The sequence below is a fragment of the Durio zibethinus genome, chromosome 22 (genome assembly GCF_047325235.1).
Source record: "Durio zibethinus cultivar Kanyao isolate XHJ-2024 chromosome 22, ASM4732523v1, whole genome shotgun sequence".
Taxonomy (NCBI): Eukaryota; Viridiplantae; Streptophyta; class Magnoliopsida; order Malvales; family Malvaceae; genus Durio; species Durio zibethinus.
Window position 1 is genome coordinate 21,214,077 of NC_143183.1, and position 107,720 is coordinate 21,321,796.

The following is a 107,720-nucleotide window of genomic DNA, read 5'->3' on the forward strand; positions in this document are numbered from 1 at the left end:
GGAATATTATTATTAAGAACACTAAATCTCGTGCTTTGAGAAAATATATAATCTCATTCAGAGTATGCAGCTGATCATGGCAAATTGGAACATGTAAAAATGTTTTAAAAGTATAGCTTAGAGCCTTAGACGTGAGGCAAATATATATTTCGAGCTTTCTTGCTGTTTTCTTGCTTTACGGAAGAGCCAAAGACAAAAGAATAAAATCTCGAATTTATTCATATATGCTGGTATAATTATTTTTAAAAAATAATATTTAATATCAATTATTTTTTAAATTAATTAATATATTATTGATATTTTAAAATTATAAATTTTAATGAACTTATATTCGTAATATTTTTTAATTAGATAAATAATAAAATATAAATTTAAAAATAAAAAAAAACATTCAATAAATTTAAATTTTAAACCTGAACAATTAAAAAAAAAAATTTCTTATTTTCAAGACATCCAATAATCTCTTTTATTAAAAAAAAATTCTTATGCTACTTAAATTAAAACAAAATAATAACACAAATTTTAATTTAGCCAACGATTTTATTTTTTCGATTTGGATTCAAACATCATATTTAAAAACCCCAAAAAAATACACGCATAGTCTATATCACTTTCTTATTTAAAAGAAAAAGAAATTTGAAACCGTTCTTTAAGTAAGAGAATCCATACCTGTACCATTAAATATTCAGATATTCTTCAAAATTTTTTAGCCATAAATCTAATTAACTTGTTTAGCATCTGCTTCCATCCTTATTGGTTCTGCCTCCCTCTTTTCATATATACATATATATGACCAAGAATAAATATATACATATATATTTTTATATATAGGTAAATTTAATAATTTAAAATATAACATGATAATATAACATAAAATAATAAAAAAATGATGTAATTTAAAAATTTTAATAATTATTATATATGATTTAATAAAATCAAAAAATATATTTCATATTTTTATAATAATACAAATTATAATATATATATATAAAATTTACATATAAAATATAATATAAATATATAAATTTTAATATTATATATAATACAAATATACAAATCATCAAAGCTAATTATTATAATTAATTAAACTATATATTAACGTTTTTATCGTGTGTACGCTATCACACCAATTAAAGACACATTCTCACAAGATTTAGACGTTTTGTAGCGCATGTAATTATCTGCCAGTACTTTTTTTTTTAAAGTTGAACTCCTCACCAGGTTAGCAGTTTTAAAATGTACATGGGTTTGAAAAGAAAACCAGATAAACCCAGTGAGACTCTATGATGACCTATTAACTCAGATTTGAAGCCTCCCTTAAAAATTGAATTTAATTTTGATAGAATTTGGGGTAAAAAAATAACAAATATTTAGTACGTACAATCTCCCCTAAAAAAAATATAATTGTTCCACTCCTTTTCTCGACATATATATTTCATCTTTTGACTACAAGACAAGATTCAATGTCCTACGATCAATTCAAAGGCTCATTCTAGCAATATGTAAGTGGAACTATATTTGTTTGAATGTTCAATTAGCCTCTTAAAATTAAAGCAAAAAAAAAAAAAAAGCATCAAAGTGTGTGATAAAAAAAATCTTATATCAGTTGTATTAAGATACTTAAACACGTAAATATAATAAATATTTTTTTTATTGTTAATTTATTTTAAATTAAATATTCATATTAAAATTTAATAATAGACGCGTTACATACCTATAAACCGTTCATCTTTGTACATGAATTTCACGTCACGTAATAAGTCTATTATCCCATTATTGAAGTGGTGACAATATGAGAATGTATTTTTTATATCATTTAATATTAGACTTGAACAAAACTTAAAACATGTTTAATTATTTTAATATTTAAAATTATTAAAAATTGAATCTTTGTCAATAATTTTAACCATTCATCAATAGATCAGTTTCAAATCAAGCTGTTTTTTTAAAAAAATTACTATTTTACAGTTACAATAATAAAAGGTTAAATATTATAAAGGTAATTACTGTTTTGAAGTCCAATTATGGATTGAGAATTCATGGGTAGGTGGGAAAGCAATTGAAAATTGCGAGCTCAGTACTATGCGACGATTCATGAACCAAATCTATTCCTACATACGTCAATACGATCAAGGTGGGTCCTTGGTCAAGAACACTTGAATTATTTTAAATTATTATTTGGAAACGATCCAAATCTCAAACAATCTCTTAATTCTTGTCGTCATTTGGTATACAAAATTACAAATACAATCATTATTGAAAGATAATTTATATACGTTTATGTCAGCTTAATTTGTTTATATAATTTTGGCAGTGAATTTGGTCACAATTTGTTTCATCTGAATGGATTTGATAAGATTTAATAATTTATATATTAATATATGTTTGTTTTATGATTAACATATGTAAAATATAAAAATTATTGTATTATAATTTTTATCAATACATGATTAAACATAAAATTTATTTTTTTATTTTTTATTAATTTTATATGTAATTTTTATTAAAATTTTAAATCATATTATTTTTATATAATTTTTATATTATATTATTATATCATGTTTAAAATTATCAAATTTATCTTACGTAAACATGGAATGCCACTTGAAGGATTCATTTCTATGATACAAATCCAAAGTTCCTATTACATCTAGTACAGAAACATTTGATCGAATGCTCCTGCACTAAGATGCCAAATAAATCAATCTGGACTAGATTTGTCGAAAAGAATTGTTAAATATTTAAGCAAAGTTAATCGTAACTTCAATCATAGTTAATGCCCACTAGTGTTTTTAAAAGTGGATTAGCGACATTTCTAAAGAAGCAGCTGATGATGCAACGAGATTTGGGGGCTCAATAGAGCAGATGCATGAACCAAAGGGCACCTGAATAATATTTTAAATTCTTATTATTATTAGGAAACAAGTGAAATCTCAAATCAATGGCATACAATTAAATTTCTTAATTAAAAAGCAGGTCACAGTTAAGATGTCCAATTGCTTATCTAAATTATTTTTTTATTCTTTGGATGGATAAAGAATAGAGAAAGAAAATAAAGGAAAGAAAGAGAAGGAAAAGAGAAGGAAAGAGAAAAAAAAATGAGAGAGGAAAATAAATAATAAAAACAATTATTTGAATGTTTTAAAAATATCATTTTTAAACAAAATTAAGTTATATTTTTTAAAATGCCTATTAATCTTGATTACGTAAGTAAATTAAATAATGATTTCATTGAAAAAATTAATGAATGAATAAAAAAATCATATAAACTATAATATAATTAATGTGAATAAAAATAAAAATATTTTATTAATATTAATTATCAGTATATAAATATTGTGAACATGATTTTAAATCTTATATAAAGATATACAATGTTACAAATATAATATACTTAGATATAATCATTTAAAAAATGTGAACAAAGTATGATGCGAATGAATAATTTGATAATGTAAACAATAACTAATTCATTTTCTGATAATTGGAGTATTAATATACACATATTAGTTATTAATAAAAATAAACATGTTTTAAAAAATAAAAAATATATTAATTACGCCTATAAATACATTCATGATATAAATTATTTAATTTATGAATAATCACTTTTAAAATATTTAATTTTCAATTTTAGTTTTATTTTATTATTAAAAATATCATTATGGATAGAATTATTATTAACGAAATATAATTATATCGATATTCACATATATTAAAATTTGCGGATAATATAATTAATAAATTAAAGCTTATTTAAATAAAAAATTTTACCCTTGAAATCCCGTTGCAACGGGCAGCTAAAATACTAGTAATCCCTTAACTCTTGTGGTTAGTTGGTCAACAAAATTACAAGTACAATCATTAGAAACACATTAACTTAATTTGTTTATATAATTTTGGGAGTGAATTTGGTCGCAATTTGTTTCATCTGAATGGACCCCGACAGGAACCTAGGAATGCCACTTGAAGGATTCATTTCTAAGTTAAAAATATCTTACAATTATATCTTGTAGCAGAAACATTTGCATTGGATGTTCAATGTTCATGCACTAAGATTTGTCAAAAGAATCGTCAAATAATTAAGCAAATTTATTCACAAGTTCATGTCCACTTGTGTTTTTTTTTTTTTTTTTTTAAGTTAGATTGATGGCACTTGTCTAGGAGCAGCTTGTGATGTAATGATATTTGAATTGATTGGACAAATTGTTTCACCAACAATAATTGGTGTAATGAAATGGACCGTTTGAACCCGTGTATAGGGAACTCGACAAAGATTGTAGGATACTAAACGGGGACAAATATTATATAAAATTTTTTGAATAAAATTTGTGAAAATATTTATAAAACATAATTTAATAAAAATTTTAAATTAATAGATTGATAAAATGTAATATAAAAATCAATAATATATAAAAATATTATTAAAAATATTATTTTTAATTCAAATTTGATCAAAAAAATTTTGTTAATATTTTTATAAAAAATATTTATTAAAAATATATATCAAAATTTATTAAAATTTTTTTAAAATTTTATATATTTAATCCATATAATAAAATTTTTTAATCTATCGATTTTTAATTTTAATTTAATTATTTTTAGTAAAGAACCTCACGCTAAAAACATTACTTAAATCATTCCCGACAATCAGATAAATCATGAAGAAAAAAAGGGTATACTGATATAAACCAAATAGTCATATTTTTTTTAAGGAAAAGTTCTGTTAGGTTAGCACTTCACTAGTGACTGTTTTGAGCTTTATTTGCTTTAATTTTTTTTATCACCGATAATTTTTAAAGTATAATAAAATATTAGATATGATATTTAAATTTTTAAAATTTTTAATGTGATATTTGAATTATATATATATTAATTAATACGATATTTAAAAATTTATTGATAATTGAAAGTTTGTTTATCAATCACATATTATCATTTAAAGTTAATTATATTATGAGTGAATATTAAATTAATTATTGATTAATAGTTCAAGTAACATATTAAAATTTTTTTAAGTTTAAATATCAAATTAAATATTTTTTTATAAATTTTTTAGGTTCAAGCATCAAATTAAATATTTTGTTATAGTTTAAGGTTATTAATGATATTAATTTTTTTTTATACAAAAAAGACCACGACTTGAAAAATATGTGAAGAGATTACTAGTGTTAAAAATTAAACTTTAAACCTATTATATATTATCTTTTAAAAATAATTATATAAATAAATTAAACTTAATTTTAGGTTCTTGTCTGCTCTATATTTGACCCACTTTAGCTTTCACATTCCATAGATCTTTCATATGCCACCATTTTTGACTGTCTTGGTCCTTTCACCAACTTAAGTTTCACAATATGGCTTTAGTGACTTGATGGGCAGCAAAGGAGTTAAGAATTCAATGTTTTCAGATTGCTAGGTTCATCCACAAAGGCACTATATGGCCCTCAACTCAAGATTCAACCATTTCCTCGATGATGACTAGTTTCCTGTATTCGATGTGTGTTAATTGAGAGAGTATAATACTGTAATATAATTAATCAGTTATAATTCAATATTATATAAAATTTCATAAAAAGTTTATGTATAAACATAACGAATCCATACATAATTTTTTTGTTGTGATTAGTTAATTGCATGATTGTAGTAAAAAAATTTAACTGTTAATTTAAAGAATTCATCTTTAGACAAGCACCGCTAAAGCCCAGAGCTATAGAAATTCAACCCCTAATGGCAGGAAAAAGTTGCTTCGAAAATAACACGTTACCTTACCTTCTTTCTATTGCAGCAAAAACAAAGGTGTCAATAAGTGGATTAGTTTGTGAAGGGAAAAGAAACATTAGGCTTCAGCTGGTTTATAAACTAAAGTACTTAGCAACTAAAAGAAACCTATACATTAGTGTGTCGTAACGTATCGGTTCGAAAATTCAATTGTTAAATGTAAAAATTTTAAAAATTATGTAAAAATATTGAGAGTCACCGTCAATCTTTTTTAAAATGCGATTGATCATCAAAAAGAATATCATTTTAATCAAACTATAAAATAAGTTTAAAACTTTATTAAAAAGACGATTTTGGTCTACAAAAATAAGATCAAGTTTGAGAGCGGTTATGTGTAGGAAAAAATCAACATCCCCACAACACCCATAAATCGGTTCCAATTAATCATGCGCTATTTATAATTTTAGACAAAAATAATTTTTTATATAAAATTTAATTAATTCTCTTTGTTTGTAAGAGATAAAATTAGTTAAATAAATCTTTATTTATGAATATTATGAAAATTTTCAAATTAAAATAATACATTCGAAGTCTCCGACATAAAAGTAAAATTCAAAAATAGTCTTTCCATTTAAAATTTACTATAACATTCATTCTAAAAATAATAAAATAACATTCTTTATAAATAATAATTATTGATGACTCTCTAATATCTAAAAAAAGTACCAATAAATTATATTTCATAGAATGCTATTTTAACTTTATTTATTCAAAATCAAAAATTTTAAGGTAAAAAAACCTTTTGTGCAGTGAAAATGGAAATAATAATATAATTAATATTAAACAACCATAACTAGAGTAAACATATATATATATATATATATACAGTATAAATGAGGATATTAATCTAAATTAAAACATATGCAAAATGATGATCGAGTGCGAATTTAAAAAGTGGGTTTAAATATAAAGAGATTACCTAAACTCTCTAACATCTAGACAGAATATGTGTAAATTTTTATATTTAAAATTCTGTCATATTATTTTTTATTTTTATAATCATGGTTTTAACAAAATGAATTTATTTTGAGTTGTGAAAATGTATAAAAATTCTTAATAAAATAAAATTTTCTAAATACCCCAACATCTATGCGATATTTGGGAACATAGTACTTCATAAAAAATTTTCATGCAAATTCTTATAAATTTAAAACAAGTTTAGGATTTTGGGTGGGTCTGGGTTTCAATTTTAAGAATTTACGAACCTATCTAAAAGTCTCTGACATCTAAGCAGATTTTTGGGGCAAGTTTATTTTTATAATTCTTAAAAAAAAGATTTTTATATGCTTATATATTTTATATATATTTCTTGCTTTCTTTAAAATTATTATTATTATTATTATTATTTGACTTAAACTAAAAAAAAACAAATACTTAAATAAATGTAACAAATATGTAAATAAAACTAAGCGAGGAAATCATACCAGCTTGATTTTGGGCTTTGGGCTGAAATCAAAGGAAAGTAATTCAATGGCCCAAAAAAAAAAAAAAAGGTTATTTGACTCTACTATAGTTGGGCCATGGATTGGACCCAATAGAGCTAATGGGTCAAGTTTGGGGAGCCAGGTCATGGGTACAGTCGGTCGAGTTTGACAGGTTTGACTTTACCTTTTTTTTAACTATAAATCCTACACTTTTTTTTTTCATTTCATTCCAACTTCTTAAAAAAAAAATTATCTTTTCTCTCAACCCTGTCTTTCTGTATACAAAACCCAGCAGAGCCTCTCACAACCCAGAATCTAATTATTGACAACCGGTCAGACCGATGCTCACCATCGTTTGGCATCATTTTTCTTCTAGAAAATAGTCCTAAATCTCTTTTTGGCCCCCTCGTCATGGATTTGAGCTCAGATTTTCCTAAAGTGCCATCTAAAGTCCTAGATCTAAGCTTGAAATTTAATTAATTCTCTTTGTTTGTAAGAGATAAAATTAGTTAAATAAGTCTTTATTTAAAAATATTTAAATTAAAACAATACCTTTAAAGTCTTCGAAATAAATGTAGAATTCAAAAATAGTTTTTTTATTTAAGATTTACCGTAACATTATTTCTAAAAAAATAAAATAACATTATTTGTAAATAATAATTATTGATATCTCTCTAATATCTCAAAAGAGTATCAATAAATTATATTTCATATAATGCTATTTTAACTTTATTTATTCAAAATAAAGAATTTTAAGGTAAAAAAACCTTTTGTATAGTGAAAATGAAATATAATATAATTACAATTAAACAACCATAACTAGAGCAAACATATATATGCAATATAAAAGAGGACATTAATCTAAAAGTGAAACATAAGCAAAATGATGATTGAGTGCAAATTTAAAAAGCGAGTTTAAATATAAAGAGATCACTTAGACTCTCTAACATATAGATAGAGTTTAAGTACAAATTTTTATATTTAAAATCTCGTCTTATTATTTTTTATTGTTTGTACTTTTATAATAATGGTTTTAACAAAACAAATTTATTGAGTTGTGAAAATGTATGAAAATTCTTAATGAAATAAAATTTTCTAAATACCCCAACATCTAGGCAATATTCGAAAATAGAGTACTTCATAAAAAATTTTCATGCTAATACTTATAAATTTAAAACAAGTTTAGGGTTTTGGATAGGTTCGGGTTCCCATTTTAAGAATTTATTAACCTCTTTAAAAATTTTTAACATCTAGGTAGATTTTAGAGACAAATTCATTTTTATAATTTTTTTAAAAAATAAATTTTTATATGTTTATATTATATATATATATTTCTTGCTTTCTTTATTATTATTATTATTATTATTATTATTATTATTATTATTATTATTGACTTAAACTAAAAGAAAACAAATACTTAAATAAATGTAACAAGTATGTAAATAAAATTAAACGAGGAAATCATACCAGGCTTAATTTTGGGCTGAAATCAAAGCAAAGTAATTCAATGGCCCAAAAAAAAGGGGTTATTTTACTCTACTACATTTAGGCCATGGTTTGGGCATAATGGAGCTAATGGGTCGAGTTTGGAGGAGTCGGGTCATGGGTTGAGCCGGTCGAGTTTGATTGGTTTTACTTTACCTTTTGCTTTAACTATAAATCCTTGAGTTTTTTTTTTTTAATTTCATTCCAACTCTTTAAAAAAAAAACAAAAGTATCTTTTCTCTCAACCCTCTCTTTTTTTATATAAAATTTCATTGAGTGCCAGTTAAACTGGATTTAAATTTTTTATCAAGTGCTAGGTAAACTAGGCTTAAAATTTTTATTACGTGGTGACAAAGCTGGGCTTAAAACTTCATTAGTGCCAAATAAAATTGGGCTTAAAATCTTTTCATCAAGTGCCAGTTAAGTTGGGCTTAAAACTTCATTAATGCCAAGTAAAATTGGGCTTAAAATCTTTTTTTGGTGCCTAATAAATTGGACCTAAAATTTCATTAGTGCCAGCCATGCTGAGCTTAAACTTTCATTGGTGCTAGGTAAATTGGGCTTAAAATTTCATTGGTACTAGCTAAACTCAGCTTGCATGCCCGATAATTAGCGATCTCTATTAGAAATGAAAAGTGAAAATTTTCTTTCCAAATGGGTTGAATAGTTTTGTAAATGGAGATTTATGTTTATTCAAAAGGGTTTCAGCACCTAAAAGAGATAAAAAAAACATTTAATTTTTCATGCAAGCTCATAAATAAAATATAAGCTTTTTTAAAAACATGAATTCCTTAAAAACTAAACATATTCAACATTTTCCTTAGTTTCCAAATGTTACATTTTAATATTCCTCAAGGTTAACTGTAAGGATTTGAGATTTTAAAAAGCTTTTTGGAAATGGACAAAAATTGATAATTTCAAAATCAACTCATCTCAGATTTCTGTGAGTTTGATGTTTCAGATCTTTCAATAATGTTTGACTTTTTTTTATTCAGCATTTACCATATTTAGCATTAGAAGTGGCCTTCAAAATTTACTTTAGACTGCCTTTTTTAGAGTTTTCACCTTCGAGCCACTTTTATTTCTATTTTTTTCTTTTTTTCTTTTTTTATTAACACACCATGCACTTTAAAAAATTTTAAAATTAATTCGAAAGAGGAAAAAAATTTTTTCAAAAGGGGTTAACAATTTAAACAAAAAATTACGTAATAAATGAAGACTCAAAAGATTCTTGGTCATTTTTTCAAGAGAAACTTTTCGATTTTAAACCTTCATGCTTGATCTAATATGGACTTTTTAAAAGTTGTAACATACGTTAAAGTTCAGGGTTATCAAAAAAAATGATAGAAAGACCTAAAACAAGTATTTAAAGGTATTTAAAACCAAAGATTATTTTTTCATTCGAAAGATACATTCTGAGGTTTATTTCTTTTTGCTTTTCACCCATTTATTTCTTTTCCTTTTCCCTTTCATTTTTTTTCTTTTGCATTATTTCACTGAGTGGATTTAAAATTTATTGTAAATGGTTTTATTAAGCTTTTGCCCTAACATATGAGATTTCATTTGGGCATCCTTATTTTTAACCTTTAAAATATGTTGTTCTTTTTTACCCACCAGTGTGAAGGGTGATTCTTAGTTAGAGTTTATTTTAAAAGAATTCAATCAGATTCAAAAAAGTAACAAAAGATAATTTCTACATTTGTGAAAAGATAATGAAATATGATCATTTGTCATTTCAAGTATAAACACTTAAATTAAAGAACAGTTCCTTTTAGAAAAATAATCTCGAAGAAAGGTTTTCATTTCAATAGTTTTTTTGTGGCATTTTCTATTTTGGGCTTTTTCCTTGTCTCTTTTTCAAAACTTTGAATTTGTCATGACTTTATTGAAATTTGTTCAAATTTTTTAAGTGCATGATGTTATAACTATTTTTTTTTCATTTCTCTCTTTTTTTCTTCTTTTTTTTACATGTCCCCCATAACACATACCTAAATTCATTTTATCAGTAATGCATTTTATAGAAAATGCCATATTTGAACAAACAACCCTTAATGAAAGTTGTTATAAGAAAAGGGTCACATGAGTGAACAAAGAAAGAATCATGTAGAATAAACTCGTTTAAAGTGTCAGATGATCTAAGTTACTCCACAAAAAGAGAACAAAATGGTTCATTATAACTCATGTTGTCTTAAAGACAATAAGGCATCCCTAAGACGCATGGGTCAACCCAATTTTGAGGTAAAAAGCTAAAAAATTGATAAATATGAGGTCATTTTGCATGACTTGGGTTGCTTTGATTTTAAAAAATTTTTGAACTACAGTGAAACATTGACACATCAAATTACCACATGTGAATTCTTAAGAAAAATGTCATGTTTGCCTATCTTCTAGGAATCTAAATTTTTGTCTTCTTTTTTTAGTTAGATGTTTCATTATTCATTACTTTGGAAAAAAAAATATCACCTTTTGATATCATAACGTTATCAGGTGAAAGTAAGGTTCACAAATTTAACTTTATGACTTTTGAAGGGTCATGGCTATTAAATGAAATCATTTAAAAGGATTAAGAAAAAGAGTTTAGGTATTTGACAAATCTCAAAAATAATAATTGTCAACTTATGTAAGACTCAAAATTTTTAATTTATCTTTTTTTTTTTGTTTCCTTTTCACTTTTTCAGAGTACTTTTTTTTTAACCTTGGGACCTAACTATGTAAGGCTTTATTCATATATAAAAAATTTTCCCTTTTTACCAATTATAAGTCCAAAATTTAACAAAAATTGAAAATATCAAATGACGATATAAATCCATATAATACTCTTTATGCACAAGATCTATTTATGCAATACAAACATTCAGACATAACTCAAAAATTCATATTCCTAATAATATTCTCAAATGAGACTTTGACTTACAACCAAAGGTTTCTCATTTGACGATTCAATTTTAGTATCATTAACCCACAACTCTTTTGCTATAAAAAATCACTAATCAATTCTTTAAATTTTATGTGATCTACATCAATCAAAGCTTGAATTGTATCCTTGAAGGTAGTATAGTCTTTTATGGAATGTCCTTCGACTCTATCATGAAACTCCCACTCAACATAAAAACGTTTTTCAAACAGAAAAAATTCATAAACTTATCACTTGAATATCCTTTTTAAACAAAAGTCTCATCCATGTTCATCATCTTGCCATCCCTTTTTTATTATTCCTAGATCTTTTAATCTCCTATTGTAATTCGATCGAACTATTTTGTATCTATTAATGACTATACCTTGTGCTTGAAACTCTCACAATTCTTAATAGAATATGTCGTATTCCTACCATGGTATTCGCATCTAGCATTTGGGTAAAAATATTTTATGAATGAAAGCTTTAAAGGCTTTGAAGTCGTAAGAACAATAAGGTGTCTCTCAAACAAAAAAAGAAAAAAATTTTCATATGAAATGAGAAGAGAATCTAACTATTTTTTTCAGTAATTTTCGAGTAACAAGTTGACTAAGAGTCCTAGGATTTAACGGTGGTGCAAAGGTTCGAACTTGAGCAATTGGTTGAATAGGTGGTTGGAGAATAGAAGGCCAAAGATTTTTGTTCAGATATAAACTTTTCGAAAATCGTATGAAGTTTTAAAGCTTGATTGTAAATGTTTGGAAAAGAGGCTCAAAATAGTCATGAGAAGGATTTGAATGCAAGTTTGAGCTTGAAATAATTAGTGAAGGCTGCACAGAACCTGGTAACCCCATCTTGGAAATCAAATTCTTGAGCTTATACACTTTAATGGTCAAATCACTAATCCCTTTCATGATCTTGTCCAGACCTTCATTATTGTTCAAACCCTTGAATGATTCAGCGTGCTCTGAAAATGTGCTAGGCCCAATAGGAATCAGTTGATCATAACTCTATGAATTGATAAGACTCACTTAGGCTAAATTAATAAAGACATTTGAGAAGGCATTAAAATAAATTTCTTAAGTCTATTCAAGGTCTTTGTCAACTTAGCAAGTTGTTTTGTCACCTCTCGAATGTCATAACCAAATTCCTCTTGATTTCGTTCTAACGCACTAATTTGGGCCTCTAATTAATCTTTCATATTTTTGGCTTTTTATACCCACTAACAAAAATATTATCTTAAGGGTTTAATACCAACAATGTTTATGCTATTATTCTTGTTGAATGAATGACACAATTCTTAATTTGCATGTGACATGTCTATGAATGCTTGAATATGATAATGATGCAAAGATACATACAAAAATGGAATAATCCAAAAATATACAAGCCAACTTAATGATGAATGAAATGACTAAATTCCAAAAAGAAAATAAACTTTTTACCTATCCTAAATTTTTTTGGATCTTTTTTGCCCATTTTTTCATCTTTTTTTTTATCTTAACTTTTTTGCACTATTATTACCCTTAAACACAAACTGTATCAAAGTGCCCCACATATCCTAATTCGGGTAATTTTTATGAAAGAAAAAATGGCATCGCTTTGGACTTCTAAATAATTTTTACAAAAGGTTGATGCCATTAATGGCTCCATGAGAACTCTTTTTTTTCTCTTTTTTTTTCTTTTTTTTTTGTCGATGATTGACTTAAAACAAATATCCTTTTTTAAAATATAATGCCTATATAATGTAAGTAACAAAATCAAAGATTATATAAAAAAAATAAAATGACTTAATAATTCAAGACAAACAAGCAATAGAAATAATATAGCAACCATACACCAAAATAATATAATGTATATAGTGTCTTAACTTTTAATGATTTTTTAAAAATGTGACATGGCTCTACCTTAGGCAAGCTTCCTATGACTCTCAATATGCCGGGTTAGGATGTATTTATCTAAGGTTCCCAAACTATTCCTCACATTGTCGTTTATTATAGACTAGTAAGGCTCTTTAATCCTCACCCATTGCAGGCTACTAATGAAAAAAGGTTGGATTTGAATGAAAGTATTTCGTAAATAAATACGAAGGTTATCATCTCACGAGAGCATAACTACTTCACTTTCTCCTAATAAGGATAAAGGCTTAGTCTAGAGTTCATGTATGTAAATGAATATGCAAAAATGAGCAAAGTGACATATTAATCAAATATCATAAATAAATCATAAGCACAAAATCCAAACAAAATAATAACTAACATACAATTTATTTTATTTATTAACTTGTATATATTTTTTGAAAAAGTAAAATAAAGGGAATTAAATTAAATATCAAATAAAACAAATTAAATCCAACAATTATTAATAATGCATAATTAAAATTTTTAGCCTAACTCTCAAAATTCTCCATTGTAGTTGTCAAGTTGTCATAACATATTGGTTCGGTGAAAAAAACACGATGAGTCACCACCAATCTTTTTTAAGGTGTGATTAATCACCTAAAAATTTATCCTTTTAATCAAACTATAAAACAAGTTTAAAATTTTATTAAAAAGATGATTTTAGTCTACAAAAATAAGATCGAGTTCAAGAGTCGGTTACGTGTGGAGAAGGATCAACACTTCTACAATACCCATAAATTGGTACTAATTAACCATGCGTTATTTATAATTTTGGATAAAAATGGTTTTCTATATCAAATTTAATTAATTCCCTTTTTTTGTAAGAGATAAAATTAGTTAAATAAGTCTTTACTTAGGAATGTAATGAAAATTTTCAAATTAAAACAATACCTTCAAAGTTTTTGACATAAAGGTAAAATTTAAAAATAATCTTTTCATTTAAGATTTACTATAATATTCCTTCTAAATATAATGAAATAGCATTCATTGTAGATAATAATTATTAATGACTCTCTAACATCTAAACAGAGTACTAATCAATTATATTTCATAGAATGGTATTTTAAATTTATTTATTCAAAATTAAAAATTTTAAGAAAAAAAAACCTTTCGTGTATTGAAAACGGAATATAATAATATAATTAATATTAAACGACCATAACTAGAGCAAACATATATATGCAGTATAAATGAGGACATTAATCTAAAAATGAAACAAATGCAAAATGATGATCGAATGCAAATTCAAAAAGCAGGTTTAAATATAAAGAAACCACTGGGCTCTCAAACATTTATGCAAAGTTTAGGTGCGATTTTTTATTTTTAAAATCTTGTCCTATTATTTATTATTATTTTATATTTTTATAATCATGATTTTAATACAACAAATTTGTTTTGAGTTGTGAAAATGTATAAAAATTCTTAATGAAATAAATTTTTTTAAATACCCCAATATTTAGGCGATATTTTGAAACAGATTACTTCATAAAAAGTTTTTATGCAAATCTTAATAAATTTAAAACAAGTTTGAGATTTTAGGTAGGTTCGAGTTTCAATTTTAAGAATTTACGAACTTATTTAAAAGTCATCAACATCTAGACAAACTTTCAGGATAAGATCGTTTTTATAATTCTTTTTTAAAAATAGATTTTTATATGCTTATATATTTTATATATATTTCTTGCTTTCTATAAAATTAAAATAATAATAATAATTATTGTTATTATTATTATTATTATTACTATCACTACTACTACTACTATTACTGCTACTATTACTATTACTATTACTATTATTCTTATTATTATTATTATTAAACAAATACTTAAATAAATGAAACAAATATGTAAATAAAACTAAGTGAGGAAATCATACCAGGCTTGATTTTGGGCTGAAATCCAAGCCAAATAATTCAATGGCCAAAAAAAGGGCTGTTTGACTCTATTACAGTTGGGTCATGGATTGGGCCCAATGGAGCTAACGGGTCGGTCTGGAGGAGCTGGGTCACAGGTCGGACAGGTCGAGTTTGACCGGTTTGACTTTACCCTTGTTTTTAACCCTCCCTTTCTCTATATAGAACCCAGCAGAGCCTCTCATAGCCCAGAATCTGGCTACCGACAACCGATCAGACAGCTGCTCGCTGTCGTTAACCACTGTCATTTGGCATTGTTTTTCTTCTAGAAAATAGTCCCAAACCTCTTTTGGGCTCCTTCGTCGTGGATCTGAGCTCGGATTTTCCTAAAGTGCCATCTAAAGTCCTAGATCTAAGCTCGAAGCCCGAAATTTCAAACCTTAAAAAATCTCCTCCACCGTCCGATCGTCCCCAAACTGAAGTATGTCATTCCTCACTTCATATTCTACCTTTCCACCCTTTCTGATCACCCCAAAGTCGAACAGTCGTAAGCCACTATGAGTCGCCGCCGCCTTTCTGTTGTTATCATTGTCGGCTATGGTCTCCCCTTTATCTTTCTTTGTTCCTCCTTCTTTCTTTCTCTATAGATCAAAACCAAAACCACCTCTAAACCTACGCAATTGCCCCCTTTCGAAACTAGTTGCTGTTTTTGCTTTTTTTTTTTTATGCTCTATTTTATTGTGTTGGCGTTACTTCTCCCCTCCCAGGAGATGTGGAACCTTTGGTTTTTCCTGGTTGCTTGTAGTGTTTTCTTGAGTGGATCTATTGGGGCAAACAGGGATGTTTTTAGCTGGGTTTCTTTTACCTGTCTTTGTATGTTTCAAATAAAAGGCTTGGTTCTGACGGGGTTTTCGGTATGGTGATGGTGGTGGTGGGTTTCAGTATTAGGCTGTAAGCTCAAGGAAGGGTTGTCGATGATGGCAGTGTGACGGGATCTCAATGTTTGGCTGTCTTGTGTTGCTATTGATTTGGGAGTCTATAGGTTTCGGCTAGTCAGTAGGCATTTGGGATGATTGATAGCTGTTAGGTAAGTAATATTTCACTGGGGGAGGTTGCTTGCGGTGGATTGATGAAGGTAGGAGGCCGAATACGAGTGAAACATTGATGGTGACGGAGTTGGTGCTGGGTTAATGGTCGGTACTAGGCATGCTGGGTATTGGGGTTCTAAAAGCCAAAGGTTGGGAATGTGCGTGAAGGCTAGCCGGCCGAGATTGTGCGAGTAAGTGCTAAGGGGCTGGGTATACGAAATGAGGTCTGAAGCTGAAGTGGTTTGGTCTCGCACAGGCTGGGGTCTATGGGTGTGTGGGTGCAGGTGTCAGGGTGTGTTTAGGTGTGTGGAGGTGCTGATTTGGAAGGGCTTGGGGTCAAGCTGAGGCTGGTACTAGAGCCAAGCTCCTCTGCTGGGACTGTAAACGGTGCTGAAGAAGGGTTGATGAAAGGGGTAGGATGGTTCAATGAAGCTTTTTTGTGTGTTCCTCTTTCTGATGGGTGCTGGCCTCCTTCATTGGTTTTTAATCTAACCATTTGTAATCAATCCAAAACTTTCAGAATCACAGAGTAGTGAAGTGCAGGGTAGTGGTGGAGCAGGGACTGGGGAATGTGCGATATTGGCCTGGTGAGCAGGGGCAGTGGCTGGTGCACTGTGTAAACCTTGGGCATTTGGCTTGTTATGGCAGTGACTGTTGGCCACTTTGTTTGCTTTTTTTTTTTTTCTTTTTATGTAATTTATTTATTTTTTTGTAAATTAATTACATTTTATTCTAGTATTTTTTTATTAATTATAGTAATAATAATTTGATTAATTAATTAATTATTCATATATATTATAATTTTTCAATTAATTAAATTAATTCTAAATAATAATAATAAAAATTAAAAAAAAAACTAATTTGCAATAAGTTCAAATAAATTCAATTTATCACTTAAATCGGCTAAAAAAAAGTGCAAATTGAGCTCCAAAAAAAAAGCTTAAATCAGCCCAAATAATAATAATAAAAATAAATTATAATTAATCCGGACAAAATTGAATTACTAGTGCAAGATGAGAACTTTTAGACTATTTATTTAAAAATATAATCATGAGACTACCACATGAGAAGAACTACATGCAAATCAAAAATATTTTAAACAATGATAACAAATTGATCTCCAACATAATAAACAGTCCATCCCCATGTCATAAAAACTAGGAAACTTACCCCGAAATTCCATCTATTCCACTAACATCAAGTTTCAAGTCTGAAAAAAGAGACCGAGTAAGATTTGGCTGAGGAAACATCATGGTAGACATGACCAAAAATGGCACGGATCAGTCAGTGGTTAATGTTATAATCATAGGCCAACGACAGGAAATGTGCACGCTAGTGTACATAATCCCCCCCTTCTTTCTCTAGTATAGGTCATAGAAAAGTGTCAGCATACACACAGCACATAGCAAGGTTCGATTCTGCATTACTGCATTTATATATGCTACTTGATCACTAATTCAGTATAAATTGATCATCATACTTTCCATGTCATCAAACAGAATAGATTAAGCGCAACACAATATCAAGGTGTCCAACCTGCTTGCTGACTACCAAGCAAAATTTGTTTTTATCCCCAGTAATAAAGATCATTATCTACTAATTCATTTGATGGGATTCCTCGTTCCTTGCAACGTGTACCTTACTTAATCTTAATAACAGTACTACTAAAATCTAAACATACAGATCACTCATTGAGATAAGGAGACGATGTATGCACTATTCATTTTGAAAACCCTCCAATGCAGGGTGTCATACTGTCATGGAACAAGCACAATGTCAAACTATTGAAAAAATGGTATCTCTTTGCACCTTCTGAGCTTCTGTGTGTGATGAATTTGACACAAGTGTGTCTTTGAACTAGGACTACCTAGTTTATCCTCAGTATTAATAGGCCATGGAACAATAACCGCAGAAACTATGAAGCCACTACTTACACATCTATTCTTTTTAGATCATAAATGAAGCTTTCCACTTCTACCTCACTCCACATAGAACCTAAAATACCCAAACTAAAGTAATTCTCTGTCCTTAGAGGGTCAAGCATATAAACTGAAGTGCCATATATGTACTCCATCAGATCCTACAACATAAGGCATTCAATAATCAAAGGTTACAACATAGCCTCTACACTTTAGAGGAGTATCTCTACAATCAAACAACACCACAAGTTTTTCAGCAATCAATTCAACAACATTCCCATTGCATTCTTCAAAACAAATAAGCAACAGCAGCAATGAGAATAGCTAGTAAAATGTTATTATAATTATAAACAATGAGCACATACAACCATATGTACATTGAACATGAATTTGATACATAAACGGCAGAGATTTTAGAATACCCAATGAATCTCCAAATCAGCAAACTGAAGCCAATCTCATCGGGACCTTGTCCCTGTCGCCAGCTTCCTCGATCCCAGTTGCCACAATTCTAACCACCTTCTTAAAAGCAAAATGGACGCAGTTGGACAAGGCGATCCAACAAATCACCTCATAAACAAAGTCCAAAGCCGTAACAGTCCATGGAGAAGAAGACGAAGAGTCATCCCAATTTTGGCCTCCAAAATTCCAACCACTCCCACCCCAACTGTTCCCTCCACCACCGCCACCGCCACCGCCAAACGGACCATATCCATCACCGCCATCACTACCAAAGAAGAATACGTACTCTTCACCGTCGTTGAACTCATCGCCGCCGAATAACTTCCGCTTGGTACGGCGCTTCCTCCGGAGGAGAGTTCGAGGTAATGTCCTATAGGAGTTGGTCTTGACAGGAGGAGGCGCGACGGCGTCGACCGGGACGATTCCGGCGGATACATGTAGGATTCCGAGATTATCGGCGGATGAATCGGAGGAGAGGGAAAGCCAATTGTTTCCAGCTAAGTAATGGTGGCGATCGATAATCAATTTCGCAAACCCTAGGCCTTGGGAAGTGGCAACCGGTAGCGTATCGCACATTGAAGAGAGATCCATGAGGAATTGAACTTAATTGAATTTGAGAAACGGAAAATTTTAGGGATTTTGAGAGAAGATTTGGTGAATTGGGGAAGGGATGTTGGAATAGAATTTAGATTTTGTGGAGGGAAGGTAAAGAGCAAAATAAAAATGAATAGTAAAACCGCAACGTGTTTTTTTTTTCTTTTTTTTTTGGCAGTTGAATTTGGACGGGTGGCGATGGTTGGTTTATAGTTTGCTAGAGATGGAAAACCCGCCGGCCGAACCGTGCTGAATGAATAGCGGGCTTTGAGATTGTAGCTGAAATTAAGCCCAGTTATTGGCGGATTTTATCTTGCCTGTCTGGATATCAATTTGGGCCCAATTGTCTTTCCCCCGCACAATTAGTTTGGTGTTTTTTACATTTTGCTTTGACTTATCTTTCATTATTAAATTTAAAAATATATTTTTTCATATTAATCTCGTATATTCAAAATTTTTATTTCAAAGCATTACTTACAAGAATCGAGACCGCACTAACAAGAAAAAAAAGTGTTTTTTTATCAATTGAATTAACTCGAATATATTTTTTCTTATTAATAGATTACGTTTTAGAGAAATAGTAAATAAATAATAATTTTTTAATTCTTAATCCATCCTTAATTTTCTTCAACATTTATTTATTTTTTAGTTTCAATATATGTGAATTTGATTATTTAGTTATATTTTAATTTATTAATTATTTATTTAATAATTATAATTTGATTATAGCGTAACAATTTATTATTCAATTAATTATATGAATATAATACTTAATTAATTTATTAAGCAATTTGATTATATAAATGTAATCTTAAATAAACTTTTAACTAAAGACAGATTAAAAGCTTAAATAATGGGGGTTGAAGAAAAGTGTTATTTTATGCAAGAAGGGAAGAGAATCTTATATAAAATACTAAAATAAGAAATTTTATTACGAGTCCCTTGAACATTGGATTTATAATAAAAATAAGAAAAATATAATGCTTAATAAAAGATTTTTTTTTTTTTATGAGTCCTTTGAACATTGAATTCACTATAAAAATATTATAAATAAATAGATTAGATGTACGGTAAAGTAAACAAATTTAGATCATATTTTATATATAAAATTGTAGATAAAATAAGAAGATAATAATTTTATATTATATTTGATTTATATTTAAAAATTTTATTATAATTATAAAAATGATTAATCATTCTCTTAATATAAAAAGATGATTCAATATTTTCATAAAATTAAATTTACATATTTTATAATACTCTTAAAAATTATATAAATTTTAAAAAATAATAATTTTAATTAATAAATAAATTATTTTATTATAATTTTTATATACATCAAATATAAAATAAAATAATATTATTTAATTTAATTTAATTTATAATATTATATTATTTTATTTTATTATTATTTTATATACCAAACACGTCCTTATCTTGCCATTAAAGGTGATTTTGGGTTGGATCATGATAGCAATCCATTCTTTTTCTCTTCAATTTCTTTTGTTTTTTTAGCCCAAAACCCACAAACCAACCCTAAAAATCCTACGGAGTCACTATATTTGTTGGAAGCTGCCGCCTACGCGTTCGCAAAAACCGTTGAGCTTCAACTTTGCTGACTGAGACACACCAAGAGGGAGACAAGAAAGGAAGACAGCTATGGTGTCTTTGAAGCTCCAGAAGCGGCTCGCCGCTAGCGTCCTCAAGTGCGGCCGTGGCAAGGTCTGGCTCGACCCGAATGAAATCAACGAAATCTCCATGGCCAACTCCAGTAAGTTGCTTTCTCTATAGTTTATTATCTTTATTCCAATCATTTCTAAATGCATATCCAAATCTGTTTATCCAATACGCTCTTGCTGTTTTGTTTGTCTTTGATTGTCTAGGCTTTGTTTGGTTTCTCAGAAAACTTAGGAAAGGAAATGATAGATTTGAGGATCTGAATTTCTACTATTATTAGGTTGTGATACAGTAACACTGTTCTACAATTGTTGTTTCAAGAAAGGAAATTTTTAAAATTTGCTGTTTAGCCCTGTTTGTTCCATTGAATCTTAAATTGAACCGGTGCGAAGCAGCTTCGTGATTTTTGAATCTGTTATGTTAAATCAAGCTGTTGGATATTTTCTCTTCTTAATTGGTTTGTATGTTAATGATTTGATTACTGTTTGCAGGGCAGAATGTTAGGAAACTTGTGAAGGATGGTTTTATCATTAGGAAGCCTACCAAGATTCACTCCCGTTCTCGTGCACGCCGGATGAAGGAGGCCAAGAGAAAGGGCCGACACTCCGGATATGGTATGGTTAATCCACAATTCAAGGCATGAATGGGTTCCCTTGTTCCTTAAAGTTCAGGGTAAGCAAGACATAATTATATTCTAATTACTTTCAGGTAAGAGGAAGGGTACCAGAGAGGCAAGGTTGCCAACAAAGATCCTCTGGATGAGGAGAATGCGTGTACTGAGGCGTTTGCTTCGTAAGTACAGGGAATCCAAGAAGATTGACAAGCACATGTACCATGACATGTACATGAAGGTGAAGGGTAATGTGTTTAAGAACAAGCGTGTCTTGATGGAAAGTATCCACAAGTCCAAGGCTGAGAAAGCAAGAGAAAAGACACTCACTGACCAGTTTGAGGCCAAGCGTGCTAAGAACAAGGCAAGCAGGGAGAGAAAGATGGCCAGAAGAGAGGAACGCCTTGCACAGGTAATTTAGACACCTGTTTTCATTCATATATTTGATATTGCGATGGGGGAATTAATCTAGGGTTCTGAATGTATGAAGTTGAATGTAGTATTCATTTGGTTGTTGCTTTTCCTGTTTTATATGAATCTGTGCAAGTGATCTATGTTGAAGAATAACTTATCTTCTAAGAAAGCATTATTATTGGAACATGGCAGCTTTTAGACACTAAGCTATATTTTGATGTCGCTTATTCACTGCATCACCACAAAACTGTGTGACTGTCATACCATGTTTAGAAGATTCAGTAGAGGCTCATCTGTATATTTGTTTTCTTTGCTTGTAGTTGGTTATTTGTGACTTAATTTTGGTTTCTTGACCATCCAGGGACCTGGTGAGAAGGCAGCACCTGCAGCTGCACCACAACAGGCTGAGTAAGATGCTTAATAATATTCCTGTATTGTTGTTTAATCGGTTTCAACAGGTCTAATTTGGATTTCTTTTGATATTTGCAGGGGAGTTAGGAAGACCAGGAAGTGAATGAAATAATGAAGGTCACTAAACTTTATATGTTAATGCCTTTTGTTTTCTCCTTAGGAGTTTGTTTGCAAAACTCTGTTTTCATTTATGTTAAAATTTTTAATTATAAATTATGGAATTTTGGAAAGCCCGGAGCTTTATGTTAAATGAAGGTGTTTGTGGTATTAGAGTATTGCTCAATTATGATGCATGTGCTATGATTTTGAAATGTTTGTTGACCCTTCACCCCCTCCCCATCGTTTACCTTTGCTATTACAATATCTTCTTTCACATTTGAATTGACCCAAATCTAGAATGGTGGGTAACTGGTCAAAAACATTGAACCACTGTTCTCTCTGAATCTTAGTTGTCTTGCATTATTGTGCATTAGAGGTCCTACTTCAAGCTAATGGGAAGGGATGCAAGCATGGCTCGGAAAGTGCTGCTGCTGCCTTTCATTTAGCATTCTCTCTGGTGTAGTTGATTCTTGAGTCATCCCCATGTATGATCAGGATCATCTATTTTATGGAGGTAATAGTCCAGGTTTGATGTCTATTCATATGTTTCTAGCAATATAGGAAAAGTTTGGCAATTTGCTAATGATATCAAATGTAATCAATGATGGAAGAACCTAAGGCAGGGTACCATGGTCACGACAGTCTCGGTCCCGCACCTCTTCAATTCTTTTGCTCATTTTATAACTCGTGCTCTTTGATTAGATGAGGTAGCCAAATCTATCTGTTACACTATGTTTGGATTGAGGGGCAGGAAAGAAAAGGAAAGGAAAGTAAAAGAAAGTAATGGAAATAGAAAAACGTTCTTTTTTTTAGATAAATTTTTAATTTAAAAAAAAGAAAAGTGTTGGAAACTCAATAATTTTTTGTTTCTTTTTTAATCTTTATTTTTTTAATATCTCAATTTAGAAAAAAAACTAAAGAAAAAAAAGTTGAAAAAATTTTATTTTTATAAAAATATTATTATATTTATATTTTTATTATGATATTAGATTTGATTATATAAATGATATTTTTTGTAAAAATAATTTTTTAAGTACTTTATATAATATTATAGTTTATAAATATTTTATGATTTTTTAAGTTTTAATAATAAAATAAGTTAAATTATTATCAAAATAAATAAGTTAATATATCTTATTGTATTAAACATGTTTAATTTTATATCGAATTAAATATGTTCAGTTTTATTTAAAAAGATTTATTTATATAAACTAAGTAGTATAAATATATATTTATATGTTATATGTTATTTTATAAAAAAATGTTATAATTAAAAAAATATTAAAATGAATTTTTTTTTTATTTTAACTATTTATCTAAATAATGACTGTAAGAATTTTTTTATTAATTTTAATTATTTAAACAAGGGGTATATATATTTTTTAAATTTTTTTAAATTTATATATATCCAAAGATAGCATTAGTACTAACAAATAAGTACTATGACTAGTAATTAACAAAATCGAGCAACATTCTAAGTAAAACTTTTAAATTTTTTATTTTTACCTTGTCTTGATTATTTGATTAAGTTTAAGAACCCTTAATTGAATTGATTAAGGGTTCATTCAAAAGATTTTTATCATATTGAAAAATGCATTTTATGAGTGGATATTTTACTAATTATACAAAATTTTATCGTAATCTTCTTAGTTCTTAACAAAATAGTAGTATTATTCTTTATATATATATATATATGTTATTTAAGGAAAGTGGATCCAAATTTTATACGGTAAAAGTAGGAAATTATACATTTATTATTGAATTAAAAATTATGCATTAATTATTTAATTACATGCTTGAGTGATGTAGAAGAAATGGATTTTTTTTATCAAATTGACGAGACGAAACAAGCAAAGAAAATTATGCTCACATAAGCAAAATTCTATTGCAAAATTTATATATATATATATATATATTTTTTTTTTTTGTTAACAAAAATTTACTCTGGATAAATAAATTATTCAGTGCTTTTAAATTTAAATAAAATGTGTTTTAATTGATAATCTAAAGCAGATGACTAGAAATGGAGCATTTGATATGAGATCAATAAATTATCATCGGTTAAACTCAGGAAAAACGATTTTTGTCAAGTGGGTAAAATTTTTATATTTGTGATTTGTGATTTGTGATTTTGATTTGAGAGTCTAAGTAACTTATCATTGGGGAACATTAATAAATTACCCAATAATTAAATAATGTAAACTTAAAAGTTTAAAGTACTTAAAAAAAAACCATGCTTCATTGGCATCAGCTCATCACTTCCGTGTTTTCAAGTTCGGACCAACCAGAAACCAAACAAAAAATATCCAGATTCGACGTCATTCTCTCATTTTTTTTTTTCATTATTTATTATATTATTCCAAAAAGAAACAACGAAAATTACCATTCAAAAAGCCAATTCTGTCTCCTCTTCTTCTTTCTTTCCAATTTCTCCTTTTTCTCAAAGCTCTGGATACAAATTCCCTTATATTCTCGATTTTTAATTATTAGATCGAACAGAAAAAAAGGAAAGAAATTCTCGGATCTTTGATTTACCAGTAAATGGCATCTGAACAATTGATGTCCGGAGGTGGGCCCCGGTACTACCAGATGCAATCTGAGCCGTTACCCTCGATGATGTCATCATTCTTGTCGTTCGCTCCAGGTGTCGCCCCCGAGTCTACTCGGATTTTTGACGACTTGCCTAAAGCCACCATCGTCTCCGTCTCCAGACCCGACGCGGGCGATATCAGCCCCATGCTCTTATCTTACACCATCGAATTCCGATACAAACAAGCAAGTTTTAATCAATTCCTTGTAAAAAATTACTTTGATAGTTTAAAATTCGAATTACATGTTTCGATCTTAACTTCTTTCATTGATTTTTCAGTTTAAGTGGCGGTTATTGAAGAAAGCTTCACAGGTTTTTTACTTACATTTTGCTTTGAAGAAACGATTGTTTATTGAAGAAATTCACGAGAAGCAAGAACAGGTGTGTAGATAAAACAAAACGACAGTGTTTTGATGTAATTTGAAATTTTCTGCTGATTAATAACTGTTTGCTTCGGAAAGGTTAGGATTTTGATATGGTTTTCACACTGAATATTATTATATTAAAGGTTAAAGAATGGCTTCAAAATCTAGGAATAGGAGACAACGCGCCTGTTGTGCAAGATGAAGATGAACCGGATGATGATGTTGTTCCTTTACATCATGATGAAAGTGCTAAAAACAGGTGATCATTGTTATCACGAATTAATGGAGAAAAGAGAAGAAAATTTAACTACCTGTGCTTATAAGTGGCTTTTTTTTATATACTCAGGGATGTTCCGTCAAGTGCTGCTCTTCCAGTTATAAGACCGGCTTTAGGAAGACAGTCTTCTATGTCGGACAGAGCAAAGGTTGCAATGCAAGAATATTTGAATCACTTTCTTGGAAATATGGATATTGTTAACTCTCGAGAGGTATGCATTCCTAAACACAGTGATATTGCGATGCATCTGTGGCAATCATTTGTTGTTCATTTACATTTAGCTTTATAGGTATTAGACCTTCCTTTAATAGACTATACCATGCCTAGAGAATAACCATGTAAATTTTAGATTACTTTAGTTACTGATATTTGCTCAGTTTTGCCTCCTGTATTTGCGGTGATAATAGATGACAAAATTCAACTAAGCTTTCCTTTTCTTCATGCAACAATCATGCAATAGATGAAGCCTCCTAACTGCTGGTTTAGTAAACTGGTTTTTGATAAATTGAAAGGATTATGTAGTTGTAGTCAGGGTTCCTAGTTCAAGTGCCATGGGTTTACTCTTAGAACTTAGAACTTTGAATGTGGTTGTTAACTACTATGTGTTTTATGTTTTAATTTTTTTTTTTTGGCTCTATTTCCCTCTTTTATTGTTTGTATTATTATCTCTTTCAATTTTCTTGTAGGTTTGCAAGTTTTTGGAGGTTTCAAAGTTGTCATTTTCACCAGAGTATGGCCCTAAGCTGAAGGAAGAGTATGTAATGGTGAAGCATCTACCAAAAATTGCCAAGAATGATGACTCTGATAGATGCTGTGCATGTCATTGGTTCAATTGCTGTAATGACAACTGGCAAAAGGTAATGTGATCTCATTTCTGAAAGCTCGGTTTATATTCAACTTAAAATGCTTTTGTTTCAGAACATATATTGCACACACACGTGGTGCAGCAAGTACTAGTTACCTCTCTTCTCTGTCTAAATATTCTTGGGTAAGAGGGAAACTGGCATGTTACTTTGCGTCTTTTGTGCCTCAGCAAGCGATATCACTTGGTCAGCTGTGCTTAGTGATGTAGAATATATATAGGAATCTCCTACTGGTGCTTGATGGGTGAGATAGGTTTAAGTAAAATAAGATTATAGGATTTGGGAAGAGGGTTTTGAAGATGGAGTAATGGTTTTCATATATTGATTCTGATGCTTGAGAATGTTGACATCATTGTATCTTACCTTTGCTAAAAGTTGTTCAGATTTGTTGTACTTTAATCTTGCCATTTGGACAATAACTCTCTGTTTGGACCATAAAATTACTCCTTTGCTATCATTTTGGGTATTTTCACATTTTAGCTTATTTGATTGACCCGTGTTTTTCTGTTCTCATGTTAAATGATTATTTACAGGTGTGGGCTGTACTGAAACCTGGATTCCTGGCCTTACTGGGAGATCCTTTTGATACCAAACCTTTAGATATAATTGTTTTTGATGTATTACCAGCTTCAGATGGTAACGGTGATGGCCGGCTATCATTAGCAGCAGAAGTAAAGGAACGTAATCCTCTACGCCATGCTTTTAAGGTCTGTCTGTTCCGTTTTTTTTTTTTTTTTTCCTGCTGGTGGGCTTATTATTCTATTTTAGTAGTATTTAAGGTTTAAGACACTGTTAAAACTAAATGACCTTTTATTTTTGTTTCATTTTCTCATTGTGATTTGGATAAAATCCCCCCCACCCCCAACCCCCCCCCCCCCCCCCCCCCCCGCGGGAAAAAAATTCTTCCATTAGAAAATCTATGGTGATACTTCTGCCATCCTAAAAGATATTTAATCCTAAAGATCCTGATCAAGATAAATTTGTCTGGTTTTTTGCATTGTAGATTTTTTTAGGGTGTAAGTTTTTCTTTCTATGCATTAAAAGAACCATTTATCTCTATAATGGTGGGTTGGGATGTATGTCTGATGAATATATCTAGAGAAATTCACTTTCTAATAGATAATTGGGAACTAAAAAAGGTCACATGTGGAATCCGGAGCATAAGGTTAAGAACGAAGAGTAGTGCTAAAGTTAAAGATTGGGTTGCTGCAATTAATGATGCGGGGCTTAGGCCCCCTGAGGGCTGGTGTCATCCTCATCGCTTTGGCTCTTTTGCTCCTCCAAGGGGTCTGACAGAAGATGGTAGTCAGGCTCAATGGTTCATAGATGGGAGGGCGGCTTTTGATGCTATAGCTTCATCAATTGAGGATGCTAAATCAGAGGTCTGTCCTTTCTACTCTTGCAGGTCGACATGAGTTGTATTCAAACATTCTTTTCTTTAGCATAAAAAACCTGTTGTATGATTTTAAAATTTATGCAGATATTTATTTGTGGCTGGTGGCTTTGCCCAGAATTGTATCTACGCCGTCCTTTTCATGAGCAGGCATCCTCCAGGCTTGATGCTTTGCTGGAAGCCAAAGCTAAGCAAGGTGTTCAGGTAATACAATCTTTAATTTATTTCCAAGAAGTCCATACAAACTTTTTTTTTTTGTAAATTAAAAATGGATGTTTAATTATTTAATTAATTGGACATATCGTATGTGATGGCTATGTATACAAATGTACATGAATTAGTACTCATAAATCAAGGTTTATATATGTTAACCGTGTATTACTTTTTTTTCTTCCATTCCATTTTGTCAGTGAGTTTGATAGTTGAAATTTTTTGGTTTGATTTGGAGCCCCTTTAAATTTTACAAACTTGATTTAACTATTAAATACATGTTTATTTTTTATTCTTTAAAGACAAATTAAATATCCACTTCTACTGTATAGATTTATGTCGAATCCTGATGTGAAAAAGTGAATTTTTAGTTAATTAGTTTTTTAATTATTTACTCGATAGTGATGTGAATGTGTCTATGGCTGCAGATATACATCCTTCTCTACAAAGAACTAGCTCTTGCTTTGAAAATCAACAGCGTCTATAGCAAGAGAAAGCTTCTTAGCATTCATGAGAATGTGAGGGTATTGCGTTATCCTGACCACTTCTCTACAGGTGTTTATCTATGGTATGCATTACTTGGAGAACTGAGTGTATATGTGTTTAAGTTGTAACCTTTTATAATTATAATATATTGGATCTTTTCAGACCCTGATACGTATTTCCTTTACCTATAGGTCCCACCATGAAAAACTTGTAATTGTTGATTACCAAATTTGTTTTATTGGTGGACTTGATTTATGCTTTGGTCGCTATGACACATTTGAACACAAGGTAGGCGATAATCCTCCCTTAGTATGGCCTGGAAAAGACTACTATAATCCAAGGTAAGCATATATTTTAAGCAAAGATTCTCTTTTGAATGTTTAATTAATATCTTTCAGAAATTAAAGTTTGTTTGAAGAGATCATGAGTTCCAAAACTTCCTAGAGTTTGTCACTGCCCATTGTGTGTCTCCCCTCTCTCTCTCCCCAACCTTCTTCAAATAATGTTCTTGGGAAAAAAGGTTAAATATTTATGGTTATGAGTGATTATGAGTTGGTTTGAAGCTGTTTCAGTCTAAGCGATTTTCAATTTCATTTTCATCAGGGAATCTGAACCAAATTCATGGGAAGATACGATGAAAGATGAGTTGGATCGAGGAAAATATCCTCGAATGCCTTGGCATGACGTGCATTGTGCACTCTGGGGACCACCTTGTCGCGATGTAGCACGACATTTTGTTCAGCGCTGGAACTATGCCAAGGTCATATTTATTTATAATTAATATCGTGAACAGTAAAAATGCAATAACTTTGTTATTTAACAAAGGCATACATTTTTTTTTTTTTCAGAGAAATAAAGCTCCATATGAGGAAGCAATTCCACTACTTATGCCTCAGCAGCATATGGTGATTCCACATTATATGGGAAGAAGCAAAGAGATTGAGTTTGAGAGCAAGAATGCTGAGGACAATAATAAAGGCATCAAAAGACAGGATTCCTTTTCTTCTAGATCATCTTTACAAGATATTCCTCTACTTTTGCCTCAAGAGGCTGAGGAGTTGGATAGTTGCAGTGGGTTTGCAAGTTCAAATGGATTGGACTCTACTGCCAGTAAAAGTGTTTCTTTTGCTTTCCGAAAGTCCAAACTAGAAGCAGCAATTGCAGACACACCCATGAAAGGCTTTGTTGATGAACTTGGCTCCTTGGATCTTCATATGGAAAAATCTTCAGATGTAAAAAGGAAACCTGGAAGCCAACTTTCAGACGCAGAGTGGTGGGAAACACAGGAACGGGATGATCAAGCTGGTTTTGTGGATGAAGCTGGACAGGTCGGTCCAAGAACTGCTTGTCGTTGTCAGGTGGGTTATATTCCCTTCAAAACTGTTAGAAGTTTTGTTTCTGCCTTATAATATTTGTTTATTTTTCATTATTTTGATATCCCAATTGCTTATTCTTATTCCCTAATGTACATAGATATTTCATTGAAATTCTTGTCATCTATTTTGTTAGACAGCATATTACTGTTACAAGACAAAAAGAAAAATTATAATGATAATATTTGTTTCACACCTTCAGTGTTGTGCGTTTGCAGCCCATGAAGTTCTTTTGTGCCTAATGAGTTTCAACTTTCTATAATGAAAGGAAGGCTATTAATCATACCTCTGCAGTTAGTTTGGGCTAGGTGCAATAATGATATTAATGTGATCTGCCACTATTTCTACTGTTCTATTTGACTATCTTTTTCATTTGAAGAGAGACTTTCAGCTAATAAGTAGTATCAATCAGTGATGATCTATTATTTTCAGATTATAAGGAGTGTCAGTCAGTGGTCTGCTGGAACCAGCCAAATAGAAGAGAGCATTCACTGTGCTTATTGCACCCTCATTGAGAAAGCAGAACACTTTGTTTATATAGAGGTATATGCTGATTTTTTTAAATCTTTTACTGCAGCTCACTATGAATCTATTAACTATACGGCCTACCTCCTTACTGTTATTTCATTCTTCCACAACCTTTCCCAGAACCAATTTTTCATATCAGGCCTCTCAGGAGATGAAATTATTCGGAATCGTGTGTTAGAGGCATTATACCGGCGTATTATGAGAGCATACAGTGATAAGAAGTGTTTCAGGGTTATTATTGTCATACCTCTGCTTCCTGGTTTCCAGGTTTTCATTTTTTGCCAATACTCTTTTAATTTGAGTTAAGTCAATAGCATTATGTTTGCACTCATCTTTAAGTTTAACAGGGGGGTCTTGATGATGCTGGTGCGGCATCTGTTAGAGCCATAATGCATTGGCAGTATCGAACCATTTGCCGAGGACAGAATTCAATATTGCATAATCTTTATGATCTTCTTGGTCCTAAAACTCATGATTACATATCTTTCTATGGTCTTAGAGCGTTTGGTGAACTTTTTGATGGCGGTCCTGTGGCTACCAGTCCGGTTTGTTCTTGCACTAACATTTATCCTCCTCTATCATTTGCCAGTTCTTAATTATCTTTGCAGGCATAAGATCTCGCAGCAACTTAACAATGAAAGTTTAGCATGTAGCACACCCATGTTTGGCGATTTACTTGTCCCATACTATTTCTGCAGGTGTATGTGCATAGTAAAATCATGATAATTGATGACTCTGCAGCCTTAATTGGATCTGCTAACATTAACGATAGAAGTTTACTTGGCTCAAGAGATTCAGAGGTATCACTGCATTCTGTATTGTTTTCAAATTGTTGCTGTGAAATTTGAGTATTTTAGGGTCTGCAATAGTTGGGTGCTAAATGGGAATGGAGATAAAGGACAAAATAAGTGGAATCAAGAATACATGTTGCTGGAAATTTGGTATCAACATATTTGAAGGGTATCAGTAATAGAATTGATAGGTAAAGGTGTGAATATTTAAAACATTTTAGGGTTTTTTTTATCTTTCTTGGTTACAAGAAATTAGGGTTTCAATTATATAATAAAAGTGGCTGACTTAGGTAGGCACAAGCTTAATTATATAATAAAAGGGTTCGATGGTTTCCAGGAAAAGGGAACACTTCTACATTATATTTATCCTTGACTAAGATGTAACATATCTGTATGAATTTTTCTAGAAGTCTGATGTAATGTCACCATTAATATTTCAGATTGGTGTACTTATTGAAGACAAAGAATTTATTGATTCAAGGATGGGAGGAAATCTATGGAAGGCTGGAAAATTTGCTTTGAGTCTTCGCCTCTCATTGTGGTCTGAACATCTTGGTCTTCGCAAAGGAGAGGTTTGTAGCCATCATCCATTTTTACTTATTTGACATTCAGATTATGCTCATTTAACTGGGCTTGGAGATCAGTAAATGATATTTCTGAGTATCTTGTTCATTCAGCTGATAGATGTGTTCTTCCTTTTCCTTTTCTTGTCACCTCAGATAAATCAAATAATGGACCCCATTAGTGATTCAAGTTATAAAGATATATGGGTTGTGACTTCAAAGGTAAGAACTGGAATTGCATGTTAGTACTTTCACATTATATATTCTGAAATGCTCCAATTATAAGGAGTCAAAGAATTTCAGGTGGTTTGAAAATTAGCCAGATGTAGTGTAATGAAATTTAGCCTTCCTAATGAGGCTAGATGATCACCTGGTTTAAAACCTTACGGCTACTCAATGACCTGATACATGCATATTACGATCTCAATTCTCAACTCCAAGTACAAATAACGAATGATTTATATGACAGATGAATACAACAATCTACCAGGATGTCTTTTCCTGTGTCCCAAGTGATCTCATACATTCCCGGTACAACTACATCTCTTTCTTATTCCTTGCCTTTTCTCTTTGGTTAATCCTGTTACGACATTAACTCTATGTAAGATGCAGGCTTGCGCTCAGACAAAGCATCACCTTTTGGAAGGAAAGACTTGGTCACACAACAATTGATATAGGAATAGCCCCGCAGAAATTAGAATCATACCACAATGGAGATATCAATCAAACAGATGCCATGGATAGATTAAAATCAGTGCGAGGACATCTTGTTTCTTTCCCCTTGGATTTCATGTGCAAAGAAGATTTAAGACCTGTGTTTAATGAGAGTGAATATTATGCATCCCCCCAAGTTTTTCATTGAGTGGGGATACCAACAGGCCCCATTTTTTTCACTTCAATTGCATACGATTCCTCATTCTTTTTTCCCAACAAATTTGCACAAAAATCATAGAGAAAAAAGGAGAGGCTGATTATTTTTGTAAGCCTCGTCAAGGAAATATGTATCTCAATCATTCTTTGTATAAAATTTATCAAGAGACTTAACGCCTTTGATATATACTCAGCTACTAAGATTCTGTGAATGTCTACGATGTTATCTTGCATGTTGAAAGCTTCTTTCGCTGTCATCATCTCCTGATTGTTGTAAACAAAGCCAGTTGAGTCACGCTTTACGTTGAGATTTGCTCATGGGCCGGGCTAGCCTATCAAACTAACGGGTTTGACTCGACTTGGATTAGGATTTGCAATGCGGGATGCAAATGGATAGTAAGGGTGTCTATGGACACTGTAAAGATTGAAAAATAATAAAATATAAAATAAATTTCATCTAGTACGTCTTCAAAATTTTTATCTTTGGACATTTTTATAATTTTTAGCAAATCATTTTTAATTATCTAATCGCTCCACTTACTGTTATTACCCAATAAGCTTATAGGTAGTCAAAATTCAGCATTTAGTTGACATATACTGCAATAAGTGGAGTGGATACTTTCAAGAAAAAAAATCTGAATTTGGCCATTGGGATTTTGAATAAAAATTTTTTCATTTAAGCTCAACACGAGACAATAATTTATTAATAAAATATGAACTTGAATAAAAATTTATTTTTTGATTTAAAATATATTTAGAATTTAATAAAATATTTTTAATATAAAAGATCTAAATAAGTGAACTTCGACAAATCAACTTAAATTTAACATTTAAAGTATCAATTGAATTTATTAAACAAGTCGGCTTTAAATTTAAATTTTAACATTTATTGGTATTATTTAGAGATATCAATTAAATTTAATTCGACTTATGTTTATATTTTTAAAGGAACTTTGAGAAATCAACGATCAATTTGTAAACCAAAAAGTACTGCGAAAAATCAACGTTCTCAACATTTGTGATTTGTCTGGATAAAACTGTTTGGGGGTTCCATTTTGATACCTGCAAATACCCATAAATATAAAATTTCTGTGATCCATAAATATTGGAAGTGAGGGACATAATCACAGCCCCATTAATTTGGTACACACTTTCCCTTTTCTAGCATGCTCGATGTTGGCAAAAACCAAAGCAATAAGCTTTTTGCAATGAAAACAACATCCACTACAGAATCCATTGACTGTCATTAAGATAAACATCAAATTATTGTGATTGGAAGTTGGGAGACAGCAAAAACAACTGGCAAATGGCGTCAAATAATTTTATGCATCTAACAATCTTTATTCTTTCTCTCTAATTTATTCCACTCTCGAATCTTCATGCTACTGTTTGACATTCTTTCTGTTGTTGCACCAATATCTATAACTATGGAATTTGGGTCCCGTCCCAAACTCTTGGAGTCCATAATTAGTCCTCGATCATTCTCTATTTTGTTATGTCCATTAATTATGTTTTAGCTTTTTTTTAGTTATTCACTAATTATATGTTCAAAATCATGAAAGTAACCAATAATTATGTAACTCATTAATACATCCGATAATTTATATATTTGTGTTATATAAAATTTTGATAATTCATATATTTATATATTTTTTTAAAAAATTATTTATATTAATATAAAATTATAAAATTATTTTTTTAATTTTATTAAATTTATTTATATTTTTTATTAAAATTTTAAATTATATTATTTTTATATATTTTATTCATATCATTTCGTATTATTTCATCGCATCAATTTTTAAATTATTAAATTTAATAATTAATAAAAATTAATCTTTATGATAACTTAAAACATTAAAAATAATTGTAAGAAAAGTAAGTTCGTTGTGTGGTTGAGAAATCTCATGGCATCAGAAAATAATTGTGGCACAAAATGACAAAATCAATGTCATGAAATTAGAGAGAAAAAAAAAAAGAAAAAAAACATTTTCCCCATATAATAATTATATAAAAAATTTGCTTGAGGTCAGTTCTTGTTACAGGGTCACAATCATTTGTCTCAGTCTATGGTCCCTTCATCCAACTGGCTGACTGGTAGCCATGTGTTTGGTTTTTGTTGGAGCTGAAAAATAAAAAAACAAAATTTATTCTTCTCCTCTTAGTCTGCCTTAATTAATTTATTGATAGTGACTTAAAACATCATTAATTAGTTGCAAAACTAACTCCTCATGATAATACTATTTTTATGTCAACCATTTTCATCCATGAATATATCTTTTTTTTTCTGACCGACTTTGCATAGTATATTCCTATGGACTAAATCTTAAGGTTCATGGTGATGTATGCCTATAAAACAGTGACGTTATTTTTTATATGGAAAATTGTTTTCGAAATGTCCAAAATACCCATTGTTTTCGCATAATTCAGCAATAAAAATTATGGTATTTTAGTCCATTTGGGGCCCTGTTTATGGTTGCTGTGAAGATATACATTACGTACCAAGCTACACTAGGCCTGCATTTGTTTGGCAGGAAAAATGGGGTATAAGCAATTTGAGACTTCTTCTTCTCCAAGAATCCGTTGGGTTCGACCAAGTGACTCAAGATTCCGGCCATCGACATCGGTGTTACCAGAGATTTCAGACATATAGCCGATCGATTTAGTCAATCAAATCCCTTGGTAAACAAGGTATATGACATATATATATATATATAATTTATCGTTTTCTTTCTTCTTCTTTGATTATATTACTTTGGTTCTTTGCTTTTTTTTATATCCGTCTTATTGAATTCAACATTTTTTTAACGGATTTACACGATTATTGGTGAGAAACTTTGCTTTTAGTTTGATCTTTTTATCTTTAAGAGTTTAGCTGCCCGTATCTTATGGTTTTGAAGGATGGATTCTTTGAATGATCAAATGTTTATGTAGTTAATTATCAACTCACTTTGTAAATAATATGCTAGAAAAAAGCATTGGGATTTTTTTTCTTCATAGTTTTTGCTTGTTGAATTCAAGGACTGAATAGAATGAAATCATAGGTGGTCCTTCTTGGCGTGTGATTTGTGAAGTATATAGAAGAAGCGATGGTGCTTCTCCCATCATTTCTCGATGGATTAGCAAGAACTGTTTCGATCAAGAAAGGGAGGAATAATCAGACGGATGTTGGAAGAGAAGCAGCGGAAACCTTGGCCAAAGATGCGAAGAAGAATGAATTGATGCTCAGTTCCACAGGTGCTGTCAAGTCTAACAAGTCAAATAGTTTTGCCTGCGTCTGCTCCAAGAGAGGACAGAAAGGTATCAACCAGGATTGTGCAATAGTCTGGGAGGTATGCTAAAACTCATTTGACATTATCATATAGCTAAATCTAGCTTTAGAAAGATGAGTTTTTAACAACTCCTTTTTGGTGCTTTGCCTTGATGAGTAATGGGTTTTCCTTCATAGGAATTTGGATGCCAAGAAGACATGATCTTCTGTGGTATTTTTGACGGCCATGGCCCTTGGGGTCATATTGTAGCCAAAAGGGTCAAGGAATCTGTGCCTCCTTCTTTGCTTTGCAACTGGCAAAAAGCTCTTGCCTTAACCTCTCTTGGCCAGGAATTGGACACTGAACTCAACAGAAGTATTCATCAGTTTGATATTTGGAAGCAATCTTACTTGAAAACTTTTGCTGATATTGATCTAGAGCTTAAGCAGCATCCTGGCATAGATTCTTTCCGTAGTGGGACTACAGCTTTGACAATCATTAAGCAGGTAGCCAGCTAACAATATAATTTCTGTTTCGTTTAAAGAACCTACCTAACCAAATTTTCTGTTATATTGAATCCGAAGTTAAGGTTCATGCAGTGACCTGGTATCTAACAAATCTAGAATTCAAATCCCAATATTTGTAACCCCTTCTCTTATGCCTAGGACGTGGCCTCTTTTGTATAAAAAAATTATATTATATTTAAATCTGAGAGGGGTTTAGGTCTAGGCAAAGCTTAAGATAAGGCTGACAGTATTATCAACAAAGAATCTAGCTAAATTTTCATGGTTGGGTTTAGGTCTAGGCAAAGCTTAAGATAAGGCTGACAGTATGATCAACAAAGAATCTAGCTAAATTTTCATGGTGTTGATGATTAGGGTGAACATCTTGTTATAGCAAATGTTGGTGATTCTCGGGCAGTCCTGGCAACCACCTCAGATGATGGCAATTTGGTACCTCTTCAGCTAACAGTTGACTTCAAGCCAAACATTCCTGGTTAGGACACTCTCCATTTCTCCTTATATGCATCTGTGGGAATATGTAGATAATGATTTTTCTCACTGGTTTTTGAGGATCTTATTTCTTGATTATGTTGATATATAACAGAGGAGGCTGAAAGGATAATACAGTCCAACGGGCGAGTCTTTTGTTTAAGAGATGAACCAGGGGTGTATAGGGTCTGGATGCCTAATGGAGACACACCAGGGCTAGCTTTATCTAGAGCATTTGGTGACTACTGCGTCAAAGAGTTTGGGCTAATTTCTGTGCCTGATGTGACCCAAAGAAATATCACAAGCAGAGACCAATTTGTCATCTTAGCAACCGATGGGGTATGCAGCTTCTAATTCCCTGGCAGTTCCTTTCACTTTCATTCGTGTTTCTTTTCCCTTGTAGTCAAAGAAGACTTGAGTAACACCCCCAAGGGTTAGTCCAAAATCCAAATGATAAGGAGAGGATTTCAGCTTGATTTTTATGAACAGCATTTCGAGAGTAAAATCTTGAATACATCATATTGATGCAAAGAAAACGTCTTTCTCGGAGTTAGCCTAGACAATGCATTAGGATCCGTCTTATTGACACATTCTTTTGATATTCTGCTTAGGTATGGGATGTTGTTTCCAATCAAGAAGCAGTGGAGATTGTTTCTTCCACAGAAGATAGGGAAAAATCAGCCAAAAGGTTGGTTCAAAGTGCCATCCAAGCATGGAAACATAAGAAAAGAGGCATTGCAATGGATGATATTTCAGCTATCTGCCTCTTCCTTCACCCCAAGCTGTCTCAAGAGGTCAGCCTCATCAAGGCCTCCAAAAAGCCTGGAATGAAAAAACTTGAGTAACTGCTTGTAGCCATTGCCTTTCTATTGTAGTAGTTTGTATGAATGTAAATCTATTTGGCTGTTTTATACAGAAAAAGAGTGAATAAACTGCATCTGCCTGACCAGCTGATTCTTTTAAGTTTCAGCTGTGATTTTATACGTAGGAATGTCATTGTCTCAATGATAAATGTAAATTTGAACCAAATATACTTCTCACTTCATCTAATGCTGTCAAGCAGATGAAGAATAAAGACCTGAAAATGTTCAAAAAATGATATTTAGTAATGGATATATCAATTTATATATATTTTTTGCCTGAAGTAATGGGATTTGAGGATATCTTCATGAATCATATTTTTGGTGTCATTTCATATGGTTTGAGAAGAAAATAAATGTTTTATGTCGTATATAAAAAATTATATTAAAGGTAATTTTGGATTATAAGTGTACAATAATTTTTTATTATAAGAGAGTAGTTTTTAATTGGATCAAAGATATTTTGGTTATTTAATCCGAATTGAGATGACAAATCGAGTTGATATATCATATTGACTTGAGTATATTTCACCAATATCAATCTGATAAGTCACCAATTTTTCAGATATAAATATCTCATATTCTCTTAAAGTAAGGGATTAATTCTTCTCTTAACTTTCTTATTTTTATCTTTGAACTATTCTCTTTCTCATCTACTTCACTAACTTAGAATGTTGTAATACAAACAACAAAAATAATTTCGGCCTTTGCTTCTAACCAACCTTATAATTTCATATTCTTATTCTCCAATCAAGCTTATAATCAATAAATTATCTCACTTATAGTTATTAAAAAAATTTTATCAATGGATTCGTATTTCTTTTTTTTATTATTTTTTTGAGAAAACCATGTGACTTCTCTTCTTATTTGATTAGAATGATGAGAAATTGGACAAACAAAAACAATATGCACAATTGTGAGAGAAGAATGTCTCAAGTGAAAGAAGAAAAGTTGTATTCACGTGCATATCACGTGACTGCTACATTTTATTTCTAATTGACAAAAATACCCCTACCGTTTTATCCAATTGCCGACTAACACGGTAACACCAAAAAATAATGGGCCTTCGGCCCATCGAAACATAAGCTTAACAGTCCACACTGTCTCGCTCTCGGCCTCTCCCCAATGTCCAATTCTCTTTTTCTCACTATCCATCTCTCATATCCACTCACACTCTCGCACATCCGTGCGTTTAATTCACGCGCCACCACTCTCGCTCCCATCAGTTTCTCGACTCCAGCATCTCAATCTACCGGCCGTGGTAAATTTCTCCGGATACCTGCTTCGATAATGCACTCCAACACGAAACTCGCGGCTACTCAACCGGAGCTGAGTCAACTCGACGACTTATCCGATTTCGAGAAACTCCTCTCACCGAGCGGTCACATCTCGATCTGCGGCTTCGGTTCCCTCCTCTCCGGTACGTACAGTTACTTGAGCTTTCAATCTCTTATTGATCATCATCATGATTCATTTGATCATCGTTTATTGATTCATGAGACCAGAGAGGAGCGCAAGAAGTACGTTTCCGAATCTGTTAAACTTCAGAGTAGCAAAATTGAATGGATTCAGGCGCCTCTTCGCTCACATCGCTCCAATTTTCTTTGATCGCTGCATCGCCAAGCCAGAAACCAAGGTTTTCATTATCTATTTGGTTACTGGGAAATTGAAAGGAAAAAAATAATTTCCTACTTTTTTTGAACTTCTATTTGAAGAAAAAAGTCTTTCTCTAGTGTCTCAAGAAGAAAAAAAATTGAGGAAAAAAGGTTTAATTTGATGCAATTGATTTCAGGAGATATCAAGCTTAAGTGTAGAGCCTTGTGAAGGAGAGACCATCATTGTTACCGTTTTTGAGATTCAAAAGTCAGAGGTATTGCCTTTTTTTTATATAATTTCAAATTTTTGAACATTTAGTTAAAGATTTCAACTTTTACCTCATATATATATATATATATATATATATATATAATGTTTGTTGCTCTGTAAATTCAGATTCCAGCTTTCATTGAAAGAGAGCTCGAGTTTCGGTTTCTAGCTGTAAGTTTCTTGATGCTTGATTTCATGTTTGGTTATCCATTCCATTGCTTTGGGTGGTTATCGTGGATTTCATTTGTTTCTTTTACAGGTTTTGCCTGAAACAGTTGATGGAGAGCCCTTTGCCAATCCTGCAGTATGTGAAACTTGATTAATTTACTTTCTTTCTCATGGCATTATCATCAAAGGGTTGCAATTTTTTTCTTGTTTATATTTTGTTTGGGATATCAATGCAGGTGCTTTGTGCTCGTTACAGTGATGAGGAATTCTTTCAAATTAGATGCAAAGGTAGGTTTTTTCAAGGTTTCTTGAGTTTATTAGTATTATACTCTGTCAGTGACATGTTAATCCTATATTGGGAGATTCTGAAAATCTGCTATGATATATAAGTAGGGGTTTAAATCCAAGTTTTTGAGTTGACCTTTATGGGATAAAACCGTAAGACTTTTTGGGTCAAAATGGACAATATCTCGAAAGAGATTAGATGCGGATCTACACACTGTCATTGTGAGGGAATGAAAGGATGATTTTTGTTAGTTTAGTTCTTGATGTTGCTTCATTTTGCTTGTGACAAAAGGTTATGTCTTTTTACAGGAAGCAGGGACATTTATTTTCAGCATTATGGTCGATACAACATCGATAAGATTTGGCGAGATGATATCTTGCCATGCCGTGTTTATCTCAGACACTGGTATGAACAAATTTTTATATCAATGCACATTTTATAATGTATAAAGCATGTGGCCTTTCACCTCTTGGCTTAGTGACTAAGGGGCTTTGAAAAAGGCTTGTGGGTTTGGATTCTAATCCCACCATCTCCCCTTCCCCCTTGTAAGGGCTTTGACCTCCTATGAACCCAAAACAAAAAAAAAAGCATGTGATGAATAGATAAACACATTGCTATTTGGGAAAAAGGAGTGAGTAGTCAATCTCTTAGCCATCTGAAATCTGACTCTTCATTTCCTGAATTCTTTGTGGTTTGATTCAATGCATGTCTTCAAAAGGTCAGATGAATTATGCACTTCAGTTTTCTGGTGCATGGAATTGCTGTTCTGTTCTTTCGTGATATGCTTTGCAGAACCACTAATGTCTTGCCCTAAGAATTTCAGTAAATGACTAAATGATTTGTTATCCTCTAGTGTATTGGCAGCTAAGAATCTGGGTGAAATTGCCTACAACAACTTTCTGGATCACACTTTCCTTGGAGACCGAACAACCACCATCCGAACATATTTAGCAACAACTGGTTTAGGCATCATGGAAGAGGAGCCTCCGGAGTCTTTGAAGTCTCGCTATGGTGGTTGATGATAGACAAATTGGCAGGCTAGCCTTTCAACATTTCTATCTTTAACCATAGTTTGGATCAGACCATTACATGATTATGGTACTATCTTTCAATAATTCAATCCTCTTACAGCTCTGGTTTTTTTGAGCATGTATCCGTTGTATTTATGTTACTTTTTCTCTGTTGCGAATGCAAGTGCAGCAACTCGTACAATAAAATAGTTACGAAAATTTCTAGGAGTTTATGAGCCCAGCCTCGAGGGCGTGGCTTCCAAAAATTGACGGGTAAGTTCCACCTAAGTAGGGCGGAACTCACTCGCCTCAGAAGTGTGTTCGTTGTTCAAGGTGTTGGCACGACCCGCCGTCTCTATACGATCATTGACGAGTCACCCTCCACCCCTGACAGGACGGGTTAATCAATGCAGCGGATCTCATCCGGTATAAATTGACGGACATTTATGCTTGGGGTCCAAAGCCTTCGATGTGGGATACCGGTTGACCAAGTTTCGTTTTTAAAATTTAAATTCCATTTTTGCTGTCATCAGCTTTTAGGATGATTTAAAATTTTAATGTAAATTCTTATTGAGACTTTAGAATATATCTTGATTTTAGAATTAAATAGTCTATTTTTACATAATCTTTTAAAATACTTTCATAGATGATGAAATATGAAAATGTGCAATCGATGTAATTCTCGTAGTCTTATAAAACTTCAAAGCTACAAGCTTCATCTTTTTCAAGTTCACTGATCAACAATTCCATCATTTTCTTATACATAGGCATATAGTGATCATTAATCATTGTTCTTGATAGCCGGATCTTACTGTACAGTTCTCTAGGTGTTTCATATATGCCAACATGTTCTCCGTTCAACCCGTCATCATCTAGGTCGGCAGCATCGGACGAAGGTATAGAAACAATATGCATAGTTCTGCCTGGGGGATAGAATCGGAGGTTCTCAGAGGCATCTGAGGAAGAGATGGTATTTTTACTTTCTGATGATACATCTGCCAGAACATTCTCCTCTTCTGCAATTTCTTTTGCCGCGGCTGCTTCTTCTGCGCGGGCCTGAAGATCAACTTCGCTCTCCTGCCTCTTAAGTTCCTTCTCCAGTTCATACCACAGCTCGCCACCCGTGATTTCATCCACAGTAGATGTATTAATAACTCTATTCACTGCAATCAGGGGTTCATCTTCATCTGTGTCATCGTGGCCTGAACCACCACTGGAATTGCATTCCACTTTGGTTTGCACTTGATCTATTGTAACCACTTCAGTTACGAGAGCTTCAGAACTTCTTTCCGATATTACAGAACTTCTTTCCGATATTACTGAAGCTTCAGTCATATCATCCCCCTTAGAATTCAATGAGCAACCCACATTACGACGGCGGGGACCCATGCAAGACCATGAAGATAGAGATGAGCGGCTTCTAACAACAGCTTGAGCGACATTCTGTGCACCCTTCATGACAACCTAAAGTTTAAAAAGAAGAATTAGCCAGCCTATCATCCCAAAACGGGAGTACCTCATGAAAACAAAATTCAAATGTGCATCCAAATTCTTAAACTCGTTACTTAAGCATCATTACTAGAAGGGAAGCTCAAACTACAGGGTCAAGACTTAAGCAAGCCCTTACATTCACATGCAATTTTTATGAGAAACTTATATTGAGCATCTCAATAAAACAACAAAGTTGGACAATCTCGTTAACCAGGGGATTCTAATTTTACCTTAGTGCTGCTAGAAACAGGTCGTAGAAGAGCACCGGCACCAGCAACTCTGGCCTTTGCACTAGCTATTGAGGGAAGACGAGAACCCAGAGCAGTAGCTGAACGGTAAACAACATTAAGGACCCTAGTATGTTCAACCTGATCCCGCAAATCATTTAACCACGAAGATGCTGTAACCTGATGATAACAACTTTTAGATAAGGAACCTCATAAGGTAGATTATAACCATTTTAAATAATTATTTCATAGTTGTGCTCCACTGAGGAGAAAATGAAAAGCACCTCGGTGCGAAGGTCGTCAACTGAAGCAGCTGAGAATGTAGGCACCAAATCAGACCCATTGATGATAGTTGTAATGAAGTGCTTGCCTGACTCTGCCAAATCCCATGTCATACATGCAGCTGCAATATAAAAACTCTGAGCATTTTGAGAGGAACAGTCTAACTAATTTCTTATAAGGGATAAGAAAAGTCCCATTAAGCACATGTCATCAGAACCTTTCAGCAAAAGAAAAAGCTTGAAGCATAATTTTAACCACAAACAAAATACAGCCTTCCACTTCTATCTCCATTCTTTATCTCTTACAGCACTATCCAATTATCATTAATAAGTCAAATTATGGGGAAAAAGTGTAAGCCAAATCAGGCAATTTGTTTCTAATAGAATAGTTTATTTTAAAAATCATAAAATGCATCAACAAGCACGTTGACACTAGCTTAACTATGAAACAGTAATATGCAGAAGCATTTACCTGGGGCAAATGTAAAACAAGTGTTAGAGGCAAACTCTTTCTGTTCCCGAAGAATGTACGTTAATAATGCTGCTGTGCCACCTCCAAGCGAATGCCCAACAATCTGACAATGAAAGGAAACATTAGATAACAGTTTATAAATATAGGCCGGCAATTTCTGTCCAATCATTATATCACAAAAGTATATAATTTCAACAGCAATATTATTGAAAAAAAAAAAAAAGAAACTGACTAAGAAATCTACAATTAAGTTCAAGAAAGCCAGACACCAAGGAACAAAACCAGCAGTAACTAGGAATTAGCAAAACATTGATGATTAAGTTGAGAAGATAAATCATACTTACAGGAATTATAATAACACTAAAAAAATGCAAAAGATGGTTTAGGTTGATCCATCAGAAAAATCTGCATCTAAGTAGCTTTGGAAAGAGAGGTTTGTAATACATCACAAAGGAAGCACACCAATTTTGGCAGGTTTACTATATGTAGTAAGAAAACAAAAGAGTTAGCAATTACCTTAACTTTATAGTCAGGATATTCACCAAGAGCCTTAAGCAGGCAAGGAGCAGTGAGCTTTGCAATCCAACGAGCTGCAGCAACCATTCCGCAGTGTGCATATCCTAAAACAAGGTTGCTAATCCCACCATCATGTAAAACTGAGTGGTGGAAAGGCACTACTGCACCAGTTGCTGCTGTTAGTGTATCTTTAATGCTGTGAGTACCACGAATCAATAGAAGGAAACACTTTGAATTTTTATCACGTATGATTGTGAAAGCTGGCTTCAAAAGCTGAAATAATTATTCCAAAAAATTGATTAATACCCTCAAAGAAGAGCTAGAACTGCTTTATCATGCACAAGAACAGATGGAAAGAACACACACTATACAACTATCCTCAGTGACACAAAATTTGCTTCGTAAAAGCAACAAGTTCATGCCAAGATGGATGTCTAGTTAACCACCAAGTGGAAAAGGTAAAAGAATCAAGTTGGGCCAACAATCTCTAAAGCTAACTTGAATGTGGTAAAAGCTAACCCATTTCCACCTAGCCTAAGGAATGGGAGTTCCAACTGGTTCTTAACTTCCTTACATTACATAAGTTTGATGAAAATGGGTAATCTTTTACGCCCTTGTCTCATTCTTTCCCCCACAACTAAGCATTGTTAGATATTTTACCTTGAGATTACGCTAAAAACACTGCTCGTATTAGAACTAGCAAGGAAGCTATTCGATGACTTAGACTTCACATAGCCTACATCAACTGCAATGAAAGATGGTCCCTTGGTTCTTAACTTCCCTACTTTACATAAGTTTGACGAAAATTGGTAATCTTTTACGCCTTACTCTCATTCTTTCCCTCACAACTAAGCCTTGTTAGATATTTTACCCGCACTTAATCTAAATTTTCATTCAGTATTCCTATTTGATTTCACAAAAACACTCCTCCTATTCGAGCCAGCAAGAAAGCTATTGGATGACTAAGACTTCACAAATAATCTATATTCATCTAACATTAAGCTTCCCTTTATAAATAAAATGCTTTGAAGAGGGTAACATACCCCAGCTTTGGGTTTGTGAAGAAGAACATATTCCTGTGAGTAACCGGCAGATTCTAAAAACACAGGAAACGGCTTCTTTGAGAACAGCATACATAGAGTTAACAACCTTAACAGATTATTCAACTCTTTTTTAATCTCTTGCCCCTTTAATTCCACGCAATTGTTTCCAGCATATACACTTGCCACTTGCAAATTTCCCTACGAACAAAAAGAAACGTTTTTTGAAAAAAAAATTTGACTTTTACCGCAGAGAACTACTAAAAATTTACATAAGCGCGTGAATTTAACGAACCTGCCTCCGCATAAGATAATTAATGCCAAAAGCCAAATCGCCGATGGGCCATTTCCCGAGAGTTTCCGAGTAGGTGAATCTCAGAGTCTCCGATATCGTTGAGATTGCTTCTAGCCAGGTGGCAGGCGCTTGAGCAGGTCTTCTAGCTATTCTCCTCTTTACCGATCTGCTCAATTTCGATAAATCTTCGTCTTCATCTTCTTCTCCGCCTTCACCTCCGTCGCCTTTAGGTGCCGATTTCTTTAACCAGACGTAGTACAGTATCACCGCCGCCCCCGCCGCGGTCGCCATTGTCCCGGCTGCCATCGTCTCAGCCTTCCACCAGATCTCTTAGGAAATAAAGCATCAACACAAAGATTGTGAAATCTACAATTAATGGCCGCTGATTCCTCAGCCACAAAATTTTAAAAAAAAAAAGAATTTTATTTATAATCTGAAAAGAAAATAAAAACATTTTTCCCTTTAAGTTGTTGGAAGTTGCAGAGGAAAGAGAAAGAGAAGCGAATAAGGAAAGGTATAATTCGAATGACTAAAAAGGACAGACACTTACAAAATGACCAGAAAGGAAGCTGTTTCTCCGCGGAATCAGGGAGGGTACTTTTGTCAGTTTGTAACATACACGTTGATGCGAAGTAGATAGGAATTGGGAAGGCGCGCACGTTAGGCATCCGTTGGGCAACCGAATTAATACTTAAATAAAATTATTTAATTATTAATAATAAAATAAAATAAAATGGAAATTATTAAAGCGATTCGTTTCGGTTTGAGATGGGGGCCCACAAATTGGCTGGATCCAACAGAGGATTTTTACAATTGAGTGGCCCAATGGGGTCCATTACTAAGAATCGTGGAGCTAATGAAACTGCAAAAAAAAAATCCCCAAATCTGCAAGGTCGTGGGCACCGAATTTTGGAGGTCCATTTCAAGTTTTTATTTATTTAAAAAATTATAATTATTATTAAATAATAATTTTATTGTTGGTTATAGTAATATTTTATTGGCTAATCGAGATGACATTGAAACCACTAGTGGAAACATAAGAGTGTTCAATTGTTCAACAGTTGCTTTCTTTTTAAAAAAAATATTTATAATTGATTCCATGATAATAACGTAGTAGAAGATATGTTAAAAAATAAATATAATGTTTTATATTTTATTTAAGATTATTATAATTTAAACTATAATTATGGTAACTAAAAATATAATTGTTTATAAATTAATTATTTCTAATGTGCAAACTATTAAATTTATTTAAATTATCAATAACAACAAAATTTTATCGCAGCATCATGTCATATTGGTCTTGATCCTTTATGTATTAAATAATCATAAATTTGAATTGCAAATCATTCTCCAATTAGGTGATGGTAATATTCATAGAAATAAATAAAAAGAAAGGAAAAGTTCTTAGGTTAAAGTAATATGCAAAAATGATAGCAATTAAATGAAATTGATGCATAAAATACCCATAAAAGAGGACCAACTTTAATGGATGATTAACTTTCTTTAGTTGGATGATTGATACAGTCATCCATCCCACATTTACCCACACTTCAAATTTTACCATTACCTTCAAAATGGAAAATTTTTTGCCTATATTTACTATCTTTTGATCTTGCTTGGCAAATCAGGAAAACAAGTGGAAATCTGCTAGAGATATGGTAAAATATACAATTATCTTCTAATATTGATATAATTAGTGTAACATCTTGATAATTAAATTTTAGGTGTAATTTTTTTACAAAAAAGTATGGGTAATAAGAGATTATCTATCCTAAAATCATGATATACTTTAAATTTCATCAAGAATTTATATTGAATTTGTAGATTCTCATTATAAAAAATATTAATAACGAGACTAAAACTAAGAATGTAAACAAATAGAGTTTTTAATGAATTGTTTGTGAATATATTCGGTTTATGTTTGTTTATATTTGTTTATTAAGCTTAACAAACGATTTTAAATAATATTTTTTATGTTTATTTATTAAATGAACTAAACGCAAACAAATATCTGTTTGATTTATTTATATTCGTGAATAAACTCGTTTAAAAATCATTTGTTTATTATTCTTTTTTTTTTATATAATAATACTACTAAAATTATATTTTTATATTTTATCCTAATAATATTTTAAGGTTCATTTATATTTATTTTGGATATATTCGTTTAGGACTTATTTGTTTAAATTTATTTGGTTGTGATTTACTTATTATTCATAGATATATATTTATATATATATTTATAAATATATTTATTTAATGTTCATAAACAAGCTCGTTTAATTTAATTGAATAAATACAAAACGAATGTGGATAACTTATTATTTAGATGAATGAATATGAATAAACAAAATAATTTTCTTAAAAATATGAACCGAATATGAACACTTTTAAAAATAAATTAATAAATCATAGATATACGTTAATTTGATTATATTCTATTCATTTATAATCTTAAATAGAATTTAAATTTTACAAATGAAATAATTTATTTTTATTATTGGACTCATAGTAATTGTAATGGAATTTGAGCTTTTGGACCTAACATGAGAATTGGTTTGTGATGTGACAAAAATGGGTCTACATTTAGCCTTTAATTGAAAGGGCCATTGCCTGAATTAAAGAAGCCCAATATTACTGAGTCAGCTTGCTAAAACCCAAACAAAGCGGTCCAATAAATCAACTAAGGTCCATGATTGGCTCAAGTTTAACTTGTTCAAGTGTAACAGGTTGATTGACCACATCGCTTGATTATATTTTTTGGCTTTGCTTGTTGACATCTCTGGAAGTTACGTAATCAATTTGTGTTTTAAGTTGATTTCATATGATCCGCTAATTCAATTACGCTTCTACTTCAATCAGATCGTTAATAGAAATTCGCCAATTAGATAACTTTTTTATATTGCTTGATAACGTCTTTCTTCGAATTTTGTCAAGCTTAATATGGACGCTGCCACTAAATTTAAGTGATTTAGCTATCGGTGAACTTTGCAAATCCATGCTATTTTCATAGGATTAAAAATAGATTGAGAGCATGGTTACAAAAAAAAAAAAAAAAATTCTGGTGAAATCTGGTTCATTATTGGCTTTCCAAAAAATTTCGAAACGTCTGCATAATAATGATTTGCTTTATCATGTTATACATGGTCGCAAACAACTTCTCCAATCAGATTGAGATTGTTCTCTTAATCATATCCATGGAGAGATTAATTTTTGTATGAAATTTTTTTGACAAATTTAACTTACAAAACTTTAATAATCTAAAATACGACATAATTGTATGATATAAATATAAAATATAAAAATAATATAATTTAAAATTTTAATAATAATTTTATCTAAGTTTAATAAAATAAAAAAATATATTTTATATTTTTATATTGATATAAATTATTATACATAATTTTCATGTAAAATACAATGTAAATATATAAATTCTAATATTTTATATAACATAAATATATGTATTATCATATTTACATGAGGGTACCTTTGGAATAGCAAAATTATTATCTCCTCTTTCTGCCTTAGGTAGATTAATGTAAGATGATATTTTGGCTTTTGCAAGACCTAGAGCCTGTACGGAGTAAGTGATTTTCCACAATTCTTGAATTTGATTGAGATTGTTCTCTTATTCGTATCTATCAAGAGTGACATTCCTGTACAAACTTTTTGACAAACTTACCTCACAAAGGCACCTCTGAAATAGCTAAATTATTGTTTCCTTCTTCTACCTTAACTAGATTGATGCAAGATGATATGATCTTTAATTGCAGTAGCATTGTAAAGTTAATATGATCTTTAATTGTTTTTACCAAAATAGATCAAAACTTAAGAAAAATTTTAAAAAATTTACAGATATAACAATCGAATTCAACTTACGAAAATTCATCTCTTAAAATAAACTCTAAAATTATGAGAATTCATCTCTTAAAATAAGCTATAAAGTTAAAATCATTTTTGAAGAAAAGGCGTGAAACCCAATTAATTTCATGTTTCCATATGCCTATTTTTATTTGGAACTATAAACTTATGATGGAAATCAAGACTAAGATCTTAACAAAACCATTGTTCTAAGTTAAATATAAATTCGTTGATTCATGTATTTTTATTATGTAAAAAAAATTTGTATATTTATATCATATTTTATATAAAAATTACGTATTATAATTTGTATCAATATGAAATATATATATTTTTTATTTTATTAAATTTATGTATAATTATTATTAAAATTTTAAATTATATTATATTTATATTTTATATTTATATTTTATATTCTTATCGTATTCGTGTCGTATTATTGAATTATATTTTAAATTATTAAATTTAATTAAATAAAATAAAAAAATAACAAAGGATCATTAAATACTCATTAAACTTAATTAATATATAATTTATAATAATAGTTTTACATTAAATGTAATAATTAATAATTTGATTCATAATTTTCAATCCATTGGGAGAAAAATTATCATCGAGTACCATAAAATGTCTTGATATCAGAGAAACAACCCATAAAGTATTGTTAAATAGGCTTTGGAATTCCCAAAACCGCCTGCCTTATCCCAACAAAAAGAAAAATTGCATTGGGCTTTGAATTCCAACTGCTCTAATTGACCTTTTCAATGGCATAGAGCAAATGAAAACTTTGTGAAATGTGAATCTCCCTAATTCCATTATAATTTGTACTTAGGTCTTAAAACCTAGGAATAATAGCTCAATAAAATACTTCACCTAATGCTATTAATATCCTCTTTTTAGCCATTTGATAAACTAGGCAAACCTTTACATAGTCTTCCCAATATCTCATGTAGGGGGTAGCTAGAAATAACCAGGAAAAAGAAACCCTTCAAACAAATTTCATGAAATCTTTCTAAACTTGTTTGACTAATTACTATAGATGGCAATAGAAAGGGTTAGGGATGAGTTTTTTACTTGTCTCGAACTTAATTTGCCTCTATAAACTTAATATCTAAATTCAATATGATATTAAAATATTATCTTTATACTTGAATTTAATTTGATCCGTATATATTTAAATTCATAATTAAATCGATCTGAAATTAATAAAATATTTTTTAATATAAAATATTGCATTTTAATATAAACATTATTTTTTAAATATTAAGATAAAATTAAATAAATATATAAATATAAAATTAAATAAATAATAATAAAATTATATATATCAAGTTAGGTCAAATTTACATAAGACTAAACCTAATTTTTCTTAAAAAAAAAACTCAACCTAACAAAAAATTTAATTAAAAAAAATTGATCTTATAATATCGAATCAAATTAAAATTCATTGAATATGGATTGAATTGCCAACCCTACTAATTACACTTTTTATTTATACATATTTTTTGTGTTGAGCATTTGATTAAATGATCATGGTTCCCTTTCCAAGTGCCAAATATCATCTTTTTTTAGCTTTTTAACCCTTGCCACACTTCTCCTCAAACGGAGAAGGAAAAAGGGGTGAGTTTTGCAGAAGGAATGTTTATGTTGTGGCAGAATGACAAAAAGTTTAGAATTAGAGGACAATTTCAAGGAAAATTCTGTACCTTACTTTTTTAATAAAGCTATAAAAGCCATGTGCCATGGCTCAATCCATATTGAATTTTGCTTTTTTACAAACTTGGAAGAAGTACTGGATCCACCAACCAAGCACACCAAGAATTTATGAAATTTCAAGCTGTTGTCAAGTCAACAATTTGGCAAAAGGTGAAAAAAAGAGAAGGTTGGAGCCATGGAGCTTAAAATTTTCTGGCCCAAAGGACCCCATGGCATGGCAGGGGGCCTAGTGGATATCCTTTTTCAACTACCCTTTAGACAACTTCCTTTTGCTTGGGGTTCCAGCTGGGTATTATTTGAGTGGGTCACACCTGCTGGACGCTCCAGTTTCATGTGATTGAATTCAATACTCTTCATTGTTAACCTGTTGAAATTACTGATACCATGTCCAAAGGAAAGAAACTCTCTTTTGTCATTTATCATTTTTGTGTGGGAAAAGCATTTCGAAATAAAATCTTGAATGCATTAGGTTAAGATAGTGTGTCTTTGGAAGGGTTAATAATTCAATTCATATCGATCAAATTTTAACTCGACTTGATTTTATAGTATCGATTTTTTTTTTTTTTAAATCAAGTTTTGAGTTGGATAAGGGTTAGGTTTCATGTAAACCTATATTGTCTTGACTCAATATATATTATTTTTTATTATTTTATATATATTTTTTAATTTTATATTTATATTTAAAAATAATATTTTATATTAAAAAATATTATTTTATTAATTTTATATTGATTGAATCAATTGTAAGATTAAACTTATTTAGGTTAAATATAAAAATAATATTTTAATATCGAATTAGGTTGATTTTAAATATTAAATTTATAAAATTAAATTGGATTTAAGATTTTAAAATTTCTCGATTCAATTCGTTATTATTTTTAGTCTTTAATTAAGTTTAGTGAAAAAAAATTATTTTTAGATTAAACTCGAGACACCGTACACCATACTATAAAAAATTAATTTTTTAATTTTTGTAAACTTTAGGCATGAGAAGAAATGATTACATTTGGAAAGGATCATCAACCCAACAATATTATATATCACCTTGTGTTCTCCACTCAATGGTTAGGTTGCAAAAAGGGTTAACCTGACCCTTTTCTTTGAGACCTCCATTTTCAATCTTCAATGAATGTCTGATCTGATTCCATATCTTTATGCAATCATCAAAGTAAGTTAAGTCTTGTTTTTCATGTTACAACAACAATTGCCTTTTATAAAAGTCTGGAGTTATAAATTTGTTTGATATTCAAGTAAGACAAATAAAGAAATGAAGGAGGATAAATAATTTTCCTAAATTTGTTTACAACTAATGTTGAGAATTTGAAATAAAGTAACCAAAAAGATTTTACTTTGAAAAGAGTAAATGAAAGCTTTTTCAGTTTTCTAAAAATTTCAGTTATAAATTTGGATATTATTAGGAAAGAATCTAATTTGACAAATTCATTTCAAATTTTGTTTACTGTTAAAATGATTTAAATTCAAATGCAGGTTTAATTCAATTGATTCGTACAGTTATCTATAATATTTAATAAATTTAAAATTTAAACATTAATATTTGTAATTTTTGTATTTTAGATATTTTGATATTTTGTATTAAAAAAATGATTTTTAGATCTTTAAAGCCTAAGAAACATAAAATTACTAATTGCCTGCAGAAATTCTTGAAGGTTTCAATTAGCCAAATGGCAAAGCCAACGTTTCTTTTTCTTCCCACCAACTGATCCACTTTCAAATAAGCCTTCATTTTCTATTTCTCTCTCTCTCTCTCTCCCGCAAACTCACCCTTTTTTTTCTTAACCGCTCCACCTTACATTTACATTATTTCCTCTCCTCTCTTTAACTCTTCCTAACCCTGCAAGAACCATCACTTCAATCTTCATTTTCAAGCCCATTTCACCCCATTTTCTGTCATTCAATTCTTAGGATATACCTCCCTTTTTTGCCTCTAAACAATGGGGAGAATTGGGCTGGAATCAACAATATCAGATGCTGCAAAGTCACAGTTGGTCCTGGAAATTTGCTCCATGTCAACCACTCCTATTGCATGTTCTCATAAACACCATTTCAACAACCCTGTCAAGTCACATTTCATGGACTGGTACCATCTTCTAGGAGTACGTTTTTTAATTTTTTACCAGGCTTTTAATCTTCATCTGAATATTCAACCCTTTTTTTGGGGTATTGCATTTGGCTCAGGATCTTCCCTTGCAGGTGGCAGAAGATTCAGGATTAGAGCTCATCAAAAGGCGTTATCATAAACTTGGTAAGCTATTGCCTGATGCCAGAAAATGAAAGTATTTTCCATTGTTTTGTTGAAAAGGGTTGTTTTTGTTTTTGTTTCTGTTTCTGTCTTCAGCTTTGCAACTTCACCCGGATAAAAACAAGCATCCAAAAGCTGAGATTGCCTTCAAGCTTGTTTCAGAGGTTGGATTACTTTATTGCCTTTTTATTCTTTTGGTGGCATTGAAAATTGGAATGGATTGGATTACTTGTTAGATTCAACAAATTGAACTTAACAGGTCATAAATATAGATTATGGATCAATTCAGAGATTGCCTTATGTTCTTTCTATTTTCTCTCTAGTTAAAAATTTTCTTAGTAAAGCCGATATCTAATCAAAAGTTGTGGAATGGAAAAGAAAAAGAAACTTTTTTACTAGACTATTAACTTCCGAAATGGTCATGGTATCAAGTTCACCAGTCAAGTTGATTAAGGGGATGAAACAGACGTGAGGGCTGTCCCACTGGACAGAAATTTAAAGAAAGAAACGTACGCTATTCAATTTAGTAACAGAATTTGGTTGAACAAAATCTCAACTTAAACCAACAGCATCTGCAGTGTTAGGTATGATAGCAATTCATTCTTGCCAATGCACTACTCACCAAACTCAAGAAGATCAGATACTCTCATAGTTTTGTAAAAAGAGGAGAAAAAACAATTATTTTTATTTTTCAAGGTAGTAATCAAACTGTTTCTTACTTGCAGGCATATACATGTCTTTCTGACAATGTGAGGAGAAGAGCTTTTAACTTGGAGAGGTGGAAATACTTCTGCATTGAATGCAATAGAATCCCATATTCAAGTGGCAATTCTCTTGCCAATTCACAACATTCATCAAAACCCAAGGTGCAGGATCCCATGAACTTTTCAAGATCTGGTAGAGTTGTGCAAGGTTTAAAAGATATGAGGGATAGATTTAAAGAGGAAATCAGGGTTATAGAAAACTGTTTGAGGGTTCATAGCTTGTCCAGGAGGGAATCTCCTCTCTTTAACCCATCAAACAATCTCTGTCAGAGTGAGATTAAACAAAAGAGTCAAAGAGAGACCCCAATTTTTGAACCTTCAGATTATCTATTTCAAGGCTACCCACACTTGAGGAGTCAAATTTACAAGAAACCTGAGAGCTTTTGGCACTATCAAAGAGGGAGGAGCATACAGGTAAGAGGGAAGTATCATTCTCCAATATTTGAGAATGGATCAAGCACAGGACCATTTAGGGGAATGCTTAAGAGCAAATCTGTTTGTATTCATTCATGATCGTCATTCTTTAGCATCAATTTAGATTGCTTGCATCTTAAAAGAAAAAAAAATTCTGCTATCGTTTTGAAGGAATTAGATTCCAGTGCACGAGAATTATTCTTTGCTCTGTTTTACATTGTCACAGCAAATCAACATCCCCAAGCCAATGGCAGTTACCCACAAGGAACAATCCCAAGAGGGCAATCTTTTAAGAGAATCCAGATACTTGATACACAAAAGTTCAAGCAGGAAAAACAAACCAGTTTCTATAAGCTCATGCATTAGAAATCAAAAGCAAAACAACTCAATGTATGATAATTGATAATAATAGGCCCCCTTTCCAAATTCTAGAGTAATTTTGTAATTTTCCAAATCCATAAGAAAAAAAGAAACTGCTCTTGACATTGATATTGACTTTGACTTGGCCATGAACCCCGCATTTCAGCTAGCTAACAAAACTTACGGTTGCTCTGTATATTACATAAATTCCTTCAGGACTATAAATACAGAGTCTGTTCATTCACTCAACTTGGCTGCAGTACAATCAACATCATCTGTTCAATGATCAAGATTTTCTGTCTTTCCGTTACAGGCCAACCTAGCCTTCATTTGCCGATTGCTTAGTTTCAGGGATTTTGAGAATACCACCATCTATCAAGGGCTGCAACTCTTCTTTTGCCATTTTACGGACCTTGGAGTCTGAGGATTCCCAAAATGCACATACTACCTTGGAACTGCAATTACAACAATGGAAACCAATATCAATATGAAACAATAGAGATCAAGTAGATATTTATGCTTTAAATGTGCAAGATTTACAAGGAGGGAACAAAGCGGCTCACCTGTGACCCTGGGCCCACAATTGACACTTTCCTTCCAAAGATTTCTTCCATAATGTGGAAGCAAATGCAGGGCAGTCTAAGACTAGTTTCCTTATTGTGCGACTGGAATGGAAATTTTCAAGCACATGTTCTTCCTCAGATTCTTCAGATTTAGGCTTTGCGACAAGCGCTGCTATAGCTTCATGCAAGTTATTCAACTTTTCATCCAATGTTGGGTGGAGAATACCATCAGAACCCCCCATTGCAACCTGCATTATTTCCGAGATATGCCGATGCAATCAAATCATGAGATTAAGGATTGAAAATAGTTCAATAAAAGAAGACACAATTTGCATGGAGAGAATGTCTGAACATCTGAGAGTAAATCAGACCCTACTTTAAGCAAAATGACAAGCTGTCACAGTTTTCACTGTATAAGAGAACTGTTACAGTTATCAATATGGTTCCAGGCTTCTAGCTAACCTACTTCTAGACTTTTTAAAAAAGAATACAACTCCATTGGGAAGACCATAAAGAAAAAAGCTAGTTACCTCAAAAATTACTTCTTTGCCAAAATTTGATGCAAGCAATTCTCCTGCATTCTCAATGCACACATCAACAAGGTTCTGCAAAACCGAAAATCACACAAGTTAACCGGAGATAAAATTTTTATGTCTTCAGCCAAGATGGAGTTAAAGCATAATTCCAGGCACAAAATATCGCAGATATATCCTAGAATAAGGTTCAAAGCATCAAGAATCAAGTCAACAACTGTAAACTGGAAGAGGTCAATAAATGGACAGATAAAAGATTTTTCTTTAAAAGCAAAATCAATGACAGATCATCCTGATGGGCAGCAGGGGCAACAAACCTCAGTAAGCCCACTGCTGACTAGCAACTCCCTCCTCCTTAAGAAAGGGTCCTTCTTCCCACCCTCAGCTGAGTAAAGGTTTTCTTCAGGAGTATCATTTTTACCAGACTCAGTTGTTGTCACATCAGGATCACTCATGGCTGCTTCCTTACTAGATTCTTCATCCATTGAAATTTTCTCAGATTGGACTTCTGACTCATTCTGACAAAGTGAAAAACCATAGTAAATTCTAGCACAGATGTTTGCAGTCTAAGATAGTTCCACAAAAGATCACAGCTGTTAAACTACCTTAGCACTGAGAGAGGGAACAGATAAATTCAAAGAGGCCAGATCGTTGGGATTTAAATAGCGTGAACAGTTTGGATGAAGCAACTGCAGCAACAAGCGCCTTCCACTCTGAAATTCACAAAGGGCACAACAGAAACCCATAAGCAATGCAGAATTACTAAAGACTGAATTAAAGTCAGACGACTAAATGGAGATCCAACAGGTTTTGTAGCTCCAACAAATGGCACAAATTTAGGGATAAGATCCATTCTATGGACATTCCTAAATAAGACTGAAAAAGATGAACAACTTTTACTTGATTCCAGCTAACTAACTCCTCAATTTATTGGTTTCGTGTTCAAAGATTCTCCAGATAAATACTTCAGATAATAATGAGTGTATATTTCAGTAAAAATGGGACTACCAGCAGCATCTAGTGATTTTCTGTAACTCTTTTATTTGCTTAAAGGGCTATTAGCCCATCCTTATTCCCAACCAAGTTATCTTCTAGAAAATCCATTGTTATGATAAGAAGTTTGGAATGAGTAGAAACCTTGTCCAAAGCAAGCTCTTTTAATGTTGTTTGAAGCTCACGGATAACAATCTGTAATCAGAAAATTAAGTCAAGCACTACTAGAAAGAAACATTTGATAATAGTATACAAAAAAGTAGTAATGATAGGTTTCATAGCAGAAACTAACCTTTGTTATAAGCTTTGTGTCATCAACCATTGAAAAAATGCAGATGAGTACCTGAAATCAAATAGCACATAATTAAGCTTACAAGTTACAATAAAAGTTATACAAAAATTTAAAATAAGTAATAAAATGGAACTCAGACACAAAAGCACCAAACGCTTTAAATCTTAATGAAGGCATCATAACATATGACTACTATCACTATATTACTAGTCCCATAGTTGAATTTACCAAGAGTCAATTACATTTCAGACATAGAACCATACTGTTAAATCCTGAAACATAATAACGTGCATTTTGTCAATGAAGTTGTTGATAACCTCAATTCTGTTTACAAGCTAAGAAGGTTGAATACAAGCCACCCACAAGACTTCCAATACAATTTTATCAGGAATATAGCATTTTCTAACAGAAGAAATTTGAGCAGATAGAATTCCATAAGCAGCCCTTACCATACACCCACATTGATCATGAGCTATCTTGCTTATGTGGCCTTTCATTCCTTTGATAATTTTCTTTCTTTCCTAAAAAACACACAAAATGAAGGATGATTCAGGAGTTAACAAAAACTTGGAATTCCACACAGAAATAGTAAAATCAAAATTTTTTTTTAAAAGGTATCCTTTATGTATTTGGTTTTATGAAACTCATTCGACCGACTGCAAAAAACCTTAGCACTCCCATGCTTGACACAAAGCATCCCAATCTTAGATCCATCCCGGGTATGGATCATACGAACAAGGAGTGGACCAGAGAGCTGTTGAATTAGATCTGCAGCAGAGGACTATCAACAAACTTAATTTAGAAAGAGAAAAATCACATGGCAAAACCAGTTCTACAGGCACTAACACTCCTTAGAGAATGAAATAATGCATGTTAAGATCTTAAATACCTGATCAGCTATGCTCAAATACTCTATTAATACCCTGTGTATCATTGAGTGGTCTACTATTCCTTTTTCAAGGATTGGTTGAATCACTGAACTCATGTGTCGTAAAACAGAAGATTTCTGCAGGGACAGCTTTGAAATTACATCTACTAACCTGAAATGTGATAGAAAAATTTGTCAAAATATGTTCCCAACTTATGCTAGAAGTAGGATATCACTGTCAAATCACATATATGCAACACACAACCTTAGAAATGCTATCAACAGAGCCATGGAGGCAACAATATCACAAAATTTAGAGACCGCATATCAGCCTCCGTGATTGGATATCAGTTCTTTACTCGTATTGAAAGAATATTATCCATTGACTATTCACCCAATATATGACAACCATGATTACAGATTATGAATTTAAATATTTTTTACCTGCTTTCTTTGATGGATGTGAGGTCCTTAAACAGATGCAGCTCAGTAGAATATAATTCCATCAGAAGCTCTTGTTTTTGAGTGGCATTTCCTAGTTGATACGCATGCTCAATAACTGCAGGGGGATAAGCAAGGACATCTAATGTCAGAAAGGCTTGAGAAGAGATTTACCTCCTGAAAAACCACATTGAGATCTGCCTAATGGAAATAAACCAGTTATATCACTCACTTTAACACATGTCAAATGCAAATTAAATCCCGCTAACTTAGACACATATGTTTATAGCAAATGCACCATTAAATTTGCCTATTTAGGTGAAGAAATAAACTCTTAACATACCTACAGATCCAACCATATGCCGAAGAAGAGAAGCAACATGCCCCCGGAGAGAGGAGATAACCCCCGCCAGCTGTGGTTTAGATGCTGCATGTATTTTGAAGTATCACATGAGACCATGATAACAATAGGGTTAACCCAACCTAGAAGAGACTATAAAAACTAGTCCATCAAGCAGCATAACCATACCAGTATCTAACATTTTCTTCACCAGATGCACAGCATATGTATTGCATGCAAGGGTGAGAAGATGTGGTAGAAGCTCCGCAAATACAGCATCCCTTTCAGTCTGTGAACAGTACTTAACACAAGTCTGGGGTCAAACAAAAAAAGGTTAGATGAGCATACACTATGGCAGCGGAATTAATTTGGAACTCAAAAAAAAAAAAGGCTAAAACCCACCTGCAGGACACGAGAAGAAACATGAGAGCTGGCAATTTCAGGAATCTTTCCCTTCATCTTTTGCAGAGCTTCAGTTATCAGCCTGAGAACAATCCAAATTACATTTTGGGGATAAAATATATATATAGATATATATATATAATGAAAAGACATTATATTTGTTCCCAAAACCATACTTTGATCTGTCTTCTTTAGCGATATTCCGACGCCTCATCTTTTCCCATAGAGATGCAAGCTCCTATTACAAGGTAAAAGAACCAGAACTTGCTTTAGACAATAATTGCCACAAAATCACAGAGTCAGCCATCATATAAGCTCTAAATAACTTCTAATAGCGCAAAACAAACAACAATAAAATCCTGGTAATTCAAATATATTTTCTTTTCCTTTATTCTTAATTCCACCATAAACCCTACTTCTTTGTAGAGTAGTAGAGGCTGAAAATGAACTTACTTGTTCAAGAGTATAATGTGGCTTCCTCTTCTTCTTTCTAGCTTCTGCCAATTCCTGTCAAACCCAATAAAACCATAAACCTTAAATATATAAAAGCATGTCTTGTTCAATTTCTAGTCATAACAAATCAAATAACCTTGGCTTGGAGGCGACGCTCTCGCTTTGTGAGCTCTTTATTTTCATTCCCAGATTCTGATTTCTTAAACTTTGAATCACTAGGGTGTTTTTGTTTTTGTTTGGGTGATTTGAAAGGTTTCTTCAATGGCTTGTTTGGAGGGTTATTTGATGGGTTGTAAGCAAGGAGCTTCCGCTTCTTGAATTTCGAGCTATCCCGCTCAACTTTGGAGTGGGAAATTTGCTTTCTCTTTTTGGGTTTTTGCGTTTGTTGGTTCTTGGCCGCCATTGAAGCTCAGCTCTGAGTTGTTTCTTTTTCTTCCCCTTCTTGTTCTTTTGGGCGGTTGGGTTGAGCGTGGGTTTTCAAGGGTTTTCCCTTGTGTTTTGGTTGGAGGTTGGCCGACTGGGTTTGAAACGCTGAAACCGACTGAGCTGGGCAATTTAATAGTCCAACCCTTTATCAAGTCCTCCTATTCAATGGGCTACTGGGCTCAAGATAGCCCAGCTGTTCCGAATCAATCCCAATTCAATTTTTTCCCCTAATTAATTTGAGATTTTTTTAAAGTTGAAATGTAAAAAAAAAAATTACAGATACTAAAATTTAAATTTTAAATCAATTTAATATTATTTTTTAAAAATTATTAAATTAATTAATTTAATTTAATTTTGAATTTTTGAATGTTACTATTATACTAAATTGTTTCAACCTTTTGATTGATTGAGAAATATTTTTTTTACCAACAATGGTTAATCCAAGTGGTTAATGCTTAAGGTTTAGACGCAAAGCATTCCGATTCAAATTTCTATAAAAATCTGTAAGTCTCATTGTGAATGGACAGCTTGCCCTAACGGTTAACCTTCTTTATTTATAAAATTTATATGATAAAAGAAAAAATATTTTAATTGTTAAAACTGTTACATGAATTGTTAGTTATTGAGAATTTTTACATGCGTAACTAAAAGTTATTGTTATATTATAAAGTAATAAACAAATAATAATAATAATAATAATAATAATAATAATAATATTGTGTTTGTAATATAAGATTATATCATATGACACATGCTTTTTATTGAAATATCTCATTAATTTGTTAAAATCAAAAGTTTTGAAACTCTTTTATCAAGAAATTTTGTTTAAGTTTAATTTTTAATTCGGACGAATTTAAAGGTATATGTTTTAATATTGATGTATATGATATATTTAAATTTTTATTTTTATAATATTTTTTCATGACAATCAAACCTAATTGATAAAAAAAAAAATCCTCAAATCTCATTTTATCCGTTAGTTAATATTCATACTTGGTTATGTCGACGAAAATAAATACGTCATATTAAAATCTTAAGTCAAGTAACCCTTTTTATTATGTAATATTTTAGTATTAATTAGCAATGTAATCAATTGATTTTGAGCTAATATTATAGTAAGCAACATTTAAAATTTAATTCGAACTCGATTAAATTTTATTTTTTTAGTTTGAATTCGATTCGAAATAAAAATCGAAAGATTCAAACTCACTCAACTAAGCTTGATTAACATATAAAAATAAATTCGATTTTTATATGTGATAAAAATTTAATTATTTGTATTTGAACTAAAACTCAAATTTAATATATTATATTAATTAAAATAATTAAAATATAAAAATTCAATTAAAATTACAAGTTATTCAAATTAAGTATAAAATTACTCAAATTTTACTCGATTAATAAGTCGAGTTATTTGAATTCGATTTAATAATAACTGTGTCAAATTCAAATTTTTTTTGAATCAAATTTGAATAATTTATGAATATTATATATATTATTTATACTTCTAATATCAACACAAAAAAATAAAGATAATGACTCATAAAAGTTTTTTAATTTTGGCTATATTTATTATGATATCTTAATCTCATATTAAAATAATTTAAAATTTTATTATGATATATATAAATTTAAATTTATGAAATATTTTTTATAAAATAAAATTATAAAATTTTTGAATCAAAGATAATAACTTTTAGATTAAATATGATCTTTATATTTATATTTTATATTAAAATCTTCTCATGATAGGATAATTCGTTGTCAGAATGTCACGTAACAATCAATTGAACGTAATAATTTTTTTTTTTTTTTGGTTCAAAAGAGAGCAACGCCCATGAAAAGAGGGAGGGGTGGTTTGATTTGAACCTAAGTTCTAATATTTTATTTAAAGTTTTTTTGTCACTAGATTAAAAGGCAGAAAACAAAATTAGTAATAGTATTTTATTTTGTTTAAGGACTCATCCAACTATAAAATAAACATTTTAATGCGTTTCAAATATACTTTTAGCCGACCCAAATGAATGAAAATTTTTTGGAATAATATATTCTTAGGTAAATTGTGGTGGCGAGGTAACAATATGATTAAAATAATAAAAATAATATTTTATTATTTTATTTAAATAAATTTATATATTTTTATCATATTTAAATAAAATTTTAATTTATTTTTAAATAAATTTTTAATACAAATCAATATTTTATTAACAAATAAAACATGAATGTAAATAAAAAATTAAAATTTATTTAAATAAGGTGGTAAAATTAAATTTTTTTTAATATTTTAGTCTATCAATTATTCTTCGTGGACATGGATAACGTTTGTGGGTCCAACGTCTTGGGCTGAACCCGGTAAGTTGTAAGAAAGACTCCAGATGACCCCGTCGACTGACACGTTAGCAACAAGTCGCTCTCATGTAAGAAAAAATCTTTACGCTTCGAATGTCAAGCGCTCTTTGGCTCGTGATAGGACGCGCTCACATCGCACCACAAAAGGTGGAATTGCCAGCGACGGTTGTCGCGTGACATGTCAAACTCAATCTATCATGTCTTTCTGTTGTTTCCATTAGTAGTTTTTTTTTTTTCGTTAATTGAGATTTATGGTTAAATATAAGTACTGATTTTTTACCATGGAATTGGTTCAAACTTTTAAATAATCAGTTATTCCCTTTTTTTTGTCATAAATATTGTTTTAATTTGATTTTTAATGATTAAAAAGTTTCAATTTATTTTATTTTAAATATATTATCAATTAAAATATAAAAATACTTTTAAAAACCTTAAATCAAAAAGTTTTAAGAAACGTATTTATAACATCTTAATTTAATAAATAAAATAATTAATCTCATATTTGATGTTTGAATTATAATAAATTGCTTTGATGTAATATCTATATTTTTAAAATTTATAATGTAACATTTACATTATAATTACATTAATTAATATAATATTTATTTTAAATAATTTTAACTATCAATGATTAATAAATAAATAATTATTCATATAGAAAATGTTAATTAATGAATAAGCAATTATTGACGTTGAAAATGTATGTTGATACATCAATAGGATACATTAGTTTATCTTCCAATGCAATATTAATGTATTGTCATTATCAATAAGTTATATTCATAATTGTACTATTATTTTTCCTTAAATAAGATTTTACATGCTCAAATCTTATAAATTTAATTATATTATTTTAATTTAATTTTAATATATATTTTTATTAATTTATTCAAATATATATTTAAAATATTAATATAATAAATTTTTATTTTAATAAATAAAAATTAAACGAGTGACTCAAGCTAACTCATAAATTCTTGCGAGATAAATCATAACAATAAAAAAAGAAAAAGAGAAAAATCCGGACACAGTAGAAGCAGTCAAGCAGATGCAGCGTCAAAGTGCGACACGTTATTAACAGATAAAACAACAGCATATGTGGACTTTAGTACCTTTTATTCAATCCACTTAATTTCCCTTTTTCGGTTCCGCGAGAATCATGCAAACCCGCAGTTGTCCTCCTCTATTTCACAACTCTCTCTCAACAACTTCCACCACATTATTCATTTCTGTCCACGTAATCACTTAAATTCCCACTCTCAACCATCACTGCCCGGTTCTACATAGTCCCGTCTGCACCTAACATTATCCTAAAGTCGATCTAGCCCCATTGATCTATCGTTTCGGGAAAGTTATAAGTACGTGCAACTATCAATTTGTAATAAGTCCTTCTACTTATCGAGTGAGAGTTCGGTGTGACGCGAGACACTGCAAAAACGCATCGAAAAAGGTTAGAACTCGCTTTCTCTCTCTTCTTTATCTTTTTCTTTCTTTTTGATTTTTATTTATTTTTTCTTTTATTCTTTTTTGTTTGATAGCTATTCTTCTACTGTTTTCGTTGAACGCCAAGCATGAAATGGAACCGCAAACCCTAAAAATCAGTCCAAGTACGACCAATTTCCCACCTTAAAAACCTTCTTTTTTTCTCTCTCGGCAGCCGCTAACTTCCAAGAGACGCCGTCGTTTCAACCACCTCGTTTCTTTTCTTCCGCTTCAATTAAATCTCTGACTTTCCATATTCAATTCCCTGTCTCTTGGTTTCTCTCTGTTTCTTTTCTTTTAATCTTTTTGTTTAAATAAAAAACCCTAACTCTCTGATTTCGATTCTCAATTTCTCGATCGGTTAAGAAGAAATGACGTCTCTTAGCAGAGAATTAGTGTTTTTAATTCTTCAATTTCTCGAAGAAGAAAAATTCAAGGAGACCGTTCACAGGTAAGCTTTTTATTTCATTTTTATTTTCATTTTGATTTTCATTTACTTTTTTTTTTTTGGTTTCTATTGTTGTTTTAATTGAAGCTTGTGCCGTTTTTGGTGGAGTTCACAGGTTAGAGCAAGAGTCAGGGTTCTTTTTCAACATGAAATACTTCGAAGAGAAAGCTCTCGCTGGAGAATGGGACGAAGTTGAAAAATACCTCTCTGGATTCACCAAAGTTGACGATAATCGATATTCAATGAAGATTTTTTTTGAGATCAGAAAGCAGAAGTATCTAGAAGCTTTGGACCGGTAATCTCTGTTTTTTTTTTTTTTTTTTTGTTTAATTTGAATGATATTGGTGTAATTATATATGATGATTTTGGTTTTTGTTGTGTTACAGGCATGATAGAGCTAAAGCTGTTGAGATTTTAGTGAAGGATTTGAAAGTTTTTTCGACATTTAATGAAGAACTTTATAAGGAAATTACGCAGCTTTTAACGATGGAGAATTTTAGGTAATTAAGATTGTGGAATTTGATGGTTGTTTGTTCTTGGCCGGTGAATTTGATGGTTGGTTTAGGATGTAGAATTATAGGTAGTTTAAGAATTTAAGTATTTGTTTTTGATATAATGTAGGGAAAATGAGCAGTTATCAAAGTATGGTGATACTAAATCGGCCCGGAGTATAATGCTGGTTGAGCTTAAGAAACTAATAGAAGCGAATCCCTTGTTCCGGGAAAAGCTTGTTTTCCCTACTTTGAAGGCATCACGGTTGCGGACTTTGATTAATCAGAGGTGAATTTTACGTTTTGTTACGTGACGCATTTTGGTTGTAATTATGGTAAATGGATGATTTTGTATCTCATTGATTGTTGATTTGCAGTTTGAATTGGCAACACCAGCTGTGTAAGAACCCTAGGCCTAATCCAGATATCAAAACCTTATTCACTGATCACAGTTGCTCGCCCCCAAATGGGGCTCGTGCACCTACTCCAGTAACTCTTCCAGTTGCAGCAGTTGCTAAGCCTTCAACTTATGCTCCACTTGGAGCGCATGGCGGAGTATGATCCTAAGTTTACTATCATTTTGAATCAGGGATGATGTTGACGCATGTTTCTTGTTATGAACTTAAAAATTTCTTTTCTTTCCTGTTATGATGTTGCAGCCTTTTCCACCACCACCACCACCACCAGCTGCTGCTGCTGCTGCTGCTGCTGCAAATGCTAATGCTTTAGCCAGCTGGCTGGCAAATGCCAATCATTCCTCATCAGTCCAATCTGCCGTTGTTGCTGCTTCTGCTTCATCACTGCCTCTTCCTCAAAATCAAGGTAAAATTAATGTTTTTATCATGGTTGGCATTTTGGCAGTCAGGTACATAATGGTTGTCAAAATAATCATCTTTTATGGAGGGATACTTTTCAGTTTCTATATTTTCCCTCGGATAATAGAATTTTCAGTGACATATATTTTCCCTCAGGTAATAGAATTTTTAGTGACATATATCGGGCTATATCTATCCTTTGTGTTTTCTGCTCTCTCTTTGCATCCTTGTTTATAGAGATGTAAGGATCATCTTGATGAAAGGGGAGTTGAGAGACTCCGGAGCTTGGCTTGTATATACTCCTTAAACATGATTTAAGTACTTACATTCTGTTTAGTCTTAAATCTTGATATGGAGTTGTCACCTGTTAAAATAATATATCTAAGATACATAATTTCCTTCATGTGAAATTACTTAACAAACAGAAAGATAAGGAAGAGAGGAAGGGAGGAGGGGGAGGGGGAGACTGTTCCCTTTTCTTCTTGTTTGATTAATTCCTTAGTTGCATAACTAAACTGATTTGATTTTGAATGTTACTGCAGTTTCAGTTTTGAAACATCCGAGACCACCATCAAATACACTTGGAATGATTGATTATGGAAGCCCTGATCATGAGCATTTAATGAAACGGTTTCGTTCTGCACAATCTGTTGATGAGGTAAATCTTCAAGAGCTCATATTTTTCCATTGCACTTCTAGATACTTCCCCACATATTTTGGCAACTATGTGGTAATATATGATAATCAATTATGGGAATTCTTAATTAATGTGTTCAGGTCACATATCCTGCTCCTCCTCAACAAGCTTCATTATCACTGGATGACCTACCCAGAACTGTTGCTTGTACCATTCACCAGGGATCCAATGTGACAAGCATGGATTTCCATCCTTCTCATCATGCGTTACTTACTGGTAAAATCAATGACAAATTTACAAACCATCTTGCCTAGAGTGATTTTGATCAAAATTCATTCCTTTAGTTTTTTTGCTATGGGTTTTATTTTCTTATCTTGCTTTATGCATCTTTCTCACTAGTTGGTTGTAGCAATGGTGAAATTTCCTTATGGGACGTTGGCATGCGAGAGAGGTTGGTGTTAAAACCGTTCAAGATATGGGATCTGGCTGCTTGTTCAGCTCCATTTCAGGTTGATATGGCATCTTTGGCTAAAAAAAATTCATATTTTATTAATGAAAGTTGTTCGATTACTGATTCTCACTGTCAATTTGAATGAGATAAATGTGTCTGAATATTTGACAAGAGTTGTATTTGCTAGTGATTGGTGTCCATAAATGCTTGTTGCTTAAGTAAATGCATTTTTAACATTCAAATTGTTTCTTTCACTGACGAATTGGCCAATCTCCTTTTTAAAATATTTCTCTTCTCTGTCAAAACTATACTTCAAGTACAAACCATGTCCTGCTGTTTCAATTAACTGAGTTGTTTTCCTCTTCTCACCCTCTTCCCATCTTCTTTTAAATGTTCTTGAAACAAGACAAAGTTTATTCTTCTGGAAAGCTGGAGTTTGGCTAAATCCATCTGTTAGGATTATAATTGAGAGTCTTTTGCAGGCTAGTATTGTTAAAGATTCATCAATTTCTGTAAGCCGTGTAGCTTGGAGCCCAGATGGAAATTTGATTGGTATGTGCTATAAGGGTGATTTACCTTTATTAAGTCCAGTTTTGGCTTCTTTATTGAACTTTTCTTGTTTCAGGAGTTGCGTTTACGAAACATCTTGTTCATTTGCATGCGTATCAAGGGTCTAATGATCTACATCTACATCTAGAGGCATGTTTCTAATTCATTTTCTTATACTTCGTTTAAGGAGGCATACTCTTAAATGTAAACTGATAATTGACATCTGATTTCTGATAGATTGATGCCCATATGGGTGGTGTAAATGACTTAGCTTTCTCTCATCCAAACAAAAAACTCTGTGTTGTTACTTGTGGAGATGATAAGTTAATAAAGGTGAGGGAAGTGAATAAAATAGATTGTTTGTTTTTTTTTTTTTTCTTTGAACTTTGTGTATTCTCAGTTTCAGTAACAACTGTAGGTGTGGGATTTGTCCGGAAGTAGGCTTTTTAATTTTGAAGGCCACGAGGCACCTGTTTATTCAGTTTGTCCTCATCAGAAGGAAAATATTCAGGTAGGCATTTTCTTTAAATGAAGTCTGGAAGATAATTTATGCTTTAAGGGAAGGATAAGCCAATATTTTGATATAGAAGTACTTAGCATGTCGTGCAATTGGCTATTAGCTGTTTGTCAGGTAACCATGTGTTGCAAGGTTAGTGTACTTGGATCTGTGGGAAGGAAAGATGTCTGCTTTTGGTATCATTAATATGTATAACTACTAAATCTGTGCCATCACATTTTGTGGAGGAAAGCTGTATGGTAGATGATAATTTGTGCTAATCTTTTTTTTTTTTCACTTTGCATGCTGGAATTTCTTCTCTACATGAGATCAGAAGGCAGTGTTTAGAAAAAATATTTTGCATCTGTGTGAGGCGCTGGGTCTTATTTTATTTGTCTCTACATTCAATCTGTTTCATCTTTTTTAATTGGCTTTTATCAGGTCTCAGCTTGACAAAAGTGCTGTAGCATAGAAAATAGTATGTTTTTTAATTGTGAATTATTTGTGCATTAAGCTTTTGCATGAACTTTTGTCAATTGTTGCAGTTTATTTTTTCAACCGCTGTTGATGGAAAAATCAAGGCTTGGTTGTATGACAATATGGGCTCTAGGGTTGATTATGATGCTCCTGGACAGTGGTGTACCACGATGCGTTATAGTGCTGATGGTAGTAGGTAAGTATATGAAAACCTGAATAGTATCTATAATGGTTAGCCTTTTTCAACAAATCTCCTTGGCTGTTTATGGAATGTAACAAACTAATGGTCCTCTCTCTAATTCAGATTATTCTCTTGTGGAACAAGTAAGGATGGAGAGTCATTTTTGGTTGAATGGAATGAAAGTGAAGGAAAAATTAAGAGGACATATTCTGGTTTTAGAAAGAACTCTAATGGTGTAGTACAGTTTGACACAACAAAGAATCGCTTTTTGGCTGTTGGAGATGATAGCGAGATTAAATTTTGGGATATGGACAATACAAATATTCTCACCAGCATAGAAGCTGAGGGGGGACTTCCGGTTAGCATCTCATTTTTCATTTGAGCTTCCCTTTTTATGCTTCTTTTGGAGATTGAATGAATAGATACTTTGATTTCAAATTTGTTATCTTACTTGATATTGGGATGGTATAGAGTCTTCCCCGATTGAGATTCAACAAGGAAGGAAATTTGCTTGTTGTTACTACAGCAGACAATGGGTTCAAGGTTCTTGCAAATTCCAATGGTCTTAGAGCATTAAGGGCAATGGAGGCTCGATCTTATGAAGCATCTAAAACACCACTTGAGATGAAGGTTATATCTTCCATTGCAATGCTAATTTGCTTTGCATTTGTTTATGTTATGAACTTCTATTAACAACTTGATTTTTTGCTTGATAATGGATCAGGTATCTAGTTCTGCTATGGGTACAAGCATTGGTCCAGTTGTTAGCAAAGTAGAACGTGTAGACAGTCCTGCCAGGCCTACTCCTATTCTTGTATGCTGCACATGCACTAAGCTTTACTTTTTGGTGATAGTTTATGTTTTGGTTAGAAAATGAGTTTCAATTGCTTCACACATTAAAGAGTATAAAAAATTATTAAAATAAACTTTAGTGATTGTACAGACCTGTTGGTGGATGCAGTTTTGTTTGCTTGTCTTTAGATGCAATTTTTACAAGTTTTTCGAACTATTATCTAATTCTAATTACAATTTCTTGTAGAATGGAGTTGAACCGATGAGTAGAAGCATTGAAAGGCCAAGAAATTTGGAGGATGTGTCTGATAAAACCAAAACTTGGGAACTAATCGAGATTGTTGACCCTACTCAGTGTCGAACCGTCACCATGGCAGACAACCCAGATACTGATAGCAAGGTTTTACTTTAATATAATATGTTTGTTCTCTCTTTTTTGTTTTTAATATTATCTTTCTGTGCTGTCTTATTCGGTTTATCATTTTTATATTATTAAATTGCCTGTATATCAAGGTTGCTCGGCTTCTTTACACAAATTCCGGTGTCGGTGTTCTGGCTCTTGGGACTAATGGGGTCCAAAAGCTATGGAAATGGAGTCGCAGTGAACAAAATCCTAGTGGCAAGGTGATATATGCTTTGCAGACATTCATATATAATTATTCACTGAAATTTACATGCATATGAATGTTAATGTGCCTGTTTTGTACATATGATATTGGTAGAAAAGTTTCCTTGTGTAATCTTTTTTCATCTTTTGTGGTTTTATAGGCCACTGCTAGCATTGTTCCACAACATTGGCAACCAAACAGTGGTCTTCTTATGACTAATGATGTCCCAGAAAATACTGAAGATGCAGTTCCATGCATAGCACTGTCAAAGAATGACTCCTATGTAATGTCTGCATGTGGTGGAAAGATTTCATTGTTTAATATGATGACATTCAAGGTAAATTGTGTGTATTTTGAAATCTTTTCTGTTGTGACTGCCAGATTTGAATTAGAGTGGAGTTTTTTGCCTACTTGATATGAAATTGCATTGATTTGCAGGTAATGACAACTTTTATGCCTCCTCCTCCAGCTTCAACCTTCCTGGCATTTCATCCTCAAGATAATAATATCATAGCGATTGGAATGGAAGACTCAGCTATCCATATTTACAATGTCAGGGTGGATGAGGTAGATGATTTAAGTATATCTTTTTATCTTTCATTGGTAGCAGTACCTTTCGATAATTGATATGGAAAGAGGTGCTTTTTTCCTGTAGGTCAAAACAAAATTGAAGGGTCACCAAAAACGCATCACTGGTTTAGCATTTTCCAACAACCTTAACATCCTGGTCTCTTCTGGTGCTGATGCTCAGGTATGCTTTACCATTAAACCTCTCTGTGTCTGGTTGCGTGTACTTGTGTCTATTATTATTTCTAATGAAAACGTGATTAATATGGAAAAGATATCAGATGTACTTCTTTCTGCATTTGCTTTGTTTGGTGGCCTTGATGATAAGAGTAATTATAGAAGGTTGTAATATGTCTGATATTCAAAATAAGTTTATGGTATCGAGATTTGTTTCTTAATGGTTCCCTTATTTCTTTTCTTGCCTTGGAAACAAAAGAAATTGATTTCACTTGCCTGAAAATAAACTTCTCTTGCATTATGCCATCATCATTTTTAATGCTTCATGTTTTCTACCGTTTGTATTTTCTCTTCTAGTCGGAGGATATGACAAATGGTTCATATTTTCCTTTATTACTACTGATGTTTTTGGCTTTTTTCTTTTGCAGCTTTTCTTTTGGAACACTGATAACTGGGAAAAGATAAAATCAGTTGCACTTCAACTGCCAGCTGGAAAGGCCCCTCAGGGTGACACTCGAGTGCAATTTCACTCTGATCAAGTTCGCTTGTTAGTGTGCCATGAAATGCAACTTGCAGTATATGATGCAAACAAGATGGAATGCATTCGGCAGGTAAAAAACTACACCTTATGTAAAGAATTTAAATATGCTGTGAACAAATATTTTGATGTTCTTTTACATTGCAGTGGATGCCACAAGAAGTACTTTCTTCACCTTTATCTAGCGCAGCATATTCCTGCAATAGCCAACTAGTTTATGCTACTTTTACTGATGGTAATATTGGAGTATTTGACATTGATAGTTTGAAGCTTAGATGTCGTATTGCTCCATCTGCATATATCTCTCCGGTGTCTTCAAACAAGTAATGCAGGGTTTTTTTTTTTCTTACTCTAGTGATCAAATGTTTTATTCCTGTGATGCTTGAGGTCTTACTTTCGATTTCAATGTTCTGCTGTGACAGCCAAACTGTATACCCACTCGTTGTCACGACACACCCACAGGAAGCCAATCAGTTAGCTGTGGGTCTGACAGATGGCTCTGTTAAAGTTATAGAACCCTTGGAGGCAGAGAGGAAGTGGGGACTGCCTGTACCTGTCGATAACGGAATGGAAAATGGCAGGACGGCAACATCATCCACCACTAACACTTCTGAGCAGCAGCAGAGATGAAGATTAAGGTCCCTTCTACTTAGTATTTTGTAACTCATCCTTGTATAATTTGTAGTTTGTCCATTTGTTTGTGTCTAATTTTATGTGTTTGAGCATAGGCAAAAAAATGTCAGATCAAACGAACCAAGATAAAGTCAAGAATGTATATTGGACGCTCATCTTTCTGATAAATTTGAAATTCGACAAATGATCAGATACTTTCGAGTCCATGCAGTTCGGATTTCAAGTGCATTATAACTCTTTGCCTCTAGAATTCTGTTCTGCTGGTTCTGCTTTTAGGATTCTACTATTCTGGCACTGCTGCAATCTCCTTGTTCTCCTTTTTTTATTTTTTTCCGGGGGAATATAGTCACTTATTGAAGTAAAAAAGTAAGAGTTGAGAAAAGTCGTGTGGTTTATGGGATATGCACAGTGGCCCTTATAACGAGGTGATGAAGTTTTAGTTTGCTGCTTAGTCTCACAAATGAATGCCCTTTTTTTTAGTCAAAAACAGATATTTGGAAGAGTTAAAATGCAAGGAAATGGAAAGAGCAGGGCTGGTGAAAGATGATTTGGTGCAACTGGAATAATGAAAGGACATTTGCTACGAGAATCGGAATGTCATGAAGAATGAGAGCTGGATTAATGAGAGAGAAAAAGAACACTGGACTCTTGGAAAAAATTCACAGAAACAACAGCTGCACTTATAAAATCAAGTTTCAAAGAAGGGAAAGAATGACATTGAGCTTGGAGAGGGTCCAAAACCTAATTATATTGAAACACAATAGATTGTGTTTGAATAAGGCAAAAAGGTTTTTTCGCATTCCTTTGCAAAGGAACCTGCCACTTCCTCCCACTTGGAACTGAACCAAGAGAACATGTGGTAATGGTACAAAGGATCAAACTGCCACTAAGCAGATGCTAGTTCTGCACTTTGCTATTCTATTTTTGTGGTTCAAGAGTTGTATACTCTGCTTAGATCATGCTGATCGGTAGATTGGTTTGCTGCATTTCATTTTTACATTTATTTCTTGCACTTATCATTGCATTGCACTCCTTGACTTCCAAGTACCAAGTTTTGTTATTTTAAGCATGTCACATTCGTACAACACGGAAGTTCTCCAGCCAGGCAATTCTTCTCGGCACTTGTTCATCTATACTTTCAATTCCTTACTGTAAAATCTTGAGACTTGGTCTCCTTCCTCATTGGCTTTGCTATTTCATTGTTTTATCTTAAAACAGTCCCAAATTGATTCCATCTGGAAATCTGGACTCTGGAGCTGCTTCTGCAGTTCTCTCCTCCTTGCATTATATTTCTTGTATACAAAACAAGAAGTCAGCTATGTGGTGGAGAACTGGGAACATTGTCCTTCTCTTTTTTACTATAAGATGCTTCAGTTTTGTAGGGTCTTAAATCAGAAATAGCAAAGGAAAAATGATACAGACAAAAGCTCCTGTAGTGTTTTTATGTGTATTTTTTACCATTGGTCAGCTCAGCATAAATCTATCTATTCATAAAATGTTCTACTGTATGGGATTATGGTTCACCTAGTTACGGATCCTGTCGCTTTGGACTGATCTTGCTATTTGGAATGATCTGTGGTTCAGCTTCATCATTATTGTTGGTAGTATTTCAATATCAGATGAGCTCCCAACATGTCATGTTCTTGAGTGGGGGCAAGAATTCAGTCCATATCCAATCCATGATTCATATGAAAATTTTGTCAACAAAAATGAAATATGATCCAGACTGATTGGATTTTCTTCCAGCTAAGCTCTATGTGAGGTCCAGAATCGACTAACCCTGTATTTTATTAGCAAAAGAAGAGCTAATAACTATGCATTTAAGATCTTGAGGATCTTATATCATGCTCTTTCCGAGACCATGTCTTATTTTATTTTTAATATCTTTTAGTTTTATCAATGTAAATATCATGTAGGATCCGAGCATTTGATTTAACTGTTTGGTATATGATTTTTTTTTTCAAAAAACAAGATTCAAATCTCCTCTTCTCCATATCAAATATATAGGAAATCATTTGCTAGATTCTAGCCTAAATTACTCGAGTTATGTGATTCATGTGTATTTTTCTATGAAATTGTGGTAATTTCAGGAGGTTAAAAAGGGTGTAAAAATAGTGTCTATGAACAAATTTAAGGGTTTGAATCCTTAGCATCCATCAGCTCATGTCATTTTCCTTTACAGCTGTCTCAAATGAGCTTTGAGTTGTTCCAACTTCCAATAGGCTAAGAATTTTTGGTGTGTATAATGCTGCCTCTCATGTTAAGTAAGGGATCATGATCAGACAAAGAACGTTTTAACAGGATTTTTTTTCAAGACTTTTTTCCCTCTATTTGCTGTCCTAATTTCAATGGTCCTAATCTTTTTTTTTTTGACTTTTGAGATTGCTGCTTTCAAAACTCTCCTCAACCCCTTGTCCCTAAAGGACTTTTGGCTATTCACATTTTTTCCCATATTTCAATGGTCTTAATCTTTTTTTCCTTGACTTTTGAGATTGCTGCTTTCAAATCTCTCCTCAACCCCTTGTCCCTAAAGGAATTTTGGCTATTCACATTGTTTCCCATATTCTCTTACTCCTCTTGCCTTTTGGTGATCTACCAGCGGGAGGCTACAGCGATTTTGCTTCTAAAAAAATTTAACTGAAACATACATGAGAAGTAAGAAAAGTTGTCTGCGAAATTTTTATTATTGTTGTCATTATGATTGTTTTATAATGAGTTCAGATGAAACTTTAGGTAACAATTCAAAAAGTAATAGTATTAGTGAAGATTCAAGCTTTTAAAGTTGTCCAAATTCAGGCTGCGAAGTGGGGCAATGCCTAAAAAAGTGGTGCAAAGCAGAAGTATCCGAAGAAAGAACCATCAACTGACAACCCAAGACAAAAGCTAGCCCCCAAAAACAATGGTTCAGGGGCTAATTAAAAAAAACCCCACTTTACATTAGTTTCTCAGCTTCATGACTATAATAAATTTTTGATTCTGCTCTATGTGCCAAAAGGGGAAAATCCCTCATTCCATGCTGAGAACATCAATTCGACATTCTGATCATAAATGATGTGCCCAATCTGTCCGTTTCATTCAATAGCATTAAATTTTCACGGTTAGAAAGGATCAATGAAAGCTGTAGCATGACATCCAAGAACAGTTGGTCCACAACCGGACCCAAAATCACAGCATGCTGATGCCCAAATTGGAGTTTCAAGTTTTTTTTCTTTCTGTTGTGTTTGGTTAAGTTCTGTTGAGTGATTGATGCCAGGCTAGCATCTTCACCATGATTGAACATGGGTCCCATTTTCCGCTTCTCTGCCCTGTCAACCACATGCAGTCTCAATGCCCATGCACTCTCTCTCTCTCTCTTTTACTCTTACTCTATATTATACCCTTTTTCTATCTTACTATCTTACGTGTCAACCTCGGCTTTATCTCCCAACACACGGACAAAGCCCACCTCTTGCCTCAGCTACTGTCTGAAAACGAATCTCAAATCTATCAATCTATGTCACTTTATCACCCCCCACACCTTAGTCATGTTTCTCTCACTAATCAAACCTTAACAAATGTAAGCAAACAATTCTTATTTGTATTAGTGTGCGGTTCACAGAAATGGGGGAGTGCCGTTTCAAAATACATTTGTCGGCCAGAGACGTTATTAATCATATTTACTTAAGGAGTAATTACTGATTAGTCCAATTATATTTTTAGTTTTTAATTTACCTTAAATTTCGTATCTTATTAAATGTATTTTTTTTAGTTTTTAATCTTTTAAACTGCAAGAGTCAACTGATCTAATGGTCCCTTAGCAACCAATTTTTCTCTTTGTTACTGCTGATGTTCATATATGCATGAAAGAAGCTGTCACATTTTTCTTAACCGTGTAAGTTTTATTTTCTGTCCAAATAATAAAAAAAAAGTAATAAAATTTTGTGTCTTTTATATATAATTAATGCTCATAATTCACATGCTTACAGAAAAGCTCCCCTGTTTTTGCGGTGGTTCATTTCTTCTTCTTCTTCTTCAATTTTGTTTTCTTTTTTCATTTTTGCAGTTTGTTTCTTTGTAAGTGTTTGTGCATATCAGCTTTTCTTCTTCTTCTTCTTCACTACTTTGTTTCTCTGGTCAGCTGTTGCTGAGGCCTTTGACATATGAAGATGCCAGTAAGTACGTTTCTTTTAACTGGGGATTTGATTTTCTCTATTGGTTTCTGTTTTTTTTTTAACTGCCAAATCAAAAAGAATTGAAACTTTGATTTTATGGATTTCTTAAAAGTGTTTTTGATGAATAAAACTGACTACTTTTCTGGGATTTTTAGATTTTCTCATCATCAATATGGTGGCAATTCAACTTACATATATTTCTTCTTGATTTTCCCATATTCACTTTCCTTCTTCTTGTTTTATATTCTGTCACTTTGAGTTTGTGGAATTTTAGTTCATTTTACAGCTTTTTTTTTAGCAGACTTTTGGTTTCATTGGATTCGAAAACTTTCAACTTTTCCATCTTCCTTGCTTTTGGAGTTATAAAATCATTCTCTGACCTTGACATTTAAGACGTTTTATTAGTTTTTTCAATTTATGGTTACTTTAATGCTTGCTTAATTTTCTGGTAATTCCTTTATTTTAGTCAAATTATAGATTTGGTCATTTGCCTCCCTAATTAAATTGATTTGTTTTGGATTTTTAAAAATTATTTGCTACAATCACTCATCATTTGAATAATGATTCATTATATTTCTATAATATGTCCAAGGTTTATGTCTTTTCTTTTATTTTTTGGATTGAAGTTTATGTCTTTATTTTGTTTAGAAATGCTGGCCAGTGGTTTCCTCTTTTTGGCATTACTGCATTACAAGGCATAGCTATTTTTGCTGCTAGCATTTATATTCTTTTTGAGATGTTTGTACATAGTTTTGTACTCCCTATTACTTATCTGATTGATAGTTTCTCAAGCTTTAAGATAATAAGTGTTTGATTCTTTTTGTTCTTGTCTTGTATCCTTGATGTGAAATTCTTAATCTTTTTCCTTTGTTAATTGCATATTTCTCTGACTTTTCAAATTGTATATCTCCATTGGTGGATTTGCAAAGGTACAATTTTTTTCTTCTGAGTTTCAACTGGTTCCCTTTTTGTTTCTCCATTGTGCTGCAGGTGGCATTGCTCTTGCTGCTGGCATTGTGCAATGCAATCAAAGTTAATGGAGAAGAGAGCAATGGGCAGTGTTTTCATAAGCTAACATTGGACCCAAGACCACATAGTGTATCCATCTTGGAATTTGGTGCTGTTGGAGATGGCAAAACTTTGAATACCATTGCCTTTCAAAATGCCATTTTCTATCTTAAGTCTTTTGCTGACAAGGGTGGTGCCCAACTTTATGTGCCACCAGGAAGATGGCTCACTGAAAGTTTCAATCTTACCAGCCATCTCACCCTCTTCTTGGAAAAAGGTGCTGTCATTCTTGGATCTCAGGTATTTTTTTGCTCTATTTTTCTCTTTCTTTTAAGGTATGATTGTTCAATAGAAGCAATACGCTTTACTAGGAGCAATTTTGAACCCTGATTTCTTTTCACACTTACTTTTCTTGCTTGTTAAGGATCCATCTCACTGGGATATTGTTGAACCCTTACCCTCATATGGTCGAGGAATTGAACTTCCCGGAGGAAGATATCGAAGTTTGGTAAATGGTTATATGTTGCGCGATGTCATAATAACCGGTAGGATTACCTCTTAGCTTCATTTATGCTCATTCTTTCATTGTCTGTTTGTTACAATCCTGGTTGAGTCTCAGATAAACTCACACTTGCATGTTGCACTAGGTGATAATGGAACCATAGATGGGCAGGGCTCAGTTTGGTGGGAATGGTTTGCATCTCATTCTTTAAACTATAGCCGCCCTCATCTTGTGGAATTTGTGTCGTCCGAATATGTACTAGTTTCAAATATTACTTTACTTAATGCCCCTGCATATAACATTCATCCAGTGTATTGCAGGTTTGTTTTCAATATCTTTTTGAATGCTTTGCTCATTATTTAAACTTTTTTGTTTTTGATACGCAAACAAATGGAGAAAGTTAAATTTATATCTACATGGATTTTATGCAGCAATGTACACATTCATAACATATCAGTCTATGCTCCACCAGGATCACCATATACTGTTGGCATAGTCCCAGGTTTGTGATGGCTAATTAATATCTTAACTTTTTCATATTGAGAACCTAAGTTGTTGATGTTGCCTATTGTCAACATCCTTTTTCCTTTAGATATCGCCTATTGTCAGCATCTTTCATTATAGTTTAGTTGCCTTTACTTGCAAGTTAGAATACTTGCTTTTGGTTTTCATTTTTTTTGTTTTGTGCTTTTTCCGATGTTTTATCTTAAGAAAAACTTTAATTCCATTTTACTTACAGGAATCTGAAAACAATTTTTTTTTCTTTATTATGTGCTGTACAATTATTAGGAGATTGCCTCTGCAAGTTGTGTTAAATCTTGCTTTATTACATTATCTCTCTCGAAAACAACAGTAACTGTAGGAGTCATTTAGTTACGTTTTTCAGTCAAACGTATCATAAAAAGTTTCGGAACAAATTGTATGTTTAACTGTTACTAGCTGCATGGAAAATTAGTACTTTCTAGCAGCTAGTGAGTGGCCATATTCATATAACTGAGATTTGGATATACTAAATTTGCTGATGCTATAAAAAATATTAACCTTCAAAGCATTCATTTCAGCGTTGAATTCTATGTTTCAATGTGTTTAAAGATGTTTCTGCAGCAAAAATTTCTGAATCATTCTTAATTTTCTGCTTTTAGATTCTTCTGATAATGTTTGCATTGAGGACTGCAACATTAGCATGGGTCATGATGCGATTGCCCTCAAGAGTGGCTGGGATGAGTATGGCATTGCTTATGGCAGACCTACAACAAATGTCCACGTCAGAAGGGTCCACCTCCAGTCATCCTCAGGCTCTTCTCTTGCTTTTGGTAGTGAAATGTCCGGTGGCATTTCTAATGTCCAAGTGGAGCAGGTCCACCTCTACAACTCGTTAAGTGGTATCGAGTTTAGAACAGCAAGGGGTAGGGGTGGATATATCAAAGAGATCATTGTATCGGATGTTGACTTGCTAAACATGAACACTGCTTTTAGTGCCATTGGTGATTATGGATTCCATCCGGATGACAAATTTGATCCTCATGCTTTCCCAGTCCTGGAGAAAATCACCTTACAGAATATTGTTGGCACAAACATCACTGTGGCTGGAAACTTCACAGGAATCCAAGAATCTCCCTTTACTTCCATATGTCTATCCAATATCTCCTTATCAATCAATGCTGCCTCTTCCACTTCATGGGTATGTTCATACGTTTCTGGTTTTTCAGACTCAGTCTTCCCTGAACCATGTCCTGATCTTGAGAATTCAACTACTTCTTCATCATGCTTTTTTCTCCTGAAGCCTAATGGTAAAGCTGCTGTCTTATGACACCATCCCATCCTACTGAAAAAAACATATAAATTCTGAAATTTCTACCCTTTACCACCTCAAGAGTAGGTCAGATTCTTTCCAATAAGTTACATGTCTAGAATACCTGTTTCATCATCCCTTCCTCTTTGGCATTTTGGCATGTTGCAACCCTGCAGATTGTTTGTACAGCTTCATTTCTTCATTCTTGTGTAAGGAAAATTTTGGTAGTGGTGGTACAAAAGCACAAAAGGGTCTTGGGGGTATTTTCAGTATTGCTGTCTATTGAATTCTTTTCTTCTTATGTTTATAGTTTTGGTCAAATCTCATTGTAAAATCATATCATCATTTGGATTGAAAAATAGAATAAAACAAAGAGAGATGAATTGGAAAATTTTCCTGGAAAAAGAACAACAGTTTTCATTTGCATTGGATACCTTTGCTTAGAGCAGACAAAGACAAAAATGAATAGCTGTCTTGTCTATAAAAGAGTTGTTGGCCTAAAAATTCAATCTTATAAGTTGGAATTTCAAGTCACTCCAAGAATATATAACAAATCTGTTCATTACAAAAGAATAAATCTGTCTATACTTTTAGAAAAATGTATTACATTCTCAAACTGACTGTCCCTTTGCATCATCCTGATCTTGAAGGGGGCTATCGTTATTCCTTTTGTCTCATTATAAATAAAATCAACTTTATTTCTGATCAATTATACCTTGACCTAATCAATGAAAATATAAAAATAATAATTTTTTATACATTGTCCATAGAGTATTAAAACTACAATGTTAAAATATTGTTATATGTCTCATTATATTTTATAAATATATCTTAAATTGTCATCTTTGGGTAGATTAGTTTTTTTTTTTTTTATAAAGAATCACAATATTAAAATAAAAAAATAAATTTTAAATATTAAGATTTAAATTTTAAATTTATTAAATATTACTTCTTAAAAATGATGATATGAATTAATTGAATTAAATATTGATTCAATCTTGAAAAATTTTTTAAATTCAAACTATTATAGATGAGATAGTGTTTTTTTTTTTAACAAAATCATTGAAAAAAAAAATTGTGAGATTTGGGTTGTTATTGGGTTACAAAATAAATGGGTCAAGCCCAATTTTAGGGGACTTTTGACCCAACCCATATCATTTGAAATTGAAGAAAAGCCCAGCCTTATTACCACCGGCATCTTTCTTTCTCTGTTATTCCGCCGGCAGCGACCGGCGGCTTCCATTTTTTTCTCAAGTGCTCCTTCTCTCTTTGCCCTTTGCCGTTTCTAGCGCTTCACTTGCCATCTCTTATCGGGTAAGTCCCAACTTTGCTTGTCTCCTTAGCAAAAATGGTCCTTTAAGCTTAACAGAACAAAACTAAGCTCTTTGCTCTGAGCGCTTAAAGCTTCCTTTAAACAACCAAGTTTCTATGTTTCTTCTGAGCTAATACCATTTATTTTGTCTACCTTTTTTTAAGCTTATCATTCACTACAACTATACGAAACTCTTACTGGAAACTTAGCTTGAAAAAGCACCACTTTTTGTATTATGTTGGATTGTTTTGGAATGGTTTAACTAAGGGAAAATAATCTGAATTTTGATCAATGAATTGGTTTTATTCAGTTAATTTCTTATCTGGGTTTTCCTTATCCTTCTCTCCTGCTATGTCTTGAACTAAAGCTTTGTGATTCTGGGGTTTCTCTCTTTTGAGCTTGGAATTCGAAAACTTGTACTTTTGCTTATTCTAATGTAGTTTGCCTTTTGCTATTTCAGGTTATGGGATCGCCGAATGTTAGAGATATCTTGAAAGCGTATAGTCCTTCTTTGGACTCCTTTTCTATTAGTTGGAGATGGTCGTATCAAGGTAGCTAAAATCATTCCAAGTTTGTAATTGTTTAATGACAATTTCGAGAAAAATTGGTTGCATTTTATGTTTCAATGTGAATAATAATGCTGTTTTTTTTTTTTTTAATTATTTTTATGTCTTGTTAGATTTGGGACACTTTGAAGGGTCAAATTCAAACTGAATTTGCTGACATTTTATCAAGTGAGGCAACAAACATATATGCTACGGCAGAAAGAGGGCATCTTTCGATTGATTACAAATGTATCAAGTGGGTTTCTTTTGACAAAAAGGTCTGTCTTTTAATATAATAATAAAATGCTTTTGCAGAATTTAAATGAGTGGAATTTTCTTCTATGACGAAGTAACTTTTGGACAAAAAATTTAAATTAGTTGCTTAAAGTGCCAAAGGAAATTTCTTATTGTTGGTAGCTTACCCTTGTAGGTGGTTCAGCATATGTTATTGAGTGAATAATTGTATTTATGATGATTCATGAGGTCTCTTTTCTTTTGCGGCAATACTAGATCTAGAGGGTTGGCTATTCAGTCTTTGCTACAATTATCTGGGTGACTACAGCTAATAACAGCGCAGGTTGGTAAACTTAATGTCTTGACTTTGATTAAATATTTGCTGTCTGTATTTGATTGCATTGCTGATTTTCTGAAAACAGATTGACAAGGCAGCTCAGAATAAAAGTTGAGTCTCTGCAAGTGACCAGCGAATGGATCAAAGTGAAGATGAAGATGTTGACAATGTAGATGAAGTTATTTACAGGGAAGAAGATGAATACCAAATAAGTAGCGATGATGATAATTAACTGCCTTTCATGGCAAGAGGTAACAGTAATCTATGTTTTGTTACTAATTATGGGATAATTTGTAGGTTGTTCACTGAATTAATTGTTGAAGATGTTAATATGAATTTCAAGTCACTTTTATCCTTTTGTTATTTAAGGATTCTCTTATCTTGAGTAGAATTACTGACTTTAGGTTGTTAATAGCTTTATATGGCACAAAGCTGTTGATAAGAAACCGCTTTATTCTGTAGTTGAAAATTTATTGCATGTAATAGGAAAACTCTTGTTGTAATTTGCGTTATTGATACTTTGTAGTCTTAGGGTAGTTTGGTAGATGGCATTATGTTTTGCTGCCTCATTTAATTGTTTCATTACATAAATATATACTTTTTAGGGCTGCTTATTGTTTTCTATTGTGTGTCACAGATCCAAAGTTGCAGAGTAGTGTTAGCTTTGAAGTGGATTTAAAACAAAGGGGGCATAGTCTTAAGGTGTGTGGGACTGCTGGCCTTCAGCATTCAACTTTCTATCACTCTGTTTTAGTTATTTTGTGGAGCTGCTAATATGGTTACTCTGAGAGTCAAGTTTCCATGGTCCAGCTGTGGCAAGTATCTAATCCAGCCATAGTTGTCCACAATTTTGTGCTGCCCTTTTTTCCTTGTTTTTATTCATCCTGTTCTTTGATCCTTGGAAATATAGTTTAGTACTAGTATTATTCATAAGCCTCTGATTGTTTCTGGGTACAAATTAATTTGTTCTAGCATCAAAAATTTGTTTTCTTTTATGAGTTTTAGCATCCTCACTGACTTACAGCTTTATGTGAATAGGAGTATACTATTGTTGTAATTCTTAGCCAAAAGAAATTTTCTATTTTTTTTATTTATAAAAGTAAAACAATCTTTTAATAAACTGCTTGCTAAGGCTTTAAGTCAGTTTGGAGCCCTAAAATTTCCCAATTCATTCAAGTAAATTGATTGATTGAATTTGTCAGTTGGAAATGACAGCCCTAAACTTTATTAATTCGAATGATTTTTGTAGAGATATCCCTCAAATTTTGATTAGAGGCAAAATTAGTTTTTAAAAATCTTGATTCTGTCGAAATCATTAAAAATTTTATGGTTTTGATTCATCAGTTTCTCCTACCCTTTTATTTATGAACAATCAATTTTAAATGATTTTAAGTTTAAACTCCTTATATGTATTAATGTTCAAATGGCTTATTTAGAGTATTTATTTTTTTGGGTCCAAGAATGCATAAACTAGACCAGTGGGTGAGAGTTGTGAGCCAAACCATCTAGTTTTCATGGAAAGAGAGTTGAGAAACAATATCAATACCCTGGCAAAATTGGATGGTTGGTTGGGTGTCTGAGAAATTTGATTATAGAATTAGAATATAACAATATCTTTAGCACATTCATTTTACAAGAAATGTCTACCTTGATAGCATATAAAACCTCTCTCAAAAGTGGATTGCAGAATTGATTCTTCCAGCACTTACAAGCATAGAATCTATTCCTCTCCCTAACATTTGCTTTTTTTTTTTGTTTTTTTGTACATGCTCTTAGGAAAAACATTGCCGCCTCAAGATTCTATAGTTCTTCATAATTTATTCTTTACTGACTTTCTCCCTCCTGGAGGCAAAAGAAAGAGTCCCTTTTGATCATATTTTCCTTGCTAAACTATCTACATTATTCTACAAGCGTTGGGATTTTCATCACTAAATATTGATGTAATATTTCCGTTGCTGCTACTGCTGCTGCTGCTGCCACTGCTGTAATTGTTGTGATAATCTTCGTTGTAGTGATCAATCCTACTGTAATGCATGTACCGTGGTGGTGAATGAACATATTCATATTCTGTTACATATGGTGAGCGCTTGTATGTGTTGTAGCTATGAGTTACAAAGGCAGGTTGAGGTGGTTCATGGTGGAAAACTTGGCTATTGGGGTGTCGGCTTAGTGGTTCAGGATAGAAATTGCTGCTGCTGCCACTGCTGTAATTGTTGTGATAGTCTTCATTGTAGTGATCAATCCTACTGTAATGCGTGAACCGTGGTGGTGAATGAACATATTCATATTCTGTTACATATGGTGGTGGCTTGTATGTGTTATAGCTGTGAGTTGCGAAGGCAGGTTGAGGTGGTTCATGGTGGAAAATTTGGCTATTAGGGTGTCTGCTTAGTGGTTCAGGATAGAAATTGCCTTGGCTATTGGGGTACCGTCTGCTCCAGGGCCCTCCATAGCTGTGAACGTAGCCATATCTCTGTCCATGATCAGGTGGATGGTGGCATATTTCATGAACTTCTCCGACATCTTTTGGTCCAGAAGGTTGTGATGGTTGCTGGTTGGCATTGGCGTCAGTAGCAGCAGGTGTTGGTGCTGGCTTTGATTGTGGTTTCTCTGGTGGTGGTTGATCTTTTGGTGGCTCTGCAGGTGGGGCTACTTCAGGTTGTGATTGAGGTTGTGGCTTAGCTTCAGCTGGGGGAGCTTCAGATGGAGGAGGATTTGCTGCCTCTGGACGTGCTGAACCACCTTCAGGCGGTTGTTCCGTTGGCTGTGCAGCAGCTTCTGTTGGTTCTGAATGGGAACAGATTGTTGCAATCTTCCTAGTTTTTCTAATTGCTTTAACTATTCTTTCTGGATCCGCCCAGCCTATTATCGTCAATTTCTGTTGAGCAATATCAAGATAAACTTCATATATACCTGTAGAGAATATGAATTAACTCAAAAATAGGATTCAAGCAATGGCTAGAAAACTGGACGAAACAGAATGTATGCTACCCTTAACTACTTTATTGCATACCGTGAATGCCATGTAACGCCTTCTTGATCTTCTGTACACAGCCATTGCAGTCCATTCGGACATTTATCTCTGTGACTCGAGGTTTCTGCATATATTTGATGAGAAAAAAAGATGGTTAGTTCGGTCTTCGGATTGTTGAAATGTAGTTGATGTTGTATTGATGCATCATGCATGTGTACTATCAAAATCTTACCTCTAAATCCGGTACCATGAGGCCTAGAAGGATAGGGAAATGGAGAAACCAGGAGTAGATTATGCTCTGTATGATGAGATGGAAATGGTGGAGAGTATGAAGGAAGAATGAATAGGTCAATTTTATTTGTACACGAGTAATAAGGAATATTTGATAGGCAAAAGATGTGGGGCAGGGCATGCAAGGAATCTCTCTTTCTGGGTGAGAGGGAGAGGCAGTCTTTGCTGCTAAGCTAGAGGCTTCAAAGGGTTATTAAGGGATGTGGTTTTTTTTATGTGACCTCGAAAAAAAGGTTGAGTCAAAAGGAATTTGCTTTAGCTTGGATGACCATCAAGACTTCCATAATTGAGGTATGTACGTGCGATGCCAGTTAGGATATCCAAAACCGACCATAGAAAAGAATTAAAGTGTGTGAACAGATGATAGAGCTAGCTAGATCATTTTGCCAATTCATGGTTTCATCAGTCAAAACTATCAAAGTAGCTTTTTTAGGTGCATGGATATTCACTCTCAAGGAATCCTTCTGTCACAAGTAAAATATCGCTACGTATAGCAGATAAAATGACAGGAAATTGTTTAATAGAAGCCTTGCCTTCCATTTTTGTCATAAAGGCTGATGGAGATTGAAAGCCAAATTCCTCACTAGGGTTGCCCCAAGAGCTCTAGCTGATAAAGTTTATTTGATGACAAACAATAAATCCACACTTTTAGAGTACTATTTTTGTTAGGTTTCTCAAATGACTAGAGGGGATTAAATTGAAGAGCCTTAACGTGTTTTCGATAATAGAATTAGGATATTTTAAGTTTTGCATACATAGAAAAGTAAATTTCGATATACAAGATTCTTTGTTTTATGAGAGTTGAGGTAAAGATTTTTTGTACGTATTCTTTTTTTTTTTTATATTTTTATAAAAAATTTATTTTTAAAATTCAAATTCGTGATGTTTTTGAATGTCTAATTTTTAATTTTTTTAAAGATAATTTTAATATTGTACAAAATAATGTATTTAGTATAGGAGATGTAAGATTATGTCTCTTATAGGAAATCGGTTGAGTTATATTACAAGCAAAGTGCTTTTGCAGTTTTTCAAGATTTCAAGATGTCAAGAAATCATTTTCCGTTGGTAATTATAACTTGTCTTTCAACAGGAGAATCAAGCATAGAATTGCTTGATGCTCTGGGATATTGACCCCCGCCAGTATTTGAGGACTTTTCAACATATTCCAATTTAAGATGGACCAATTTTTTACTATTTCTTGGGCTGCCAGTACCTGCCAAATGTCTGCTTCAAACTTGTTGCTAACTCATCTTAACAAGCTCTAATCTTACAGGTCAGCAAGTGTCATCCTTCGTGGACAACTGGAGTACTCCTAGAAGCAAGTCAAATTTAGAATCAAATTAATCAGACAACACCCATATGTTTCTTTTCTGGAGGACGATCATTTCATAGTACTTTTGTGAATTGAGATGTGATAACCATCATGTGGATAGAGTGCTTTAGAGACCAACCAGAGAAGCAAATATGCTTGCTACAGTAAACAAGCTCTATTGGCTTAACTGAAGAGATCCCACTGGTAGCAACTCCCTCTCTCATATGGGGTTTTGAGGTCGTTTTGGGAAATCAGTAAATCATTCTGTCAACACATCCAAGGAGAGAGTAAAAGAAAAATAAATAGGGAGGAAAGAGGGGAGAAGATGCAGCTTGATCATTTCCCACGATGCAGAATTCAAACCGTTATAGTTTTCAGGTTTCAACTCCAATCGAAACCAAGAGTATTGTTGTAAATAAATCGAATATGATCGAACGAAAATATATCTATGATCCAAGACAAATTACAGGCTTTGAAGCTCGGGATACCAAAATTTTCACCTATCAAAATAGGGTCATTTTTAGTTCTGGATATCACCAAGGGGATGAAAAACATGTATGATATCATATGCTTATGTTTGATCAGTTTTGCTGATAATGAAGAACTCAGACAATCATATTGAAACTTAGATTGTTGAACTATAAATCATATCCCCACCAAAATATTTGCCTTGGATAGTTTGATTAAAGTCATTTATTGAAAAAATTACATATCTTTAAGTATAGGCATGAGGATGTGCCATAAGGTATGCTTCTATAACTTCATACATGCCAATAGCTCTATCCTTTCCAAGCTCAATATCTTCTTGTTTTATCTCTATACCTTCTTTAGCTTTGTATTCACTTGTCATCTTACAGATGCAGCCTCCATAACCATATGCTTCAAATTTGACCTCATAGCTGATAAACTCAAGTTTGTCCGTCAACGCATCGCCTTCAATCAAAGTATATTTGCACATGAATTTCTCCTTGTCAAGCTCATCGATCCGATGTTTCACATATTTAAAAGGGCTAGCTGCAACACAATCAGAACCAAAGATTTAATCTTCGTTATTTATGAAGGAATAAACTTAACATGACAAAAGATGAACAATTGGGCACTGACCTTCAGTGAAGTTGATCTGTTTGATGCTACCAACATCTCCATCCCCTTCAATGAACTCAATACTTTTGATGGATGAAAACATGAGCTTCGGGCCGAGGTTATGAGAGTCAAGGATCAAGGCCTTGAACATCCTGGCAGGAGTCACTTGGCTTCTGAATGTTTGATTGATCTTAATAATACCCATGTTTTCTTTTTTCTGCTAACAACTTGCAAAATCAAGAGATGTGCTATAGATCATAAAATTGTGAAGATGGGAAAATGAACTAAGGTTTTAATGTGAAAATATCTTCTCAAGATGGGAAAGTGAAGCTTATTTGAACAGTTGGTCAATAAAAAAATTGTGGCTGGTTTGGCACGAAGCTTTTGAAGTCTATATTCAAAGTATTAAATGTTGATTTGTTCAACACATGAGGGCTGTAGTCCATTATTAATACTGTAACACATTAATTTCATATTGAGAAATTGTGAACATTTATTACGTGAAAACTTGCATTTAATACGTGAAATATATTTTTTTTAATTAAAAAATTTTACGATTTTATTTTATGAAAAATATCTCATAGATTTGAATTTAAATTTTTATATATATATATATTATATTATTTTACATAATTTTTTAATATGAGATTAAGAGTATTATATGTAATGATATATATATATATATATATCTATAAATTTAAATTTAAAATTGTGATGCATGTTTTATAAGACAAAACTGTATAAATTTTTTTTAGATTAGCCTACAAAATCCTTTATCTATTTCCCAGTTGATGATAGAAGCAAATCAATATTATACTAATCCTTGAAAAAATTAATGATATACACAATATTATTCAAGTTATTATTATTTTTGGATTAAATTTCATTCGTGTTCTCTAACTTTATTTTATTTTACTTTAGTCTTTAACCTTTGAAAATGTTCACTTGCATTTTTAACCTTTTAAAATAGTTCTATTTTGATTTTTTGTAAAGGTGTTCATGATTTGAAAAGAGATGGATTTTGACATGCTTAGGCATGCTATTAACATTATACATGTTTGTTTAAACTTAAACGACTTAATAATTTATGCTTACATTTTATTCAATCTCATTTAGATTTTTAAATGATACAATTCAGGTCAGTTTAAATTATTATTATTTTTTAAATTAAAAAAATAAAAACATATTATTTGTTATTTTATCTTTAATAATTTCACTTTTTCTTTTAAGTTTTAAAAGATGAATAACTTTAACATAATTTTTAATGTTTACATTGTAATGTTATATATTTTTATCCTTTATATGATATAAATTATATAATATATATAAATATAAAATAAAATATAAGATTATATAATTGAAAAAGTGATTTGAATTAGGTCAAATTTGAGCCTTAGATGTTGAAGCTAATTAGGCTTGGTCCATTTCTTAAATGGATTTATTTTTTTTTTTAGAATTCATTTTTTGACCTTAATATTTTTACTCAAATCATCTTAAATATCAAAGACTTTCTAATTTAGATAGATTATTCTACCCTGGACATGTCTAATCTTTATTCCATGTTTTAGTAAGCTTACATGACATGTCATGTGGATATCACCTTGGCATGTCATATGGACATTTTTCTCAATTATTAATGAAAAATATGACAAAACAATCAAAATGAAACCATTTTAAAATATTGAAAATCCAAATGGTATAATTAAGTAATTAGAGATGGAAATGGAGGCAAAAATAAAATTTAAAGATCATGGATGGAAGTAATTTATTTCCTTGCATAATATTCTTTATTTTATCACATTCAAACAAGATGGGCAACAATATATGTGTCCTTGTACATTGAAGGAAGAAAACAATACAACTAAACCCACACCAAGAATTGTGTTGGGTTTCAAATTTTATTAATAAGGCAACTATAGCCAGACCCAAGCTAAAAGCTAGAGTAGAGTAACACAGCAACCATTGAAGACCCCATGAGCATAACACACATAAATATCAGAGTTCAATTAAGCATAAGCATCAGGGTTCTGAATGAGATAGCCTTCCACAATTTTGTACATAGCCAAGGCTTTTTCCTTGCCAGCCTTGATTTCCTCTTCAGTAAGCACAAAATCACCCTTGGTGTAGTAAGTGCTTGTCATCTTGTTTTTGCTACCACCATCTGCTGTTGGCTCAAACTTAGCCTCGTACGTAATTTTATCCAGCTTATCCATTAATCCATCTCCTTCAATCAAACTGTATTTGTATGAAAAATTCTTTTCATCGAGCTCATCGATCTGGTTCCTCATGCACTTAACTTGGCTACCTGCATAATATATATGTTAATCAGGATTGAAACTAAAAATTTAGCATTCTATCAAACGTTTCAATCCGATAATTAATGGATTTTTATATAAAAGTATTGTTAGCACTAGGAATTCTATAGACAAATATGGACAGTGTGTATAATTGTAGCTTATTTCACCTTCAGCAAAGTTGATCTGCCTGATGCTTCCAGCTCCTCCATCACCTTCAGTAATTTCAATGCTCTTAACGGCCAATGGCATGAGTTTGGGGATGAGATTGTGAGAATCAACAATCAAGGCTTTGAATAGCCTGGCTGGAGGGATTGGGGAAGTGAACTCATCACTGTAAGTGGTGACACCCATTGGATATATCAGCAAAAAGGAGATGGCTAAGCTCTATTTGGGGTTTTCTGAAAACTTGTAGAGGTGATTGCCATTAGTTCAAGCAGGATGAATTTATAGATTCAAGTTCAAAGATATATTATCCCAGAAATTGTTTCTTTATACGTCATTTTCAAGGTTGAGTTTCCAAAGACATGAGATTGTGAGTGAACTAAAACACCAGGAAATTATGTTAGTACAAATGCATAGAACAAAATTATGGATCTATTTTGATGACCAAAATCAACCACTAGAGAGTCAGAAAGTAGCCCCATGTCTTTATTAATAACTGAATATATTCATTTGCTACAAATGCCAATTACTAAGTTGTAGAATCAAAGATCCAAAACATTTTGTACTAACGACAAATGCAAGAATCTTTACAACATAATTAATAAGATCACTAAATTAATAGGTTTCCCATAATTTTTTGAATTCTTTGAGAATAAAAAAATCAAACAATTAAACCAAATGCTCGAGTACAACACTTCGATAATTTCTATGGAAATTGTTTTATTTATTTGTTTCTGTTTTAGTAGAAAATTTTATGCAAGATTAAGACAAGACACAGTATGCTTAGTAACAGACTAACAGTACCTTTTTTTATTCTATGTATTGGAACATTCCTGTTGAAATTCCTGGGAGATTGAATTGGCAATTTTGTCTTATAGTTAGAGCATATACCAATCCATAGGAATCTGATTATTTTGCCATTATTTTTTGGCAGTACTTTATCCTCTTCAATCAACCATCTCATGGATGGCAAGTTCCCTGATTCTTTCAATCAATGGCATCTATATTTAGCCTATTGGATTCAACTTAATAATTTTTAAGCCAGTGCCTAGTTGAATATCATAATAGACGGCAATAATCTGCCATTCTAATGTCCTGTTTCATTTGGCAATGAAAGAAAGCCATTCTTTTCCCAGAATAATGTTTTATAAAAAAATCTTATTAAATCATGGGAAACAACTAGTTCTCATAATGCACAAACAAATAGTATAATTGTATATTCTTACAATAGAAACAGTTCTCAAACTTATGCAAAACATCATTTGAATTTTTAAGGTAACACACTGAAACCGCCCAAAACCATCTAGAAGACTTTGCTTTTGAAGTTTAATTTTATGGTTCATGTGAAACTATTCTCCATATTATGACTGTTCACCAGGCAACTAAATATCTCCAAGAATTGGAAAAAGAAAAGAAAAAAGAAAAGAGCCGCTGGATCCAACTCTACATTGCTGCTGCAGTCAACACAGGATCCCTATTTCAAACACAAGAACAAGGTGGCATTTGCCCAAACGAATCACATAAAGTCGTATTCATTCAAATCATCATAAGCATTAACAACCATGTCATCATCTGGTTTATCAACATGGAGCTGTTTTTTCTTGCCACCTGAAAAAAAAAAAGTCAAAAAACAGTTACTGAATTGCAGTATTCAAAGTTGATTACGAGTATAACATGAAATTAAGAAGCTATTTAATCAGAACAGGTTGGTAAAAAATAAAGAGTTGAGTTAGTCAAACACATAGCTTGTCTATATTGGAAAAGTAAGTGGCGCTCCAACAGATAGCCTGTATTGGGAGGAGTTATTTATAACTAAGAGTCTAAGACCTTTGCAAAAGGAGGTATCATAGGACATTTGGAAAGGGCCACATGAACTCTAGGCTTGGGGTTAAATTTAATGGTTACTTCAGTGTGGGTTTGGCCGAAGTGTGGTAAATGACCATTTTTTTTTTTTGGCCAATGGTAAATGACCATTTAGAGTATGAAAGATTGGCTGACCAGCAAGCTGTATATATCAAACAGCAGTGGAAATAAAAGAAAAGATAAGGATTTATATGCCTCTTAATCATCTTATTTGTCCATAACTTTTTCATATCTAAAACCCACAGTAAACCAAATTTAGGGTTAAATTTAATGGTCACTTCATTTTGGGTTTGGCCAAAGTGCGATAAATGACCATTTAGAGTATGAAAGATTGGCTGACCAGCATCTGAAACAGCAGTGGAAATAAAAGAAAAGACAAAGATCCGCATGCCTATTATCTAATGTCCAAAACTGTTTCAGATCTAAAACCCACAGTAAACCAACCATCATAGGTCAACCCCAACCTGTCGAGTTGGACAAAGCAAGCCTAACTGCCTAAGCCTAAGGATTTCAAAGAACAAAGACTTATAGGCTTTTGCACCTACAACTTTCTAGACAGACTTTGTTGCCTGAAGGGGGTAATTGCCATCATGTGGAGGACCTTTAACAACATACGAAATTTCCCTACTTTGAAATTATGTAAGGGAGCACGTTTACCTACTGTATAAGCATAATGCTCAATTACATATGTAAGTAATTCTGCTTAATTATAGTCAATATGCTCTTCCTTTAAAAATAGAGTGGATGTCATTTTTCTTCCCACGATAGATTTAAAATTCTCAATTAAGTGGAAAATTGAACCACCAAGTGTTTCTATTTTCTTTTCTGACTAAGGTGTATATATATATAACATGGGACACAAGGATAAAAAAAGGAGCTGCAGATATTTTACCTGTCTTCTTTTTACTTGTGGCTTCTTTCTCTGCTTTTAGCTTTTCATTTGCAATTGCTGTGATTGAAGATGCAATATCTTTCGCATCAGCTGCTTTCAAAGAAGTCATTGATAATCTCATCACATCCTTGAGTAGAGTAATATAATGGTAACTTTTCTGCATCAAAGGATGTATTCAGGCAATGTAAGAACTTTCTTGATATATAGCCAAGACAGGGAAGAAAAAAATAACAAACTCACCTCATATGGCCGAAGCTTATGAGAAATAAGCTCAGCATATTCTGCAAAGTCACTTTCAGATTTCGGAATAAAATTATCAAGAGTCTTGTCATCACCTTTCTTGGCAAAAAGTTCAGTAGTGGACCTGTAATCAGCTTCTTCCACAAGCCTATGATAGAAAGCAAATGCCAGAATAACAAATCAATTTTGCAGACATATACAAGTAAAATATAGTGCCATAACAATTCTGAGATCCAAGCATGTGGATAGGCAGAGAAAAATAATATGGCTTCAGTTAATTTAGAAAATGAACTACAAAGAAGTAGTTCCAAACTTAGGTGAGCTAAGTTAAGCTCTAGCAATTTATTATGCATTAACTCCCACTGTAAATGAACAAGGAAGTTTCTTAGTGTCATCACTGTAGAAGCTAAAAAATACTAAATTTCTACCTTTGTCGGTGAAGTTTCTCGGCCACAGGATCAAGGGGCTCTTCTTTAGCTACTTCAATAGTTTTCGCTTTCTTTTCAGTGGCTTTTGATGCAGCTTTCTTGGGGGCCTTCTCTTCAGGAGCTTTCGCTACAGGTTGCTGATACCAATCAAGGAAACAACACATCAACACAAGCACACAGTTTTACTCTTTATCAGATATTCAACACAAATAACTTGCCTACAACAACTTTCTTTGCATAGAATGTCCATAGAAAACAACTTAGATATGAAATAAGTAATTTTTGCAGATGACTTCATAACAACAGAGCTTCCACGAAAACAGTATAGTACTGTCTATTTTCAAGTTAAACTGCTCTTACTTTTCTCTGTTGGTTTATTCAGTAGGAAAGGCAATTAACCATGTTACAAGAGATACTCTAATTAGTCTCCAAGCAATTGTTATGCCAGTAGTAAAAAGAAATACAAGTTTAGATGAAAATACTGCTCTACTAAACACTCTATCCACTAAGAATTGAGGCCAGGTTTCTGTCTTCCAAGTACCATCATTCTAAATCATCAATCAGATTGCGTAACTAATGCAGCAGGATGGTAACAAACCATGAGAAGAAATTCTTATGACATAGAGAATGATGTTCATCTTAATAAAGTTTGCAAAACCAAATCCAAGTTATAACTTTGTTTGGTAATTCAAGGTTAGATACTACTATTCATACATCCAATAATCACCTGGGATGCATGTATCAATATCAAATCAGGATATTACTTGTAATCCAAAAGAGCTAATAACTTTCAAAAGTACACTTGAAAACCCATACGCTAACACACAACACTTGTAACCAGATCTTCAGCCTATGTTTAGGTAGTATTAATTTGTTACTAAGATTAACATTTAGCATAGATTTTACGGTATAGATTTTTAAAGGCAGCATAAACATTAATAGACACTAAAGAGCCCTGACATTAAAATATTACTCATAAACAGAACAAATACCAAATTATAACGAAATCATTATACCTGGGGGGTTTCATCTTCATCCTCCCATGATTCCTTGACATCAGAATCATCAACATCTTCATCATCCCATTTGCTTTTAGGTTGCTCCTTTGTAATGAGTGGTGGAATCTCATCCTCTGCAACAATAGCATACGACTTCATGATAAAAAGAAAGGACAAGAAAATGAAAAGAGGACATGCAACGGATCAACATAAAGAAAAGAACATAATGTCATAGGTTCTTCAATTAAGATCGAAAATTACTATAACAAACCATAGATTTAGTACTTATTAACAACTTAAAAGCAGATGAAAGATAAATTGAATTGAAGCCGCTTTAAGGAAATGTGGGCATCATTACACTTAAAACCTCCTAGACAAGACTATGGGGCTACCATCAGGCAATGGCTTGAGCTCAATTTTAGCACAAACACTAGAACGTCCCTGCAATTGAATTACTAATCCCACCACAAGGAGTTTTTTAAAAAACTAAAAAAGAAAAGCCACTAAAATTCTCCATAATCTAATCCATTCCACCTGGCAACACCATAATTTGATTCCCAATAAACCCAACTTAAAGCAGTCAGCTTTTGAAACACCTAAACCCCATAAAAACGAAAGCAAAAACAAAGAAAAACCCTAACTTTGAATCAAGCCAATTATTTTTAAGCTCTTATCAAAAGAAGGCTTCCACAAGCAAGTTCATACATAATAAAACAGAAAAAAAGGAAATTTGACTATTACTTATCAATCAAAGCCATACTAAAACAACAAATAAGTTATCAAATTTGGGCAAAAAATAAAATTACCCCAGTCCTCCATCTACTCTTCACTTATCGAAATTCCACGAATTGAAGAACAATCCTAAATACCACAAAATTAAAAACAAAACAAAAAATTTATTCCTTTATATAAAAAAAAGTTAGAGAAGAAGAGAAAAATTAACAAGAAAGCCACGAAGAAATTACTTGACTTGAAAAAAGAAAAAATCTTATTGTTGTGGGGGCTGTTGAGTAAATCCGGATTGCTTTTTCTTTTTTTTTTTCCTCAGTTCAGACGCAAAAGCACTAACTTTCAAGGAAGATGAAATATTTAGGGTTTATATATATATATATATATATATATATTGTTTAATTTTAATTTCACGTCGTTCCTTTTATTAACGTAAATTTACTTAAATACCCTAACTTTAGATTCTTTACTAATATCATTTTTTTTTCTAATTCTTCTATTTTTTTGAAAAATTGCATTTCCTCCATCCCCGTTTGATATGTATTAATTTTTATGGGGTTTAAAATTTTTTTATTTTAATGTATTTATTATTAAAATTTAATTTTTTATAAAAATTAAAATTTTATATTTTTAATGTTAAAAAATAAAAAATTTAAAATATAATTTTAAAATATAAAAAATAAAAAATTTAAATGTTCAAAAAAGAAAATAACACATAATTTTGGAATATTCTAAAAAAAAGATGAATAAAAAAAAAGACAAATAGAGTTTACTAATTTTTTTTATTATCATTCAAATGATAACTTGAAATTTTAAATTATAAATTAAAGAGTTATTTCCCTTTTTATATATTTCGTGTTGATGTCAATTTGTATAAATTGCATGAGAATTGTCACCTTAATCTCTTTTATAATGGAAGAAGATAATCTCTTATTCAATTTTCATTAATTGAGATTTACATTTAATTTTTCCATGCTATTAACTAAGATATCAGTTTCAATTTGTAACATCATATAATTAATTGAAGAAGTTAAGCCAAGCTTTGGTTAAGTTTGAAGTTTAAACTCAACTTATTATTTATGTGATATTTTAATGATCACGTCAAAAATAGTTTTGACTATAACATTTATAAGATTTATATATGATAATTTAATTAATCATGTCATCATTTATAAAGTAATTTTAGATTAGATAAATACCAGATTTACCATTAACTTTCTATTTTCTTCAGCTACATTTTACTTTCTCTCAATTTTTTTCTTCTTTTCGTGTATTTTATTGACTTATACATTGAAACGTATCTTAAAATTTTAATCTCAGTCCTCCCTAACTTTTTTACTATGTGACAAGTCACACTTACCCTTATCTCAACCTTTAACAAACCTCTGGACTATCACATTAAGAATTACATTAATAATTTATATAACAAAAATGTAATAAAAATAGATAATCATAATTTTAAATATGTATCGATTAAAACATAATTATTTGAATTTAGGCTTTGGCGCAATTCAAAAGTTTATTAGATATATCTTTTTATTGTTGAACTAGGAACTACACTACTCGAGCTAAATCAATAATTTTAAGATTTTTTACTTTAATATTAATCTGAATTCTCAAAATTGATTACTTATGTTTGCTTCATCCTCCAAATTACTTTTTAATCTTTCTTTAATCCTTTTCATTTATCAAACCAACTATTAGAGTTGAATTCTCGGTGGATAATTATTAAGGCAAGAAAATTTAGGAAATAGAACTTTCCTAATGTAAATATTATTTGAGAGAGTGGATCACATTAATTAATCTTTCTCTTTTATGACAAAGTTTGATGTGGTTACGCCATATATAGTCACTCATTTCATGCCATAAAGATATCTAATGTAAGCCCTTATTAAGGGTTGATTTTTTTTTTTTTTTTTTTTTTTAGTTTAAGGGAAGGTATAACCTTTATAATGAGGAAAGGGGATGAGATCCTGGTTCGAAATCAAGATCTCTGTATCCTCATAAAGCCTCTTTGTCTATCTCATTAATGCTTTGCTTTAAGTATTTGAATTAAGACCCTGCACAGAAGGGCAAATTCAAGTATACTAAAATATAATGATTTCGCCTTTAAAATTACTTGTAAAAGAGATTAAGCCTAAATAAAAATTGAAAATATTCATGCCTTCAACCAAAATAATTTTCTTGATGCTACTGATGCCTCTATCACTTTCAGTTGTTTCGATACTCTTGATTGTCTGTGGCATGAACTAAGGAATGAGTTCATTATTGTCCAAGACCAAAGCTTTGAATAGTGTTTCGACAGGGATCAGACTAGGGAATTCTTTAGTGAAAGTTACACCCATGACAATTGTTTGTATCGAGCTTTGATCTCAGGGTATTATTGGAAAGATAAAAGATAAGAATGGTTAAAGGCAAAGGTAAAAAGTGTTCACTGTGTTTGCACTCCGATGCACAAGTCAGAATATGTAAGGTTGGAAAGAGAGCAATAAGGAGAAATGGGGGTAGATTAGACTTGCCTTTATGTTTGCCTGCACCTTCATATTTATAGATAAATGATGAGGGACTATTAAAGGACAATAAGGACAGTACCGAGCTCATGTGACATTGGATGTGTCTGACCAACTTGACATATCAAGTTGGTACAAATGTCAGAATTACCTATGGTTGTTTGCTACAGGTTTTTAACAAGATGTATGATCAATGCACCTGGTGTAGGGTAGGTAGGCAAAAGGGCATGACGTGAAATTTGATTCTTTAAAGCCGACATCATAAAGGGGGTCGATGTTAGATGGCAACTAGCTTTGAGCCATGGTCTAACCTTTTGGGGGTCTAATCTTGCGTATATGTCTTAAGTTGAGTGTATAGTCGACTTGAAAGTCATCGATGTGATAATTGTTCAGGATGATCCAAGATTAGTGTTGGAGTTCATCTGATCAATGTGGGACTTGTGTTTTATTTCAAGAGTTTGAATTTGAGTCCTGACTTTGAACTTTAATGATGAATTGGGAGTCTAATCTATCCTGGAGAGATGTTTGGTCTGGCCAGTCTAACTTGGGGTTCGTCTGATTTGACCAATTAGATGACATTAAATGAGAAGAAAGGTAATTTGAATGAAAAAATTTAAAGAAAGAAGACAAAAAGACATCTTTTTTTTCGTTTTGACATGTGGCGTGGTTTATGTTGTTCATATAATATATGATATGAGTATATAAAGGATAGTTGAGGCTTTTGTTTTCCACTTTTTACTTTCTTTTCTCTCAGTCTAATCTAAATTTTCTGATCTTAAAGCTTTTTAGCCTTAAAGTTGTTCTTTTCTTCACTTTCTTCGGTAGGTAGTCTTAACTATGTCTTCTAGTTTAAGTTTTGGGAAGGTTGAGAGTTTTAAGATAGAACCTAAAGGATGTTAGCTTGGGCAAGATGACAATGACTTGATTTTGCCAGTTGTCAAAGGTCGCAATTACTAGAGAATGGCCTTTTAGTTTAATTCGATGTCTAAGGAAGGGCAGCAGCAAAACAAGGACAATCTTAGGCAAGAGGAGAATGGGTCTTGAGCACTGAGGAATTGTGTGCTTAGATATATTTCGACCTACAGAATCCACCTCCTTTGCTCCTCTTTTAAGACGGTCCATCTTCTATGACTAACCTTCTTTCATCTTTTGTTGTTCCTCTTTTAGGGCTCAGTCTCATCAATTTTCTTTTACTTTTGTTCTCCCACCAATTGCTGCTCTTGTTGTCACTTCTATTTCACCTTCGTCAATTCTTATTGAGATTATTTTTTTTCTTGAAGGGTTTTTACCATTTTTTTTTCTCTCAGAGTCGAGTTACTCTCAACCATAGTTCAGCCTCAAATCATGACACAAAAATATCTAATGTAAGCCCTTATTAAAGGTTGAATTTTTTTTTTAAGGGTGGGTGTAACCCTTATTAAGAGGAAAAATAGGAGATCTTGACTCGAAATTAAGACCTCTATGTCTTCATAAAGTCTCTTTAGCTACTAAACTAAGAGGCAAAAAATAATGGTTAAAATTTTATCGTAGCAAAACATTTCTCAATCTCTCGATCTTAAGCAAAAACAACCAAGATCCAAATATCAACTAATCTCATTACTTGAATGACTTTCTTTATTATTACTAGTAATTAAGGCCCAGCTTTGTCTTATTTTTTTATTGCTTTTTTGTATTGTATTAATAAATATTTTATTGAGTAATTGTAATATTGAATAGAAAATGTTAAATGTTAAATAGAAAAATTATATAATCTTGAGCTAATCAATACTTTAAATATAAGGATTTTATAAAAATTATGAACAAAATAAACAAATAAATTTGAAATTTCTAACATTTATTATAATTTTCAGTGCATGCAATGCAATAATTAAGATAAAAATAGCATAAAATGTTATCAAAAAATTAAAAACAAACCAAGACCTTCAATATCATGACAAAGCCAAAAAGATCCAAATGAAGATAGAACCAAATTGAAGAATAATTAGATACTTTGTAGCTACAGATGATTATTGAACAATTTATTCATAGCAGCAAAGCATGCATTAGTTGCCCTAATGACTAACATAATTCGTCAAGGACACAACGCCCTTATGACTACCTTTTAAATGTTCAAGATACTTGGTCTTAACTGCCTTGCTATAGCTTATGCTTTAAGTATGATGTATTTGGATGGCGTCAAGCTAGATGATGTCCAGGTTACGATCAATGGTGTATTTACAATTGCTTTTTTCTTGTTTATCTGACATGTTCGCCCACTACCCATTCTTTAAGTTGCACGGTCCTAAGGCCATTAAATTGGTTTTGAGCTGTCATACATATTCCATCAATAGGCTGAAACTCCTATTTACTTTTCTTGGTAGAGAATTCCATATGATCTTCTGCAAACCCCATAGAAGTACCCTATGTCCCATTAATTAAGTGACATAAAAAAAAGACAATAGACAAAACAAATCAATACCAAAAAGAGGGAAAATGCTTGAATTTGAGCATACACCATATTATTTAAAAAGCAGGACCAACACATCAACCATTGAGCTAATAAATCAAAGTTTATATTTCAAAACAATATTATTATCCCTAATTCAACAACTATAATTGGTAAAGAGATATTTAACAAAAACAAAAAAGGAAAAAACTCAAATTCAAACTTCTACTCACTATACAATCATTTTCTTCATAAAAGAGGTAGTGGGTAAAAAAGAAATTACAAACACAATTGACAAAATCTAAAATGAAGCTTTCCTATAAAACTTGCATAGATAATGTATATGAACTACCATGTTCTAAACATGTCCAGAACTTTTAGAAGCAAATAGAGGTTTTACTTCCAACATCAAGAAACATAAAGAGAATTTACCTTTAAAATTGGTTTTGTCAATTTTGGCAAGGCAAAAGAAGAGAAACCAAGGAGAGAGAAAAAATTTAGATTCAACTTTTATTCCCCATCCAATCCTTTCCTTCATGGAAGAGGTACGATAGTGGATATATACAAAAAAAAAAAATACAATGCATAAAAACTAAAAATGAAAATTTCCTATCAAATTGGTGTATAAGGAATATTGCATTCTTAGCATGATCTTGCAATATTTGAAAACAAAGAGAAATCATACTTTTAACTTAAAAAGAAAGAAGACAAATCACCTTAAAAGTTAGATTTTCCAATTTTACCAATTTCCCAAAAATTCATATAAAAATTAACAATTACTTGTATAGAATTTTGGAAAATTATATAAAAGAACATTGGCAAAAAGAAAAGTTCAAAAAGTATAATGTAAAGTACAACAGTAGAAAAAAAACTGTTCACAAGAATATTATGCTACCTTTTCAACTTTACAGACCGTAACATTTCTAATCTTCTAATTCTATTCTCCTTTTCTTTACTGATAGAGTCCGTAACTAAATACTCTATGTAAACTTATACAACGTTTACTAATATAAATAAAAAATAGTAGCAACTAATAAAAAAAGAGGAGCAAAAAGACAAAATAAAAAATAAACAAACACAATTTCAGACAATATTTATAATTAAGTGATGCATATGAAAAATGGGGAAAAATAAAATGCCACAAAACCAAAGAAATGAAGAAATAAGTGGCACTAAAAGAAACCCAGCTTTTCTAATTTAGAATTTCACCTTTTAGCAAAATTTTAAGTTGGCAATTGACAAAAAAAAATAAAAATTGTAAAGGTACCATATTTAGGTTATTCATCGAAGATTATCTATCTTGAAATGCTAGATGATTGAACTTTAAACCCAAAAAAATTTTTAGTGCTTTGATTGTAAATGGAATGGATTATGTTTATTCATTAAAATGGCTATGTCATATTTATCATAAATTCATAATGTAAGTTCCTAGTTTCCACCTACAAAAATTACTCCATTTTCTATGTCATAGTTATCATAAATTTACAATTAATTGTGACATTGACTGATTTTTCTTACTTACCATTTCCTGACGTTTATGCTCTGAGATCAATAAGACCTGAACTAAATAACTAAATTTTCAATCAAAAGTAGTAAACTGTTATTATGCACGTAAATTGCCCAAACTAAGCAAACAAATTGTTGTTACCCATAGAAAGTAGGACAAATTTATTCCTTGATTATATATATCATTGCATGTTTCATATTGAGAGTAATCAGCAAAAAAAAAAAAGCATTCTTGTCGAGTAAAAAAATGTCATATAAATCCATAAAAAAGGAATTAAAACTTTGATAGGAGACTTCAATTCTCTATTAACCATACACATAAATCACATTACAAAAAGAAGAATAAACTGAATATTTTAAGTACAAAGACAATGTTGAACAACATCATATAACAAAAATATATCAAACCTGAATGCTTCTTGCGACAACTCTAAACAACTTCTAATAACATCAAAACTTAACAATCAGTTTCTCAGCTGTTTAGATTCATAAAAAAAATCTCCAAACTAAAAAAAATATAACTAATAAAAACAACAAAAACTCATTTCTATCTAAAACATGTAAAAAAAAAATCTTATAAAAAAACACATCCACAATAACATGTAGAACTTCCAACCACAAAACCCCAAAATTAATTCAACAAGGAAACGAAAACATTGACAATTAAACCCAAAAGAAAACAAAAACCCATATTCAATGATAGAATAAAAAAGGAAAAAAAATCATACCCATTCTAAAAAAATTGAAAAAGAAAAAAAAAAGGAAACCAAAAACTCATAGGAAAAATGAAGGTTACTTTAGATGCTAAAACAAAAAAAAGGTAAAGAGAAAGATATATAACAAAAACATATCAAATAGAAAAAGAAGCTTAAAAAATAAAGAGTAGAAACACCTGTAAAGAGCAAAAAGAACAAATTGTCCAAAAAACCAGATGACTTTCACTAAATCCAAAGAGAGAATAACAAAAAAGAAAAAAAAGTGGCAGCTTAAAAAGCTTTCAAGGATTCTTTTTATATAGGGTATATAGATAGTTTATTTCAAAGATTAAAATCTTTATTTTATGAAACCAAAATGGCTTAACTTAGGCATAGACATGAGGGTTTGCCAAGAGGTAGGTTTTCATGACCTTGAAGATAGCCTTAACCATTACCTTCCCATCCTTAATGTCTCTTTTCTTGATCTTCATGCTTGGCTTCGTGTTGTACTTGCTAATTTTAGTAACCTTGCAGACCCCATCTGGGGTGGCTTGAAGCTTAATTTTGTGTGAGATTGACTTGACCTTGTTTATTATGGCATCACCTTCAATTAATGTGTAACTATATGTCATATTCTCCTTGTCTATCTCGTCAATCCTTTGTTTTAAGTACTTGAATTGAGACCCTACACAGAATGGGAAATTCAAGTATACTAAAATATAGTGATTTCGCCTTTAAAATTGTTAGAAAGTGTAAGGTTCAACTCCATCGATTTTGGCCAATTAAAAGGCTTAAAGCTTTTTTTTGTCTTTGACCAAAGAGAGCCCTATTTAATAAAAAAAAAAAAAGAAGGGCTATGTTTTTAAGGTGAGAAAGTGTGGTGGTGTTGAAACTAAAGGAAAAAAAAGCCAAAAAATAGAGATAAAAGGAATAAGGGAGAGTTGAATGAATGAAAATTGATCCGTGATTCGATTGAGCTAAAATTTTATTAACAGATTTATGATTCAAAGTTTTACATTCTGAATAGTGGAGATCGGGTTTGAAATTTTTTAAAAACAAATTCAGGTGTTTTTGTTTAGTTACCTATTTAGTAAAATTTCTCCAATTTTCTCTCTAGTTATTGATTAGCTCTAGTTTTAATTAGAAAAAAACTTTGTATACCATTATTTGATAATGAAGAGTTTTTTGGTGATCCGTGATTTTTTTCTCTATACTAAAAAGTTTTTCACGTAAATTTTGGTGTGTTTTATTTTTCTTACATTTTTGGATTTTTGATTGTTGTTTATTGCTATAGGTTTATTGTGATATATTTCTTCTGCATTATTGTGTTTGTTGTTTCAGGCCTAACAAGTAGTATTGAAACTATGGTTATTTTGAAATATCGACATTGAAGCAATTTAAGATAAAAGTAAATTTTGTTTGAGATCATAAAAGATGATACGTGTTTCATGATAAAATTGACAGTATCTAATTATTCAATTTGAAAGTCTATGATGAATGATCATTATACTGTAAAAATTTGTATGTACCAATGTTGGGTGATTCAAGTAAACCAACAGATATGAAAGATTAAAGCTAAAAAAAGTTAAGTAAAAAAATGCTGCTACAATCAGAAAATAGATTAATATTAGCATGTTTCATCATATAGAGTAAGAGACAAATGCCCACACTGTTTGAAAAAAATTGACAGCATTGTATGAGAAAAAAATAAGTAGAATAAAGTTATACTTGTTAAAAAGCTTACAACTTTATATTACAAGGATGGATGATCGGTTACAGAATACTTGAGTAATTTTTAAGATATATTTAATTGGATGACTACTATAGAGCTTAAGATGGATAATGAAATAAAAATGTCTTTTCTTTTGGGTTCATTGCCAGACAGTAAGAATACTCTAGTTATGATTGTTCTTAATTTAGCTCCTGATTATAAGGTGACATTAAAAATGATAAATGATATTATGCTTAATGAAGAAGTAAGGTCACAAAATTTAGATATTGAGAATCAAGCTCTGGTAATAGAAAATAGAGGTAAAAACATCGATAGAGGTTAGAATTCAAAAGGCTGTAATAAGTCTAAACATAGATCTAAGACCATAAATAAAGTAAAGTGCTTCCATTATGGTAAAGTAGGTCATATAAAGTGATGCTACAAAATTTTGAAGCAAGAGTTGAAAGATGAGAAAGGTAAGAGTTCAGATGATGACAATGTTGCAGTAGTAAATTCAGATATTGATTCAGTTATTTTGATTTGTACACATGATGATTGTAATCATGTTGGTGATCCCAACATTAAGTGAATAGTTGATACAAAAATGATATATTATTGTGTTCCTACGGAGTTATTTACAATTTACAAAGTATGAGACTTTGGTTACACAAAGATGAGAAACAAGAGTATGCACATATTGTTAGGATTAGTGATATTATTGTACAAATTAGTATAGATTGCATATTACTTTAAGGGATGTTAGACACATTTCGAATATGAGAATGAACTTACTTGTTATTAATGTCCTTGATAAGAAAAGATATGAGAGTCAACAAAAGAATGGACAGTGGAAGCTTCTCAAATGATCTTTGGTAGTTGTAAAGGAAAAACTATGCTGCACAATATATAAGATATTGATGCAATTAAATAGTAACTAGATAAATGCCATTGAGGATAATGCTTCAGCAAACTTATGGCATAAAAGGTTGGCACATGAATGAGAAAGGGTTACGGGTTTTGGTAAGATAGTCTTTCATTCCCTTAACCAAACGTATGTCTTTTGATTCATGTGATTATTTTTATTTGGTAAGCATCTTAGAGTTTCTTTTCATAAGAGTTCTTAGAGAAAAAAATAGATTGAAATTAATTCACTTTGACGTATGTGGTTCCACTGAGGTTGAACACAGGTATAAAATCAGGTAGGATAGATTCACACTCAGATTGAATCAAAGGTGTTAGGAATATACTGTAGCATCATATCCCCTAGAATTAAGGACTATATCAGATCTCCTAGAATCATGAGATTTAAATTAATATAATCCTTAGAGTTTAGGCATGTAAATCAGCATTAATTGTTGTCTATTACTATGAGTTTATTGCGATATGTTGCTTCTGCATTATTGTATTTGTTGTTTCAGGCTCAACAAAAATTACCCATAAAAGAGATTAAGTCCAAACAAAATCTGAAAATATTCATGCCTTCAACCAAGGTCATTTTCTTGCTGCTATTGGTGCCTCTATCACATTCAGTTGTTTTGATACTCTTAATTTCTTGTGGCATAAGCTGAGGAATGAGGTTCTTGTTATCTAAGACCAAAGCTTTGAACAGTGTTTCGATAGGGATCGGACTAGGGAATTCTTCAATGAAAGTTGCACCCATGACAATGTTTTTTGTTCTTTAGAAACTATTGTGAGTGATGAAGAGCTTTTATCAATTGAGATGGGAAAGTTTTGTATTGGGGAGACTGTGATAAAATAGGTGCTATTTATAGATTAAAGAAAAAGAGTTTGGCCATGAGTTCACCATTGAAAGGGAAGAATTTCGTACGAAACCTTAATGAAGCAATTGGAGAAGCCACTATATCCCTCAAATCTTGGTGGCATTAACCATTACGACTTTTTTTTGCAACAAAATTTAACAGTTAATCAAATTTGATAAACTAATTGGACCTGAGAGCATTAAAAGTTTAGAAATGATATTTCATTTTGCACTCTTAATTAAATAGATAAAGAATTTTATTTTTTTAATAATACAGTCATTATATTTTTAAATTTTAAATTTGGCAGTTCTAAATATGATAAAGTGACATGATATTAAAAAATAAAAACAATATTCTAAAATTTTAACAAAAATTATACATAGATGAGATAAAAAAAAAATTTTCACATTTAGCGTATTAATATGAATTATGACAAAATAATTTTCATATGTTATATATATTTAACATTAAATAAATACAACAGAATATATAAATTATTATATTACTAAATTTTGTCAACACTTAATTTGCTTTATGAGTAATTTTAAATACATATTTTTTCACATCAACTTGATGCATTTAAGTTTTTACACTAAATTACAATAAAAATTCGGATCTTATTGACAAGGAAATATTTTTGAGCTAGCTAGAGAGTTAATACCGTATTCTCAACTCTCAAGTGAAACCTAGATTTAATGCTCCAAAATTTTGGTAGATGTAACATAATTGTTTTTTCTTTTAGGTGCTAAAATTTAGACCTAGTGACTTCAAATATAGTACAATAATACGATATAAAAATTATACGAATAAAAGACACAGAGATAATATGGCTTAAAATTTTTGAAAAACCACAAATAGATTTAATAAAACAAAAAAAATTATATTTTGTGTTTTCATGTTGACACAAATTATGACATGTAATTTTCGTATAAAATACGATACAAATATAATATTTTACAAAATATGATGACATGAATTACCATATCTACTAAAATTAGAGTCCTGACTATGCAACAATAGAGTCCTGTTAGTCAATCACTTGCCATCCTAATAAAATATGAGGCAACGAGCAGATGCAAATAGTTAGTTAGAGTATTTGTGGATATATTGAAAAATAAAAAACTTGAAGAGAAATTTTATCTCCGACATTAAAAAGTTTTTTTAATATTCTCATATTTTTTATTTGAATATATCTTTTTTGATATTCTAATCACTTTACTCATTGTCACTATAAAAAATACTCAACACTTACCTATAATCAATCAAAATTTAGCACTTAGCAGATATTCACTATAATAAGTGAATACCTTTATGTGACGCTCTAATCTTATGTTGAAAAAATGTAAGGATATGATATGATTTATATGTAGAGATCTAAATCTATACTTGTGAGGTGCTTTTTAAGGGACAAAATTATGAGATTTTTAAATCAAAATGGATAATATCTCATAAATTAGATACAAATTTGCACACTTCGAACAAAAGTTGGATATAAATATTCACATATCAAGCAAAAATTTTGAATCCGCCACTAATAGTAGTGTAACACCCCTAATCTCATATTGAAAGAATGCGTGGATAAATAATGATATATATATGTAGAGATTTAAATACAAACTTATGAAGAGCTTTTTGTAGGATAAAACCATGAGACTTTCGGGTCAAAGTGGACAATACCTTGCAGATTAGGTATGAGTCTCTACAAATGGTATCAAAGTGATTACTAATCGGTGGCAATAACTAAATGTTGCATCGTGGGGTTACTAAGTGCTACACGGTGGAAAGCCACTTCTAGAATCCCAATGTTTAGTGTGATCTTGGTTTTGTGGTTGGACTCGATTTGATAGAGGCGTCAAGCTTTAAAGGTGGAGAGATTGTAATGCCCTAATCCTACATTGAAAGATGT

At 31.9% G+C, this 107,720-nt stretch overlaps 14 protein-coding genes and 1 pseudogene across 25 annotated transcripts; 8 read left to right on the forward strand and 7 right to left on the reverse strand.

The window, feature by feature from the left end:
- Positions 1-16,049: 16,049 nt before the first annotated feature.
- On the reverse strand, positions 16,050-19,566 carry LOC111307479 (glycine-rich protein). Of its 2 annotated transcripts, none has more exons than XM_022905498.2 (2): positions 18,766-19,566; positions 16,050-17,634 (listed from the first exon to the last, which is right to left on the reverse strand). In XM_022905498.2, the coding sequence occupies exon 1, from the start codon at positions 19,394-19,396 to the stop codon at positions 18,782-18,784; it is 615 nt and encodes a 204-aa protein (XP_022761233.1). In that variant the 5' UTR covers positions 19,397-19,566; the 3' UTR covers positions 16,050-17,634; positions 18,766-18,781. The 2 variants fall into 2 exon arrangements, with proteins under 2 accessions (XP_022761233.1, XP_089607909.1); XM_089751783.1 differs by lacking the exon at positions 16,050-17,634 and adding an exon at positions 17,655-17,785.
- A 1,365-nt stretch (positions 19,567-20,931) lies between these two features.
- Positions 20,932-22,794, forward strand: LOC111306881 (large ribosomal subunit protein eL19z-like). Its single transcript, XM_022904867.2, has 5 exons — positions 20,932-21,170; positions 21,568-21,690; positions 21,785-22,098; positions 22,462-22,508; positions 22,590-22,794. Exons 1-5 carry the CDS (start codon positions 21,059-21,061, stop codon positions 22,612-22,614), a joined length of 621 nt encoding a protein of 206 aa, XP_022760602.2. The 5' UTR covers positions 20,932-21,058; the 3' UTR covers positions 22,615-22,794.
- Positions 22,795-24,984: 2,190 nt separating this feature from the next.
- On the forward strand, positions 24,985-33,131 carry LOC111307480 (phospholipase D zeta 1-like). The gene is made up of 20 exons (XM_089751171.1): positions 24,985-25,385; positions 25,480-25,581; positions 25,709-25,824; positions 25,912-26,053; positions 26,529-26,699; positions 27,239-27,412; positions 27,845-28,087; positions 28,186-28,302; positions 28,737-28,876; positions 28,986-29,135; positions 29,398-29,554; positions 29,643-30,152; positions 30,600-30,710; positions 30,816-30,962; positions 31,043-31,240; positions 31,394-31,495; positions 31,927-32,058; positions 32,206-32,271; positions 32,519-32,580; positions 32,662-33,131. The coding sequence occupies exons 1-20, from the start codon at positions 25,152-25,154 to the stop codon at positions 32,909-32,911; spliced, it is 3,324 nt and encodes a 1,107-aa protein (XP_089607297.1). The 5' UTR covers positions 24,985-25,151; the 3' UTR covers positions 32,912-33,131.
- Positions 33,132-35,305: 2,174 nt separating this feature from the next.
- On the forward strand, positions 35,306-38,191 carry LOC149512689 (putative protein phosphatase 2C 41). The gene is made up of 6 exons (XM_089751732.1): positions 35,306-35,610; positions 35,964-36,251; positions 36,368-36,676; positions 37,049-37,166; positions 37,278-37,501; positions 37,774-38,191. The coding sequence occupies exons 2-6, from the start codon at positions 36,009-36,011 to the stop codon at positions 38,005-38,007; spliced, it is 1,128 nt and encodes a 375-aa protein (XP_089607858.1). The 5' UTR covers positions 35,306-35,610; positions 35,964-36,008; the 3' UTR covers positions 38,008-38,191.
- Positions 38,192-39,105: 914 nt separating this feature from the next.
- Positions 39,106-42,029, forward strand: LOC111306883 (uncharacterized). Of its 2 annotated transcripts, XR_016331851.1 has the most exons (9): positions 39,106-39,442; positions 39,528-39,658; positions 39,815-39,892; positions 40,015-40,059; positions 40,148-40,192; positions 40,293-40,344; positions 40,651-40,747; positions 41,196-41,440; positions 41,543-42,029. XR_016331851.1 is itself a non-coding variant. In XM_022904870.2 (8 exons), exons 1-8 carry the CDS (start codon positions 39,148-39,150, stop codon positions 41,359-41,361), a joined length of 909 nt encoding a protein of 302 aa, XP_022760605.1. In that variant the 5' UTR covers positions 39,107-39,147; the 3' UTR covers positions 41,362-41,491. The 2 variants fall into 2 exon arrangements, 1 of the variants encoding a protein (XP_022760605.1); XM_022904870.2 differs by lacking the exon at positions 41,543-42,029 and having other exon boundaries at positions 39,107-39,442; positions 41,196-41,491.
- LOC111306882 (lipase class 3 family protein) lies at positions 42,018-46,072 on the reverse strand. Of its 2 annotated transcripts, XM_022904868.2 has the most exons (7): positions 45,675-46,072; positions 45,383-45,580; positions 44,340-44,612; positions 43,824-43,926; positions 43,355-43,473; positions 43,074-43,250; positions 42,018-42,816 (listed from the first exon to the last, which is right to left on the reverse strand). In XM_022904868.2, exons 1-7 carry the CDS (start codon positions 45,978-45,980, stop codon positions 42,043-42,045), a joined length of 1,950 nt encoding a protein of 649 aa, XP_022760603.2. In that variant the 5' UTR covers positions 45,981-46,072; the 3' UTR covers positions 42,018-42,042. The 2 variants fall into 2 exon arrangements, with proteins under 2 accessions (XP_022760603.2, XP_022760604.2); XM_022904869.2 differs by lacking the exon at positions 44,340-44,612.
- Positions 46,073-53,060: 6,988 nt separating this feature from the next.
- LOC111306886 (uncharacterized) lies at positions 53,061-54,903 on the forward strand. The gene is made up of 4 exons (XM_022904876.2): positions 53,061-53,371; positions 53,469-53,520; positions 53,614-53,681; positions 54,243-54,903. The coding sequence occupies exons 1-4, from the start codon at positions 53,210-53,212 to the stop codon at positions 54,792-54,794; spliced, it is 834 nt and encodes a 277-aa protein (XP_022760611.2). The 5' UTR covers positions 53,061-53,209; the 3' UTR covers positions 54,795-54,903.
- Positions 54,904-55,016: 113 nt separating this feature from the next.
- On the reverse strand, positions 55,017-60,400 carry PUM24 (pumilio 24). 2 transcript variants are annotated; one of them, XM_022904872.2, is made up of 17 exons: positions 60,077-60,400; positions 59,941-59,994; positions 59,664-59,725; positions 59,488-59,569; positions 59,275-59,398; positions 59,089-59,172; positions 58,749-58,863; positions 58,326-58,476; positions 58,104-58,217; positions 57,886-57,957; positions 57,437-57,487; positions 57,289-57,339; positions 56,757-56,864; positions 56,469-56,669; positions 56,149-56,223; positions 55,619-55,866; positions 55,017-55,510 (listed from the first exon to the last, which is right to left on the reverse strand). In XM_022904872.2, the coding sequence occupies exons 1-17, from the start codon at positions 60,341-60,343 to the stop codon at positions 55,375-55,377; spliced, it is 1,995 nt and encodes a 664-aa protein (XP_022760607.2). In that variant the 5' UTR covers positions 60,344-60,400; the 3' UTR covers positions 55,017-55,374. The 2 variants fall into 2 exon arrangements, with proteins under 2 accessions (XP_022760607.2, XP_089607515.1); XM_089751389.1 differs by lacking the exon at positions 56,469-56,669.
- A 3,920-nt stretch (positions 60,401-64,320) lies between these two features.
- On the forward strand, positions 64,321-72,263 carry LOC111306887 (topless-related protein 2-like). 3 transcript variants are annotated; one of them, XM_022904877.2, is made up of 25 exons: positions 64,321-64,648; positions 64,761-64,940; positions 65,032-65,145; positions 65,267-65,425; positions 65,514-65,691; positions 65,796-65,958; positions 66,494-66,609; positions 66,729-66,864; positions 66,988-67,097; positions 67,522-67,591; positions 67,665-67,738; positions 67,826-67,921; positions 68,007-68,099; positions 68,630-68,757; positions 68,866-69,100; positions 69,214-69,372; positions 69,467-69,556; positions 69,782-69,934; positions 70,048-70,158; positions 70,303-70,479; positions 70,581-70,709; positions 70,798-70,893; positions 71,315-71,497; positions 71,572-71,747; positions 71,847-72,263. In XM_022904877.2, exons 1-25 carry the CDS (start codon positions 64,569-64,571, stop codon positions 72,052-72,054), a joined length of 3,414 nt encoding a protein of 1,137 aa, XP_022760612.1. In that variant the 5' UTR covers positions 64,321-64,568; the 3' UTR covers positions 72,055-72,263. The 3 variants fall into 3 exon arrangements, with proteins under 3 accessions (XP_022760612.1, XP_089608060.1, XP_089608061.1); XM_089751934.1 differs by lacking the exon at positions 71,572-71,747; XM_089751935.1 differs by lacking the exons at positions 67,522-67,591; positions 67,665-67,738; positions 67,826-67,921; positions 68,007-68,099.
- A 3,398-nt stretch (positions 72,264-75,661) lies between these two features.
- LOC111306888 (putative polygalacturonase) lies at positions 75,662-79,901 on the forward strand. Of its 3 annotated transcripts, XM_022904881.2 has the most exons (7): positions 75,662-75,928; positions 76,100-76,208; positions 77,199-77,516; positions 77,641-77,761; positions 77,864-78,038; positions 78,150-78,220; positions 78,861-79,901. In XM_022904881.2, exons 2-7 carry the CDS (start codon positions 76,197-76,199, stop codon positions 79,526-79,528), a joined length of 1,365 nt encoding a protein of 454 aa, XP_022760616.1. In that variant the 5' UTR covers positions 75,662-75,928; positions 76,100-76,196; the 3' UTR covers positions 79,529-79,901. The 3 variants fall into 3 exon arrangements, with proteins under 3 accessions (XP_022760616.1, XP_022760615.1, XP_022760617.1); XM_022904880.2 differs by lacking the exon at positions 76,100-76,208 and having other exon boundaries at positions 75,819-75,928; XM_022904882.2 differs by lacking the exons at positions 76,100-76,208; positions 77,864-78,038; positions 78,150-78,220 and having other exon boundaries at positions 75,819-75,928.
- A 1,384-nt stretch (positions 79,902-81,285) lies between these two features.
- Positions 81,286-85,092, forward strand: LOC111306891 (uncharacterized; annotated as a pseudogene). Its single transcript, XR_002692127.2, has 6 exons — positions 81,286-81,373; positions 81,502-81,645; positions 81,798-81,944; positions 82,024-82,189; positions 82,576-82,640; positions 83,715-85,092. The product of XR_002692127.2 is annotated as an uncharacterized LOC111306891 (transcript).
- Positions 83,567-85,443, reverse strand: LOC111306889 (uncharacterized). 2 transcript variants are annotated; one of them, XM_022904884.2, is made up of 3 exons: positions 85,145-85,443; positions 84,952-85,036; positions 83,567-84,851 (listed from the first exon to the last, which is right to left on the reverse strand). In XM_022904884.2, exons 1-3 carry the CDS (start codon positions 85,322-85,324, stop codon positions 83,833-83,835), a joined length of 1,284 nt encoding a protein of 427 aa, XP_022760619.2. In that variant the 5' UTR covers positions 85,325-85,443; the 3' UTR covers positions 83,567-83,832. The 2 variants fall into 2 exon arrangements, with proteins under 2 accessions (XP_022760619.2, XP_022760620.2); XM_022904885.2 differs by having other exon boundaries at positions 83,567-84,816; positions 85,145-85,441.
- A 1,722-nt stretch (positions 85,444-87,165) lies between these two features.
- Positions 87,166-87,970, reverse strand: LOC111306890 (major strawberry allergen Fra a 1-3-like). Its single transcript, XM_022904887.2, has 2 exons — positions 87,620-87,970; positions 87,166-87,529 (listed from the first exon to the last, which is right to left on the reverse strand). The coding sequence occupies exons 1-2, from the start codon at positions 87,801-87,803 to the stop codon at positions 87,231-87,233; spliced, it is 483 nt and encodes a 160-aa protein (XP_022760622.1). The 5' UTR covers positions 87,804-87,970; the 3' UTR covers positions 87,166-87,230.
- Positions 87,971-89,350: 1,380 nt separating this feature from the next.
- On the reverse strand, positions 89,351-90,384 carry LOC111306894 (major strawberry allergen Fra a 1-2-like). The gene is made up of 2 exons (XM_022904892.2): positions 90,063-90,384; positions 89,351-89,903 (listed from the first exon to the last, which is right to left on the reverse strand). The coding sequence occupies exons 1-2, from the start codon at positions 90,244-90,246 to the stop codon at positions 89,605-89,607; spliced, it is 483 nt and encodes a 160-aa protein (XP_022760627.2). The 5' UTR covers positions 90,247-90,384; the 3' UTR covers positions 89,351-89,604.
- Positions 90,385-91,200: 816 nt separating this feature from the next.
- On the reverse strand, positions 91,201-95,569 carry LOC111306893 (uncharacterized). Of its 2 annotated transcripts, none has more exons than XM_022904888.2 (7): positions 95,444-95,569; positions 95,285-95,339; positions 94,497-94,612; positions 93,481-93,617; positions 93,053-93,200; positions 92,813-92,969; positions 91,201-91,665 (listed from the first exon to the last, which is right to left on the reverse strand). In XM_022904888.2, exons 2-7 carry the CDS (start codon positions 95,295-95,297, stop codon positions 91,574-91,576), a joined length of 663 nt encoding a protein of 220 aa, XP_022760623.1. In that variant the 5' UTR covers positions 95,298-95,339; positions 95,444-95,569; the 3' UTR covers positions 91,201-91,573. The 2 variants fall into 2 exon arrangements, with proteins under 2 accessions (XP_022760623.1, XP_022760624.1); XM_022904889.2 differs by having other exon boundaries at positions 95,433-95,565.
- Positions 95,570-107,720: the final 12,151 nt, after the last annotated feature.

Bases quoted from the DNA above. Each gene is read 5' to 3' on its own strand.
- PUM24 (XM_022904872.2), bottom strand. From the start codon at position 60,343: ATGGCGGCCAAGAACCAACAAACGCAAAAACCCAAAAAGAGAAAGCAA. The intron at 59,726-59,940 runs GTAAGTTCATTT...ACCTTGTAATAG, and splicing joins CACATTATACTCTTGAACAA to GAGCTTGCATCTCTATGGGA. The intron at 59,399-59,487 runs GTGGGTTTTAGC...GTTTGACCCCAG, and splicing joins TTTCTTCTCGTGTCCTGCAG to ACTTGTGTTAAGTACTGTTC.
- LOC111306893 (XM_022904888.2), bottom strand. The intron at 93,618-94,496 runs GTATAATGATTT...GATTGGTATCAG, and splicing joins ATGAAGATGAAACCCCCCAG to CAACCTGTAGCGAAAGCTCC. The intron at 91,666-92,812 runs GTAAAATATCTG...TTTTTTTTTCAG, and splicing joins CACAAGTAAAAAGAAGACAG to GTGGCAAGAAAAAACAGCTC.
- LOC111306881 (XM_022904867.2), top strand. From the start codon at position 21,059: ATGGTGTCTTTGAAGCTCCAGAAGCGGCTCGCCGCTAGCGTCCTCAAG. The intron at 21,691-21,784 runs GTATGGTTAATC...AATTACTTTCAG, and splicing joins GGGCCGACACTCCGGATATG to GTAAGAGGAAGGGTACCAGA. The intron at 22,509-22,589 runs GTAAGATGCTTA...TGATATTTGCAG, and splicing joins GCTGCACCACAACAGGCTGA to GGGAGTTAGGAAGACCAGGA.
- LOC111306886 (XM_022904876.2), top strand. From the start codon at position 53,210: ATGGGGAGAATTGGGCTGGAATCAACAATATCAGATGCTGCAAAGTCA. The intron at 53,372-53,468 runs GTACGTTTTTTA...CTTCCCTTGCAG, and splicing joins ACTGGTACCATCTTCTAGGA to GTGGCAGAAGATTCAGGATT. The intron at 53,682-54,242 runs GTTGGATTACTT...TCTTACTTGCAG, and splicing joins CCTTCAAGCTTGTTTCAGAG to GCATATACATGTCTTTCTGA.
- LOC111306888 (XM_022904880.2), top strand. From the start codon at position 75,893: ATGCATGAAAGAAGCTGTCACATTTTTCTTAACCGT. The intron at 75,929-77,198 runs GTAAGTTTTATT...ATTGTGCTGCAG, and splicing joins GTCACATTTTTCTTAACCGT to GTGGCATTGCTCTTGCTGCT. The intron at 78,221-78,860 runs GTTTGTGATGGC...TTCTGCTTTTAG, and splicing joins TACTGTTGGCATAGTCCCAG to ATTCTTCTGATAATGTTTGC.
- LOC111306890 (XM_022904887.2), bottom strand. From the start codon at position 87,803: ATGGGTATTATTAAGATCAATCAAACATTCAGAAGCCAAGTGACTCCT. The intron at 87,530-87,619 runs GTCAGTGCCCAA...ATTGTGTTGCAG, and splicing joins ACAGATCAACTTCACTGAAG to CTAGCCCTTTTAAATATGTG.
- LOC111306889 (XM_022904884.2), bottom strand. From the start codon at position 85,324: ATGCCCTGCCCCACATCTTTTGCCTATCAAATATTCCTTATTACTCGT. The intron at 85,037-85,144 runs GTAAGATTTTGA...AAATATATGCAG, and splicing joins TCATGGTACCGGATTTAGAG to AAACCTCGAGTCACAGAGAT. The intron at 84,852-84,951 runs GTATGCAATAAA...TATTCTCTACAG, and splicing joins GGCGTTACATGGCATTCACG to GTATATATGAAGTTTATCTT.
- LOC111306887 (XM_022904877.2), top strand. From the start codon at position 64,569: ATGACGTCTCTTAGCAGAGAATTAGTGTTTTTAATTCTTCAATTTCTC. The intron at 68,100-68,629 runs GTAGGCATTTTC...CAATTGTTGCAG, and splicing joins ATCAGAAGGAAAATATTCAG to TTTATTTTTTCAACCGCTGT. The intron at 69,101-69,213 runs GTTAGCATCTCA...GGGATGGTATAG, and splicing joins AAGCTGAGGGGGGACTTCCG to AGTCTTCCCCGATTGAGATT.
- LOC111307480 (XM_089751171.1), top strand. From the start codon at position 25,152: ATGGCATCTGAACAATTGATGTCCGGAGGTGGGCCCCGGTACTACCAG. The intron at 30,711-30,815 runs GTATATGCTGAT...AACCTTTCCCAG, and splicing joins AACACTTTGTTTATATAGAG to AACCAATTTTTCATATCAGG. The intron at 31,241-31,393 runs GTTTGTTCTTGC...CTATTTCTGCAG, and splicing joins GTCCTGTGGCTACCAGTCCG to GTGTATGTGCATAGTAAAAT.
- LOC111306894 (XM_022904892.2), bottom strand. From the start codon at position 90,246: ATGGGTGTCACCACTTACAGTGATGAGTTCACTTCCCCAATCCCTCCA. The intron at 89,904-90,062 runs GTGAAATAAGCT...TATATTATGCAG, and splicing joins GCAGATCAACTTTGCTGAAG to GTAGCCAAGTTAAGTGCATG.
- LOC111306883 (XM_022904870.2), top strand. From the start codon at position 39,148: ATGTCCAATTCTCTTTTTCTCACTATCCATCTCTCATATCCACTCACA. The intron at 39,659-39,814 runs GTTTTCATTATC...AATTGATTTCAG, and splicing joins TCGCCAAGCCAGAAACCAAG to GAGATATCAAGCTTAAGTGT. The intron at 40,345-40,650 runs GTAGGTTTTTTC...GTCTTTTTACAG, and splicing joins CTTTCAAATTAGATGCAAAG to GAAGCAGGGACATTTATTTT.
- LOC149512689 (XM_089751732.1), top strand. From the start codon at position 36,009: ATGGTGCTTCTCCCATCATTTCTCGATGGATTAGCAAGAACTGTTTCG. The intron at 36,677-37,048 runs GTAGCCAGCTAA...GTTGATGATTAG, and splicing joins CTTTGACAATCATTAAGCAG to GGTGAACATCTTGTTATAGC. The intron at 37,502-37,773 runs GTATGCAGCTTC...TATTCTGCTTAG, and splicing joins TCATCTTAGCAACCGATGGG to GTATGGGATGTTGTTTCCAA.
- LOC111307479 (XM_022905498.2), bottom strand. From the start codon at position 19,396: ATGGATCTCTCTTCAATGTGCGATACGCTACCGGTTGCCACTTCCCAA.
- LOC111306882 (XM_022904868.2), bottom strand. From the start codon at position 45,980: ATGGCAGCCGGGACAATGGCGACCGCGGCGGGGGCGGCGGTGATACTG. The intron at 43,927-44,339 runs GTAATTGCTAAC...TTTCATTGTCAG, and splicing joins ATCCTGACTATAAAGTTAAG to ATTGTTGGGCATTCGCTTGG. The intron at 43,251-43,354 runs GTGCTTTTCATT...TGTTATCATCAG, and splicing joins TTGACGACCTTCGCACCGAG to GTTACAGCATCTTCGTGGTT.